Source organism: Microtus oregoni, unplaced genomic scaffold, assembly GCF_018167655.1.
Source record: "Microtus oregoni isolate MIOR12 unplaced genomic scaffold, Mior012 000031F_ref0000149, whole genome shotgun sequence".
NCBI classification, from domain to species: Eukaryota; Metazoa; Chordata; class Mammalia; order Rodentia; family Cricetidae; genus Microtus; species Microtus oregoni.
In genome coordinates this window covers 19,445,313-19,576,973 of record NW_024543090.1, presented here as the reverse complement: position 1 = coordinate 19,576,973, position 131,661 = coordinate 19,445,313, and the positions used below count along the sequence as shown (strand labels likewise).

Sequence of the window (131,661 nt, the reverse complement as noted above, 5' to 3'; positions counted from 1 at the left end):
AATGCCCTTTCTCCCTGCCCTTGTGCTTGATAATTTCAGAAGATAAAAATGCCCCGTTCTTAGAAGGTTAAATAGAATTGAATGCCCACCGTCAGTCTGGCGCTTAATGCATCCCGAAATTGGCTCTTACTCCTTTTTATCTTGATTTTTTTCCTGCCTCATTTATGCTCTGAAGGATCACTCCTAAATTTTACCTGTACACACATTGCCTCAGTGTGTTCGGGAAAACCCTAGGTATACTAGCGAAAGTTCGTCAGTATGCATGAGGGTTAGATGGTGTGATTTGGCACAGAGTGGCCCAGAGTAGAGCTATGTCAGTGTTGGGCCCTGGGCAATGTGTTTTTAAGAAAAGATCAGGGAATTTATTTAGAATGTTATTCAGAGAATCCCATTAGCAGGTGCTTTCCCAAGTTACTCTGACAATAATAATCACAATGCTGATACTTTGGGCATTTCATATGCAAAGGACTATTTCAATCCCCAGGGAAAGAAACCTAAGCCAGAGTGTTTCTTTTTCTTTTTTTTAAGATTTCATTTATTTATTATGTATACAACATTCTGCTTCCATGTATGCCCGCATGCCAGAAGAGGGCGCCAGATCTCATTATAGATTGTTGTGAGCCAACATGTGGTTGCTGGGAATTGAACTCAGGACCTCTGGAAGAGCAGCCAGTGCTCTTAACCATTGAGCCATCTCTCCAGCCTGCCAGAGTGTTTCTTTAGACCATCCAGAAGTCATCTCTGAAAACAAAGGCATATAACCTAGTATCACAGTGACACAGAAGGGGGACAGAACATGCAGAGAGTGGCAGGAGTCACAGACTCACCCAGGTGGCCTAGCTACAGAAAGGGGACTCACGTCCTGCCGCACTGGAGAGAAGTCCCCTCATTGCCCTGGCTCTGTGATGCTCAGCTGTGGCACACCCATGCCTGGAGCTTGGGGGTTTGACATGCATTGCAGACCTGATATGTTCTGAGGGGAAAGGGTTAATTTTATGAAGGCTTTCATGAAGGATAGGATCATATTTTTAACTGCATCTTAAACGTTTTGAAATTTTTGTACAATATATATAGTGCGCTGTGATCATATTCACCCCGTGCCCCTTGACTCCTGCTAACTGCTTCCTCCCAACTAGGCCCCTCCTACTTTCATGTCTTTTTATCTATTTATTTTTTGACCCACCGAGTTTAATTAGGGTTGTCTGCATGAGCGTGGGTGGGGGGATTATATACTGGGGCACATGCACCTTACCAGCCGTTACACCGCTGGAGAAAAGGGCATCTTCCTCCCCGATAGCCACTGACTGATTCTTTCAGATTGACGTCTGCTGACATACTGACCAGTGTGTAGTTCACACTGTGACGAAGTGGTTCACCTCCCTCAAATAGGTGCAAAATTTTCACAGCAGATGCCACAACTGACGTGCTTTGTTAGAGTTCTGCGTCCAAAGAGCAGTGCATCATGGTAAGTAAGAGGGGGAACGTGTGACTAAGTCAGGAATTGAGGTCAGTGCTGGCTCCCAGGGCAGCTTCAAAAGCCTCCGCGTGGGAAGCTTTTAGAGTAAATGGAAATGAGCCGATTCTCCATGAACAATGCTTGGGGAGCCGCGATGTTCTGCTTCAGGTTCCTACTGGGTTGTCCCTCATCTGTGCCGAGGGCATCCGTTAGTTAAGTAGGAGAGGAAAGGTCCCCGGGGCCTTTCATAAATATGAATCTGTGATCTCCAACACGACTTATGAAAACCTCCATAGTTATTCATGTTCTGAGCCCTAAGGAGCCTTTGCTGTCAAATTTAAATGAATTAATGATAGACGAACGAATAAATAAATAAGAAATAACAGCCCACGGGGGCAGTGGTGAAGCCTTCCTGGTGGGAGATCGGCTGGTTAGGAGCGGAGCATAGAATTTAGACCTGCGGTGGTATGTAAGGGCCAGCGGGCCCAGCTCAGGTGACAGCAGGCCCTCATCTCGGGAACTCTTCATTTGATTTGTTCTAAAGCTTTCTAGTTGCAATGAAAATCCATTGTATTTCATAAAAATGAAAACTATTGTTCAAGAACGTCTGGATTTTGGAGTGCACTGTTCGACTGAACCAAGGAAGACCCTGATGTCTCATTAAAGGAAACCGAAGACACGAGATTCTGGCTGCCGGGGCAGAGTTACCAAGAGCTTTTGTGGGTGTCCATTGGTGCAGACGATGCCTTTCGTTTTGCTGTATAAAAAAGGCAATTCCCGCCTTGTATCTTCTGGATGACCAGGCAAAAAAAAAATTCTTTTTTTTTGGGGGGGGGTCCCAGTCTTTTAGGACAACTACTACTTTGTTAAAGTAAGCTTAACTTTAAATAATGCTAATGGGCTTCAGAAATCAGTTTATATAATATTTCATAATAATTTATAATATTCTGGAAAAAATGCAAATAGACTGTAATGAGCCAAAGCACCCTAGCGCTCATTTCTTTATTAGGAATTTATGTTATTTTCTTATAGCACCTGAAATGAATGCAATATAGGTGCATTTGCATCAACCGCTCTAAGCCATTAGAATAGTATTTGGAAGTCCTTAATTAATTTTAATTTATGACCCCTGCCTTGAAGCGTGTTCCCTCAGTAGTATTCCGCTTATTATCGCCTGCTTTGTATTTATATATGACGTCTCACCGGAGAGCAGTAAAGCAAGCCCGCAGACTTTCCGTAGGCAGCGATACAATCTCTGTTTCGCCGATGGGAACAGGAGGCACAGATGGCTGTGATTAGCCCTGAGAGATGAAGCAAGTTCGAGGCAGCTAAAAACGGTAGGCAGGCATTAGCGCCCATTCTTCTGCTGGCACCCTCCAAAGCACTGGTGATAATCATCGTCTATCCTTATCATGACTATTTTTTGAATATCTAATTGGCACATTTTATTAAACGCTACTGGGGACTAGATTAAAATCCTTAATGCCTGGCAGCTGTTTCTCGCGGTGTCATTTTCTGAACTTCCGCCAGCCTCCTGATGCTGAGGAGGAGGCCTTTGATTTAGAGTCGGTATCTTAAAGCGGCCGTCTGGCTCTGCTGAGATCCCTCGGAGGCATTGTCTCGTGTCTCTGGCCCTCATTGCTAACTCTGCATCCAATTTAGACTTAGTTGAATTTAAGGGCCCCTGCCATCAAATCACTCACCGTCACCCACATTTCTGAGGGACATGTAATGCTCTTTGTTGCAAATATATAAAATATTGTCAAGAGTTAGTCATTTATGACAGTAAATACTACTAAATTTAATAATAGCATAATTCAGGGCAAAGTGTTTGGGTTACGGTCCTTGCTCTCTAGATATATCAGGGGAGAAAGCGGCCACGAGAGGGGTCGGTAAATGATCATGCGCGGGTGATAATCCCAGGAGGAAAGTGAAAATTAGATTTCATGGAGAGCAATTTTGATTGATGGGTGATAGCAAGGTTATTTTAAAAATCCAGCAAAATTCTTTCTCCATAAAATGACCATTTACTGCATATAGTCACAGCACTTAAAATTCAGAGGACCTGAGCCTAGCCATTCACCAGTCCTGTGATTTCACAGGAAGAAGACATCACCATACGAGTACCTATAACTCTTATCCATCACCATAACTTTGCTCAAGACCGTGGATCAGAATTTATGACCCTTCTGAAAATACATAATCTGTGCGAAAGATGTGTGGAGTGGGAACCAATGCTGTTAAGTGTTTTATCACCCTGAAGTTTAACTCACTCAGGCGATAGTAGATACAACAGATAATAAGCCTTTTCCTAATGTGCGTTTTATTTTCTCCTTGCTAGTTACTGGGGGACCAGTAAATGGGTACCCTACAGTTTACAACCAGAAGAGCCCTGACTCCTGCCGCTTTTTACCTAAAATGAAAGAGGGAAGCAGATGGAAAGGATTTGTGCAATCATTTAACTGCTCTTTCCTTGGAATCTCTGCATGATTAGAGAGCGACGTGTAAGGTTCAACTTGCACGGAAATAGCTTGCAAGGACTGACCTCAAAACACGTGACCAGAGAACGAGAGACACGTAACGTAGGAGTGTGAGTGGGCTGCCCGTGCATAAAATTCCCAGAAACTCGGGGCAGTCTCATGACATCTAGATTCATTAGGAACACTCTGGCAATTTTCAAAAGTTCCATCATCATAGCTGGATATGTAAGATAACTGAGCTTTTGGTGTTCAATGTTTGAAACTTACCCCTGGTACAATTCGCCTCAACAGCAATTCTAACGGCACATTGAACGTCAACATGGGCATCTCCAAAATATTGTACTTTCCCTGGCAAGTGAGATGGCTCAGCAGAGAAGGGTACGTGCAACCAAGCCAGGTACCCTGAATTCGATCCCTAGAACCCACATGGTGGAAGGAGAGAGCTGACTTCCATCAGAAGATGGCTTCTGACTTCCCCATGTGCACTAAATAAATAAATACCTTTAAAAACCATCTTTTCCTTTCTCAATCTCTACAGAACGAAGCATTCTAGGCATTATCATCCCTTGATTTGAAAAAGGAGCCAGAAGCAAGAAGAGGCTTGCTCTTCCAGAATCAGTAATAAAGGTGGATCACAGATACAGGCTCATAAACACAAGGCAATTTTTAATCTAGTCTGTTAACTCGCGCTCCACAAATACCCTTGTGGCTTTGTTTTGCTTAATTCCTTTTTAGATGATTGCAGGAGACAAGAATGACGGATGGCTCTTACCACTACCTCGCTCTTCTTGCCTGTCTTGCTGAACAGGTACTTCTTATGTTGGTGTTAATGTCTTTTCATTTTGCGGCTATTTCTAAAAAAAAAAAAAGCGGAGAATCACAGTGTCTCCAGGCTGAAGTAATGGAAGAAACATCTCTATCTGCTGCATTCAGCATGACTCCTGGTACAAAGCCTGATAGGAGCGACAAGAGAATGAACAACAAACACACAGACACACAGAGAAGCTGGCATTGTGTGACCTGGCAATGTCTCTGCTGGAGGAACCAGAGTACCCCAGAAGCTCGGCATGTTTCTTATAAACAGCTGAACAGAGGTGAGGGTTTACTGCCCACAACTGAACAAGGATGTGGGGTTATCACCTACAGATAAACAAGGAGGCAGGGTTAGCTAATCTCCATAGGAGCGTTCTCTGTAGAGGAGCAGTCTTCAGGTAGTAACCATCCAGGAGGGAGAAAACTCTGGTGGCCATTTCTGCACACAGATCAGAGGAAAGCTTTGCCAGCCCTCTGCGTCCCCCCAGGAGATGGGGGATGGAGCTGGAGGTGGTGGTGGGGAGGCTTTGCCATTCTCGTGGCTCTGAGGCTTTGGGGTCCTTGACATGGCTGTGCCTGTGTCAAACAATACATATTCACATAGGACTTCCCACACTCGGGCTTCCTCCATTCTCCGGCGTAGCCTCCTCTATTGTATCATCGGAACAAACATTGCCATTGCACAAGGTTGAGAGCCTGGCCTCTGGCCACGCAGCTCTTGGCAGAGAGAGACCTGGCGTCCAGTGATGTAAGATGTAGAAGTGGTTCCGTGTGTTTGTAGGTTGAGTCCCGGGAACATAAAACATCAATTAGAATAGTAATTCTGGTTTGTCTATTATGATAAAAATGAAGAGAAAACAAAGCAGACTCCATTAAATAAGGAGTTATGACCAAATACGCAAAAGGCCTAAAGTACAAAATCAACATTTATCAGGATGGCTCGCTCCTAGTCTACTTCACACAGTGTGAGTTCAGAGAGAAACAGTATTTTGAATGTAAACTATGAAAAGGGACCCGTAAGAGACAGTGCAAGCTGTTTAAAATGCCAGGACGGGGCAGCCTGGCCTTGACTAATGAGCTGTCCTCTGTGGCTATTCTCTTATTATTTATTTTGGAGATGTTACCCCGAGAAAAATGATCTCTGTGCATGGCTGCTTAAGACCTTGGGGCTGGTTTGCATACAGCCTCACCACGCTACGCTAATTGCTCTCACTTCCTTAACTTTATATTGCGCCAAGTACAGAAGTTTATGCTAGGGCCAAGCTCTCCATACATATCGTCTCGTCATTTAATTACAATTGATGGTTGATCTTGTTTGCCAAACGTGACAGGTTTAGAGGCAGTCTCATAGGAGAGAAACCTCTTAAGGCTGTCGAGGAGGACAATTCCAGGGCGGTTTAGCTGCAGGTGAGGAGCTGTACCCTGACTACAGGGAGCACCACTCCCAGCCTGAACAAAGAGGAGAGGGTCCATGGAGCACCAGCCTTCCTTCCCCCCCCCCCCCAAGGCTATGTAACCAGCTGATTAACCCTCCAGCTGCCACAGGCTTCTCTGCTATCATAGAGTGTATCTCCTCAAAACAGGAACCTAACTAAATCAACAATTCTTCCCTGAGGTTGCTTTGATCTGGTGTTTTTTCATAGCAACTAGGCAAAGATAACTATCACAGAACCCAAGCTGTATTTTAATATGTAGGGCAAGCTACGGAACACAAGGGACAAACACATAAAACTCCGATGGGGTTAGTTCCATTTTGGATTCAAAGGCAAGCTTACCAGTAGGTGGCCTGGCACCTATGTTGGTTTTCAGCCCAGGGTTGATGGCTGCCTTGAAATCATCAATCTTCTCCCCAATAGTGGCTGTCTCATCGGCCCGCCCCCAGCAGTGGGAGATACCAGGAGCAGAAAGGAGCAGTCTCAGCTGGCTTCAGTGAGGGACCTGCCAGAGTTTGCCTCGGGAAGTTCCTGGCAACTCTTTAATACTGTGCAGGTACAGGGGTGTGCAGGTGACATGACTTTGGAGCTAGCAACATGAGAAAGTTAAGCAGGGTGCCACTGAGGGGACCCCCTCAGAGAAGAGAAGCATCTATCTGTCCCTTTCTCTGAAGGAGGCACTGGGTCAGAAGCTCTCTTGAGGGCAGAGTTAAGATCTTCTTCCCCAGCCCCAAATCACAGCAGGTATCAGAACATAGCTTCATCTTCATTTGTGGTTTCTCCCCACCTCCCTCTCCCTCTCTCTCTTTTTAAAGATTTATTCATTTAGTATTCTGTCTGCATGTATGCCTGCAGGCCAGAAGAGGGCACCAGATCTCACTACAGAGATGGTTGTGAGCCACCATGTGTTTGCTGGGGAACTCAGGACCTTTAGAAAAGCAGGCAGTGCTTTTAACCACTGAGCCATCTCTCCAGTCCCATTCATTTGTGCTTTTGCAGGGGACCTGAGTGCAGTTCCCAGCTCCCACATTGAGCTTCTTGCAACTGCTGTAGCTCTAGCTCTGGGGGGACTGGATACTCTTTTGCAGCCTTTAAGGGTACCCACAAGTGCATGAGTGCACACTCATTTCTACACACACACACACACACAAATACATCAATTAATATAGAAACCCTTAGCAACAAACCTCTACAACTTACAGCTCTACTTCTTTGTGTGGGAGGGGGGGTCGGGGATGGTGGTGAGTGCACATCTGTGAGCACCAGTGTGTGCTAGTTGCTATCATCACCATCTGGCAAGCCCCACTCGACAGTCACAGCACCTGAACAAGGTCACGTGACAATGCATGCCCTAACTCCTTTCACTTAAAAACAAAAACAACAGAAAAACCAAAGGCATCATTATGGTTTTGGAACAACAAGCATTGAAAAGCATCGAGCCTTAAAAAACAAAAAACAAAACAAAACAAAAAAACCATTGACCAGGACCTGATTCCATGTAGGCATCCACAGTGGACAGGAAGAAGAGGGAAGGTGCAGAATGAGGGAAGTGGGAGGGGCAAAACATTTCCTGTTTCCTACCTTTCTGTTTACAGAGGGACATTACCTGGAGAGCCCCGGTGGGAGCCATCTCTAGGAGCCGCACATTCTGGCAGTGTGGCGCTATCCCAGACCTCTCTGGGCGCAGGGCCTCACCACCCACCCTTCTGAACCATGAACTCTGAACCATGAACTCCCATCACTGTTCCCCAACAGGCGCAGGGTCCAGCTGCCCCCGAATCACTACAGTACTAGCTAAAATGCAGGCTCCTATGTGGTACCCAGACCTGCAGAGTCAGGTTTATAATAAAAAATCAGAGAGAAACGGGTTCAACCTGAAGGTCAGAAAAGCAAAACAGCAAGTCACTGGCTCTTACCTCTGCCTCAGTCTGAAATGGCGATCCTGCCTCCAGGAATCTTAGAATGAGACTGGGTCTGAGAGCTGTCTCCTCCAGTTTAATATTCCTCCCTAGGGCTAGGATTAAAGGCATGCACTGCCCAGCTTCTAAGGCAACTCCTGTGGCTACTGCCTGGTCTGTAAGGCTGACCAGTGGGGCTGTTTTACTCTCTGATCTTCAGGTAAGCTTTATTTATTAAAACACAAGTGAAATGCCACTACAGGGTGAGACAAAGAGACCCTCGGACATCACTTAGAACCCACTGGCAACAGGTTTAGTTCAGTTTTAGTTGTTAACAATGATACCAGAAAAAGATACTCAACCAAAAGGCATTTTACTTGGAATAAGATGAGACGTTACCCGGGCATTCTTTTAGACATGATTAATTCCCAGTTCACCCTGGCCTATGTGGATGGCACTGTGGGTATGCTGGACTAGAACGTGCTGGAAGTTAGTGTAAAAAAGAGGAAGTAGAATAAAACATACCCTTTGCACATCTGCTGTTTTTATATAAATAAGTGAGAATTTCCTGTTTTTCTAAAATCATCAAATGGTTTCTATTATCTATTTATAATATTTACTACTATTTTCAGATCTATTTTTCACTTGTCCCGTTTGAATGGCTATTTAAAGATACACCCCAAGCACAGTTCAAGGAACCTGAGATTTCAGTCCAGTGGTCTCTCAAGTCACACCTAACATCCAAGGAAAGCAAGCGCCTTTGAACGGCAGAGGCATTCATTTCAACAGATAGCCAGCGCCATCTAGTGGATCTAAATAAATGTCACCTTTAGACCTTCGCACAGGCTGAGAGTCTTTTAGACTCTTAGGGCAGGTTAGTTCTGATGTGACCTAGGGGCGGGGCGGGGGGGGGACCCAAAACCTAATTTTTTTGATGCTCACCTTCTCAAATATAAATCTGCATGATAATTATTCTAACTATGGGGATATGGGAAATGAGCAATGAAGAATCTGAGACAAGTCCTAAGCATTCCACAAATGCCATTTTCAATAATGCTAAGCACAGAATCGTGGGAGGTGTAGTCCTCTGTGGCACACACTAATAATAGCCCCTTCACAAGAAATGGCTTTTGAGTTTGCTCTGTGATGCTCTCCCAGCACACTGTTACAGTTGGTAAAAGGCTTATGGTAAGACGGAGGAAATTGGGGCACTACATCTGGTAGCTGCAGCCCCAGATGGAGCACAGTGTGGGCTTTTTCTCAGTCCTTCAAAGCTGGCTCCACTCAGAAGGAAAGTGTCAAGAGCGGGGAGAAGTGGGGAACAAAAACAAAATCTGACTCAAAATCAACACTGCCATATGTCCCCCAACCTGGAATCAGACCAGAGGAAATTCAGCTTCAAGCACGTTCATCCTGCAAAAACTCTTTCTGAATTCTCCTGCAGGCACACCGCTCTCCAGGGAGTATCGGCAGGATGCAGAACTGTAGAAAACACAGCTAGAAAAAGATGGCACTTCCTGTCCTCTTTGAACGTTAACTGTTTTGAGAGCAACCCCCTCAATATGACACAGAAGTATATGCAAAAAACATTAAGGACAAATACGTAACAACTTCAGTTTGTTAAAGTTTGCTCTCAGGGGCCACACAGACTCTGAGCAGTTTGCAAAATGAGAACAACTGGCGGGAAATAGAGTGAGAAGACATATAGAGACAGAAATGAACTCCTCAGGGCTGTTTGATGCAAATATGATCAGGAAGGACTTAGTGTGAGATGACTGCGGAGTGAGAGGCACACATTTGCTTCCATTTGGTTTATACAGTTCTCGTGTTGCACGTATTTTCACAGGCAACTGTTTAAAAAGGGAAAACACCAGAGATCATACGCAGTCTTCAGAGCTCTGTATTTTCCGTCTTTCCTTCCTCCGTCACATCACTAAGAAATGTGAAAAAATTTTAATGGGCCTCATTAAGCACCCAATATAAAAACTGGAGAAAGGGGTTGGGGACATGGCTCAGCAGGTAAAAAAAAAAAAAAAAAAGCACTTGAGTGTGAGGACCTGGGTTCATATCCCTAAAGCCCCACAAAAGCTGGAGGGGGTGATAGACATCTGTAAGCCCAGAGCTCCTCTGGGGAGATAAGGAGTGAGAAAGGGAAACTTCCAGAAAGTTCACGGGCTAGCCAGTCTCAATCTCACATATGCCATGGAAAGACGAAAAAGAGATTCTGTCTCAAGCCAGGTGGAAGGTGAAGACTGACACTTGAGATTGTCCCTGGTTGACAGAGGTTTCTGTCCCGCCCGGTCCTTTCATCCCAAAGAAACACACAGAGGCCTACATTAATTATAAACCGATTGGCCTATTAGCTCAGGCTTCTTATTAACTCTTATATCTTACATCTTAACCCGTAATTCTTGTCTGTGTTAACCATGTGGCTTGGTGCCTTTATCACAGGGCATCTCATCTTGCTTCCTTTGCATCTGGGTGATGACTGCAGACTGAGCTTTCCTCTTCCCAGAATTCTCCTGTTTTTATCGCCCTGCCTCCACTTCCTACCTGGCTACTGGCCAATCAGTGTTTTATTAAAAGTAATACAAGTGACAGGATAAAAGACCATTGTCCCACAGCAGTCTCTGACCTCCACACCCATACTGCCACACCTGGGTTGCATTTGCACACACAAATGTGTATTACATAGTCCTTCACATAGTATACATACTTGCACATGCGCACATATAAAGAACAGTGTGTCGGCATGTGGAAATCAAGAAGCAATTTGTGGTCCAGGAGCCCTGATGCCACCTGTGACAGTCCCACCAGAGACCTGATCAGTATTTTATCAAGATCATCCATTGGATGATGTATTTACCGTTAAAGGTGGAGCAAGCGGTGTCGATTTCTGACATCTTTGTTCTCAGGGCAGCTGTGGTATCAGTAGTCTATGCAGTGGTGAATCTAATGTGCACCGGGGACCAGAACTGCAAAGCCTGCCCAGCCTCATTTCCCAAGTGCGGACACGGTGGCTCATAAACATTTGTGACTTTATCTAAGGCTATCCAACTATTCAATACTAGACTCCTAATAATGCTACTTTCTTCCTTATTACAAACTTTTTTTCATTTCTTATTTTATGTGTATGGGTGTTTTGCCTGCAAGTATGTCTGTGTATTACTTGTGTGCAGTGCTTGTGGAGACCAGAGAGGGCATCAGATCCCACAGATTGTTGTAAGCCTATAGTGATACTTTGTTTATGATCTAACAAATAAACCTTGCCTGAAGATCAGAGTGCAAAGCTAGCCACACTAGTCAGCCATAAAGGCTGGGCAGTGGTGGCCACATCTTTAATCCCAGCAGCCACACTAGCCAGCCATGGAGGCCACTGGGCAGTTGTGCATGCCTTTAGTACCAGCTCTAGAGAGGAATATGAGGCAGGATGAGACAGGAACTTGCTCTCCTTTCAGTCTGAAGGTTTCATAGAGGTAAGAGCTCTCTAGTGGTTGGCTGCTTTGTTTCTCTAATCTTTCAGCTTGGACCCCAATATCTGCCTCTGTGTTTTTATTAGTAGTGTTACATAAGCCACCATATGGATGCTGAGGACTAAACCCCAGCCATCTTGAAGAGCAGCCAGTGCTCATAACCTCTGAGTTATCTCTCCAGTCCTTCCTCTTTATTAAAACATTTAAAAAGTCGGTGTCATAATTTGGATAACTGTCCCCTAGTGGTGCCAATGCATGTTTCCAGCCTGTGCTGCTATTGGGAGATGCTGCAGCCTTTTTGGAACGCAGTTGCATGGTAGGTGACAGGGAAGGGGGGGGGGGGCAGTCTCCTTGTCTTCGCTGCTCAGCTGTCATCAGGAAAGCTGGCCTGTCTACCAATGCTTCTCCCGTGATAGACTGTGCTGCCAAAACCCAAAGAAAAAGGGCCAAGTGACCATGAACTGAAACCGCCAAATGCATGGTCCAAAAATCCAAAAATCTTTCTTCTTTGTAAGTTTGTTCTAAGTGTGATTTTAGATGATTACGTCTTGGGGTGACAGGGCCTTCTCAGGAAGCAAGCCACACAGACATCTGGGAAGCTGTATTCCAGGTAGAGGAACTAGGAAGCTGGTGTGTGTGTGTGTATGTGTGTGTGCCTGCACAAGCAGGTCCACTTCTGTGTGTGTGTGTGCTGAAGAGACAAGTTGTGTTTCTAAGCCCCTAACAAATACTGACCTTTCACAAGGAGAGACAGGAAATCAGAACTACAAGGTCTTGTTTCTCTTTTCCTTTGGTGCCTGGTATCAAAGCACACTAAGCACACACAGGCTAAGTACATATTCTGCAATTAAATTACTCTTAAAATACCTCCAACTTTTGTATTCTTACCATTATGATCCCCAAAGCATGTGTTCAAACAATGAGAACTATTAGGGCTGGAAATACTGCTCAGAGGTTAAATGCTTGCCTCTTTGTATGTGTAAAGAAAACAAAGCTATATTTCCATCTCCAGCACCCCCACAAGGACAACAACACCAAAACACAAAGTAAGAAACCCCCCAAATCCAAATTATTAAATTTAGAAGAGTTTGGAAGAATTATAAATTATAAATTCTGGAAAATGCAGAGACCATTACTAAGTAGAATTTGAATAATAAAATATTAACTAAGAGACAACTGATACCAAGGCCAAAGGTTGTAGCATTTTTGAGGGGAACAGAGGACACAGAATTATAGTTTAGGTCTACGGAACCAGGTTGTCCCTGAGCAGTACCTGTTAAGGCGAGCACAGGTGGGGTGTTTTTGGTTGTTTGTGGAGACAGTTAATTGACGAGGCATTCTGATTAGTTAGCTAGCTAGGTAAGTCCAGGCGAGAAATGCTGAAGGCACTGTGGACACTGTTTATAGCTGCTTACCCAGCTCTGCTGGACCGTTTTGTGTCTGGCTGTTAGCAGATGGGCAGTCCTCTCCCCGCATCTGGATTCCACTTCAGACAGGCAACCTTAGCTACATCTTTTTCTTTGTTTTTGGTACTGCCATGGCTCGTACACAGGGCCTCTCACCATGCCCAGTCTGGTTACTCAGTTTTTCATATAGCATGTTAATCTACTAGTCAATACCATGTATTGGGAATTGTGAAGGTAAGGAATCCCAATATTTTGAATCCCAAACTCATTATTTCTTTTTTCTTTTTAAAAATGTATATGTACATATAAATATATATATGTATATATGTATGTGTGTATATATGTATATAAATATATATGTATATATGTATGTGTGTATATATGTATGTGTGTATCTATGTATGTGCATATAAATATATATGTATGTATGTGTATATGTATGTATATATGTATGTGTGTATATATGTATGTGTATATAAATATATATGTATATATGTATGTGTATAAATATATATATGTATATGTATATAAATATATATGTATATATATGTATGTGTGTATATATGTATCTGTATATATGTATATATGTGTATATATGTATGTGTATATGAATATATATGTGTATATATGTATGTGTGTATGCATGTGTGCCATGATGCCCATGTGGAGGTCAGCAGAAGCTGTGTGAGTTGGGTCTCTTCTCCTATCTTTACATGGGTTCTGTGGCTTGAATTCTGGCTTCCAGGCATGCATAGCAAATGCCTCTACTTGATGAGCTGTCTCCCTGGCCCATTTTATTTCTTGAAACATTGTTTATAGAATTTTTATAATGCATACAATGGTATCAGCTTCCTAATGTTATTTATTCCCAAGAATGATTCAGTGCAAGTTGGGTGTCGTGATACAGACTTATAGTTCTAGTACTCAAGAAGCCTAGGCAGAAGGGTGGCAAGTTCCAGAACAGTCTGGGCTACACACACACACACACACAGAGAGAGAGAGAGAGAGAGAGAGAGAGAGAGAGAGAGAACAGACAACACTAGAAATGACTCCCTGCTGGCACAGGCAGGGCCCAAATACATATCAGCTCTAAGAAAGATGGACAGAAGAAACTGCATGTCCCTCTCTAGTGTTTCTGCTGGGTTCCAGGAAGTGGGGACCCCAACTTGTGACTTAGCGTCATAATTTCTGCTCTTGCTTTGGCAGCAGTGCCCTGGATTCCTTCGGTTATATCTCTATGCAGGCTGCTAAGGGTTAATTCTCATCCAGAAGCAGAATATTTTCTTCGTTGTTTTGGATCTCCAAACTTTAAGAAAAGGGGGATTTGGAAAAACATAAATTTCCTGAGAAGTCCAGTGGAAACATTACCAGTGAAGACTAGGGCAACAGAGGCTGGGGCAACATTTATGGGGAAGAGACGGCAAGACTAGAGGGCAGCGAGGAAACAGTTTGATCATTAGGACCTGCGGTCAGTGTAAGGATTCTGAGAAAAGGAGTGTCATGGGGAACACAGAGCCAAGGACGGAGGTTCTGAACATACTGGAGGATGCTGTGCTTCCAGTATATAGAAGATGCGGGTTGGGGGGTGGGGGAGGTTGAACCAAAGAGACTACAGGCAGATTATTGCAAACAACTAGGCGAAAGTGGGAACCCTGCAGGTGTGAGAAGCCTTTGGATTCTGATACATTTGAATGCAGACCAGTAGCATTTATAACACACGTGCGAGGAAGAAGAATCGGAGACTCGGGGCCAAAGTTGTTGAGTTGAGCCTGGGAGGAGGGGCTGGAGCGGAGAGAGGAGACTATGGAAAAGTGGCTTCTGCTAAGTTTGAGAAGGTTCTCACACAGCTGAGGGGTCATGCGTTACTGAGGTCCGATAAAAGAATGGGGTTCAGGAGAGACGTCTGACCTGCAGATAGAAAGAGGACCAGTAGCACACAGATGGCATTTATGGCCAGATTTTTACACCCTGTTCTATTTTAGATTACAGCTGTGCTCTTTGGGCAACTCAATTTATACTCATTTGTTCTCACGAAAAAGGTTGAAGAAATACTGTACTTATCCAAAGGCTGGAGCATTAAGGGGCGCTGGGCGTAAAAACACCTTGTAAACAATCAAGGGCTATTCAGACCGGAACACAATAGGTGTTGCAAAGTCCCGGGGATGAAGAAAGAACACCAGTTTGGTGATCCAGGCAGCGAGTCCTTATGCACTGCGCACAGAGAAATTTTGAGTAATTATGGAGGCGTATAAAGCCATGATAATCCTCTATATTTTACTGCAGCCCAGTCCTTACAAAACATACATACGCACGCACGCACACACACACACACCACACAGGTGTCCGAATTTGACAAGACTTTCACGTACGACATCTCTGAGCTGCACATCAGTTTTGCAAGGAGGAGATGACAGCGATACGGGAGGTAACTGAGATCTAAGAGGACAACTGACTTGTAGGACATCCGAGGAGCCGGTCAGAGCCACGTGAACAGCGGGATCCTCGTTCCGGAGACCAGCCTAAATAGGAACAAACCATTCCTCACTGAGAACATTCAGTAAAGGTTATAGGCGGCCTTAGTCTCACAACCTCCACCCCCACCGCTTCAGCAATCTTCCTTTCGCTTTCCGGTCCCCAGTGCCCCTCTCCGACGGGACAGCCCTTTACACCTCTCGCGAGACCGAGAGCGCGCGCTTCTAGTTGCCAGGGTAACAGCGTTCTTGGAGGCAGCGGGCTTGGGACCGCGGCTCCTTTCATCTGCACAGAGGTGGTGGTGGCGGGAAAGACCCGTCCCCTTCGAGGGAAAGTGGATGACGCTTGGATGTCAGCGGCGCCAATTAGTGCCTAGGCGTCTAGCCTTCGTCCCCACCGGGAAGGTGAGGGACCGCACGGACCACGGGCAGAGGTCGGTAGCTGTGCGGACGGGCGGAGTCCTGTCGGGCCTCCACTAGGGGCAGAGGGCGGACTTGGTGCCCAGGGACGCGGCCATCGCGGTGGGTGTGGCCTGTCCGCCCAGGCCATAGCAGGGCGTGGCTAACAGGGGCGTGGCTATGTCTGGGAGGGCCTGTGGAGTCTCAGGGAAATCACAGTCCCAGCTGGAAACCCTCTGCATTAGTCCATCTTTCTGAACCTTCTTGCCACCGAGGTCTAGAGAACTAGTCAGTAGCTTAGACTGTAAACGGCACATAGTCATGACGCAGAAAAAAGTGAAAATAGGAAGAGGGCTGGTAGACACTGGCCTGGAACTCCGCTTTTCCTATGATGGAAGAAACGTAAACCAAACCTCTGAACATCTGTCAGGCTGGAGAATATGAACAGGCTTTTCAGACAACCAGATTGGCAACAAATCAATCTAGGGAAACGGGTGGTTTTACCTCATCAGAGAAGATCATGTGCTAACTACATGAGCTGATCAAAAAAATGGTACAAAACATTGGCATGTATGAGCAGCTATTTGCCACCATTAGAACCTGGTCACACATCTACTTCACTGACTATTATAAGGTGTCTGATATTTTAATTTGATTCCTTTAATACCCTAAGAAAATGTGCATTGTGTATCTTTAAACGAGGAAATGTCTGGAACAAAAACTCTGTTCGTACCAGTTGCTCTTTTCACAGTAGACCCGCCTAAGAGTGATTACTAATAACCACACGACAGCAATATTAGGCTGACCTGAAATCTCCTCTGCCAAGGAAACGAATCCATTCCTTTTCAATGTTGCCATAAGCAAATGTTTAGGGCAAGGGCAGAAAGCGTCCGCATCCTTTGCATATCCTAAGAATGTGCTGTGGCCCAGTTGGCTAGTACTGTTTGTTCCCCCTGGAAGCTCTGGAGGTTTGTGGGCCTCCACAGACCACATGCTCTCAGCCCTTTGTCTTCCTCCCTCCTGCTAGGATGGTCAGATAAGCTCCGCTTACAAAGTTCAATGATTTTCCTAGTCTAGAGTCCCGGAATCTTCCAGTTCCTCCAAAACACAGTATAGTCAGATCTGTCCCAGAAATTATCCATTCCTTGGTACCAGCTTCTGTCTTAGTTACTTTCCTGTTACTCTGACAAAGAACCATGGCCAAGGCAACTTGTAAAAGAAAGCCTTCAATGGACTTACAGGCTCAGAAGGGGCGAGTCCATGACGGCAGAGCAAAGGGCATGGCAGCAGGAACAGCTGCGAGCCACGTCTTGGTCTGAAAGTAGAAGGCAGAGAGAGCTAAGAGGGAATGAAGAGAGTTTATTGAAACTTCAGAGGGTGCCCCCTCTCTCGCAAAACACCTCCTCCAATAAGGCTACGCCTCCTAATCTTTCCCAAACGTTTTTACTTTACTTTACTTGTGGACCAAGTAGTTCAACGGAAGAGCTTCTGGGGGTGTTCGCATTCAAATCACCATGATGCTTAGCACATCAGTGATTTCTTTGCCAACTATATATTACTTTTAGCAATAGCTTTTGCTTTTACCAAAATAATATGGCCCAAGTGTTAAACTGTGAAGTGGAATAGAGAAGTTCCCGGTCACAGCCTCTGGAGGCAGCCATCTTGAACTCTTAATTAGCTCTTGTTTTGGCTTTTATCAATTTTTGGATATCCTCTCCAATTTCCTATTATAATAGATTCTTCTACACCCGTCCTTTTGGATACTGTTCCCCACCCCCATACACTCAGTGAAGGCATGATATTGGTTAAATCCATACTCAGTACTCATATAACTAAGCACACACTGTTTGGTTGCTTTCTTGTACAGCTCTTCATTTTTCATGTGGGATTTCTGTGTGACAAGTGGTTCCTTAAACACACAATACATCTATAAGCTTCCAGAACAAAGGTCTTTATTCTGACTTCTTTTCCAGATGGTGAAATACACAGACAGTCTGTGTCAATTACATTTTCTGTGAACCATGATTTATTTAATTTGATATGCTTGGGAGGGAACATAATAGTAACAGAGCAGATTTTGAAGCAAATGGAAAGATTTCTGGGGTCTTTTAACTGATCCATGACACGGCTGGGTCCCTGTGCCCTGGCCTTTTTTGGATGTGTATCGTATTGGCTCTGCCACATGCTTCACTCCCCACTCCTCTCAGGCTGCAGTAAGTCCCCCTTGACAGGATGCTAAGGGCATGGAGAAGACATTTGGCCTTTTAGTGACTTATGCTTTTCGGTGGTGACGTGACGGGGCCAGGGTGATCCATCATCCCACAGTAACCATGTCAGGCCCTTCCTGAGCGAGCCCCGGCCCTTTTACACCGTGTGAATAATGTTGACATCAATGCCTTTCAGTTGCTGAGTGGGAAGGGTTGGCCAACTGTTCTCTGCAGTCAGCAGCAGTGGCACACGGGGCAGCTGGAGGCCAGGCCATGTCATTCCTCAGTGAGTCCAAGAGCAGCTTCAGCTCGTCAATGTCGGAGCTTCCTTCGGGGTGCCGAGCCTCTTTGGACTCTGAGTCTGAGGCTCACAAACTGAATGAAAGGCAGTTTTGTAGGATGAGGAGGGACACTGCAGTCTTTGTGCCTACATATTCATTCATATTTGAGTGGGATTTTCAGTTTCTTCTGATTTCCAGCATGATATTGTTCCCCTATCCCCAGCGGATCTGTAAGGGTCGTTATCAAGGGCATGGTTTGGAAGGGTCTATCCACAGTGTTTGTCTTCTCCCACTAGTTCAAGCCGTTCTGCCCAGTGTGAGCTAGTCTCACTTCCAGACTTCGCACTAGACACACAGTGGCGATGATGAAGACAGCCTGTGGAGAGTCTCATGCAAAGTGGTTAAGGAGGCAGTTGACAAAGCACAACCAGATAAAGCAAGTCTGTCCTGTAATAAAGGCTGCAGGTTCTGTTCCCTTGTGTCGGTCAGAAGCAAAACTGTGGACTTCAGGAGGGGAGGGCTGATTAAATGAGGGCTGTGCTGTGGAGGAAAGCGCTCCAAAAAATGTGACCTATCTGGAGCAGGAAGGCTGGAAGGAGGCAGGCTGGAGGCCTTAGCAAGTCCTTATGATGCGGGGGGTTAGGGTTAGAGAGGTGTCCTTGGAGTGTTCTCCTGCGGAAGAGCAAGGTAGCACATTTTTGTTTTTGTTTTCCTGCATCAAGACAGTGAGACAGCATTCACATCTGCATCCTGCTTTAACTGCTGTTGGTACCTGATGCATAATCCATGTACTAAGATTCTCTTGATGACACTGAGGAGCGCTTGCTTAAGTATGTGACTGTGGTAGTGAATATGTTCTGAGTCATTGTCTGGAAGCCTAGACTGATCAAGGAGACATTTAGACCTCTAAATCACTCTTAATTCTTTTGGCTTGGTTTAGGATGTCAATGGATATTATAAAGGGAAACCTAGATGGAATTTCAAAACCAGCCTCAAGTTCACGATCACGTCCTGGCAGCAGAAGTTCCAATGCTTCTCTGGAGGTGCTCTCGCCAGAACCAGGGGCCTTCAAGGTAATCTTTCATTTGGAAAGGAATCGAGCTCTCTGCCACAACAATTGAGGAGACCAAGGTTGACTCCCATTTTGTCTTCAGACGGTATTCACAGGTTCCTGACTTTTCCGTAGATTGTTCAGGATGTGCATGCTACGTTCTTTTCTCCTCCTCCCCACTACCTTCTTTATTTTGGGGTATGCTTTCTTAAAATCTGTGTTAAACTTTGTTGTGTGTTGTTTGGCTTCATAAGGAAACTTTGTATTCCAGTATCTAATATACACCCACTGATATTTACTATGAAAATGGCTCAGTATTTAAAAATAGATGGTTCAGGTAAACTGCTTGCCACGTACTGTGAGAACCTTAGCTTGAGCCCCCAGAACCACATAAATCTGGGTGTGCCAGTGTACATCGGTATGTCCAGTGTGTCTGTGGTGAGGTGGGGGCGTGTTGGAGACAGGAGAACTCCCCAAAGCTTTTGGCTTGCTAACTTGCTGGCCACAGTGCCTAACAACAGAGACCCTGTGTTATGAAGAGACCCTGTGTTATGAAGAGACCCTGTGTTATGAAGAGACCCTGTGTTGCGCACTTGTCCATTTATTCTTAGAGTCCCTTTTACCTTGAGAGTGGTCCTAGGGCTGCCCATCGCTGTGGTGGCGTATCCCACATGTGGGTCCCTCCCAGCGGCTGAGGCTGGGGGGCTGGAGTAGACGGCTCCCCTCTGTGGAGAGAGTTTCTTTGAGAACTCAGCTCTTTCTGGGTGTGTTCACCTCACTGTGCCTCCCTTTGTCTTCGGTGGATTTTGGAGGTTTGCAACTGATTTCTCTTGACCCATCTGAGAATGTCCCTTTTTGCCCTCTCTCAGGAAAGCATGGCGGGGCCAAACTGCTATTTTCACAGTGAAGTTTGCTGAAGCGCAAAGGGGAGTGGAAATAAAATAGGAGAGTGAGATTCACCCAGCATGTGCGTCTCATTAGAAGACTCTCATTAGAAACAGATCTCATTCACAATTTAGAACCACTTCTGAGTCCTTCGGCTTGCTCAGCAGCAGGCCAGGGGACGGGGCTGCTGCTGTGGACAGCGGGGAGCAGTGCTCCTGGCTCCCGAACAAGGCTCTTTGGGGCCAGTCTCAACTCTTCCCCAATATTACTTAAGATGGGGGGGCAATGGTATCAATTTAATTTTCAGTGAAGTTGCACTTCATTAACGTTTCTAGAACTCCAGTGCTGGTGTGGGTATTTACACATCTCCATAGGGCTTTCATTAATGTTAAAGGCTACGATATGTGAAGTTTTAAGAAAACATATTATCCTTTTAAGTGTCTTTGAGTGTGAGCATTGTAATTTGGAAATTCTTTTGTTGAAATTATTTTCAGATTGACATGGTCAACAAGTTGAATTCTAATAAGGAGGGCCATTCATCCAGCAGTAGTGTGGAAGGAAGAAGAAATAGTCATGACTGTAAGTGGGCAGATGACTCTGAGCGCACAGACCCAGCCAGAGAGGGCTCAGATGAAGACCTGGACTTGGCTCAACCGATGGTCCCCGAGCCTTCAGGTGTGGTGATCCCTGGTTGATTGGCTGATGATAATTGCAGATACTGTATTTAAAATATTAGAACTATACTTTTTCAGCTAAGTATAAGCAATAAGCCAAAAAGGAAACATACTTTTGGTAAGAAATTAATCATGTTTTTAGTCTTTGAATACATTTAGAAATATAGCAAAACATGTTACTTGATAAGATTATTATTTTGCTCATATTACATTCATTAAGGGGGAGTATTTCTGTATTGCATGGCGTGGTTCACGGGTTGGTTTTGATGGCTAATGTTGCAGAATGAGATGTGTTAGGCCATTTCTAAGTACCCGTTAAGGGTACTCCCAGTGATGGTGACTGATCCTGATGTCTTAGGAGCTCTTTTTCTCATGATATTGAACTAATTCTGGTCGGACTGAGTTAGAACAGCAGTTCTCAGTTGTGAGCTGCAGACCTCTGGGGATGTGGGTGTCTCCGAGACTCTCGCAGAGACCCTGGGAGGTGAACACTATTTTAATCCCACACTGAGGTGCCACCTGCATTTTGGCCTCCTGCCCTGGTAAAACGCTCTGGGAGTGATGATCCAGAAGTAATGGTGAGTTGGCTGCTTGGGCTGAACTGCCACTCCAGAACCTGGCACCAAACTGTACGGGGCTGCAGTTGTTACACAGCTAACGGGGTTGTGCCCAGCATCTCTTTATATATTTTTTCATATTGTGTGAGTTTGTTCAAAATATGACCTGGCATATGAACTAACTATGGACCGTGAGCCTGAGAATGCCAGGACTGGTAGCTGGGAATTAAACTAGAAGCTATTGTATTTGAAGTTTGCAAACAGCATCATCTTAGTAACCTCTTTATTAGGTTGATGTTCTCTTTTTCTCTTAAAAAGGTAGAGATGTACGTTATAGGCAAACATCACTGACTCTGGGCTCTCACTTAGCATGACGCTCCTTTTCAAATGATCTGACCTGGAAGTCCTAAGACTTAGTACTGGAGTTTGTCAGTTTTCACAGGGGGTAACTGAGGGGGTAGCTGGTAGCTAAGTGCTCACACTATGGAGTCAGACACATGTGGGTGGAGCTTACTGTTTGTTTACTAGTTAGAACACTTTGAATATGCATGTAATTCAGATACAAATTTGCCTCAGTTTACTAATCAAAAGGAAGAGAGAATGCATTGGGCTGCATGAGCCTGGCCAGGGCATATGAGTAAATCACTTTGCATTGTGCCCATTGGGCAAGTCTACCCATGACAGGTGCTGTGATTATCATTAGTTGTTATGTTGTCAGTTAAGCCCTGAATGAGAAAACCTCTAAAGTCCTTCATTTCAAATAAGATATCACCTGTTATCGTCTTGTCACAAACATCTTTTTATTTTATTTATTTATTTTTTTGGTTTTTTGAGACAGGGTTTCTCTGTGACTTTGGAGCCTGTCCTGGAACTAGCTCTGTAGACCAGGTTGGTCTCGAACTCACAGAGATCCGCCTGCCTCTGCCTCCCGAGTGCTGGGATTAAAGGTGTGCGCCACCACCACCCGGCTGTCACAAACATCTTTATGTGATTCAGAAAACCAAAGAGAGAGAGAGAGAGAGAGCGAGAGAGAGCAGAAAAAGGCATGTGTGTGGATGTGGAATCAGTGTGTTTACCCACTCTGTGTGAATACCTACCCAGCGTGACCTGCCCTCTACTGGAGTTCTCTGGTACCTGTCTCCTCTTTCAGTTAGTCTGAAACAGTTTAAAAGAGCGTCCATGTCTCAGTCTTTACTTTGGATTTTGCAGGTTTGGATATAAACAATCTCGCAGGATGGAGGAGAAACAACTTGGGTCTTAAAATCATAAGAGAACCACTTCTGTGCCCAGCGCCATAACTTACTACCCCTTTAAAGGGTCCTGCGGTCCCACTGTAGAACAGAGATAAATGTCTGCCTCTCAGTGTGATCGGACGGTTATATGAGAAGACTCTCAAGAAATCACTTTGTCCATGAAGTTTGTACTTGATACTAAATGTATTAGGTGTTACCATTGGCCAATGGTATTGGTTGAATGAAAGAACAAGAAGTAAAATCAAAGCAAAGCTTTGCTGTTTTATCAAACCTCACATCGATTTCTCCCTTTAACACAATGCAGATGATTCCAAGCTGGAAGAGCCAGATGCTCAGCTCCTAAACGCTATTCGTAAGATGCACAGACTGGATAAGATACTGGCCAAAAGACAAAGCAGAGAGAAGGAAGTTAAAAAGCAAGGTGCAGAAATGAGGATTAAGCTGTGGGAAGAACTCAAGATGAGAACTGTAAGTCAGTTTCCTCGAATAGTAAGAAAAGTGTGGCCTGTGGTGGTGGTGATGTGGTTCTGCCTTATTGATATGTTTCGCAAAAGTGGTCGCAGTGTGAGTGTGTGTGTGTGTGTGTGTGTGTGCGCGCGCGCATGTGTGTGTGTTGGGATGGATATTTTCTGGAGCCAGAGAGGATAATTGAGCTGTGACATTTCAGCCTTCTGACACACTCATTACCTGTGGGCAAGCCCAGCAAACCTCTCTTGCTAGCATCTGAGTAGGAAGGGATGTGATGACGATTTTTATCAAAGATGTATATCTGCTTTTTCTCTTTTGAGTTTATAGTTTGGAGAGAAATAGACAAGCACTCACAAAACATTAAGTCATTATTGGTGTTGTTGATTAAGTCACCCTTTGGGACAAATGAGTCGCAGGGCTCACTACATAACGTGCTGCCCAGACTCTCCTGAGAAGTTACAAATGGCCTCAGCCTGGGTTGGGCTCCATTTGCCTCCCTGTTGCCGCATTTCTGGAGCCTGATTTCAACTTAATGTGGCCTTTGCTGGTCTCTTGTTCTCCATAGCATCAAGAGGTTGCGGATGAACAAATGTTGGCACAGTCTCAGAGCCACTGACTCAGAGGAGAGCAACTGTGAGAAAGGGATTCTGTGTAGCACACGGCCCTTGCTGACAGCCATCCTTGCCACAGGCTAACCTCAGAGGAAGCTCCCTAAGCAGTAAGAGTCAGAATGGAGTGAGCAGGGATACGTTTATGGGCCTCCTGGGAAGACCATCTGGGTGAGCAGAGAAACTGCTGTCAAATTTAAACAAGAGGATGATTTTATATAATTTAGCAGAAAAAGTGAGTCTGTTTTCTGCTGAAACACAAAACAAATTTTAATTTGTATAAAACTAAGAATTACAATTAGAAGCATAATAAAACATGAGGACAATTTTGAAATTTCAGTTTGGTGGGATACCTGTGGATAACTCAATACACACACACACACACACACACACACACACACACACACACGTAACTCAATATATATTTGTATGTATCTATGCATCTCTCTCTCTATATATAGACACACACGTATACACATATATGAAGATACTTTAAACTATAACACTATGTATGTAAGTTCTTTTCTGGAATTTTGGAGAAACAGGAAATTGTAGCAGATTTCCTAGGCAAAGGAATGCAAATGAATGACCCCTCTGTGTATATACCCAATTGAGAACTGGGTTGAAATAAGAACGGACAGGTATTTTTACCTTTCTTTTTCATATTTAAACTTAAACTCTTCTTCCATCAGTCTGCAAAAAGTACTGAAGACTTGGAAAATGTCAAGGAGTTGGAAAACACGAAAAAGTTTTTGTGTTTGACTTCGGAATCTGCAGGAACAGCTGGTAAGCAGAGGGAGACCGCTAAGCCCTCTTATCCCAGGTTGGCGTGTGCTGCCCCTTTTCTCTGTGAGTTGGCGCATTTCAGAGGAAGAGATGATCGCATTAGATAGGACTGGAGGGAAGTGTCTGAGGGTAGGTTTGTTTTAGTGTTTTCAGGGGAGAGAGGGAGAGGGCAGAGGAAACACTGAAGCCAGCCCAGGATGTCTTTGCATTCATTTCCTGTCCTCTTAGATCCTCTAGATGCTACTTCATAACCTCAGTCCTCTCCCTGCTGAGGTCTTGTAAGCAGATGTTTCTTTCCCGCTCACCAGTTCTCAAATAACCAACTCAGAGGTTGAACATGAATTATAAATGCTCAGCCAATAGCTGAGGCTTATTCCTAACTAGCTCTTATTCTTTAAGTTAACCCATATTCTTATTTACACTTTGCCACATGATGGCACCTTTATTAGTATAACACATTCATCTCCTGCTCCCTCTGTGTCTGGCTGGAGAGACTCCTCTGACTCCCATCATTGTTAGTTTGGTCACCCCACCGATACTTCCTGCCTGGCTACTGGCCAATTAGCATTTTATTAAACAAATTTGAGTGGCAAATCTTTTAAGTGTACAGCAAGGTCTCACCAGAGATCTCTCAGTCCTGTGCAACCCCCGTGTAAAAATCTATTGCTGGTTTGCCTATTTCTTGTTATCTCACAGCCCTACCTTTAGAGGCCAGCTAGTTTGCTTCTTTCTTTCTTTGATTTTTTTTGTTTCCCTGTCTCTCCTATCCTTCCTCCTTTTCTCCCTTCTTTTACAGCAGGATTGTTTCAGACTCCCCTTCCACATGTCACATATGTGATACTCCAGTTTTGTGTGGGTAGGGCTGCTCTAAGCAGGGCCTCTGAGTTCTGTGAGAAGGCTGGGTTCCTTTTGTCCTTACAAAGGGAATGTTTAACATTTCAGAACCGAAATGCCTGATTCAGGCTCCTGCAAGAGTTCTGGTGGAGGTGTGGTTTGAGGGAGAAAGTCTCTTCACACTTGCTCCTTTCTGGGTCCAGCACTGAGAGCTCAGAACCTTGAATGATTGTTTTTTTTTTCCAGCCAAGAATTTCTTTTATTGTTGTCAGTGTTTCTGCTAAATATATCTCTCCCAGCATGCATATTGCCTTTTCTGTGATGAAATAGCATTTAAAGATATGGCACTTTAATGTTCCTGCTTAAAGCTTTAGGTATGCTCATTACTATTGTGCACCAGACTTTTCTCCTAAGAGTCTGGGTGCTCCGTCTGCATTGCCCCATCTAGATTGAGGGACTTCTTTGTCAGTGAACTTTTCCAAGTCTCTGCTGGTTTTAATGAAAGTGATAAAACATACGCTGGAAAAAGGACAGCCTGTTAAATGACTAGTCCTGGCAAAACATGATAGCCATCTGCAGAAGAATGAGACTAGACCCATGTCTCTCATCCCACACAAAAATCAATTCAAAGCAGATCCAAGTCCCTAGTTTAAACCCACAGCACTGAAACTGCTAGGGACACTTTAGGATACAGGCATTGAAGGAGTGTTCTGAATGGAACCCAATACCATAGAAAATAGACCCAAGAATTGACAATGGGATTTTGAGAAACTAAAAACACTTGATGGGCCAATGAGATGGCTCCGTGGGTAAAGGCACTTGCATCCAAGCCTGAAGACCTGGGTTCAAGCTCCAGAATCCACTTGGTAGGTGGAGAGAACTGATCCTACAAGTTGTCCTCTGACCTCTCCATACCACACACATGCACATACATGCACATGAGAAATGAACAAATATATATTCAAATAAATTAAAATCTTTGACACAATGAAAGGAACTAACTACAAACTGAACAGAACAGAGAGCCTGCAGACCAGGAGACACTTTTTTTTTTTTTTTTTTTTTTTTGGCCAGGACAGATATTCTCAAAAGGAGAAGTACAAATGACTAGTAAATATTTATTAAAGTGTTCAGCATCCTTAATCACTGCAGAAATATCCATGAAAATGGTGTTCAGCATCCTTAATCACTGCAGAAATATCCATGAAAATGACTTAGGTATTCTGTCTCACACACTCTCAGAGTGACTGTCCTAGAGAAAGCAAATGACAGGTACTGGGGAGGATGTGGGGAAGGAGGAACTCTTCCTCACTGGTCTGGGTATAAACTGGTGAAGCCACTGTGGAATTAGGGTGAAAGAGCCTCAGAAAGTCCAACCAGGACTGCCCTATCGCCCAGCGACACCACTCCTGGGCATCTGCCCCAAAGACTCCTGTTCTTATGTAGAAATACACACATGATTGCGTTTTCTGCGGCTCTATTGACAACATCAAGAAAAGGAATCAGTCTGGCTGTCCATCGAAAGGTGAACATATAATGAGAAGGCAGTTTATGCACACATTGGGTTTTATTGAGCAGTAAAAAAAAAAGTGAAGTTTTCCAGAAAGGAGCTGATTTCCAGGGAGGTCGTCCAGTCTCAGAAAGACAAAGAGTACACTTCCTTGTTCCTATACTGATCCTAGATCCTACTTTTTATATGTGTGTGTTTATGTGGGAGTGAGTGTGTGCAGAGGTCAGGGAACTAGAAAATGGCCCAGGAGAAGGGGAAAGGCAGCACTGAGGGGGGCAGTTGGGCAGTGTAATAGAACTCAGAATGCGAAAGTAGGCTGAGTGACGGAGGCTTCTCAATTAGGATTTCCTTCTTCCTAGCTTGTGTCAAGTGGGCATAAAATTAGCTGGCACACTGATGTCTAACCACAGAGAGTGTCTGTGTCCTTAGGAAAGTAGGGTCTTCCCTTGCTGTGACCACAGGAGTGCCAAATATTTGTACATCAGCCACTGGGTGGCAGCATTTAGTCACAACCCGTTCTTAAAGGCCCAAAGCTCTTAGCAGGGGACCTAGTTTGTCTTGAATTTAAATTATGCACCTACAGTTAGTGCCGCCTGATTCCTAGAGGTCTTCCCTGAGTAACAGCTCCTCAGAGGCGACTCCGTTCTGTCCGGCAGCAGCTCGCTTTTTCTTCTCTTAGGAGTCTAGTCTTCAGCATTTCTCTCCTACACCATTTAGTTTTAGTCTCTCTCTCTCTCTCTCTCTCTCTCTCTCTCTCTTTCTCTCCCTGCTATCCTTATTTCCCTGTGGTATAACTGTATTAGTTTACCTGTTGTGTATAACAAATTAACCTCATAACCTAGTATATTAAAAAACAAGCAAATCTTCTCTTGGAATTTCATCCATTTGGAGAAGTGTGGCTGGGCGGTTCTGACGAGGTTTCCTCTTGCCACAAGCTGATGGCCATCTGAAGGCTCCGAGGAGGAGCCTGAGGCACCTCCTAAAATCACTCACAGCGCTTCCTGGGAGATCTTAGTTCCCTGCTCACCTTTGACAGACTTCTTAGGTTTCTCATGAATTCCACTGTAGAATACATATGTGTCCTTACAACGAGGCAGCTTGTATCCCTTAGTACTGGGAATGAGTACTCAATAGATTGGGTTATAGTTAGCATTTCCGTGATTACTAGACAATAGTAAAAAGAATATGGTGTCTAACATAGGCTCTTTCGTGTACCAGGGAATTGGCAGGTTTCACATATTTATTAGCAGATTTATTGATTTTGTAGAGCTCTTTGCTATTGCTACCTCAACTGGGGACTACTTTGGCATATTTCCCCAAGGTCTAAGTGATATGGAGAAAAGAGTTTTTATAAATTTATGATTAACTATATTGTAATTTTTAATTATACTTGATTGCATAATATTTTATAATTAATTATATGATGCTATTCATTCTGATTATCTTTAGTTGTATGCCTTGGATTTTGTTAATTTTAAACATATCAACCAGAAAAGAATGTTACTTTTTTGTATTGTTCTCATTCTCAACACTAACCATAGGTTTAGTGTTGAAGATTATTCAACCCATTTCAACATCTAATTAAATTATTATGGATTTCTTTCTTGATAAAATTAACATTTTTAAATTAACAGATTTAAACAATGAATCTATCTTTTACTCCTAGGTCAACCCTTCTTGCTTGTGGAAGATTATTATTTTAGTTGGTACCGATTTGAATGATTGAATTTATTCAGATTTATTCAGAAGTTTTGTTTCTATAAAGCAGGATTAGAGGCAGAGAGATGCCTCTGTGGGTTGAGGTACTGGCCGCCAAGCCTGATAAACCGAGTTCCATCTCAGAACCTGCATGGCTGAAGGAGAGAAGGAGCTCCCTTAAGTTGTCCCCTGACCTCCACATGTGCACTGTGACTTGAGCATGCCCAGCATATATACACATCTATGCACATAAATAAACAAATAAGTAAACAAGTAGAAACAAAATGCGGCAGGATTAGGTTGTGTGTGTACATGTGTGAGCATTTGTATGTGCTTGCACAGATGTTGTAGTGTGAGGGTGAGAATTGGAGTAGTGGGTGTTTGTGTGTGTGTACTTGTGTGAGCATTTGTATGTGCTTGCACAGATGTTGTAGTTTGAGGGTGGGAGTGGGAGTAGTGTGTGTGTGTACTTGTGTGAGCATTTGTATGTGCTTGCACAGATGTTGTAGTTTGAGGGTGGGAGTGGGAGTAGTGTGTGTGTGTACTTGTGTGAGCATTTGTATGTGCTTGCACAGATGTTGTAGTTTGAGGGTGGGAGTGGGAGTAGTGTGTGTGTGTACTTGTGTGAGCATTTGTATGTGCTTGCACAGATGTTGTAGTTTGAGGGTGGGAGTGCGAATAGGGGGTGTATGTGCTTTGTTATGTCAGCTTCAGAAAATGAGTGGTCATGGCCACCCATTTATTTCTATGCTTTGAAACAGTTTACATAACATGGGGATTATCTGTTCCCTGAAAGTCTGAACAATTTCACTGGGAAACCCATCTGGCTCAGATCATCTTAGAGGCATTCTCTGACTGTTTCCTTCTCGGCATCTGTCATGTCCTCCGTCCTCTTGTTTGCTGGTTCTCTGACTCTCCCCGGTGTCTCTCATGCCCACCGTCCCATCCCCCTGTTTGCTGGTTCTCTGACTCTTCCTGACACCTCTCATGCCCACTGTCCTCCCATTTGCTGGTTCTTCTGGAGTCAGTTTGGGCAGGACTCCCTCACTCTAGACTTAAAGTCTCCACGTACACAATAAGAAAAGCCCCACTAACGCAGCATCTCAGATCAGTATCTTATTAGTCATTCTCCGTTTTGTGTGTCTTCTCACTATGTCTAATTTTGTTCTTGGTTTTCCCTACTTGAAAAAATAAGAGGGAATTAAGAAAAAAAATAAGCCTTTTAATTTTAGCATAGCTCCAAATTGGCAGAAAAATTACAAGCATGGTACAGAGATTTTTTTTTTCTGTCTACACCACCCCTTCAGGGATACCTTTTGTGAGTGTGGTATGTTTGAAGTGAACCAGGCTTGGTATGATCTTATTAAGAAGAGTCCAACTCTATCCACTTTATTCACATTTCTTTAGTTTTTACCTAATTTTCTTTTCCTGTCCCAGGATTCCACGCGTTACATTAGCCTCCTTCGTCAGCTCCTAGTTGTGACACTTCTCCTGCTTCCTGTTTGAGATGATCTTGGCAGTGCTGAGGCACACTGGTCTGGCATTTTGTAGCTTATCCACCAGTTGGAGTTGAGCTCATGATATTCTCATGATCAGACTGAATTGCACACTCTTGGGAAAAAGATGGCGAGGATGGCAGGGTTAGCGTGCCATTTTCATTACATCACGGTGTTAGCTTGCGTACCGACCGCGCTGTCGATGCTCACATCCCTCCCTGGCTGAGGCAGTGTTGGTCTGAGTTTTCTGTTTTTGTAAAGTCACTCCCTTTCCCTCTGGCCAACTGTTGCTTTTATGAGGAAGAAACTATGCATAGTCTCCATCTGAGGAGTGGGGAGCCTAGCTTTGCCTCACTGCGGGCAGCCCATGGGCCTACATTATTCCGTGTTATTCTGCAGGGGAGATGGATCTGTTTCTCTTTTACTCATGCACATCTGTATCAGCATTAGACTGATAAAAGTGGGTTTTGATTTTATACTTTGAGGTAGATTTCAGTGAACTTTATTGGGTTGGCTCCACTTTCCCATTTTGGCCACGCGATGGTCTCTTAGCTGGTACCTGCCTCCCTTTGCCTCATTTCTGTCACTGTGGGATTTGTTCTGTGTCTCTTGCCAGGCATATCTTCTCGTTTTGATTTCTTCTATATTTCCAACCCAAGCTTCGAATCAGGCTTGTCTCCAAGGAGCCCCGATTCCTGTCACTGAAGAGTGGCATTTAACATCAGCATCTGGATGCCAGGTGCAATTTCCACTAGGAAAAGAAATGTGTGTGTGTGTACTAACCCCTTATGGACATGTCTGTAAGTGTGCCTATATGTAGCCTTCTCTGTATGACCCAAAATTGAGTTTGTACACACTCATGTGTCTGCCTGTACTCCACCACCCCACGTGGACCATGTGGCCTAACCCTCTTGCTTATCTGTCATGTTCTAGCCTTCTCTCACCCTCTGCCATCTCCTTACTTAACTCTTCAGTTGCACAGCACACAGACAGTGTCACTAACCCATAGAAGACACTTTGGTCACCTGCAATGTAGTCCTCATGTTTAGTTCCTGTTGCCTTTGGTCTTTCAGGCCCCATTTTTCAGAGAGAGAGAGTTTGGGCACCTTTTCATCTGATTCTATTTCACAAGCTTGCACTTCGCATTTGCTGTATATCTGGATGGTCTCGCCACATTTCTGCATTTCATATGCAGGATTCCTCAGTCTCTTAGTGAGTTTTTCAAAAGATCTGCGAACGTTGATTTTTGTTCTTTATGTTCTGGTGGTAAATGCTTTTTAAAAAGACACGGTGCCGTGCATTCACAATTACTGAGTGATCTAGAATAGTTTAATTGCCCTAAAAGAACTCATGTGTGAACCCTCATTCAACTCTCCTCTCTTCCCCAACCTTCTGGCTTTATTTAATACACTTTCAAGAATGTCGTAGAATTGGAATTTTCAGTGAAAACCTTTCCTGACTTCATTCTTTCACTCAGAAGTACATACTCATGCCTTTTGCTGTCACGGTAGATAGTCTTTTGTTTGTTGTGAATAATATTTCATTCTATTGATCCATATCTCTTCTAGCTGCATTTTTGTTGCTGTGATAAAATATCCTGACAAAAAGCAATTTAGGGGAGAAAGAATTAGTTCCCAGTTCCCCGCTGCAGTCGTCACCGTGAGAAGTTACAGCAGCAGAACTTTGAGACAGGTGGTCACATCACACCAGTGAAGGGGACAGGTGGTCACATCACACCAGTGAGGGGAGACAGGTGGTCACATCACACCAGTGAGGGGAGACAGGTGGTCACATCACACCAGTGAGGGGAGACAGGTGGTCAAGCAGAACGGGTGCTGGAGCCAGGAACCGATGCAGAAGCCATGGAGGGGTGATGATTACTGCCTTGCTCCTCATGGCTTTCTCAGATGGCTTTCTTATAGAACCAGGACCACATGCAAAGGATGGTACCACCCACAGTGAGTTGGGCCTTCCCATGTACTTGTCTGTAAGCAACCTTAAGGGAGACATTTTCTCAGCTGAGATTCCTTCTTCTCCAATGACTCTCTAGCTTGTGTCAAGTTGATGTAAAACTGGCCAGGACAAAGATACATTATGATCAAATTAGTTAATATGAAAACATAAAAAAAATCACTGCTAGAGAAAAAAATGTTTAACATTGCAGTGTCCTTTCTTCTGCATGGAGCTTAGCTAACATGGAAGTTTCTAACTTCCATGAGTCTCCCAAATATATTCTCTCTTTTAAATTAAAAACTCTCTCTCTCTCTCTCTCTCTCTCTCTCTCTCTCTCTCTCTCTCTCTCTGTGTGTGTGTGTGCAGGTAGGTGGGAGTACCTGCATCGCGCATGTGTGGAGATCAGAGGACTTTGTGGAGTTGGTTCTCTCCCTCCACCTTTACTTGGGATGGAGCTCAGGTCTTAAGGCTCGTGCAAGTGCCTTGGCCCATGGAGCCATCTTGCAGGCTTTGTTTTATGTGGCCCAGACTGGCCTTGGATTTGCTCTGAATTCCTGGACCTCTTGAGTTTTCTCCCTATTGCTGAAATTGCAGGTATTTTTTTTTTGCCATCCTGCCCAGCTCAAAGGCATTCTGCTAATGGCTGACTATAGCTTTAAAACCTTCAACTTGGAGGCCTAAAATAAAGAGGAAAACATAATTCTGTTACCGACTGTGTATATTGCCTGTGTCACAAGCGCGGGGATCTGCCTGGGTCACCAACAGAGAATGGGATGCTCTAGCATGTTCACTTGTGTCTAGGAAGTGCTGTCTGGCTGTCCTTTGCAGTTTGTTTCCAGGGCTCATGTGATGATGACTGCCATGTCAACTTGGGAGCCACACTGACTTTTCCAGAAACAGCTGTGGTATGTGGAGCGGACTGAGGAATAGTAGAGAGGTGTTCAATCCTTTCTCTCGCGTCCACTGTGTAGATTATCTTACTTTGTGGACGTTGAACGTTCTTTTTTTCTCTTTTTGTATCAGTAGAGCCTTCACACTGTGAGTTTGAAGACGACTTTTTCTCAGTGTTTCATACCCAGATTTCTCCAGAAAATTATGAAAATTGCATGCAGAATATGAAGATGGGTATGTTTAATTTGTGTGATTACATAGATTGTCACAAGAGGATGTTGGCTGTATACGGAAATAGGGAACTTGGTACAATTTAGAGTAAATGGATGAAGAAGAAGGAGCTAGAGTTTAGGGTCAGCACAAGGGCTTAGGCTGAGCTCAATGGCAGAGAGCTCACCTAGGACTTGGAAGGTACTGGGCTCAGTCACAGCACTACGAACATATGTGGCAAATAATCCTTTGTGAGTTGATCCATGGTGAAGTCACTGATTGAACTTCATTATTGCATCTGATTACTGGATATTTGAAATTTTGCATGATAGTTTTTAAAAAGTAGGTAGCAGACTACCTGTTGCTCTGGCTCTTACAGCCTTTTTTTTTTTTTTTCACAATTGTGATTACATGATCACTTTTAATTTTTTCAATGCTAGATTTTACCTGTGAGGAGGGAAAGAAATGATGCATTGATCAAAACAGAAAGGAAACCTTTTTCAAACACAGAGAGGATTTCCTCTTCCCTAACGAGCTCCAAGCCTTAGGCGCAGGAGTTGTCTTTAGATGTATCACTGGGGCTGGACACTCCACCGTTGTTTGTTCTCTGCATTTTGATTGGTTGTGAGAAAGGGGGAGATTGTTCTCTGCAGGAAAGAGCCTCCCAATTGGTTATCTAATACCAAGTAGTCAGTCTTCAAATCATATCATACAAGTAACTTTATGCAGACTGAGCAGATTGCATTTAAATGTTTGTGTATCTGTATAATATATATGTCTCAACAATTAAAGGAAAAGAGGCCATGATTTGGGAGATACAGAGAGCAAGTTAGGTACCTGGTAGTGGTGGTGGTAGGGGTTGGAGATAGGAAAGAGAAGGAGGGAAATGATATAATTTTATTTTAATTGCAAAATTATTTTAAAAAGTAGGCTGCCACAGATAGAAATCTGGCTTAAGGAGGATGGGGAGAAAATAAATCTAAAACAAAGAAAAAGTCCATACTCTGTTTCTGGGTCAAGAATTTAAAAATTATTTCTTCTATTTATGTTTTTAAGATATATTTTAACATAAACTTAAATGAATTTTTTGTATGATTCACAATTGTAATTATGAAATCACTTTTAACTCTTCCAATACTAGATTTTACCTGTGATGTGCCATTGATCAAAACAGAAAAGAAACTCTTTCCAAGTACAGAAAAGATTGAGCTTAGGAGTAAACTCAGCCAAGACTTTATTAAGCGAAACATCGAGGTAGGTATCTCATGATTTGAGAGACAATGTGGGAGTAAGCCGGGGCCGAAAGGGTCATGGTGTGTAACTTATTTGTTGTCTCATGTGTGCATACATGGTGCACATGCCCATACAGGCTTTCTAGTCTAATTACATCACGTCTCCCATCTTGCCCTGCTCCCCCTCCCCCCCCCCCCGTCTCCTTCTATCCTATTCTGTCTCTTTCAAAACAGCTAGCTGCAGCTAGGCTTTACTTGATCACTCAGGATAGTCGGAAAAGGGTTTGAACAGTACTTTCCTCCAGATTTTAATTTGTACATCAATAAAGTATGCGTGCCAGTGTAACATGAGGGGGCCTGCTTGATGGGGTTTCTGTCCCGCCTGGTACCCCACAGCTGGCAAACCCCCAAAGAAAATCACACAGAGGTCTCCATAAGTTACAAAATTGATTGGTCCATTAGCTCAGGCTACTTCCTAACTCTTGTAGCTTATATTAACCATTGTTCTTATCTATGGTAGCCACATGGCTCAGTACCTTTCTCAGCCGGGCAGATACATCCTGCTTCTTCTGTGGTCTGGGCAGGACTGTGGAGGGCCTTCCTGCTTCCCAGAATACTCCTGTTCTCCTTGCTCCACCTCTACTTCATGTCTAGTTTTCCTGCCTATACTTCCTGCCTGGCCAATCAGCATTTATTTAAAACATGATTGACAGAATACAGACAAGTCTCCCGCACCACGCCAGTATTTATTTATCAACTCATTCTCCTTATGAGACTTGATATTGTAGCTCCTGCATTTAGAACTTGGAGTGAAAACGTTCCTGGCAGAGCAGCAAGGCTGACTTAGAGAGGCCAGCTGGTAATCTACCCCTCTGGCCCCACCTACTGATCCCCCTTCCTACCCCCTTCAGCACCCCCTCCTATCCTCCCCTGATCCCCCAGCATTTGGTCACTATCCTTGATTCAGGGGTCCATCCTTGGTGCACCACAGTTCAGTTAACCTGATTTGGTTTGTCTTTAAGGTACACACAGATGAGTTAAGGGCACAGGGACTTCTTTATTAGCCCAGAATGCTAATTAATTAATCTACAAGATACGTCTGAGGGGTGTTCGACAGTAACAACTTGGACAGCTAGTCACTGGGAAGCCACATTGCAGCAGAGAGAGAGCTGTTTCCTCAGCTCAGGCCTGAAGTTCTCACAACTGGCATGCCATTCCAGGAAGCTTTGTTCCTGAGTCAGTCTGCCACTGCCAGGCTGGCCTCGGCCTCTCTGCCTTCTGTGCTCCATGCGTGTGTAACGTCAGGGAACCGCCTCCAATTTCCTCTACCCTTGTCTCTGCTGGCCCATTGGATCTTGATGTACTGTTTTGTTTCCAAGAGTAGTGGAGTTTTCCGTTTCTGAGTTCTTGCTGATGCACACAATAGCTTCAATTTAGGTCCTCTTCTCTCCTTTCAACAGCAGCAATGGAATCTTTATTTAAATGCCTTCTATGTTAGTCTAGAAATTAATTTATTTTTGAGATAAGGTCTCATGTAGCTCAGGCTGGCCTCACACTTGGTGGACAGTTGAGGATGACCTTGAACTTCTGATCCCTCTGCTTCAACGTCCCAAGTGCTGAAATTATAAATACGCGCCAGGCTGCCCAGCTTTGTAAGGTGCCAGAGATTGAACCGAGGGCTTCATGCTTGGGAGGCTACTCCTACCAACTGATCTGTATGCCCGGTCCCAACATTCTAAAAATTTAAAAGCACTTTCACTAAGTGGATGTGTGGTACCAGAAAGTATCCAAGAGTCTTTCTTGGTGTTTCGGCAAATGTTTTTCTACTTCTACATCTGTATATCCATATCTTCTTTAGCAATACATCTGTCTGTCTATCATCTGTATCTATATATATGGAGAAGAAATTTAAAACAGTTTACACACACACACACACACACACACACACACATATATATATATATATAAATGATTTTTGGTGGCTGGGCAATGGTGGCATACACCTTTAATCCCAAAACTCTGGAGGCAGAGGCAGAAGGATCTTTGTGAGTTCTAGTCCAGCTTGGTCTACAAGAGCGAGTTCAAGGACAGTCAGGACTACACAGAGAAACCCTGTTTTGTGGTTAATAAGAAGGCCTGCCCGGAACCAATGAGATAACTCAGTGGGTAAATAAAGGGTGCTTGCCTCGAGCCTGAGTTCTCTTCCTGGGCTCACACAATGAGAGAAAGGGCTCTTCAAGTTGTCTTCTGGCCTCCATATATGTGCTATAGCTGACAGATGCACACATGAGTTCCAGAGCTTGTGACACACACACACACACACAGATAAAAGAGGGCTTGCATGTCCTGAAAATACCTGCTTGGAGAATGGTCATCTATAAAAGATTTGTCATAAAATAAAATTACCTAGCAAATCAAAATGCCCAATCTCTCCAGTTTTGAAATTCAGTGTGTCTATTTTGTAGAGTTCTCATTTATCCTTGGACTCCACACTGCACTGTTGCTTACATTTCTTACTAATACATCCTGTAGTTGGCCAAGAGCCCCAGAAGCCCGGTGGTTATGATCGACAGAGAGAAGAAAAGGCTGGACGAGCTCCTCAAAGGCCTAGATGACACAGACTCGGGCCTGTCCAGTTCTGAGGTATGTAAACTCGGATTGTCAATGACTTTACCTTTCTTAATCTTTATTACTTCATCAGCTTTTCAGCCCAAATTGACACTTTTCCCCTTAGAAGATATTCTCTGCATTAAAACCCTAATGTTTTCCAAGTTATTCCCTCAAAGAAACATGCTCTTCGTGCTCCCTGAAACACTTGGCATTCTGGTCTGACTTTTATTTCCTCGGACTGAATAAGGATTTGACAGGACCAGAGCATCTTGGCTCTGCCCGTATCCCCTTGCCGCATCTGTTTGTGTCAGATGGCTTGCAGCCAAGTGGGAGACCAGGGTGTACAGGCACACAGGGCAGCGTTGACTGGCAGTTCTAGAGCAGTCCATATGCAGTGATAGCTGTGGTCACAGGGAGGCTGTGCCAGATAACGCTAGGCCTCAGCTCTGTGACTATCCCCAGCTGCCAGGATCCTGCAAACATTTTGAGAGAAGCTAGAATATCAGACTTTTAAATGGGAAGCATGTGTTTTAAATGTCACCAATTAATTTCTTGGAAAAAATTGTATGTGAACAAACATAATAGCCCTTCTTCCACCCCAAATCCAAAGCAAACATCAGAACCTCACAGATTACAACCTCTGAAGGCCCAGTGGCTGCTGGGTGCAGTAATGGAGGCTGGAGCGCGGGGCAGATGAAGCGCACTGCTAAGCGCCACCGAAATCTGAGGTTACTTCAGTTTTGCTCATTAGGGTAAATATCTTAGTTTACTAACAAAAACTTAGGTAGCAGAATTAGACACCCAGGTTTCATTGTTAGTTATCAACTGTGCAGCTGGGTGAGCCACTTTCTGTGGAGGTGGTCAGTATACGTACCTCTCTCTTTAACTGTTCTTGCATTGCTTTGACAATTGCTTTTGTGATTAATATTGTTTGGCTTATTGGCTTAGTTAGTATTTATGTTTTATCCCTCACATATTTTAAACACATAATATCAATTTAAGCAGTATTTTTATTATTTTTAGGTATCTTTTGTTGTTATTTGGAATGACCACTGAGAATATTTGGAACATTTCCTGACTTTAAATTATGGATTTTAGCCTGGTGGTGGTGGCGCACGCCTTTAATCCCAGCACTCCGGAGGCAGAGGCAGGTGGATCTCTGGGAGTTTGAGGCCAGCCTGGTCTACAAGAGCTAGTTCCGGGAAGGGGACCAAAGCTACAGAGAAACCCTGTCTCAAAAAACCAAAAAAAAATTATGGATTTTAATAATCATATTTGATCTTTTTATTCACTAACTCTTTTTCCCACACATTATTTGGGAATCCAGTCCTATTTCTGACCTGGTATTGTTATATCTATCAACTTCAGAAGTAGTTCCTTGTCCTGGTTGGGTTTGTGTGTCAACTTAACACAAGCTAGCGTCATCATAGAGGAAGGAGCCTCAGTTGATGAGAGAGGCCTCCATGAGATTCAGTTATAAGGGTTTTTTCTCAATTAGTGATCAATGGGGGAGGGCCCAGCCCGTGGGTGGTGCCACCTCTGTGCTGGTGGTCCTGGATTCTATAGGAAAGCAGGCTGAGCAAGCCAAGAGAAGCAAGTCAGTAAGCAGCACTCTCCATGGCCTCTGTATCAGCTCCTGCCTCCAGGATCCCGCCCTGTTTGAGTTCCTGTCCTGACTTCCTTCGGCGATGAACAGCAATGTTTGGAAGTGTAAGCCGAAAAAACCCTTTCCATCAGAACTTGGTTTTTGGTCATGTTGTTTCGTCACGACAACTAAGAAATTCCTAAAATTTTACATCTTGACCGGCCTAGGCTTGTGGGAGGGTTGGTTTTCTCTTCCCCCACTCCTTTCTGGAAATAACATGACATAGTCAGAGCCCTTAGGTCATTTTCTGGGTGCAGAAACCACAGTTGAATACCACTCTTCACACTTTGTTCCACCTTTGCAGCCCTGAGTCTGACAAGTCCCGGATGCAGCTCTTTGTGCCCATTCAGATGGGCTCACCTGTGCCCGATACACAATCATGCCCTATAAACATTCAGTGTGGCAATTTTGAATGGATCCTATAATTGAATCTTAATTTTTAAAGTTTCGTCTTTATTTATGAGCATGCATGCATGCTGTTCACGTGTATGTGCCCACAGAGGCCAAAGCGGGGCATCAGATCTGGAGGTGGAGTTATGGGCAGTTGTGAGCTACCTGATGTGGGTGCTAGGACCAGCGCTTGGTTCTTTTGCAGAAGCAGGGCCAACTCTTAACCACTGAGCCATCTCAGCAACTGCCGTGATTGGCTGAGACTCAGTTACTTGGCTACAATAGCATACTGTTAGGTTATAACTGGTTTATATCTTAAGCTAGCTATAGTCCACTATACACAAAGATTTTAGGCTAAACTTATTTGGGCATGGAGACTAGCTAAGGTCAAATTATTTTGCTTCACTGGGATAAAGTTTAAAAATATTGTATTTATTATCAGTTAAAGCTGATTTCTTCCCATCATGTCATAGTTTTATTTTTTTGTGTGTTTGTAATTTTTAAGTAGAATAGTGATTATATGAACAAGAATCATATGAGGCTGAGGGAGCCCAAAGAGGCCCTCAGAAGACACTTCACACAGACTGAGAAGAGAACGCAATCATAGCTTTCCTACCTTTTACTACCCAGGGTTGGTGGTGTGCTTATAAGCCTGGGCTCTGATGGAGAGCTCTGAGAAGTATGTTTTGAAGCAAATGTCGCATGGGAATGACCTGGTCACATTGGTTTCCTTTTAGGGTGACCAGTGTGGTTGGCTGGTCCCGGGAGAAGGCTACACCCTTGCAGCCACGGAGTCTCAGAAACTTGCTCAGATTGACACGAAACTTCAGGAATTCTCTGTGCTCCCACCAACGGTCTTCAGTCTTTCTCCAAGACTCGAGAGTCAGAGCAATAAGGTATGTTATTTATTTTTGTTTGTTTATTTGAGGAGAGAGGGGGAGTTGAGACAGGGTCTCTTTCTATAGTAGTCCTGGCTGTCCTGGAACTCGCTCTGCAGAACAGGCTGGCCTCAAACTTACAGAGATCTTCCTGTTTCTGCCTCCCAAGTGCTGGGACTAAAGGCCTGCAGCTCCATGCCTGGCTGAACGATAAGCTGTGTTTAACCCAGGTTAATGCCTGCAAACATTACCACACATGCTTTCTGATCTCAGCTGGAGAGGTTTGTCCCAGCTGCTCTTCTGTGAGTACAACTGAAGATTTTCAGTTTTTCCAGCAGTGTGTATTTTCTTTCGGTTATGTCTACTTTTTTTGTTTTGTTTTGTTTGTTTTTTTCAAGACAGGGTTTCTCTGTAGCTTTGGAGCCTGTCCTGGAACTAGCTCTTGTAGCCCAGGCTAGCCTCGAACTCACAGAGATCCACCTGCTTCTGCCTCCTGAGTACTAGGATTAAAGGTGTGCGCCACCACTGCCTGGCTGGTTATGTCTACTTTCTACCCATTTAACTTTCAGTTTGAAATTTTCTAAATTGAGAAATGGGGCAGTTGAGAAGCGACTTATTTTAATAATATCATTTCATTGTGATGTAAGGTAACTTGCAGTCATGATTAGGAAGAAGGAAGAAAAGTTAATAGTATTCATCAGTCCTTCCAGCCTTTCATCTTTTGGGCCTAGATGTGAACAGAGCCGGTCATGTGCCTCTTACCTGTCACGTTCTTCGAGGTCCTTTAATAGCAAGAACGAAGCTTTCCTGTGATAATCTCTGTCCTCTGACAGCTCTGAAATAAGTGTGGATGGCTCGCTCCAAACTTCTGTGAAGTGCAGAGAGTGTAGTGGACAGAGAAGAGCAGGGCTCGACACAGCGAACTTCCTTCCTGCTCCTCTGCATTCCAGTTCCAAAGGGCTGGTTTGGGCTTGGGTGGTGGTATGGAGAGAAAGTGGTATGTGTGTGCGCGTGTGCGTGTGTGCGCTTGTGCGTGCATGTGTGTGTGTTGAGGGGTGATTTTGCCATCTCTCTTTCAGCTTTGTAAAAGTCTAAGCAAATCATTTTTCACACAGTTCTATGGTTGTGGGGTTTTCTTTTGTCTTTCAAAAAATTTAAGTATCAGTAATTTATCAGTAAGTCCTTTCTAGAAGATACTATTGCTAACTGAAGTTACCTTAGCTAAAGAAACTCTGTTAAGATGTCCTGAAGAAACAGTTTAATAACTGGTGGCACCTTGGGAGCTATCTCAGCTTCCCTAGGTTAAGTTTCTAAGAGTGGGGAGGGAGCTATGCCTGACCCCTTGAGGCAGAAGCTAGATTTTTGCTAGATTTTGTTTTCATCATCTAAGTCACATTTTTCTTCCAGAGCCCACATTATGGTTCAGGTAAAGTCATCTCTGAGCCATAATGAAATGGAGAAACCAGTGTACACCTGTGCCGGTGCGGGCTGAGATGGTGCAGTTTTATGGGAAACAAAGAAAAGAGAAAACTGCTCTTGGGCTTCCCACTGAATGCAGGAACAGACCAGGAGCGTCATGGTTGCTGAAAAGAAGTAACTGATGCTTCTTCCACACAAAACAGCAGATCTTCTCAACATGTGTTCAGTTTCCTCTTGGAGCTTCTCGCCCAAACCAGCACTGCACATTGAACTTTCAAGCAGAAATGCAAACCTAGCGAATTCATTCATGGTGATTATCTTTGAATTGTGAGGTCTTCTGAATAAGTTCACTGAAAAGAATGCGTAAGCTTTTTTTATCTCTGTGTTGCTGGTGAATGGGCTCCAATCTGTTGTTGAGCACAAACACTTAGCATTTGAATTCGTCTTCGTTTCATTCTTCTGCAGACCATTAGGCTCATCAGTGGTGTTTCTTCACGAGCCTTTAGGAGAATGCCTTTTAAGTGGATTACACATTCCTACTTAAAGACTTATTCTTATTTCTGTGTGCGCACGTGTGCGAGTGTGCCTGCTGGCCTGTGTGTGTCTACGTGCATGTTCACGTGGGTGCTAGCAGAGACTGGAAGAGGGTGCCGAGCCTTGAAGCTGGAGTTGCAGGCGGTTGTGAGCCACTCTGAGTGCTTCACAGAGCCGTCAACACTTGTAACTGCAGAACCATCTCTCCTGTTTCTAGATTTCTGCTTTCAAACCAATCCAACAAACATTTAACCTAGGGCTTACTGTTTATTAGAAATTACAGGGACTTAAAGATAAGTCAGGCACATAGTTTACCTTAGAGTACAAAAGCCTTGCTTTGAGTAACATTTTTCAGATCGAGCAGGTTCTGTTTAAGATTATATATGTGTGTTCATATATACATTTAACAACAATAAAAAAAAAATAAGAGGTCACTGAAGTTTCTGCTTCCAAAGCATGAGGACCCGAGTTTGATTCCCAGAACTCACCTCAAAAAAGCCACAGAAGACTGACTGCCCACCACATAGCTGAAGGCTGGAGCTGGTGGCTTTGGTGCCAGATAAATTCACAGATGGGTTTCCTTAGGCTCACAAAGTGTTTACAAATGTTCATAGTCAATATTTAAAAGTTAGGTGAATTCAAATGAAAATGCTAGTTTCTAGTTTTTCTTTGAGAAATTAGAGAATATGCCAGCCCTTCGCCTGATCCTTGGTGTGGGCTAGTGAACTAGCCTGAGCTGGGTGGCAGCTAGTGTCTCTTCTGGTTCTCCACTTTCCTGTCCACTCGCCGTTCTGTATCATGTTGTCAAGAAAATGGTTTTCTGCACAAGTTGAACACACACAGGCTCCCTGGCATAGCTGCTTGTGGTTACAGTGTGATGTTAAGTTGGTAGGCATGGAAACCTATGACGCACACTTTGAAGGTCTCTAGAAATGATCACAGAGGGTACAACCAAAGCTCTGGTCTTTGCGAGAGGGAAGGGGAACATCACCTTTCCTTGCCCTTAGAAGTTTGCCTGTTGTGACGTCCTTATATTAATCACATGCCTGGTGCTCTTAACTATGGAAAAATGTTCTTTAAAGATTTATTTATTTTATGTATGTGAGTGCTCTATCTGCATGTATGCCTTTGTGTCAGAAGAGGGCATCAGATCCCACTATCGATGGTTGTGAGCCACTATGTGGTTGGTGGGAATTGAACTCAGGACCTCTGGAAGAGAAAGCAGTGCTCTTAACCACTGAGCCATCTCTCCAGCCCCAACTATGGAAAAAAGTTTTTAAAGCAACATTTGCCTTTTCTTCTGTGAAAACAAAACCTGTTCTCTCGCTGCTGCTGTAATATTAACAATGTTGTGGCTGCGGTTTCCTTATGTGCTTTTAATCCTCATCTTTGGGAGCCAAAGAGAGCCAATCTCAGCTGTGTTTATTCCTAGGATCTGTGGATTAACCGTGCATACCTGTGCTTACCAATCTCTTGAGTTGCCAACAAGACAGTCAGTTCTTTCTCTGTATTGGAAAGCGCCCTGTAAAGTTGAGTGATGGCATATAATTTTGTTTTTCTCATTTGTTGCGTAGACTAGATTCCAGCTTTCTCCAGAAATATCTATGATATGGGAGAGTAGTGTAACATTCAGTTCCTTAAATCCTCAGCAACTGGATTCAATAGTCAGTGCTATTCTTCTTGGCTCTTGTAAAGACACAGACTTTCTTCATCTCTCATGCGATCAGTCTTACTAAATCTAGGATTCCACTTCATGGTTAGAGGGTTCTCCCCCTGCCCCCCATCAAAGGCGAGTTTTCAGAAATGTCTCTTACTGACAAGAGGTAGTTCTTTGTTCTCAAACCACCTAACTTAATTGAATATAATGACTCTCCTTAACTTGATTTTTGTCCTGTGCTTAGAACATTAATTCCATCACTCACAGTTTGGTAATGCAAAAACAAACAAACAAACAACCCCCCCCCCCCCGAACCCTGCAACTATTTGAGTGAAGACATAGTATTTATATTCATCTCTTTTCTTGCCAAAAATCACACAACTGCTGACAGCAAAAAAATGAGTTTGGTTTGTTTGTTTCTTTCTCAACACTAGCTAACTTAGGAGCAATTTGACATGTAATCCTGAAAAACTATATATTGCCAAGTCCATTCCCCCCAGATTTAAAGCATGGGTTCAGAGCAGGAATCCAGTTACCACTTGGTTTATGCCAGTTACAAGCCCTGAGTTTACCTCCCTGCAGAAACCACGGCAGCGTGTCTCAGGGGCATCTGCGTTTGCACTGAAGAATAAACCAGAACTTACTTTAGCATTCCTGGCCTCTAGAGCCAGGCTATTGGAATTCTCGTTTAGATCTGGGAAATTGCCCTCGTCTCCCAGCCCTCATTTTTACAGATTATTTTGAATTTTATACTTTTTTTTTCTCGTGATGTCTCCAATGCTGGCAAGGTTTCTTTCGTTTCATGGCAACATTCCAAGATGATAAAAATAGTCTGTTTGAAAGATTTTCCCCACTACATTTGGGCAATTGACCCATGTGAGACAAGAAATAGGAGTGACTCGTAGACACGCAGAAAGTGAGCCTGGACGTGCAGGGCAGGCTGGCTTCTCCCACGCAGGTCTGTGCTCTTACCGCATGGCTTCTCTGAATATCAAATAACTCAGTGAGCTCTGAGTAATTTCCTTTGAATTTGACTTATGAAAAATGAGTTTATTTAGCTTCAAAGGCCTCTGTGGGCCCAGCCAACATCACAGATATTTTTTAAAGGGTAAACTCAGAATCTCTTGGCAATCACTTAGTCAGAATAACAAATATCAATTTACCTCAGGGTTAATTTTCTCCTTCTGATGCCATCAGGCACTCTGAGTACATCACGGAGAGCTTTGCTGAGTTCTCTGCGAAATCCTTGCTGTCTGACTCAGAGTTACAGGAGCAATCTGTTGCTCAGAGACTCCACTGAATTAAATCTCAAAGATGGTGAAGATGGCACCAGTCTGCAGTGGATCACTGGAGAGCACCAGTGATGTTCACTGTTCTCTCCTGGCTTGCCTTCATTACATGATATTGCTCAGATCCTTGAACTAGACAGTTATGCTGTCAGAGAAAACGACCAAGGGACCAAGAAAAGATCTCACACACCCTCCCTCCCAGTGCAGAGAACTGCAGATGAGGCAGCAGAAGTTGAGACTTGGGAAGAGGGGATGGCATCTTAGTTGCATACCTGATGGTCCTAGCGGAGTCTGACTGAGCTCTGACCGCCAGGCCTGCACTGTTGAAAATGCAGAACACAATCTCTGTCAGAGCAGAACGGAAAGAGGGTTGGTGGAATGCCATGCTTGCTTAAAAATTTTAAAATAAATGACCTTTCTACTTATGAAATTAGTACATTTACTGTAGAAAATTCAAGAACCACAAAGACTAAGAACATTGGAACACACACACATACACTGAATGCAGGGCTTCATGCATGCCAGTCAAGTATTCTATTACTGAAATAGATTCCCATTATTAAATCAAGTTTTATTTTTTTCAAATCATCAAGTTAATTACTGTTAAACTTTCTTCCAGTTTATTCCTGTGCAAAGACAGCTACTGACCCCTTCCCAGGCAATATATCAGTTGGGACAAGAAACAGAAAGCACAGCCAGCTTGGATTTCAGATGCTTGTGCCACTGTGTGCAGCTTTTTAGTGGGTTCTGGGAACTCAAACTCAGGTCCTTGGGCTTGTGACAAGCGTTTCACACACTGAGCCCGTGAGTGAATTATCTCACTTTTAAATTAGGAACCTGACCTGGATGAAGAAGGAAATATGGAGCCAGCTCCAGGAGAAAAGATACTCCGGGACAACAAAGAGCAAAGGGACCAGCGGTCTCGACTGAGAGCCATTGATGGGAAGCTGAGAGAGATCAATGAACAGGTGTGCACTTTCTCACTTGGCCTGATCGTAGTCCTTCATTGACCTGAGAAGCTGCTCAGTTAGGGTCTCACTTAGCCTGATCGTAGTCCTTCATTGTACCGAGAAGCTGCTCAGTTAGAGTGTTTTTATCTGTTGAATTGGGCATGAGACCTTGCCAGTCTAAATCAAAGCAAAAAATATGATTCATAGGATTTAAGATGATAATATTATTTAGTAATTTACACATGTATTACCTGTAAAGTACTATCTGAACTCAGAATCATAGTGCACAATGATCTGTCTGATAGGAACACACATGTGGAAAATATTCTTATGTATTAGCCTTAATGCTTAAATATTCCCACCTTTGGTTTACAATTAATACAGTTTTAGTTTTAATACAGGGTTAGTAATTTTAAGCCTACTACATATTTTCTTGCTTTTAATTTAAAGCTATATTATTACTGATGACAGATTATATATATATTTTATCTAGAGTCTCACTATGTAGCCCAGGCTGGGCTTGGACTTGGTTTTAAGGTGGGAAGGAGTCTTTTGGTTAACAAAAGTTTTTGCGGTACAGTACATCACGCCAGGGAAAGTGTGGTGGAGAGTGTGACTTTAGCCACTGACTGTGGCAGCAGGAGCCTGAGGCAGTTGGTCACAATGTGTCTGAAGTCAGGAAGCAGAGAGAACAGAGGAACAGTCTCTGATGGATGCTTCTGGGAACTGCTTATTCTGCCTTATTTTCTTATTCTTGACCCCATGATGGAGGATCCTTTCCAGATACTGCTGTCTAAGCTCAGGATCCGAGTTTGAATCCTGAAAGTTATGGTGGAAGAAAGAACCAACTCTTGAAAGTTTTCTTCTGACCTCCATACATGTGCTGTGGCACCCACCTGCCCTCACACACATACACACATACCCATAAACATACAACATGCACGCACACACACATACCTCACATTGCATGCACACGCACATACATCACCTGCACACATTATTATAATACAATAATTTAAAAATCCCTGATTTGGTGAAAGGTATCATATATGGCTACAGGATTGGTGAGTTGAAGATCAAACCCACAGCCAGTCTTAGGGAAGGAAAAGGAAGAGCTAAACACGTTACAGGAGTCCTGATACCCAGTCCCGGAGACACCTGGCTCCCGGGACTGGCTCATGAGAAAAGGCAGGAAAAGCTGCCTCATTCTGTGCTCCTATGGTTGCCGATAGCTGTCGTGGTCAAGGTTAGCAGAGAGAGCGGGAGTCAATCATTCTGTAGATGGCCGCGGGCCTGTCGTTGCCAGTGAACTTAGCTGTTAGGAGTTATGGGAAGAAGACACAGCACAGGGAGGTTGAACCCCATACATTTGTATTGAACTGAATATTCACACAGGACCCCAAGAAACAGCTACATAAAACGGCCTCCCTGGGCAAGCTCTCTATTACTTGCCATACAAATGACAGACAGTCTTTGGGGCGGGCACTCTTGTGGTTTCCTCCCTCAGAAGTGGATTTCTGTTGTTTTGGGCATTCTTGTTCCATCCAGCCTTTTACCCCCCCCCCCCCCCACACACACACTTTATAACTTCCCAGACTTATAGTCCTGTTTTGCATGCGTCAGTTGTGGACACCATAGTTATGATCCAAATTGCTCAACTTTGTGATGTTAGTATGTTTTGAGAATTTTTTCAGGAGGAGATGTGAGCAATCCCCTCCCCCCAATTCCTTAAGTCCTAAAGCTCAACTCCACCAAAGTTCACCGTGGGGACCAATGAGTTCACTAGGCTTACTTCCAGATCCTGAGTGGAGGGTTATGGGCAGGAGTATGGGTGAGCTTAAAGCATTTCCAGTAGAAGAGCTATGCTCACATGGACGGAGGCTTCCCATGCTGCATGGATGGAGTCCTTCCCCAGCCTTCCTCAGCCTAGATATGTTAGCTCATTCCCAGGCCCCAAGGTTACATGAGATTAGGGCAGAATCTGACCGGGAAGAGTGGATCCTCCCGCGAGGGTCCAGTGACCCGCTTCATCCCCTCCTCCTTTGAGGGAATGCCTAGTTGGCAAGCTCAGCTGTGATCTTCACATCAGTCTCAGGAAGACGGCAGTTATTCTGCTCTGATGATAGGACTGTGTATTTGGGTGAGCTTGTTTCTAGACTGAGGATGGGAGCACAGACAGTGAAATGGAAGCTGGAGGGGGGTAATCATGCAGAGGACCCGTGATATCATCATCCTGGCCAAGGACAGATGAAAGGTGGAAATGCTGAGAGCGAGGGGAGGAGAAAGGACAGGATTGGGTCTCTGAGGGCCAGAAGAGTGCGCTGGTGAGCAGCAGCCCACGGGAAGCCCATCAGCAGGGATTGGCGGTCTCTCTGACAACCTTCCAAAAAATAGAGGCAGTAGGCATTGAGTGGAAACAGGGTGAGGAGAGCTTGGATAATTGCAATGGAGGGTCAGAGGGGCGAGGGAGTTGATGGTACTTCAGATTTCATAACCAGAGGAAAAATGAATGCAGTATTGTGTCCCAGATATCAGCTTGGGATCCCGTTGCCCTTCTTTGTTCCAGCTTCAGAATGTATTCCGTGTAACCCACACAGTGCCATGCAACTGCCAGATGTGCGAGGTAGATCTCTACATCTTGAAGAGAAGATGTCTAGATTCACAAGGAGGAAGATGTCACCGCATGAATCAATGATTGCTGTGATTCCATTTGTGTTGAGAATTCATGTGGAAATCCTGGACCCATTTAGTGTCACATGCTAGCCGCGATGGCTTTAGTAAGGATAGGGATGATGGAAAGGTGAAGAAAGGAAATACACGTTTTCTGGCATGCTAAAGGGAAGAGCATATTGGGACGAAGGTGAATTTTATATTATGTTTTGCATTTTTCTCTATCTTCCCAACTTTAAAAGATGCACAGGTGTTATGTTTGTAAGAAGCATTAATGTTTATGAATGCGAGAATTTATTGCTGTTTGTTGTCTCTTGCCTGATCTTTAAGCATTTGGAGACAGAGTCACTGCAACAAATGGGACTTAGTCTTACTGGTGACTCAGATTCGCATCCACACACCTGTTAGGCCAGCGGAAATATCAGCGATGTGGCATGATTGTGTGTGAGTGGGGTGAGTTGGGACACAGTCATACTTGAACATACTGCTAGCTTTCCAAATTGTTTTTTCCTCAGGAGACAATTGACTAATAAATATAACAGTGACTATAACATTATTTATATTTGTCCATGTAATCTTACTTTTATAAATATTTCCAAAGAAATAATATCCTAGGAAAACCAAGCCAAGTAGAACAGGAGGCACCGTAAATGGTCTCATATTAATCAATGCTCACACAATTTACACCCAGTGAGCCCAGCTGAGGCTATGGCAGGACAAAGATAATGAATACCTGGACCTCAGGAATATGGGACCTTTACGTGGAAATGTCTGGTAGAAAACATAAAAGTCAAAGTTGAAGGTAGATCTCACCAACTGTATGTAATGTATGTTATGCACATTAGTGTGTAATCATATCACATATGCAATGTGAATATGTAATATGTGACTAGGAGTAGCTTTCCTGCTTCCCACTGACTCCCCTTTTCTTCTAAAGGAAGAGGAGTCATAACTGAGGACATCCTAGAAGTTCAGTGTCTCATTTAGAGATATTTTAATTCATTGATGTAATGATGGACTTCTTGATAATTTAAGAAGTAGCAATTTTTGTTTTATCTAATTATTTGAAACACTGAGTGTTCCATTCTGATATTAAGATTTTTTTTTAAGACAAGAAGATCTTTACGTTCTAGACTGAGGTAAAAATGTCTTTCAGGAAGCAGCGTGGTAATTCCACAGTTCAATTATGAGATTTGGGATTTTCAAAAGAATCACCTGTCTGCCTTTACCTCGGCGAGCCCATGAATGATAAAATGGACAGCGGTTTGTCATCATTGGGAAACTCTTCACGGTTCTAATTGTTCTAAAGTATCCACCACACTTTTCAGGTCTTTATTGTGTCTCCTTTGGGCTCTTTCAGTATTTTCATCTTTTGACATTGCTACTATATCTTTGCACATTCCTTCCTGTTTCTGTTTCCTGGAAACCACAGGTTGGCCTTGTTTGGTGAATGGAGTTATAATTGCATCAGGGTGCTTAGCTCTCTAAGCCCTGTTGCTAAGCATCGGCCATAAGAATGTGGTTCGCAAAGGGCTATTAGTCCTTGTGTTCTTATGCTTGTTTTGGCTCGTGCTTATCATTTAGCCTCCTATAAGAATATACGGAGCCTGGCCCACAGACCAGGGGCTTTGTTTGCTCAGAGCATGGCTTGGAGGGCTTCCCTCCAGTTGCTGAGCACTGGAAATCAGCTGTAGAGTGTGGAAGCCTGACTATCACACAGGCAGTTCTGTAAGCTGGAAACCAAAGCACTGAACAGGTAAATGAGATTTCAAAAACTCACAATTAGTTAGCAGTAGACTTAGGCCAACCCTCAGTTTTTCTGGTACCTGAGTCTGTGAACTTCTCAATATATATAACTATTAATTACTTCCATGTGGGTCAGCCATTCTGTGTGTGGAATTTGTGACAGCTTCATATAGACTGAACCAGTGTGTCTGGCTTTTTTATATTGTTCTGGGAATTCAGCTTAGGTCCTCATGCTTGCTCAGCAAATGCTTCACCGACTGAGCTCTCTCCTTGGTCCACATGCATGTAACTTTTATTAGAGTACTTCTGGCTGGTACCAGTCTCTTGGCATGCCCAATTTATGGATTAAATGTATACATGTGTGTATAGGAGAGATGGGGCTTGGTGCTAACTGGGGTTTTAGGCATCCAGTGGAGTTCTTGGAACATGTCTTCTGGGGGAATGGATACTGCTTTTCTTCCCCTTTTCCTCTTCCCCTCCCTCCCTCCCTTCCTCCCTCCTTCCTTCCTTCTTTCCTTCCTTCCATTCTTGAGACAGGGTTTCTCTGTGGAATAGCCCTATCTGTCCTGAAACTCACTTTGCAGCCCAGGCTGGCCTTGAACTCACAGAGATCTGCCTGCCTTTGCCTCCCAAGTTCTGGGATTAAAGGCGTGCGCCACCATGACTGACTACTGCTTTTCTCATGGTTTCCATCTAAAGCTACTTCTGTCCCGAAGAAAGGACTGACTAAGGCAGTGACACACAGTGACAGCTGCCGGGGTCTGCTTGAAACTTCCCTCAAGTATGAATCCAGACACTCTCTGCTTTATCGAGGAAGATTTGCTGACTAGCAGAGCTGATTTAATTCTGGTACAACTCCTTTGTGAAGACTAGTAGCTGACAGTTTGAGGGTGGGACTGACCAGTAGGCTGTGCTACGCAGGTGGCTGAGTTCAGTCTATCCTTTATGCTGTTACCACAGCTGTGGCTTTAGCCTCCAAACTTCTGGGTCTCAGTACTTGACTCTCCTCTTTCTGTTCTCTGTGTGGACCCAGACTTTCCTAGATATACTCTTGATGTGGTAGGTTCTGCCTTGTGTTTAGTTTAACCATTGACTCCCACATGGCAGGGGATTATGTGGAGGTTCATTTCCTGACATACTGGACCTAGAGATGATTTGTGTGTATTAAATTCTTGTTCCTAGTATCTTTTGTTTACATGACATGATTGGTCTCCAGTTCTGTATTTTTTATATTATTATTTTCAGAGAAGACTTGGTGGTACATGAAAAATATCATCCTTAAAATTCTACCTGAAAATTTTATTTAAAAAGTTTTTCAGGATTGGCAAGATGGCCCAGTGAGTCAGGGTATCTGCTGGTAGGCCTGGTGATTTGAGTTCAGTTCTCGGGATACACATGGAGGAAGAGAACCTACTTCTGCAGGTTGTCCTCTGACCTGCACCTGTGGGCCATGGCACCTGAGCACCCCCCCCCCACACACACAAGCACACAACCAATAAATAAAAGTAAAAAAGAAGTTTGATTTTGATTTTTGATCAACTTTATGTATTGACCTAAACGTTGTTTGCTTTGGCTTCAAAAATAAAACAACTTAAAAAGACACATTAATAATAAGAGATGTGTGTGTGTAGGGCAGACATTCAGTAGAAGACACATTAATAATAAGAGATGTGTGTATGTAGGGCAGACATTCGGTAGAAGACACATTAATAATAAGAGATGTGCGTGTGTAGGGCAGACATTCAGTAGAAGCGCGAATGTCATTGTCACTTAGCCTGGGTGTTCACTAAGGTGACAGTAGAGTGTGAGCTGGGATAGACGAAGCTCCTGAGGAGGGAAGGGGTGCAAAGGTCAGATTTTCATGGGTACGGCAGAAGGTTTGAAGAAGGACTAACCTGAAAATATTGCCTGGAATAATGAATCAGATAAGGTTTCACATTTAGAGACAAACATGGCCGTGCAGTCAGATTCTGTGCCAACCTCCGGGTAAGAAAGTTCTGATTTTACTTGCATGACAGACTAGATGTCTGGAGAAACTCAAAGACCCAAACAAGCTGCATTAGTTATAATTTTAAGATGGACTCTTTTTTTTTATTGAGATATAACCATTCATTTTTATGGGGTAGAGTTTGACAATTTGATACATTGCTTCATCAAGTCATGGTCACGAACACCCTCAGCCTCTTGAATGTCAATAATGTCTACATAGTGGGGACTTTGGTCTCTTTTAATTATTTGAAAAAAATCATAAGTTATCATAACCGATAATTATCCTATATGTTGTAGGAAATCACAGTGAATTTCTCCTGTCTGTGCTTTGATTCCCCTTTACCTAACTTCCTTCTGTCCCCTTCCCTCCGCACCCTTCCCTGTTCTCCCCCATTCCGAAGCTGTGTCCTAACTGCCCTGACCACCATTTCACCTCATTTCTCAGATCAACATTTTAGTTTCCATGAATGAGTGAGAACTGTATTTTTCTTTCTGTGCCTGGCTTGTTTCCCTTAACACCATGGCCTCCAGTTCCATCTGCAGCAGCACGAACGGCAGGACTTCATTTATTTTTCTAAGACTGAATAACATTCCGCTGTGCACACACAGCGTATTTTCCTGGCCCGTTTATTCCTTGGGGGACAGCTTGGCGGAGTCTGGACTTGGCTATTGTGAGTGGGGCAGCAGGGCGGTGTGGAAGGCTGCAGGCCTCTCTTTGGTACAGTGACTTCATTGCTTTGGGGCATGTACTTGTTGGTGGGACGTCTGGATCATATGGTGGCTGTATATTTAAAGTTGTTTCTGTGCTGTTTTCTATAATTTTACTAGTTTTTCTTTAATCAGTAATGAATAAAAGAGTTCCTTTGTCTGCACGAACCTTCAGTATTTACAGAGGTTTTGATAATAGCCATTCTTACATGGTTTTGGCAAACATTTACCTGGTGGCTAGTGATGGGGAGAGCGTGTCATTTGGATGTCTTCTTTTGATAAAGGTCCATTCAGACATTAACCGTAGCCTTGAGCACTCTGGCCAGGAAGTCCTCGGTGGATGGACTCTTGCACCTGTTCTCCCCCATTCCGAAGCTGTGTCCTAACTGCCCTGTGCTCTCCCCCATTCTGAAGCTGTGTCCTAACTGCCCTGTGTTCTCCCCCATTCCGAAGCTGTGTCCTAACTGCCCTGTGCTCTCCCCCATTCCGAAGCTGTGTCCTAACTGCCCTGTGTTCTCCCCCATTCTGAAGCTGTGTCCTAACTGCCCTGTGCTACCTTTCTTGTACAGAACTTATTTGGTAAAATCTCATTTTTACTTTTGCTGACTGCTTTCAGGGGACTGTTCCCCAAATTCTTTGCCTATAAAAATGCCTTAAAGTCTTTCTCCTGCATTTTCTTGTGGTGATTTCAGAGTTTAACAGTCAGGTGTTTGGTAAATTTTGAGTTGGTGTTTTCTGTATGGTGAGAGACAGTTGATCTAATATCGCTGTTTTGCATGTGTATGTTCAGTCTTACCCGTTGCATTCACTAAAAAGACCCCTCTCCAGAGTTTGCTCTTGATACAGGGTGAAGAAAAACCACCTGGCTAAAGGTATGAGGATTAGTTTTGGGGGTTTGTATTCTGTTCCATTGACTTGTGTGTTGATTTCTTTGCCAGTAGCGTGTTGTTTTAGTTGTAGCTTTGCAGTATGTTTTGATGCTAAGCATTCTGATGCTTTCAGCATTTGGCAGGGTGGGAGTGGGGTTGCCTTGGCTGTTCCTAGCCTTTATAGTTTCACGTGAATTTTGGGGGTTTTCTTTTATTTCTGTGTAGGATACTATTGATGTTTTGATGGGAAGTTGATTGAATTTCAGATGCTTTTGGGCAGCACAGCCATGTTAACGATACTAGTACTTCTGAGCCGCAAATGTGGGGCATAGTTTTATTTTTTTGTCTTGTATAATTTCTTTCATCAGAATTTTGTAATTGTAATTGTACAAACTCTGAATTTCATGGTTAAATTTACTTCTAAATATTGCTTTTGCAGATGTTATAAATAGGGTTACATTCTTGACTTCTTTTTTCAACGAGTTCCATCTTAGTGCCTGAAAGCACTACTGTTTGAATGGTACCAAACATACCACATTTCTCCATCAGCTCCAATGACTTTTCAGAAAGATTTGTCTATTTATTTATTTAGTGTGTGAGCATTTTGCCTGCATGTAGTCTGTGCACTATGTGTGTGCCTGGTGCCTGCAGAGGCCAGAGAGTATCATCAGATAGATTCCTTGGGGGTGAAGTTACAGACAATTGTAAGTTGACGTACGGGTGCTGGAAATCAAATCTGGGTCCTTTTGAGGAGCTGCCAGTGCTCTTAACAGCTGAGCCAGCTCCCCAGTGCCATGTAGAACATGGCTTTAGCTGGCAGAAAAATAATAGAGTTTCTTTGGAAGACAGAACTAAGAGGAACTGAGATGGAGGTAAGTGACAGCTGGGACAGCCATTGTCCCTGTATGAGCCATTGGTTTCCAATGTGAGGTGTGAGCTTTAACAGAATGTGTATAGAGTTTCAGGAAGTGAAGCACAAGGCAGGGCACAGGTCAACCAGAACTCCCATGCTGAGCAGTGCCCCACACAGTGAAAGGCCCGTGGAAGAATTAGGAAGAACCTGGGTCTGGAGAGGAAATCGGAGTGTGTGTGTATGTATGTATGTATATGTGTGTTTGTGGCCCATATCTCTGCTTAGGTTGTGGGTGGACTAGGGTAAAAAAAAAAATCTCCTGAGAATTTCTAAGTAGAACATTTGGTTCTGAGTTTACATCCTCACTGCTCATAGTTCTAGGTCCTAGATGGGGGGCAGGGGAGGAGAGCGTCATTCCTGGCTGAAAAAAAGGGAAATGCCCTTGAAGAATGAAGTTTAAACCCAGGCATTAACTAATTCTCACGAGCAAAGCTGAAGGAGCATGAATCCACAATAAAGAACTACCTGCTTCCCTTTCCTGCCAAGGTCTAAGGGAATAACCAACTGTGAACAAGAGTGAACGGAAAAGCCACTGTGGAGTCACCTCCACACAGAGCACAGAGTTTGGAATGTCCTGTTTCAGAAGGTAACCCCACTCTGTTTAATGTGGTTAAAGAAGTCAAAGTGTCCAGACTGTGTCAAAAGAAGACATGAAATGATGTCCTGTAGTGCTTACACAAACACAAGAATAAAGAGGAGGACATGCTTGGGACTGGGCCTTGATCTTTTACAGAGTCCTGGTCCCTCATCCGTCACCTGCCCATTTCTGTGGCTTTTCTATAGCCTTGTGTTGTTATGGCAAGAACACTGTCGGTATTTTCAAACCCATCAGAGAAACATTGTTCTGGAGCTTTTCAGTGCTGGTAGATACCAGGTGTCTACATGATAGGTATGTATATTATTACAACTTAATCAGGATAATGATTTCACTGCTTAATATCTCAGTTTTCCATTTACTCATCCTTCCTTCCCCTCCCATGAGCTCTAGGCAATTCTGATCTTTGCAATGGCTCATTTTGCCCCTTCCAGTATGGCACCCAGCAGGATTACTACAGTATGTAAACCTCCAGATGTGTTCCCATCAATTACTCCTGCCTATTGAAGGTGCTCCCTTGATCTTCCATGTGTTATCACTGAGATGCGGTCCAATGCACCGTGTTCCTGGTTTACCTGCAAAAGTACATCTTGATTGTGTCCACATTTTGGCAGCTTTAAACCCGCTGTAATCATTCCTGTGCAGGCTTCTGTGTCGATGTGTTTTCAGTTCACTTGGCCATGTATCTAGGAAAACACTGGATAAATTTTATGGCAAGGTGCTGCTGTTTTAGTTTGCAGCTCCTGATGACAAGCGAGGTGGAGCCCCTATTTATATGCGTCTTTATCAAATGCGTATGTTCCTTGCTAAGTTGTCTGCTCAGATATCCTTGCCGTTTTCAGATTGGGATCTTCATTTGTTTATTGGTGACTTTTATTTGTTTATTTTTTTATTTCAGATAGAAGTTCTTTATAAAATAAGAGTTTTAGAAATCTCTCTCCCCTTTGTCCTTTACTTTAAGTTCACAAAACACTTCTCATTGCCTCCATGGGTTAATTTTATTTTCTTGTTGCAAATAAAAAATCTTGATGTAATTTAAAACAACATAAAACCCTAGAGTTTAAAGAATTGATTTGAGTAATATGTAATTGCTCTTTTCATAGGTCAAAAGTAGGGTATTGGCAACTCTATGTAATTTGGCCCAATAGAAAGCAGAACTCCCGTTTGTAGCTTCCGCGTGAGCGCCTGCTGCTCAAGAAATGATTCTGGGCAGATGTTTCACTCATTTTGGAATGACAGCACAGCCTCAGCTTCCCAAGAGAACCCTGCTGTCAATCCCTTTGCCCACCTACCGTAGAAATGGCTCTTACCCTACGAATCCTTCCTGCCTAAAACTGCATGTAAAATGTGAATGGGCCTGGTCATGGTGCAAATATCCCGGCTCCTGTTTTTTGTTTAGAGCGTCTCTCCCCTTCTCTAGAAGCATAAGCATTCCTATCTTTCTGAATTCTGCACTGAGTTCATGCAGGACCCCTTGGGCTGCAAAGGGCCCACTAAAGCTTTGGATAGCCTGGGACCAGCCTTTCTTCCCCAAGGCAAAGGGTAGCCCTTGAGGTATTTGTCAGGGCTTCAGAATGGAAGCACTGAACTGTTGCTCTTTCAGAGTCACAATTCATGACTAGTTTTATATTACTTTTACTTGTTACACAATAGAAAAGGCTCAGAGTTAGATGTAATCAGATTTCTGCATATTTACTAGGTATATTATAGTATATTATATATATTACATATTTCCTGAAAATGGAAGGTGAGGTATAGGCTCAAACTTTTGATTTTGGGGAAAGGATGGGGCTATTCACCAAGTGTGATCATGTGCAGGAGAAAAGAAAACAGCAAGAGACATGTGAAGAAAGTGCTTAATTCGGCCCAAACAGGTACTGTCAGAATGGAGACTAATTGCCAGGGAGGCCGCAGGAGAGGCTCTGTGGAGCTGAAGCACACAGTGAACCTCGGAGGGTTTCATTTGGCTCTAATGAGGGCAGGAGTAAGCAGGACTGTACTGCTGGGGAGGGCCAGCTGTGGAGAACTTGGGCCGATCAGCAGCACTTGGGGGTGAATCATAGGAAGTCTGGACTTTCTGCCCCTGACCCAGGGATTCACGATGTTTTAGAAACCTGAGTTTTGCTGAAGCTAAACTGTGAATAGGCTTGTTTGGGCCCAAGTCACTAAGAATGTTTTCCAAGCTGAGAGCGCATTCTCGGTACCTGGGCGGCATGCTCACTCTCCACCTGCCTTGGCCTCCATACTCTTGAGATCCAAAAAACCACATTTGAGTGTCCTTTCAAGTAAAGACCTTTGGGTTAGTGCTCAGAAAGACGGCAACACCACCTGGGTTCAGTTTGAGTAGATCTGACATTACAGAGATGGCTGACATGAGTTTAGAATCTTGCAAATCCCTTGGGAGGAAGCTGTGGTGCTTGGGGTGTGTGCTTGTGCTGGGGGATGGGAGTTAATAAAGGGAAGCAACGCTGTATAAGTACAAGGGAGCCATATTGAATAGCAGCCAGTGAGTGGCCAGTGAAATTTCAGAACAGTTTGATAAGATCTGAGCTTAACTTTTAGCAGATTATTCTTGGCTGGTTGACTGTGTTTTTATTATCAACAAAGATACATGTGAAAGTTACTTGGAGGATTTTTTAACACATAGTTGTTCAGTAGAATGAAAGAATTCACACACAGATACTACATTGTCAAAGCTTCTGTTCTCCTTACTCTGTGTCCAACACTAATACTGCGGACTCTGCTGAATTCTTCTGTAATTTCTCTCTTGACACTTAGCTCCTCTCTCTCTTAAAGACTTGCAAGCATATTGGTAAAGATACACTTACAGTAGACCTCTGTAACTTCCCACCCTAGTCTATTACTGTCCCCTCTTATTGTCAGAATTCGGAGGCAGCAGCCACATTCCTAAGGAAAGCCCCTCACTATTCTTTGTAATGGATGTGCCAGGAGAGAGAGGCAGTTCTGTATAATAAGACGAAAGTAGAAGTTTTCTATAAGAAAAGGTCTTGGCTGTCCTGTGTCTCTGTCCTTTCTCTTTCTTCGTGGTTGGCATTTAGGAGATTGCCTGAACCCTTTGGAGGCATCTGAAACTGCAAAGACAGTGCAGAGTGTGGTGAAGGCTGGGACAGGGAGGTGTCACGACACCACTGTGCCACCAACTCTCTTTACCTTGAGCTGATTTCTTCAAATAGAAAACAAAAACAACCAACTGTTCAGAAAAACCCTTTGGTTTGCTGGATTTCTTTTCTGGAAACCATGAAATTAATCTACATTTCACCTCTGGGCAGATGCAAGATGGTGAACATTTCCTGCTGGGGACAGAGGGAGTTCCAGAGTTTCACAAGGGACAGGCAAGGCACCTTAGTGGGTTTACTCTGTGATAACTGAGTTTGAATCTCAAATGGAAGGTTACACATGCCGTCATCAGTAGCAGGCAGGAACTCCTCCCCATCATGCAAGCATGTGTGGTATAAAAGACCATGGAGTGTGGACACTGTCAACTGAACACAGTCGAGCCGGAACTTCATGCCAGCGCAGTCTCTTGGTGGAGAATAAGTAACTGATGACCGTTTCGTAGATCCCTGAAGATGGCACTGATGAAGACTTGTTATCTAGGGGCTATAGTGAGCATGTAGAGTGTGAGGGACACTCTTTTTTTTTCCCGCAATTTTTTTATTAATTTATTTATTTATTAAAGATTTCTGTCTCTTCCCCGCCACCGCCTCCCATTTCCCTCCCCCTCCCCCAATTAAGTCCCCCCCACTCAGCCCGAAAAGCAATCAGGGTTCCCTGTCCTGTGGGAAGTCCAAGGAACCCCCACCTCCATCCAGGTCTAGTAAGTTGAGCATCCAAACTGCCTAGGCTCCCACAAAGCCAGTGCGTGCAGTAGGATCAAAAACCCATTGCCATTGTTCTTGAGTTCTCAGTAGTCCACATTGTCCGCTATGTTCAGAGAGTCCGGTTTTATCCCAGGCTTTTCCAGACCCAGGCCAGCTGGTCTTGGTGAGTTCCCAGTAGAACATCCCCATTGTCTCAGTGTGTGGGTGCACCCCTCGCGGTCCTGAGTTCCTTGCTCGTGCTCTCTCTCCTGCTCCTGATTTGGACCTTGAGATTTCAGTCCTGTGCTCCAATGTGGGTCTCTGTCTCTGTCTCCTTTCATCGCTTGCTGAAGGTTAATATTCAGGAGGATGCCTATATGTTTTTCTTTGGGTTCTCCTTATTTAGCTTCTCTAGGATCACTAATTATAGGCTCAATGGAGGGACACTCTTAAGAACCCTGACATAGTAATGTCCTGGACCACTACTGTCCCCTGCAAACGTAACAAAAACTGCATCTTTGGAAATCTCCCCAATAGTTAAGAAGGCAGAAAGAAAATAGAGAAATGATATTTAGCCCAACACACCCCAACTGTGTTAATGTGTTGTATCTACTTCACATGTCTCTGAAATGTAGCCTGTGAGCCACAGAACACATCATGGTCTAACCAGCCCAGTTCAAGGGCACAGCCTCACAGTGATAGTGACTGTCGTGGCTCCAGAGAACAAAATGACAGGTAGTGCTCATGCAGGCTGAGTTATCCTTTTCCAAAGCATTTTCATCTAATTTTACTTTTCTGATGCTGTAGAAGAAATTTCTAGAAGGCTCTAACACTAGGGAAAGGTTCTGTGGCAGTGTTTATGCTCTCAGAGTGAGTCTGAGCCGGGCTGTTAGATTAGATCTTTAATACTGGTGGGTAAGGGTGAAAACGGAAATCTCACGGTCACTGAAACCTCATGTGTGGTCTCGGAAAAGAAAGACTACCCTTAATTTTCTCTTAATTTTCCCTTTCCGGTATATGGAGAGGTAGGCAGAGGAGACCTGTTTGGAGTCAAGTCACTCACAGCATGGTGTCTGACTGACAGGATGGGGATCTGTCAATTTGTTTTTCTTTTCTTTATTTTTACCATTGTGCCCTTTATGCTGGGAGAGGTGAGAAAAGATGATCCGGGGTGCAGTGCAGGCTGGGCGCCTTCGTAGAAGAACTGCTGGGCTCCCTCTCAGCTGGAGCTGTTTTTGCCTCTCAAGGCCTGAGTGTCTCAACAGCATTTCTTTGGGTGCTGTCTGCTAATGTGACCGTTATTTATCCCAGGTTACGGGATGCATCAGGTATTCCAGGAAGGTGTCAGCACTTAATCAACCAACATCAGCTTCATGAGATGGTGTTTAGGCTCCATCGCCACTAAAATGCTTCCCACAGAAGCACTATACATGTGGGAGGGTTTCTGGGTATGCGGAGGCTTTACACTGTTCTCTCCCTGCCTGCCCTGTCCTTGCTCTTGGGCTCCCCTTCCCTTCCTCATCCTTCCCTGGTCTCCTCTCCCTCTATCCCTCTTTCATACCCTTCTGCTGCTGCTTCTTTCTCTTTGTAACTAGATGCACTTTGTAATTGAAAAACAAATTCCTTTGTGCCTAACTTGAAACAACAGAGAACCATTTCAGGAAATAAAGAAGGCAAATTTATTGAGAGAGTTCTTTCTAGTTGTAAAGTACTTATGCAAATATGGCCAGCATTCAGATTTATCTACATAGTAAAAATGATGTTTTAGGGAACCCGGCAACTTAGAAAAGTATGTGTCCCCCAAATTCATCCCCCACCATACAGGCACAGACATCATCACAGAGACAGATGTACATAGATACACATGGACACACACACACACACACACACACACACAATACATACACACAGACACATACAAACACACACACAGACACACACAGACATACAACACATATACACAGAGACACACAAATATACACATTTTTCTTTCCTTTCCTCTGTTCCTCTTTTACTTCTTTCTCTTCTTTCATTATCATTTTACAAAGCCTAGGTCATATCCTTGCATATATTTTAGAGTCTCACTGTTTTGTTTGATAATGCACAATGCAGGGCAGAGAGATCACTAGTGGTCAGGAGTAGGTCCTGTGCTTGCAGAGGACCCACATTGGGTTCTGGTCACTCATGTAGCGTAGCTCATAACCATGTGTATCTTCAGCTCCAGGGGACCCAACACCTCTGGCCTTTGAGAGCATCTGCACTCATGTGCAATCTCTCATGCATACACACAATTAAAAATAATAAAAATAAAACATTTTAAAAATAGACAATGGATGATTTAATAGTATGCTATCATATGACTATTGAATGATTCCACTCTTGGTTCATGTCTTGTTATGTCAATGTTTTGATAGCATGAGTGCATGTTTGTGCCATTATTTTCTTTGGATATATTATCATAACTATTGGTGCTGGAGATCAACCTCATATCTATCACCGAGTTACATCCCAGCCTTTAGTTTTTGACCCAGGGTCTCGCTATGTAGCTTAGACGTTTGAGATGTTGCTCTTCCTGCCTCAGCCTCCCAAGTGCTGGAATTACAACCTTTAGCTGGTAGGACGCATTCGTAAGTGGAATTGCCTGGAGTAGATGTGGGAAGGGTTTGGGTACCAAATTGGCTTCCAGAGAGCTTTTTTTTTTTTTTTCCCAGAGAGCTTTTTAATCTGTAGTCTCACTAACAGAGTCTAGAGAGCTGGACCTGTGCCTGCAGTGGTAGCATCCTTTTTAATTTTGCCATTCTGATAATTTCAAGATGATGTCATGCCTTAATTTACATTTTTGGATTCTAGAGAAGTTGAATGTGCTTTCAAATATTTATGAGTAGTTTGTATCTTGGAGCATTTATTTATCAAGGTATTTTTCTTTTAAAAATCTGTCATTCTATATGTAGAGCATATACTTGCTGTCATACACGTTCCACATTTAGCTTTTTCCTAAATGTTAATTCTGACTGTTGCTCTCTGACATTAAATTGTTTGCGCCCTTCTTTCCCAATGGAGTCACTGGTGAGAATCACATTTGGCTGTTGCAACTTGTTTTTCATTTCTTGAAAGGATTCATCAAACGTATTTATTTTCTTTTATGTGTGAGCCCTGCACTATCTCTAGACTGTGTTTTGAGGAATGCCCCTCTAATCCCCAGCTAATTACATCACGAAAGTACTTGGCATTAGCTTTGAAGACCGCAGCTAATCTCCTCTTTGCTGCACTTCTCAGCATCTAAGGTTCAGATAAGCAATGACAAGTAGAAACAGAAAAAGCTATTTTTTATTGATTTTAGTATTTAAATATAATTGAGAAGTAGCAGTTGCACCCTTTGTATTTTTGTTCATTTAGTTTTTACATTTTATAAAATTGTGTACAACCAACATGACCTAAACTCATCCTTCAGGGAATGTCCTCGGTGAGTTGCTCAAGCAAGGGTTAGTCATCAGTGCTCTTGATAGTCTATTGTGATGAGGCACCGTGTGACAGGGTCACCTACTGTCATGAAGATAGCATGGTGATATTAACTTTAACTATGGATTATAATAAAATTAAGGTCCAACGAGATGGCTCATTGGGTAAGGCATTTGTTTTGTAAGTCTGATGACCTAAATTCAGTCCCAGGAGGCCACAGTGAAAGGAGAGAACTCACTTTCAAAAGTTGTCCTTTGACCTTCACACAGGTGCTGTGGCAAATGTATGCATGTGTGCACGTGTGCATGCACATGCGCACAAACACACACACAGACACCCCCTCACAGAAACACAGACAACACACTCCACAACAAAAATAAAAATTAATAATTTTTAAAAGATAATAAAAGTAAATCTGTATCTCTAAGAATTTAAAATTAAGTAGGGGACACAAGACAAAAGATAAAACTAGTGGGTATATAAATAATCACGAGAGGCTTTGAAGGATGCATTGTGGAAGATGGTAGGCAAGGAAGAAAACATGGCAGGTAGAGGTTGAGACATCATTCCAAGAGGAACGGAGGTCTACAGCCGAGGAGGAGCAGTTGGGCACCAGACGCCACAGGGTATATCTGGGCTTGGCAGCCACGGTAGGCAGCTGGCAGAGGGCATCGAGGCAGTGGTCAGCAGTGCTCCAGGGTCTCACCCCAGAGAGCCAGTGAGTTGTTTTGCCAATGACATGACTACCACATGAACCTCAGGAAAACAGGCTAAAACACGGGTATAGGGGAGGCGAGAGAAATAGTGCCCACAGAGAAGCAAGATGGCCATCTAAGGGACCCAAACTGTCCTCTTCTAGGACTCTGTCTGCTGGGAACACATAATACTGTTAGTGCATCCTACTATAAAATTGGGGTAAGCAGTGGCCTGAGAAAGAGAGATCTGTGAGTGATTGCGGGTCTCTACCTCCTTCACTGTAGATATGTCTGCACCTTTTCACTGGGTGACTTTGTGTCTTTAAAAGTGAGTCCATGGCCAGGTGATGGTGGCGCACGCCTTTAATCCCAGCACTTGGGAGGCAGAGGCAGGCAGATCTCTGTGAGTTCGAGGCCAGTCTGGTCTATAACAGCTAGTTCCAGGACAGGCAGAGCCACAAAGAAACCCTGTCTCAAAAAACAAAACAAAAAAACCAAACAAACATAAACCAACCAACCAAAAAAACCAACAACCCCCCCCCCCCCCCAAAAAAAAACCAAAAACAAACAAAAAAAGTGAGTCCATGCCTAATGAGAGCTTGGTACACTGCTGTGCTCAAATGCAGGACTTCATCGGCCACTGCAGATGGCATCTGGATCACTTTCTTTCCTAATGTTTGGAAGGCCTTAGTCATTCATTTAAAGTCTTTAGACAAACCTACAGTTCTTAAAGTTTGACATGTTGATTTCTGTATTCTTAACCACAGCAGGTTGAGGAATGCCCAATGATAAGCCACAGTAAATGGGATCTGCGGATTACGTGGAGATGGCTACTTGCTAAAATCCTTGAATCAGAGTGAAAAAAATACGCCATTTGTAAAGTATAATTATTTTTTTTATTTTTTTTTTATATACGTCACGGTTCTCAGAGTGTGCATCCCTCTGCAATTTAAAATTTAATTGATGTGGCAAATAACAGTTGTGTATCTCACTGACACTTGATGTTCTGATGTATGTGTACACACTAAGAAAATTAAATCCAGCTAATAAACACAGCCACCACCTCGCTTTATTGTTTCCCTGCGCGTAGTGAGAATGTCTCAAATCTATTCCTTAGGTTTCCTGCAGCTGGGATACGATCTTCGTGCTAGCCTGCAGCTAGGTGGCATAGCCATCATTACTTCTGTTACCTGCAGGCGACAATACCAAGACCCTGAGGGACAGCAGGGACTTGCCCATCCCCCACATTTCCTGCCTTCCAGGACAGCACTGTTAACACCGCTGTTTTAAGCCTCCTTTACCATGACCGGTTGAGTGTCTCCAAGGCCAAGGGCCTCGCTCTGCTGCACACGTCATTTCATTGCAGGCTGCTTAGCCGTGGTGTTCAGATCTTTGAAAGGCGAGTCGGTCCTTTCCTGAGTAGGGTAACAATACGGTTCCAGCTCACGCAGGTGGTTAGGATAGTTAACTCTTACTCTGGCAGATGTTTTGGGAAATGAGGTGTAGCGCTAGGTCAAGTACCACGCACTGGGCTAGGTCCTCCCCCAGAGGCTTTATTGTTGTGTTTAAGCGCAGGGGGTAAAGCGGGCCGCAGCATCTTTCACTGAGCCTGTGGTCATGGAGTGGGCCTCATTCATCAGTGCATCTGCAAGGGCACAAACCCGGCAGAAACTCTTTCACACCATCTTTACGCAGTTCCTGTGGCTTGTACACTGGGCTGTTCAGGAGCTACCAGACCATAAAATCCAGCCAGCAAGAAAGCTGGAAGTCACACAGCCCAAAGGTTTATTAAGTGGCATGAAGCGCTATTGTCTTGTGCATGTGTTAAATCACTGCTGTCAGCACAGGACTGTTAAAAAAATCCCGGCTAGTAATAACACGAATAGCACTTTACGGCTGCTAGTAATAACACGAATAGCTCTTTACAGCTTCAAAAGGAGATAAAGAGAGCTCTTAGTCAGCGCTCTGATGGCATCCCAGCACACGTCCTCCTCCGTTTGTTTTTACGAGGACTTTGCTCTTGGCAGACGCTCTTGCTTCTGGCAGCAGACTCTAATTATCATACAAATTAAGCTGGGAACTGAGGGGAGCCTGGCCCTAGCTGCTTGGACCATAGTTTCAAGGGCTACAATGCCAAGCAGGCATAATGCATAATGCCGGGCCAGGCCTTTGGGAGGACAGGGCTCTGCTCTGTTCCTTCCCACCGAGTTCCACTGCAGGAACCTTAAGTGGCTTAGCTGCCGTGCACACACTGGGACCATTCTTTCTCTTTTCTCCCCCCACCCCCACCCCAGCTTCTTACCCAGGGTTGTCTCTACAGCGTTCCATGAATTAGCCTAACCCACCTGCTCTCATTCAGTGGCTCACATTATGTTTCGGCAGCCATTCTTACACACGAGATTACAAGCGTCTTCACCTGAATCACTTGTAAGTCGTCCTGAAATTGAGGGTTAGGGCTTTCCTTTCCGAGGGTAACAGGCTTTGCTGTGTTGTGTGAGGGGATTAAGCCCTCCATTTAAAAGCCAAAGATAAAGACGCGGATGATGAATTATTTTTTTCTGTATTTTATTCAAGCCAGTGTGTCATTCAGAACTCAGTAATGCCTGCATTTCATGGGTGAAATGATGCTAACTAAGCACTTAGGTAGCTCAGGGATGTGAGTCGCGGAGCCCAGCGAGTAGAAAAAGAATTGTGATCCTTGGAGTGGAATCGGGATTTTTAGTTGCTAAACATTTCCTACATAAGCTATTTTGTTTGGACTTTAAATAACCCTTGGCAGGGGTAACTTGGGGTTAATGTGAGGTGAATATTAAGGCCACGGGATTGGCGGCACAGCTGGCACCCAGACATCCAGACATACATGCCATCTCCTTTTTTAGTGGGGTGATTGTTTCTTTCACTTCATTCTGTTGATTGACTTCAGGTTTCTATGCCCCATTAGCTCACACCTGTCTCAAGTTCCTAGTCAAATTATCACCCCCCCCATTAATATTCTTTCTATTTTTTTAACTAGACTTTTGGAACTTGTTCATAATTTGTAGCACCTAAAAAGAATCCCTTGGGAACATTTTGTGTAAATTTACATTTTGCTGACAGTATAAACATTTCCCCCACTCTGCAAAGAAAGCTGTTCTACCTTAAAAACAAAACAAAACAAAACAAAAACCCAAAACACAACAAAAACCAAATCAAAACAAAAACCTCTCTTTTCTTCCTGTGCTCCACCTCCCCACTTCCCACTAGTCCATCTCTATGTTCGTTCATTCCCTCCGTCCCTCCCTCTCTCCCTTTCTCTGTTCCTCTGTTGTCCATCTCTCTGTTCCCATCCTTGCTCCTTTCTTACAAGGCTTTAAGCCTCTTGAAAGAATTGCGAAGAGGGTGGACTGGGGAAAATCCCTTTCAGAACCGACTAGTTCAAAAAGAGAGACTCACAGATGGCTTTTCTTCAGAGAGGAGATTCAGATGGGTGGGAGGGTTGCCAGTCCTGCTCTCCTCTGTCCCCATAAGGAACCAGAGCATCCACCCATCCCTCTGCTGGATTGGCTTCACCTGGTCAGGGTCGGCACTTTGGAAAGGAATGACCAATGTCTAGAATGTTGATTCTAGAACTTAATTTCCTGAAGAAGTTTTAGCCTTGGTGGTTCCAGGGGGAACCATGGGGGTGCCTGAGCCTGTGATATGTTGGAAATGAGTATGAATGAGTGGGCAGAACTGCCTACGCCTCATCCCTGCAAGCCGTAAAGCCAACAACAGGGTTCCAGATAAATCAAATACCCACTGCTCAGACTAGATCTAATGATGTCGCTCTAGTTATGGGGAATTTGCTAACTGTAGGTGCTGCAAGGTTGGGTTGATTTAAAGAAATCTCTTAAAACCTCAACACTGTTTAGATTAGACACCAAGTGGTGCACATTCTTTCTAGTGTGCAGGGTCCCTTGGCTTTGAACATGCCGGGGCTTCTTGACAAGTTATAGGGCTTTGTTGTTTTATTTACTTTCTTATTTATTCGTTCATTTACTGCTTTTGTGCACAGGGATTATGAAGTGACCTAACTTCACTTAAACACTCAGCCAAAACTCCTGTACCAGCCAAATTTCATAGCTTGGAAAATCTTGAGAGTCATTTTGCTGAGACCCATTGTGTGATAGTGTAGATATCTGACAGCCTTCGGGCATGGCATTTTGAAGAGGGTGTGGACGGTGCTTTCGCTCTCAGGTAACCACCTTATGTAAGGCGAGGCAGAAAGGATTCCCGTTGGGTCCTTTCTGAAGATACCTATGACAGAAAGGATGAGGAAGCCATCTCAGTTCTGTCCTGTGTTCTGAAGGATGCTTTTCCTCAGACAGAATCAACATCCTGTCTATACTGAGCGGGCTCTTCTTAGTTACTTTTCTGCTGCTGTTGTAAACACCACAACCAGGGCAGCTTGTGAAAAGAAAGAATTTATTTGGCCCTATGGTTCCCGAGCGGTAACAGTTTATCACAGCGGGCATCCTGGCAGCAAGTAGCAGATAGAGCAGCAGGAACAGCTGAGAACTCATATCTCAGACCCAAAGCAAGAAGCAGAACTGGGAATGGCATGTGGCCTGGAAACCTCAAAACTCACCTTCGGAGACATACTTCCTCTAGCAAGGCCACACCCCCAAAGCTACCCAAACAGTGCCACTGCCTAGGGACCAAATATTCAGATACATGAGCCTATGGGAACATTTTCATTCATACTACCACATGGGCAAAGCTGGGTGCTGTTCCCACACTCAGGAGGCTGAGGCAGGTAGAGTGCTAAGCCAGCTTAGGCTACACAGTGAGTTCCAGACCAGCATGGGCTACAGGTGAGACCCTGTCACCAACAAACAAACAAGACAAATGAACAAATTGACAGTTGCATAAGATACTCTTTACTGACTTTATGACAAAACATTGTATTTAGTAGTTATAGGGAGAATTAAAGTGTGTCTTCTAAGTTTTATCTTTGCTCATTTGTTAAATGTTAAGTGTGGTACCTTCTTTTGAGGCACCGTTGATTCTTTGGGACAGCTCTAGGCACTATGAAGTACTATTAGGAGATGGAGCAGGGTAGTGGTGCCACCTAGTGGTCACCCTGGGGTGTCTGGTGCAGAGTTGTCCTGGAGAAAGCCTTTGAGAAGAGGTGACAATGATGAACATGCTTTTGCCCTTGGTGGGATAATATTTTATCATTGCTTTCTGGCCACCAAGATTCTCTTGTTCCAAACTTATTTGAAATTAGTTTCAAACAACCTTTTTCCCCCCTTATATTTTAAGCTAATTATGTTAATCAAAATTTTGGATTAAACTTGAACATCATAGCTTAGTCATAGTTTACCATTTTAGCGACATGTTCTCACATGTGATATTGAGAAGCACTCAGGATATCTGCGGGGTATCCCAGATCTTAAGCAAACCTGGACGATGGCCAGTTACGGTGAACTCTTGTCAAAGCCTGTTCTTTGGGGAACAATCTGTTTTACAGAATAGCATAGAAAGAAGAGCAATGAAAATCTGTGTTTTTTAAAGAATATGTTTTTAGTTGAATTGTGTTTCCAAAACACCCAGCACATCAGAGAGGCCACAGGTAACCCACTATATTAATCTCTCTCTCTTTTAAATCCTTAAAGCATCTGTAACCCAAAACTATAACCAATACTGAAGTTTTTCAAAACAAACTATTAGTGATAGAGATCTTGAATATGAGAACTATCCCCAGGTGGCATGGCAGATTGCCTACTTAGTAACAAGAAGCCTTCGAAGGTTCCTTTCCATCAAAGGCAGAGCCCCGCCCCCCCAACCCCAAATATTTTTAGGAAAGGACTTTTGCTGACTGTCTTAGGGTATCTATTGCTGTAAAAAGACACTATGATCACGACAACCTTTATAAGGAAAACATTTAATTGGAGCTGGCTTACAGTTTAGAGGTTAGTCCATCATCTAGGGCAGGAAGCATGACCGTGTGCATGCAGGCAGACATGGTGTTGAAGAACCAGCCTAGAGTTCTGCATGCAGATCCCCAGGCAGCAGGAAGTGAGCCCCTGGGCCTGGCTTGAGCTTTTGAAACCTCAAAGCCCACCTCTGGTGAAGCATTTCCTCCAGCAAGGCCACACTTCCTATGCATCTGTGGGGGCCATTTTCACTCAAGACCACCACACTGACATATAATTTCTTCAGGAAGACTTTCCTTGACTAGTATCATGGAATTGGGGAATATTTCTGTGAAAAGCCATAACGTGTGATACATACATCACTTTATTACACACAGATACTTTCCTTCATGGAAAGTCTCCAAGGGGGAGTGAAATAATCGTTACAGAGGCCTTAGGAGGTCTCTCCAGAGCACACTAACTCAAGCTAAAGCTCGCCCTCCCTGTAGATGGCGCTGGGTTTGTAGACAGCCCTGATGCCACACAGTTATTAGATTTCATAGCTGCCCGGACTTACTGGGCAGTGACTGCTTAGAGCAGTTAAACCAAATCAAACCACCAACAAGCCAAACCAACCAAACCGAAGCAAACCAAATAAACCAAACCAAACCAAATTAAACTAAATAAACCAAACCAAATCAAATAAACCAAACTACCAAACCAAACTAAACCAAATAAACCAAACCAAACCACCAAACCAATCCAAACCAAATAAACCAAACCACCAAACCAAGCTAAACCAAATAAACCAAACCAAACCAAACCAATAAACCAAACCATCAAAGCAAACAAACCAAATGCCAAACCAAATCAAACCAAACCAAACCAAACTAAACCAAATAAACCAAACTAAGCCAAATAAACCAAACCACCAAACCAAACTAAACCAAATAAACCAAACCACCAAACCAAACTAAACCAAATAAACCATACCACCAAACCAAACTAAACCAAATAAACCAAACCATGAAAGCAAACAAACCAAATGCCAAACCAAATCAAACCAAACCAAACCAGAACAGAAGAAAGCATGATAATGTTTGGGTTCAAATTGCTGGTATTTCAGTCCTTGCTCTGCCTTGACAGCATGGGACCTTTAAGTAGCTCTTTGTTCATTCTGTTAGTGCAGGTAATAAAACCTCATGGGGTTGAAGGTAAATGCTTGGGATAGTGCCTAGTTGGTGTTCCACATATGTGAGCGGTTTTCATCCTGTTATGGTAGGGTGGTCACAGTAAGGACACAGTGAGGAGGACAGGGAAACACTCTCTTATTGAGTAAGAAATAAAGACGACTGTCTAGGGAGTGGATAGAAGAGCAATGCATATAGGCTGAGATAATTTGGAAAAGAACTAGGAAATAAATCTGAATTTTAGTATTCCAAAATGCAAGTTATTTTATGTTAGTTTTTCTCATTTGATTTTTCACTAAGGAGAATAGTTCATGATGATTCCTGGTACTACATAAGTGTGTGCACCATTCCCTGATCTTTCATCCAGTGCCTGTTTTGGGGTTTATATCTGTGCCTAAGCATGAGGTGACACCCTTACAGGTTCAGGTTCTGTTCTCCAACATTTTATTTTTTAAGATTTTATTTTATTTTGAGATGGGTTCTCATTCTGTAACACTGGTTGGCTTGGAACTTTGTATGTAGATAAGGCTGATCTCAAACTTATAGGGATCTGCCTGCCTCTGCCCTCTGAGTCCTGGAATTAAAGATGGATACTACCATGCCTGATTTTATTTTATTTTTAAATCGCGTGTGCGTGCTCGCACGTGTGTGTGTGTGTGTGTGTGTGTGTGTGTGTGTGAACGTTGTCAATGCTTTTTCCTTGCTACACAATTTCCCACTGGTTCTGAACTAGCACAAGATGCCAAAGCTACCATCACCTAGAAGATACTGTGCCTTCAGCCTTTTTAGGTCTGAATCTTCAGAGGTTCTATGAACATTTATGGTCACATAGCTGCAATCCATACAGCAGCTCCCGTCAGTTAGGATGCTCAGGGAAAAAAATGAGCCTGTATTGGACACATCTACAGGACCTTAGCCAGTGTGTATAGGCCTGTATCTGGAATCTTCTTCACTTGACTTCTTTGGTAATTTTAGCTTTTTCAGGTGCCTGCCCTCCCTCCATGTCATGCTCAGTTACTGTTACTGGGGCTTTAAATCAAGTTGGAATAATGTAGCTGGAAATGGAGTTTTCAAAAAATGAGTTTTATTATATTTTTTTGAGCAAATTCACAGTTTTTCCATAACTCACAATGGCACATGTGCTCTTCAGTGACAAAATTGTAAGCCTGGAAATTTCTGATTGCTATTACAACATATGGTACACACTGCTCTTCCAGAGGAGCCAGTTTGGGTTCCCTTCACCCACATCAGATGATTTACAACCAGAGAATCTGATGCCCCTTTCTGGCCTCTGAGGGCCCTCACACACACATCTGCACTCATGCACATGTGCACTAACAACACATGTGTACTCACAGATGTGCATTCACATACATGCACCCACACACACATACTCACACACACACATCTGCACTCACGCACATGTGCACTAACAACACATGTGTACTCACAGATGTGCATTCACATACATGCACCCACACACACATACTCACACACACATCTGCACTCACGCACATGTGCACTAACAACACATGTGTACTCACAGATGTGCATTCACATACATGCACCCACACACACATATACTCATGCACACATGTGCACATACACACAGACACACCTCTATACACATACTTTTACAAAAAGAAATCTTCATGGCTTTCTCAAATGATTATGGTAATACTGGATGAGTATAAAAATGCAGAGGTCATAGAAGTGTTAAACACAGGAATAAAGGTACTCCGAAATTCTTTCTTTTGGAAAAAAAAAACACACACCTCAAAACCAAATCCTCAAACCTAAGAAACTATCTGGTGTTATGTGGCGTGGCTTCGAGTTTGTCACACTGAATTTATAATGAACATCTCTCTCTCTCTATGTTTGTGTGTGTGCATGTGTATGTGTGCATGAATGCTCGTGTGGAGGCCAGAGGTTGACATGGGATGTCTTCCTCTAATGTTTTCCCACCATATTAATTTTTTTGCAATAATATTGCTCACTGAATCTGAAGCTTGCCAGTTGGCTAGACGGATGGGTCGGTGGCCCTCAGGGATCTCCCTCTCCCCCCAGTGCTGAAGTTACAGAATCATGCTACCACGTCTGGCTTTCTGGGTGCTGGAGATCTAGACTGAGTCCTCACGCTTACACGGCTAGCGCTTCCCCTGCTCTGTCACCTCTGCAGCCCCATTGTTTCATTTTCCTATAGAAATCTCAGCAGTGTAACTTCGTGCTTTCTGTGCTGTGGGCAGGAAGGCTCATCATTTCTTAGTGTTCTTAGACTGCTTCTGGAGAAAGGGTTCTTTTTCCTTTATATGAGAGACCAGTGCAGCTACAGGTCTCTAACAGTGGGGCTCACAACCCAAATGGCATCAGTGTTGGATGGACTTTTGTCCTGTACTGAGTCTAAATAATATCCCTCCTATATGTAGGATATATGGGAGATCCAGGGCTGTCTGGAGTTGCAGTTAACAAGCACTGGGTCTCCTTGTACCCCGATGCTGATCTGTGTACCATGATGTGATCCAAGATGGCTGCTGGAGCTCTGAGTATTGCAATCATTTCTCAAGTCAGGGATGAAGTCATCTGAGAAGTTGCATATAATATACATATTCATTATCTACTTAGAAGAAAAAGATGCTGGGGAATGTGTCTTTTAACCAAGTGGTTGTATAGGCAGCTAAAGACTGATAATGATGTCAAAAGGGAGCTTCACTGGGAGCCAGCTTGCACCGTATCTCAGCACTGGTCGTTACTGAGGTACAGCGGTGTTCCGATGGGGCTCTCCTTACTGGTTCCTGATCTAGATACTTCACAGGTGCCTTGGAAAACTTGTTCATGTTTTCATTTTCTGCTTCTTCATCAGAATATTGGCCAATGGATGTTTCTGAACTTTTGCATAAAGACCTATCTTCTTTTATCCTAAAATTCGTCTTTAAAATGCTTTAAGATCTTCCTGGGGCCTAGAATTTGGGGCCTCATTCTTTCAGTTCCCCTAGTTCTTGCCACTCATTGGAGAGGTGTGCTTTATTCATGAAGCTAGCCGAGCACTGGGAGGATGTGTTCCCAAGTTAGACTACCTCAGGATTGCAGCTATGCGACCATTCACAGAACCACTGAAGATTCAGACCTAAAAAGGCTGAAGTCACAGTATATTCTAGGTGATGGTAGCTTTGGCATCTTGTGCTAGTTCAGAACCAGCGGGAAATTGTGTAGCAAGGAAAAGGCATTGATAACGTTGCTTGTGATGGTATAGTTGGCTCCTTCTCCTTTCTCGGGTTGGTGTTTCTTAACAAGAGTCAGTCATTGAAATAGTGAGTGTGGGTGTTCCCGTGGGCACCTGCAGCCTCCTGGCACATGGTGGCAGCCTCCCGCTTGATCAGCTGTCAGGCCGGCTCACATTTGGCAGAACTAAGTTAGATTCCACTGCTGTCTCTGTCTCTACTCTGTGACGAGAGTCTGGGTGTTAACGGGGGACTTGACCTATTTCCCGTATCATTTTCAAGGGTCAGAAGTTTTGTCCTAGCCAGATATGGCTGATTTCTTTCCTTCTTCCTCCCTCCCTCCTTTCCTTCCTTCTTTCCTTCCTTCCTTCCTTCCTTCCTTCCTTTCTTCTTTCTTTCTTTTCTCCTCTTTAAAAGAGACTTTCTATTTATTTATTTTTAGTATTTATTTGTTGTGTGTGCATGTGTACCACAGTAGGAGGACAGCTTGTGAGAGTCAGTCCTCTCCCTATGGTTTGTGGATCTTAGAGGTCCAACTAAGGTTCTTAGGATTGGTGGCAAGAGCCTTTTTCCCCGTGAGCCACCACATTAGTCCCTATCTAATTTTTAAAGCTGTGTTGAAGGTATCCAGGGTTCCTGTGGCCTACCATGTAGTCTTTGGGAACATGTTGACTATACAATAGCAACCTTGAACTATTCTCTTTCTAAAAACATTAATGACAATTTAGTTGCTTTTAATTTATAAAAGGAAAAGTTGATTTTTAAGCCCTGGGTAGCTTAGTGAACTTGGCTAAGAATAGACATGGTAATGTGGACAGGTGAACATCCAGACAAGCCCACCCTTGCTTGTGAATTCTCTTTTGAGACCTTTATGATGGGATTTTACTATATTAGAGAAATGCAATAAAATGATACATAAGGAATTAACCCCCCTAAAACCCCACATCAGTTTTCAACCATTTAATCCCAGCAGCTTCATGGCTGGGTGTGTTCAGTTTCCACAGGAAGGCAGACTGGTCCAGGTGATTTCAGGGGCCCTCCTGCATCCCTGGACTGTCCCCAGGGAGGACCTCGGAACTCTGATGTAGTTATTGACTTTAATGCGAAAGAGCGGGAGGATGAATTGGCAGCAGAGAAGAGAGATGCTGTAGCCTGGGTGGGAACTGGGTGGGGGAGAGTCACATTGCCACAAAGTGAAGTTTAGGGGTGGTTACATTTTCTGGTATGTATTACTTTAAAATAATCTGAGGATAGTTTTGCGATGTGTGCCTCAGTATTATAAATATGAATGAATGCTGCTCTGTTCCCAACAGAGCACCCCCTCAGTATTTACCTTTCCGACGGGATACTTGACTTGCGGCTCTATTTTTAAAGCCTGTGCTCATTTTGGTGGAGTTGTTCTTGTGGAGTTAGACCACATTTGCATAATTTCCTCCCCCATGAGTGTCTCATTTCAGACTTAAAAGACTATCAAAAGCTTTATTTTTTTGTAGTTGTTGGATAGTTTACAGTTAGAAAACACAGGCAAAAGCAGTTACATCTGTCAGCCAAATTCAGCTTTTTTTATTCATCGAGTATAATTTTTGAAAATTTTTAAATGTGATGATTGCTAGGTTGTATGTCTTAGTAAATGTATTAACTCTTGCTTTAATGTTTTCATATATTTACTATGTATCTACAGAAGCAAACATTACTCACGCATATCTACATGACAGAGCAGTCTACATGCACATATGTGTGCACGGTATACAGGAAGTCAATAATTATGCTTTGTAAACACACTTTTAATACCTATCTAAGCCTTTGCCACACTGTGTGGGGTTCCACATTTCTCATTTAGATTTTGTACTGTCAAAAATTATTCTAGGGGCTGGAGAGATGATTCAACAGCTAAGTGTTGCTCGTACAGAGGACCTGAGTGTGGTTCCTAGCACCTACATCAGGCAGCTCACAACCTCCTATAATTTCAGCTCCAGGGAAGCCAGAAAATGTGTGTGTGAGTGTGTGCACACATTCATGCACAAGCATGTGCCTGTATCAGAATGCTTGCTACAGAATAATTCTTTTTTATGTTTATAACACTGTCAACAGTGCATGTGACTTTGGAATGTGCACATGCTCCTCTGTGATTTGTTGTTTCTGAAGGATCAGGCCCCTAAACTCTTCCTCTAATCCCCACCCCTGAGCCCAAAGCAGGAAGGTTCTAATTACTCTACATCTCTAGAGATATAGATTTCAGTACTGGGATTAAACCCAGAGCCTCTTTTTATTTTTATTGAGCTCTACATTTTTCTCTGTTCTCCTCCCTGCCTCTCCCCTCCCCTTCAACCCTCTTCCAAGGTCCACATGCTCCCAATTTACTCAGGAGAGCTTGTCTTTTTCTACTTCCCATGTAGATTAGATCCATGTATGTCTCTCTTAGGGTCCTCATTGTTGTCTAGGTTCTCTGGGGTTGTGATTTGTAGGCTGGTTTTCTTTGGTTTATGTTTAAAAACCCAGAGCCTCTTACATACTAGGCAAGCGCTCTGCCAGAAGATATACTCCCAGCCCCCATATGTGTACATCAGAGAACATAGCTTAGGAAACAAAAACATTTTCATTTTGGCTATTGTCTATCACAAACCACACACCTATTAACACTGACATCATCGATCTGGAGTATTCCTGGGTGTATTCCATGGGTGTCCCCACTGTGCCTCACTCACACCTGGCTCTGTTCTCATTTCCATGGTTGTATGAAACTCCCTTGTGTTCACCTGTGTCTTGACATCTGTCATAGGCAAACAGCACAGCCGTGACAGTTGGGAGAGTTGAAGGATACAAACTTTTATTGTGTTTACTTTTCTTTTTCTTTGTGGGATGTGTGTGTGTTTGTGTGTGTGCATGGATGTGCGAGTGTGAGTGTGTACATTCCTCTCTGTGCACACACAAGTTAGAGGAGGATGTTGGGTGTCTTTCTCTACAGCTCTTTGTCTTATTCCCTTGGCAGGGTGTTTCAATGGCCCAGAGCTTGCCATTTCAACGAAGCTAGCTGGCCCCTAACCTTCTCGTACATACCCTGGAGTATGGGAACACATAGCCATGCCTGGCTTTTTACGTGGATACTCAGGGTGCAAACTCAGGTCCTCATGTGTGCTCACCTACTTCTCTTTCTCCAAGGCAGGAAGACAGTTATTTCATGTGCAGTCTTTATAAATGTGTGTCAGTTATGCAGGACTGGAACTCGACCACCTAAAGCAGAGAGCATGCATGTGATGCTTTCATATCTAACTTACGGATTCTCTAGCATGACTGCCTTAATAGTCTAGAAATGTCAGTCATTACAGGATTTAGGACACCATGTTGATGGGCTGTGTCTAATGACTATAGCATGTTAAATACCTGACAGTCTGAAACAGCGCTTCATCCTAGAGTACTTCACCTTGGAGGTGAAGCCCACACTCCTGGAGTTTCCTCTGTGCATTGAACTCTCTCCCCATGTCCAGAGCACACCGTCCTTGGGAATAGTTACTCTATTCACTGAGCTACTCAGGCTTCTAATTTAGTAACTAAAGGGGCTCCTTTGCTCCTCTTAAAGGTGACCTTTGGGCAAACGTGTGACCATCTCCATTCACTCAGAGATGGTCACAGATGGGCGTTGTACTGGCTGTGGCAAGGTAGATTATGTGGGTGTCTTCTGGAATGTGCCTTTTCAGGGTAATGGTCCTAGTGTTTTTCTTGTCCCCTAGTTTTCCAAGGCTGTGTTTATGGCTGAGTGTGTGAACTCGATGTCAAATGAGCAGGCAAAGTGTCCTAATGGATACACAAGCAGAGGTGGTCTAAGGTCTGCTAGCAGTCACTGTTAGTTACACCCGCTTGTATTTCCTTTGATCATAATGAGTCGCGTAGTTTCAGCATCGAGTAAAATAAGTGAAGCAGATCACATGTCATATCACGGAAGCTACAGAGGTTTGCACTGTTCAGTGTTTAGGTGGGTGGGGGCTTTAGTTTGATAACAATCAAATTTGGATACATGGTTTAATGTGATCTTGTATTTTTTATTTGAGTTTATATTTGGTTAAAGAGTACCTTTGTGTTGTTAATCTCCTGAGACTTGGTTTATAGGGTTTATAGTCTTATGTTGAAACCATCTCTCTCTCTCTCTCTCTATTATATATCCATCCATCTACCTACCTATCATCTATTACCCCATAAATCTGTCTATTTTCATCTATCTGTCACTCTATCACTCTATGTATCTGTCTATCTATCACTCTATCTATCTATCTATCTATCTATCACTCTATCTATCATTTATTTTTTTGCAATCCTGAGGATTGAACCTAGAGTTTCATGCATGCCAGGCAAGCACTTTTACCACTGAGCTACAGCATGTTTGCATGCAGCAGCAGTGTGTCATTGTTAAGGGATGTATAATGACCATGGTGGGCTGAATTTGCTTTAATTTATTGAATATTGTTGCTATGATCTATGTGAATATGTCATCTGCACTACATGTACAAAACTGTCCCTAGTTTCTACTTTGAGTGGATTTAGTGGGTAATAATCCATATTAGAAGTTCTGGTGACACAGCCTTCCAAAGGACTTGGACCAGTTTGTATTCTTGTTGACAATGCTTAGGAAACCTTGCTCACCTGTGTTCTGGTATTACCAGACTTTAAATTTTTGCCAACTATTTGTGGGCTTATAATTAATTTAATTTGCATTTTCTTGATCACCAAGGAAGTTAGATGATTGTTTATATTCTTTTTTACTATAAACCTTCTCTTTAGGAATGACCACTCAACAAACGAACAAACAGAAAATGAGCCGAGCCTGTATGAAAAACAAGAACTATTTTTAATGAAAAGAAAAGAAAGCCCCTACTCAGTCTTCTTTGGTTACATTTCCTTCTTATTATAGGAACTCTTTAGATAGGTTTTTATTTTTAGTTATGTGTATGTTCATGTGTGAGAGGACATCTGTGGGGGGCAGAAGAGGGCAGTGGTCCCTGGAGTAGGAGTTTCAGTCAGTTGCAAGCTGCCCCCCATGGGTGCTGGGCACTGGACTCAGGCCCTCTGCATGAGCAGGATGTCCCCATCTTTTCACACAGTTGGTACCAACCTTTAGTGTTGCTATGGACGAGAGGAATCCTCTTCGCTTTGTAACTCGTGGCTTCACTTTTGTTAAGACGACTTTGGATTCGCAGATGTTCTTCTAAAATTCAGGCTTCTCAGTACTTTATTCTCATTTAAAAATTGCAAATAAATAAAAACATTGTGTGGGTAAGCTGTGAATGAGGACATAAAGCTTATTTTTCTACTTCTCATTCTGCATGAGTTTGTTTTTGTCGGGGGATAAGTGCATCAAATATACTTGATGCTGAAAATGTAAAATTGAACATGCAACTCCACAGCTTCTGTTCCTGAATCTAACGTGGTATTCTTTTTTCTTTTAAAATTTTAATGGGGATGTGTCTGGGACATAGCTCAGTTGGTAGAGTGCTTGCCTAGCATGCATGAAGTCCTGGGTGTGATCCCCAGTGTTACATAAATTGGATATGGTGGCAAAGGCCTATAATTCTGGCTTTCAGGATCAGGAGGCAGAGGCAGGAGGATCAAAAGTTCCAGGTCATCCCTAGTTTGATAGGGAGCTCTTGGCCAGGCTGTGCCAGACACCATATCACAGGTTTCTTTTCCCAATGGATTAAAGCAAAAAAAATATTAATAATTAATATTTAAATGATATAATTAAAAACAAACATTATGTATTAAAATATGGCTTGAACACACATCAGCGATAAATGTGTGATTCAGGATAGCAGGCTGTGTAGCTGGGATGGAGAGAAACATTTGTTGCTTATGAATTGTCCGTGTTCTAGGTCTTGTGTCAAGTGCCAGGCCATGAGGCATGTTATATATAGTATTTGAAATATACAGGCATGCATAAAATGTAAATGACTTAATACAGAATTTGGCATTCATGGTCAGATAAGCAGATGTGCCATAAACTAAAAGTAATAATTAACCAATTTTACGGTGGCATAAAGAAATTTCACATGACTCATAATATTGAGTTGTGTTTGTTCTTAAGTTACTAAAAAGAGCCTTTGAAAAGCCCCCATTTGTTCTTCATCATGACTCGCTAAGTTCCCTTTAATATAGAGACATTGGGGCAGGTTTTGGTCCTGAGGTTTGCCTACCCATACACTAAGAATGTGTGTACTGCTGCAGTGGAGAAGTCCACAGTCATCCATGCTGTTGGCTGCTCAGCTCTGAAGTGACCAGCTGACTGATGGCCCACATTAAAGCTGACACTTAGTACAGAATGCACTGTCAGAGGGTCTCGCACTTTCTTTTGGTTGCTTGGATCACACAATTCCATACTCAACATGCCAGAGATTCCCCTCCCACCTCACTCCACCGTCTCCTCCCTTGATGAACACAGGAGTGGGAGCTTTGTAACCTGGGGAGGGCACGGAGAAGAATCACACTTGGTCCTGAGTATCAAGACATCTCAGTCTGTCACTTTTCTCCTCTGCCTGATTGTTTCTCGGAGAAAAGGGAAGAGAGGCAGGCAGACAGACATCCCTTAGAGCCAAGCTCTTTCGAAGCACAGCTGAGGGACAGGAGTGTATACTGTGCTGGTGAGAAGGGCAGGGAGGCCAGTCTCTCTGTGACAGCCCTGGATTCTCACCAGCTCCCTGAAGTACACCTTCATCTGGAGAGAAGGAAGCCGAGGCTTGGAGAGGTCTAGTCCCTATTTCAGTGCCATCCTGGTAGTGATTGGTAGAGCCAGGAGACACAGAGTGGTGCAGTCTTAAACTCATACAGGTACTCAACACCTGTGCAGACTCTGTGCCTGCGGTGGGGGCCCCAACAAGAAGATGATTTAGTCCAATTCCCAAAGCCCTTTGGGACGCAAATTTACCCACAAGGAACTTGGGGAGTAATTTGGTCACTTTGCATTGAAAGTTAAACTTGAAGTGGCTTCTTTTCATCATTCGCCATGGATAAGACCGTTTAGATGTGTGACATTTGTGACTGTGGCTGCATTTGGGATTTTTATGTCAGAGAACCAAGGTTTATGAAACCCTTCGGAAAATATCCACAGCATGCTGAAATAAAGCTGGCGCTGAATAAAAACGTGCATTAGTGCAGGAATCCACGGCTCTCCTGGTAAGCACAAGAGGCATCTGTTGAACCTTGGGAAAAACAAACTCTCGCTCTCTTGGCTTTGGGGGAGTGGCACTAAAATTTGGCGGTTGTGCCCAGGAGTGGGGTAGCAGGGTAGAATGAAAACAGCCTACCAGAGCCTTTAGGACTTTCAAACGCAACCAAATTCAACACCAACATAGTCTTTATAGACCCAGTCCCTGAGTCCTTCATCCCACACAGACAGCTGGGTCATGAAACAAACTGTTTTTGAAAGACAAATTCAATTTAAAAGGATAATTTGCTCTTCTATTTTTACTTAGGATTTAATCCCTCATGCTTAACCGAAGGATAAAAGTATAAAATTTTTCTGTGTAAAATTTCTTCTCAGGGACATCAAAACACCACACAGAAATTATTTAAATTTTTAGTTTTAAATTTTAAGTAATTTATAAAAAATAATTTTAAATAAATTTTTAAATTTTATTTTATTTTTTGTTGTTTTGCTTCCTTTATTCAATTAAAAGAAAATGCTCAAGAAGTCATTACTATTCGCGGTTCAGCCTGATGAACAAGTATTTTATCACAAATGAAATATGTCTTAGAAATGATTAAACATTAACAAAAAACAAACATCAACCTGGTTTTTTTTCAACACCTTTTCTCTGTGGGAGGTAACTTTTTTTTTTTAATTGTTTTTCAAGCACTATTTTTTCAGCCTCCCTCTGGCTTGAGTAGAGCACATTTGGTTTAGTTTTGAACTCAGTAAAGAATATGATCGAGTTCCAAAATACAAAATAACATCGTATTTTTCAGGCCAGGTTTATAAAAACGCACATTTAGAAGTTGTTCCCCACAGTCTCTGGGCTGTCCCCAAACATTTGGTATTGCTGTGAGCTGAAGCTTTTGGTAACATGGTCACTTTTGAGTCACAAGAAGTTTCTCCTGGCAGCCGGATTAGGCTTTCCAATTAAGTGACTTTAGCAACACAGCCGTTGACCACACGCTGACAGCTGGATCTGTCCAGGAAAGAATTTAGGCTCCCTATTCCAGGTTAACCTAACTTCAGTATTTTTGTTGTTGCTTTTTGTCTTGTTTACTTTTGTGTCCCGTCTGCTGTGTGGTTCAGGCTGGCCTCAAATTTGCCATCATCCTCCATTCACTAAGGCCGGGAGCACAGGTGTATACCACCATACCCGTCTTCCCCAGCTTTCTTCGACAGCCTTAGCAAGTTAAGAACCATCTGTGACTGTGATGTGATGCGTTTCATTTATTCCTAGTAGGTGGGAAAATAGGTTTTGTTTCCATTATGACAGAGTTTCTTTTCTGAGCTCCTATTTCTCCTCACCCAGCAATCGCTACTGGGACAGGTCTGCTCACTCAAGAAGATTAAACACAAAGCACCCAGTCAAGAGTGTTTGAGTGGGCAATTGCTGGCTGAATGAAGACAGCCTTTGGCTACCGCGTTCTCAAGAAATGGCAGCATGCAGCTGAGATAGCTCACCCACGGCCTCTAGATCAGTTCTTGATAGTGTCCTTGTTCCCTCTTGAAACCTCATGAAGCTTCTGCAATCATATTATTTAGTGGTTTGAATCAACAACTATCTTCATATCGGGGTTATTCAAGTTGTGTTTTAAAAATTAGCCTGAGCTGCATGCGTTGGCATTCCAGTGTTTAAACACTGTCTCCAGATTTAGGTAAAAGTGAAGTTGTGTCGTTGGTCATAAGAACATATAGAGAAATATTGTAATTTGGAAGGATGGAGCCTTCCACAGGTGAGGGCTTGCTCCTAGGACATCTTTCCTGCTGTCCCATGGTGGTGCGCTCTATGATGCTAATGTTGTTAGCAATCACAGCTGCTTGCTAAGCAGCAGCCTGCCCTTCAACTTCAAACTCATTCCTTTTCCCATCAAACTGAACATTGCCTGTGCCTCTCTGTCCCACTTATTGCTAACTTTCATTGTAGACCCAGTGCAGGGGTTGTTATCACGAGACAGCCAGGATGCTCTGGGCAGTTGCCATGACACGGCCCGAATGACACTCTGTCTTGAAATTTCCTCCGCTACACAGATGAGTCCATCACTCCTGAATTCAGCCTCACTCAAGTTCTCAAGGAACGGGCAGAATGCAGGCAAAATAGCACACCACTGGCCTCTAGCCCAGTTCCTGGTGGTGCCCTTGTTCCCTTCTGAAACCTCATTAATAGTTTTTTTTGGACCCTGATAATAGGTTTCTCTGCTGATGTAGTAAGTCAGATGAAGCCGAATTGAAAAGTAAAAGTTCAGGTTTATTCTGAGCAAAGCAACTCCAGGTGAGTCTCCCGGTACCCACCCCCGCCCAGAGGTGGAGGTGGGGAAGAGGCAGTTAGAAGATCACAAGGCCTAACTAAAGCTGGGTGCTTATGTACCCTGTAGTCAGGGGTGATGATGTCTTCTCCATAAGCTGGGTTTATGCCCAATTATAACGCTTTTGGTGGGGATTAGGCCGCTGAGAACTTCAGGGGAGAAGCTGCCTGCCATGGCCAAGAATGTGGAACTGGGGTTTTGCTGAGAGGGTTTGGAGAGAGAGAAATGGGGCTTTGGAGGAGCGAGCTTGAGCTTTCAGCCAAACACTCAGGAGCTTGGCCTCCACTGACCTAGTTTCTCTCAGTATTCTCGTCGTTCAAGCCTCCTCACCCCCATGGCCCCTAAAGCTCTTGCTCACAGGATACACTGACTTTTCTAACCCAGAGTTCCCAGCCCTTGGGATCCCTCCTGTAAAAACAGGGCCTCAGAATCGCAGCAATGGTGCTGCTGTCTGGTACTAGTTTTCTGTGTTAGTGTCTTGTCTTGTGGTGGGGACAAAACGCCTAGCACGATCAACCTAAGAAACGAGGCTTTTTTTGGCTTACCATTATAGGAGACACATTCAGTCATGACTGAGGAGTCCTGGTGGCAGGAGACTGAAGAGGCAGCTGCTCACATGGCATCCATGCCCAGGAAGCAGAGATGGATGCTCCTGCTCAGCCAGCTCTGTAGTTGGCATTTTCATTGGGCCGCCCACCAGCTTCCCAAATAAAGTCACAGAGACTTGTTATTAGTTACGGATGCTGGGCCTTAGTCCCACTAGACTTCTAACCCTTTTCTGGTCATCTGCATTTTGCCTTGGGACTTTTCACCATTCTTTGGTTCTGTATGTCTTGCTTTCCTGCTTCTTTCATGTCCTTCTGTCTGTCTGTTCCCTGTCTCTCCCTGGTTCCCTCTGTCTCTCCTGAGCCTAGCTTTTTCCTTCTACTTATTCTCTTTGCCTGGAAGTCCTGCCAGTACTTCCTGTCTAGCTATTGGCCATTTGGCTTTTTATTAGACCAATCAGGTGCCTTAGGCCGGCAAAGTAAACAAATACAATACATCTTTACATGGTTAAACTAATATTCCACAACATAGCGCTCTCTCTCTCTCTCTCTCTCTCTCTCTCTCTCTCTCTCTCGTTTTTCAAGACAGGGTTTCTCTGTGAAACAGCTCTAGCTGCCCTAGAACTGGCTCTGTAGACCAGGCTGGCCTCGAACTCACAGAGATCTGCCTGCCTCTGCCTCCCGAGTGCTGGGATTAAAGCTGTGCACTACCACCACCTGGCAAAACGATTTTATTACTTTATGTATATTTATGTATATGGTTGCTCTTTCTTTCTGGGCATCTGATCCCATTACAGATGGATGTGAGACACCATGTGTGTGCTGGGAATTGAACTTAGGACCTCAGGAAGAACAGCTAATGCTCTTAACCACTGAGCCATCTCTCCAGCTAGCTGTCTCCTTTTTTAAAAATGGAGTTTTAGGATCCCAAGATCCCAGCCCATGGAACAGTGCCTCCCACATTCCGGGGGATTTCCATCTCAATGATTTTTTTTTACTAGTAATTTATGTATCCTGTAATGTCATATTAAAAAAAATCACAGCAATTTTGATTTATTTAACATACTGTTTTCCTTGAGTCATTTTATTATAAGAAATGATAGCATTTAAATATTCTTAATTAAACTAATTTTTAAGGGAGTATCTGTTTTGGGGGCATAGTACTGAGATGAGGGAGTACCAAACCCTTTGTCATGCTTTCTCATTAAGTCTCCTGTATGTTTGTTGTTGTTTTGTTTTTGTTTGAACCCATAAACTCATCTCTTTAGATCTGAGGGTCTTGTCGGAGAAGGAAGAGCCAGGAGAGGCTGAAGGAGGAAAGCAAAGACTGGAACTTGAGGCAGAATAGAAAGCAGGAGACTGTGGACACGGAGGGGAGGGAGTGCGGCTGCAGCTTCTCAGCAGTTGAAACCAACAGTCCAGCACATTTAATCTTGCTGTGAAGGCCCACGGAGACAATGCTCTTTCTATACAGAGATGTTTTCTAATATGAAAGTTAAAATAGCGATGAATGATATTTAAAGCCCAAGTATACGTTGTTAGTTACTGCCGTGGTGGCCAGCCCTTGAGGCTCTCCTGTCATCACCTGTCACCTGGTGTCTTTCCACACACACCCCTTAAAAGTGCTGTCCTTTCTCTTGCTTGTTGCTGCTCTCTGGCCTGTTCTGTCTGTCTGTCTGTCTGCCTCTCTCATGTCCCCACTCTGAGACAGCCTTTCACTCATTCACTCTCCCCACTCCCTTACCCTTTTGCACTAATTCCGTTGCCTGTGCTGTGTTTTCTTGGTGGCATACCTTGACAGGGCGCGCTGCAGGTACCCACATCGTGCTTTTTATCCTTTGATATACCCTCTCCTCTTTCTATTTCCTGGTAACCCCACAAGCAACACTATTCATTTTGTTTAAGGTCTCAGGCAGGTCTTGTGATGTAAGGTTTTCCCTGATCTACTGTAATCCTATTCCGCGAATCTCAGGAAATACTCCACGATCCCGTTTTCATCCCATAGTAACCTCTTGAAGATAGTAATTTCAAAACCAAGCAGCAAAATCACACATGGGAAAGACCAGTAGGCTGGATTCTCCATGGAGAAGCCCATATGCTCTTGGGTATGTTACTAACCCTTGTGCTTAAAATCCATGGTTTAAAAAAAAAATCTCTCTTAATAAATTCTAACTTTGCTTCCTGCTGGCATGCCCTGAAATTCCTTTCAGTGGTGCAGGCAAGGATCCAGCTTTACCTGAACGGAATTCTCTGAAAAGGACTCCCTAGGCTGCAGCAGGCAGTGGGGTGGGCGGAGGTGGGGGTGGGTGGAGGTAGACTAGTCTCTGATGGACTCCCTGGATCAGATGCAAATCTCCACATAATGAGCTCAGTTCGCGGCTGTTTTTTTGTGCTGGTCTGAGTTCTTACTTCAGAACGGACACCTTCCATTTTCATAGGGAACGAGTGGAATGTCTGGAATTCTGCTTAGAGAAAGGAATCCGCCTCTTGCTGTGTGGCAGAAAACTCTTGCATTTTTTTCTTCAGCCCAGCTCACCGGCTTCTTGGGCTTTCCGCTACAGGCTACAACTGCATGTGCCCGATTCTCAACTGCAGAATTGCTGTAGGCAAACAGGACGGTTAGATACCCCGCTTCTGAAACACCACAGTTGGAAAGGTTTCAACATCTGGGTCATTCACTTTGAATGTGGGATTTAATTAGATGTTGTGTCTTTGTGTTTCATTTTGCAAGCATTTATTTTTATGAGTATTTCCCGTGAATATCTGTATTTACTCTGAACAAAAACAATTAGTAGTTTAATATTGTTATTCATTTTAAAGATATGGGGGGTGTGATCCCACGAGGGGCTGTGGCGGGTCACCTGAGGCCAGGGGGGAGGGGGTGCAACTGGTCACCCAAGGTCTCATGGGTTAGTGGTGGGCAGGACTTCACAGTGGGTGAGAGACAGATACACCAAGCAGAGAGAGTTTGGGTATAGAGTTTATTTAGTGGGTTATGGAGGGTAAAGGAAAAGAGGGAGGGGAGAAGAGAGAGAGAGAGAGAGGCAGAGGGGGGTGAGAAGGGGGAGAAAAAAATGAGGGGGAGAAGTGGGGGGGAGAGACAGAGACAGAGAGGGAGAGAGAAAGAGAGGCAGCAGCCACCTTATCAGAAGAGGGACTAAAAGAGAAAGATGGCAGGCTGGAGGAGGCAGAGATCCTCTTGCCTCGGCAGAAGGGGGGGGGGTTTGGAGTGGGCGGGGCTTGTCTCTTAAAGGGACAGGATTCCCAGGTGACAGGCCAGCAGATCATAACAAGTATACTTACTGGTTCCATCTTGGCAGCTTCTGTAATAAATGCCACAGCCCAATGGACTGAACAATAGTTAACAATTCTCCGTGCAAATAAATGGAAAGCAATCATAATAATCCCTTTCTTTGGAAATTTGTCTTTTTTTTTATTATACTAAAACTAATTCCTGTAAATTGCAACTTCTTTGTTATGTTTGTCTTTCCAGCTCTTGACTGTGCCCTGCGACATACATGACCTGTGCTAGAAACTGGAGTTTTAAATGTTGTCATTTTGATTAGATTGGCCGTTTTTCCTCGAGAGGTCCTGGATACCCAGAGCCGCAGATCAGTTAGTCTGTTCTCTTGCTCCGTCCTTCTGTCTGTCTGTCGTTAACCAGCTCCAGGTGGCTGATATTCAATTCTTACGTTTGCTAGAGGTAGGTACATGGGCAAACACAGCCAGGGGCAGGGATATCTGGTCAACTCCAGAGAGGGTATGACCAGGCTGAGCTGGGCCATGTGGGGAAAGAGGGAGGAGAAGGGAGGAGAGAGAGGGATCCGAGGTAGCTCAGTAGCTTGGAGGCCAAGGTTACAAAAGGGTGGGTAATCAAAATGTCTGGATTATTCGGGCAGAGCCTCTGGGGGAAGGGCAGCCTAGTCCCTGGGCTTGAGAGTTCAGGGTAGAGGGGGTGTGTATGCCAGCCATACCCTGCAACAAGTAAGCACTGACAGATGCCAGGAGAACCTGGAGGCCAGGTCTGCTTCGATGTGGTAAATAAACAGGCTCCTCAGCCATTTGTGGGTTTGAAATTTAACTCTATTGTACTTCCTACATGACTTTTGTTTAGTTCTGGATGGTACAGTTTGTCTAGAGGAGATACCTGGTCATTAGTTTTTGTTTTTTTTGTTTTGTTTTGTTGAGACAGGGTTTCTCTGTGTAGCTTTGGAGTCTGTCCTGACCATTATTATTATTATTAGTAGATCCTCTGGTCTATATTTTATTTAGTATGATAATTAATTAAAGGTTCAATCTTGCCTGGCATGGTAGTCCCTGCTTCAGGCTGTGCTGAGAGGACATCTATAGCTCAGAGGTTTGGAGCAAGCCTGAGCAACCCTAATGTGGTTATTTGAATATGGATGGCCCATAGGCTCATATATTTGAATGCTTAAGTCACCAGGGAGTGGCACTATTTGAAAGAATTTGAAAGATTAGGAGGTGTGGCCTTGTTGGAGGAAGTACATCACTGGGGGTGGTTTTGAGGTTTCCAGAGCCCATGCTAGGCACAGAGTCTCCCGTTCTCTCTACTTACTGATTAGGCTGTAGCTCTCAGTTATTGCTTCAGCACCTGTCTGCAGGCTGCATTCATCCTGCCATGATGATAATGAACTATCAGCTAGCCCCAGTTAAATGCTTTCTTTTATAAGAATTGCCTTGGTCATGGTGTCTTTTCTCAGCAATAGAACAGGAATTGAGACACTAAATAAGACTCCATCCTACTACCCCAACTCCCCCCAAGGAGAAAAGACCTCACCCACTGCCTTTATTACTTGACAAATGAAATTATCAACTATCTCCATCATAATGATACTCTTAAAACCTAAGCATGTAGATTGGGAGGAAATGAGCTACATTTTGGTGTTGGTGACCTTGGGTAAATAGCTCTAAAGGGGTTTGGTTCCAGATTCTTCATTCTAGACCTGGACTATCTTTTCACCAAATTAAATGTTATTCCATGTTCCTACTTCATGTCTAGGGGACCATTACAGGTAAAAAAAAAAGTTTTTTTTGTTGTTGTTGTTCTTAATAGGTATTTTGTCATCTTCCATAGTTCTTGTGAAAAAAAGTAGAGGCTGAATTAGAAGTGATTGTACCAAGTAGTTTAGCCTCTGCCTCAACTCAGTTGAAGAATCTCTTACTGTCTTCATTCCGGCGTTGACTTAGTATTTAGTAAGCAGTGAACAAGACAGTCTTTTCATTCATTGTTTTATAACGTGGAATGGGAGATTTGGGGGAATTATACATAAAAATATTCTTCCCCTTGGCCAGTGAGATGGCCTAGTGAGTAAAAGTGTCTGCTACTAAGTCTGAAGACCTGAGTTCCGTACCTGGGACCCACAGTGGAAGATGAGGAAGAACTGTCTATTGGCTGTAAACGTGCGTGAGTGTGTACGTTCGCGCTGTGACATTTGTGTGCATGCCTGCTTGGATAATGAGGCTCTGAGAGGGAGAGTGGAGTGATGATGAAGGCAGTGGCCGAGAGAAGACTTTCAGCAAGTGCTCCAGGAATCTAGTCCATCTATTCTATACGCACGCTCTTCCATGTGTTAGAGATTAGGATGAATGAGATAGCCCTGCTCCCACGGAGGGAGCCAATGCTCCAGAGGAGAGGCTGCAGCTTCTTTCAAATGGGCCTTGTTGCAGCCCAAGAGGAGGAGGTCTTTCCCTCACACAGTGCAGGTTCATACCTTGGGGAAGTCAGAGGTTGCGGTGGAGGAACAGAAGAGCAGCCCTGAAGAAGGCTGAGAAGGAATGCCCCCTTAGAAATACTGAGGAATTCGAGGCAGTGTGGAGTACTATTCATGAATCTCAAATAAACTTACTTCATTAGGTGATTTTTCTCCACTAGCGTTCAGCCAGCTTGCAGCAAATTTCTTGATTTTAGTGAAGTTTAATAGGGCTGAACATTTTGATTGGTTACAACAAATAACTTTGGCGAATGAATGGATTGCTTACCTATTTTTAGGGACCTGTTTGAACTTGAATGTCGGTTTAAAAATTCTTGAAAGTGTGCCCCTTTATCAGGCAAAATTAAATTTAATTTCTTCCAATTTGTTTAAAGCACAGGCTTTTGCACACTGGCAAGAAAATGCACCTCACCCCAATTTTAAATTGATGTACAGACCCGCTAGCCAGCTTTTAACAGCGGACTAAATCGTACCGGCTGAAGGGGTTGCTGAAGGATTTTGAAGATGCTGTAATTTTGGTAGCGTGGAAAAGTCTGGTTTTGGCCAGTACTGTTTCATGGGAGGACCTCCCTCATCTGGCTGTTGTTGGGGACCTGTTGTGGTCCACGGGAATCATGCAGTGAGATTGCAGCTGATGAGCAGAAGGCTGACCCACCAGAAGATGGAGAATGAACACAGCTCTCAAAGCGCTGGGCCCGCCACCTTTCGCATATCAGCTGATTCTCACAGTGACTCTCTTGTGAAGCCATGAGCACTCTCCCTTGGTGCAAGATTCAGCAGAGTGTGGATTACTGGGCACAGCTTTTTCCCATGTACTGGTTGGTATATTTGGTCATTCCTCCCACTCTGTGGAACCACCAGTGGGAAATTTCATCACACAGTCAGTAATCTCGATTCTCATGGTCTAATCTCCGCTTCGTTCCCTGAGATACATTAGAAACCATCTCCCTGCAACTATCTTCCATTTGGCAGGACATGCAGTCAGGAAAGGAGTCTTTCATATAGATCACATTTGGGACCTTCAAAGATAAAGGGATGTCCAAGCTCAGAGAATTGCCTTTGTTTTGCATGTGTATATAAACTGGAAACTTTACAGAACAGGAGGAGACCAGCAGGAGAAGAATAAAGAAACTGATGCAGAAAAGTAGGGGAGAATTGATTTCACCCTCAGATCTAAGTCCTGTGCTTGCTGTGAGTTTTCTTCTGAACCCCGAGGGGACACTGAGCCTGGCACGCAGAGGTCCCTGAGAGAGCTGTTCTGTTCTTCCCTTCTCTGTATTTCTTTTAACATTCCTCCAATGCTTCAAACAGCTTTTAGTCACCATTAGAAAAGGGTCTACAGTTGGTGACAGACTACTAGACAACACCATTCAACAAGGCTCCGTTACTTCCCACTGTGTAATATTTGTCTCCAAGAGCTTCCTTCTTTACAGGGAGGGAGAGGTCAGACTGTCAAACCACTGAGTAAGGCCTTAAAGACTTTAAAAGCCCAGGTTGTAGGAAGATTTTCTATTCCACCAGCTGGTTTTCCAAATACCACACAGAGACTTATTATTAATTATAAATGCTTGACTGGTAGCTTAGGCTTACTTTAACTAGCTCTTGTAACTTAAATTAACCCATTTCTATTCATGTACGTCCTCCTCTGAGGCTTGTTTACCTCCTGTACACACTTCTCATCCTGCTTGCTCTGTGTCTCATGACGTCTCCTCTCGCTTTGCCCTTCTCCCCTTTTCCCCAGCATTCTCTCTGCCCCCCAAACCCTGCCTAGCCATGGGCCAGTCAGCTTTTTATGAACAATGAGAGCAACATGTCTTCACAGTACAGAAGGGTTATCCCCAGCACCAGGTGTCTACAACACGTCTTCACAGTACAGAAGGGTTATCCCCAGCATCAGGTATCTACAACACGTCTTCACAGTACAGAAGGATCACCCCCAGCACCAGGTATCTATCCTTTGGAGACTTTTGGCCAGTCTCTTAAAACACTTAAAAAGAGTTGGGCGGTGGTGGCACACACCTTTAATGCCAGCGCTTGGGGGGCAGAGGCAGGCAGATCTCTTGGAGTTTAAGACCAGCCTGGTCTACAAGAGCTAGTTCCAGGAAAGCTAGGGCTGTTACATAGAGAAACCCTGTCTCGAAAAAATGAAAAACAAAGAAAAAAAACCCAAAACAAAGCAAAACAACAACAACAACAACAAAAACCAAAATCCAAAAACCAAAAAAAAAAAAAAATCAAAGAAACAAAACAACAACAACAAAACCTTTAAAAGTCTATTACTACAAGTATTCATTGTGTTCTTTCTAGTGATGCAGTGGCCTTTTCTCAATCTCACTCTGTTGTGCTGGATAGGAAGATAACCCTACCTGTCCCCCAAGGCATAAGGAAGTTGATGAACTGCCCAGCATGGATGTGGCAGGCTAGAGCCCTTACTGTCCCCTAATGCCTGGATCTTCTCCATGAGCAACCTTGCTTGAGGAAGAACTGTGGAGTGTATGACTTAGAGTCTAAATCCAGAATGTCCATCACTTGCCTTTCTTACCATAATCTTCCCTCATCATTTTTGGGGGATACCAGAACCTCATTACAATTCATCTCCCAAAGAATCCTCTTAGACATTGTTCAGTTGTCACCTTTCCTTGATTAGCGTTGTTCTAGGTGTGCCTAACCACAATAGCATCATTAATATTTAACAATAATTTAACTTGCCTAAAACGATTTTCCTTGAGTATATTCAAGAGATGACCTATGCTTGCTGCTCCTCAGAGCTCTCCCACCTCCCCGATTCCAGCCTGAAAGAGAGGCAAGCGCTGTATATTAAATAGGACGTTCTTTTTATGCCATACACTGGATGCTCAGCTGCTTCTGGTTAGTCAGTGGCTCGTTTGCCTGCATTATAATATCCTTTAGGGGTGATCTAGTAGGTTTTGAAAGACATCCTAGCCTGCCTAAGAATATGTATACCTTTCCAGCCTTGCTCTGTGCCAGGTGTTAATGGATGCAGGAGAGCGGGGCCCTGATGGGCACTGAATAATAGCCCTATATTCCCCACTAATGGCAAAACCAGGAGAGCTGAGCGAATGAAGAATGCTTCACAGCTGGGCTGAGCTCTATTAGCTGTGACCTGGAATTTATGTCTGTGGTCGGGAAGCCGTATCTCTAGGAGTGTGACGGAGGAGGACTGGGGTAATAAAGTTAATTAGTTTTGACATCTGTAACCAGACTCATGGTGCCCTGACTCTAGGTTGTCACACTTTCAGTGGGTTGAGAAAAATGAATTTTCACTAACATTGTCTAGAAAAAGAGAAAAAAAAAAACAATAAAGAAACAGTCTATCCTGGATGTTAAGTAAACACGCCACATCCTTTTGAAGTTATATTTGAAATCTTCACCTCACTCAGACTTTTTTTTTCTCAGTGTGATCATGTTATTAAGTACTGGCATGAGAAATGATCCAAATAATACATGTACGAAGAGTCAGATTGACTTAAGTGGGAAAGCTTTACATCAGCTAATCTAGGCGTAGGCAGGTCAGTCTCAGCAGCTGCTCGCCTTCTCCGGGCCTGAAGTGCTCACCACTTAGAGGAGGAGGCTACCCTGCTCTGTACTGAGGGAGCTCGTTAAGATAATGGGAGAAGGGGAACACTTAACCCAAGAGTTTGAAGTTACTATTTAGTATACCAGTACCCAGTAACTTTTCAGTAGAGATCCCAAGAAGGATACTTAGTTACTGTGTGTGTGTTTGTGCATGTGCACGCACACGCATGCTTATGGATTGTGTGCACACGCATGCCATGACACATGTCAAGGTCAGATTATAACATAGTCTGTGTTTTGTCCATTTAATGCTGCTACAAAGGAATTTCTGAGAGTGGGTAATTTATAAAGGGCAGAGGTTTGTGACTCTAGAGACTGGGACAAGAGCAAGGGCCCTAGAGCTGGCAGAGGTCTTCTCACCATGTCCTTATGACAGAAGGCAGAGGGAGGAAGGGAGAGGAGAACTAGGAAGAAAGGGGAGATCAGAGGGAGGACAGACGTTCTGGGAGATGGTGAATTTTAAAGCCCGGACCCCACTTCAGAAATAATGGCACCCCTCTGTCACAAAGGTGGAGCCTCGGTGAACTGATTACCACTTAAAGGTCCCACCTCTCCATGTGTTTGCAGTCAGTTTCCAGCACATGCAGTTTGGGGGGCACATTCCACACTTTGGGGGGTACATTCCAACCATGGCTTGGATCTTTTGTTTCAGGAACACATAACTAGTTTTGTAGGAAGGAGGTTGGGAGGCCTGGAGAGGTGCCAGAATGGAAGTGGGCAGAGCTCAGAGGGAGTCTGGCGAGGTGTGCAGATTTGCTTGGTTTCTCAGGAGCCCCATAGGGAACACAATGCACACTGAAGTAACATTGCAATGCTAACTGAACGGTGCCCTTTGTCCCCAGTGACTTGTGTAGGTACTCCTGAGAATGGCCACACTGTAGCATTAGGTCCCCCCAACCTCATCCTTTATTATGTTCTCATGTGAATTCTGACCACAGACTCCCTGTCCCAGTCAGGTCTATCTTCTTGGTGCTGATAATGACATCTTAGGGTTCAAATCTTTTCTTGTGTGGAGATGTTATCACTTGTCATTCAAAGCCATCGGAAGCATTCACAGCTACCCTTCTACCTCATCCATTCTCCACTTCCTATTCCATCTGGGCAAGTCTGCCTCAGGCTGACCCTCCTCAACTCAGGAGTCCTTCCCCAGGGCCTTCATTGGTTTTCTATCTTCCTCCTCCCAGATTCTGTCTGTCCAGTCCTAGCCCACCTTTACAGCCTGGTCAAGACCCTTCTCCATTCGAACTTCCCACAAAGGAAGACGGAGGGGTAGGACAGAGGATATTCAAAGTAGCTGTAACCGGCCATTGTGAGGAAACACCCACATCGCCTACAACATCAAATGCGCCCTTTCAGCTCCCTCGTATGTGCAGCTCACTGATGTCAAGCTGACTCTGATTCTGGTGCAGCGAGCGCCACAGTTCATCCCCAGTGTGTTTCCTCTTCCAAATGGAACTGTAGTCCTTGAACACAAGCCCCGCCCCCCCCAAGTCCCTCCTCCACCAGTCCCTGGCAGCCGCTCTCTGTTTCCTGGAATTGGCCACCCTTAGCAGCCCATGTAAGCTCACACAACTTACTGGATTCCGTTTGCTGATTTCACTTGATATACGTCCTCCAGTTTCGTTTATGTTGCTGAAGGGCCGGAGTTCATCATTTCCAGGCTGAATTACGCCTCGATTCGTTTGTCCACTGTGCTTTGTTTACCGTTCACTGTCTGTCAGTGGGTGCTTGGGTTGCTTCCACGTTCTAGCTGTTGTAAAGAATGCTGCCATTAACACGGGTGTCTAAATTTCTGTTTGAATCTCGGCTTTCAGTTCTTTTGGGCATATTCCCAGAAGTGGGATTGCTGAGTCCTATGGTAACCCTGTGTTTGAACGCTTAAAGAACTGCTGTGCTGTCTTCCACACTTCCACAGCAGCTGCACCATTTTACACTCCTACCAGCAGCCTGCAAGGATCCGAGTTTCTCCAAAGCCACAATAGCATTCATTGTTTCCTACGTTCTCCTTCATTTTCACACCCCAGTGATTAATGGGGGAGACTGAGCATTGTTTCACGTGCTTGTTACCATTTCTATAATCTTCTTTAGAGGAGAGTCTATTCATATTCCTGGCCCACTTTAAATTTTTTTTTTTTTAATTTTCTGCTATTGAGTTGTTTCCTGTTGTCTTTCTCCATGTGATGTCTGCCTGTCTTGAAACACTTGCCAATGTCTGGCTTGTGTTGGCATGAGCTGCATGTGCCCCTGCCTTCTAGACAAGGTTAGAGCCTAAAAGACAGCGATGGCTTACCTACCTCATTTTCTGGTATGTTTTATGAGGAATTTGAAGCAGTTTACGTGTGCAATTCAATTTGAGTGAGAATGAGAAAACCAGGACAGTGGAACTTCAACGCTGTGTTAAAGAGCTCAGGACACATATACCTTTACCATACACCTATGCCACACACTGTATGAGGAGCCATGAGTGCCAACCCAGAACCGAGACCTGCAAGCCCTCACTGCTACAGTCTGGAATTTACAATACTCTACCAGGGGCCAGAAGCTTCTGGAAGGCAGAAGCTTTGCTACTGATTGTGCAGTAGCTGAGAGGCTTATTTCAGAGCTGATTACAGAGAATGGAGTATCCAGACCTCCATTCCATTTCCAGTCTATCTTATCCAGATTATCCAGATTACTACAAATCACCAGGATTGGGAACTCTGAGTATGTTCTTTCTAACCCCACAATATGCAGTTGATGTTTGTGCTGGCTAGTGTCATATCAGCTTGGCACAACTAGAGTCATTTGGGAGGCAGTGACCTCAACTGAGAAAGCGTCCCCGGTGGGCAATCCTGTGCGACATTTTCTTGATTGGCGTGGGAGGGCCCAGCTCACTGTGTGTGGTGCCATTCCTTGGCTAGTGGTCCTGGTCGCTATGAGAAAGCACACTGAGCAAGCCTGAGGAAGAAGTCAATAAGCAGCATTCTTCCGTGGTCTCTGTTTCTGTTCTTGCCTTCAGGTTCATGCCTTGAGTTCCTGCCCCGATTCCCTGGTTGATTCACTGCAAGCTGTATAATGAAATAAACCCTTTCCCTTCCAAGTAGATTTTGGTCCTGGTGTTTTTTTTTTTTTTTATCACAGCATTAGAAACCCTAACTAAGGCAATGTTTAATAAGCTTTTTTGGCTAATAAGTTAGTTATGTTCAACCTAGTCTAAAAGAGGATTGTGTTTGCTTAAGGAATTTCAGCCAGTTAATAGCTATTAGATGCTGTTAAGAAGGAAGTGCTTTTGGATTGAGTTTTTGAGCAGTTTCATCGATAATCTTCCTTTTCCTTTGGTTTTTGAAGTTATTTAAATTAAATCCTGCAGAGAGGAAGTCTGCTTAGATGAATATATCCAAGATATTTTTTTTAAAGAAAAAGATTAGCTAAGTGAAATCTTTTGATCATCTGCTCCACATGTACAAAATTCACAACACTTCTTTATTTCTGTATTCCTTTATCCCTGAATAAGTAGAATTTGCTCTTATAAATACAGATGAAAGTTGAAAATACATAACTGACAAAGCCCTAACTCCAAATGTAGCAGATGTTTAGAATTAACTTTTAATCAAAACATCAGCACATGTGATTGCAGCCCGCATTGGAAAGTACTCATTGCGGCTGATGAGTTATTCTTCATTCTTGAATAGCGCTGAGTTTTAGGGTTTGTGTGTGTATGTGAGCGAGAGTGTGTGAGTGTAGTGTGTGTGTGGGAGAGAATATGTATAAGTGCATGTGTGTGTTTGGCGTATGTGTGCCTGGGGGGACATATGGGAGCATGTGGAGACCAGAGGTCAATAGTGGTTGTTGTCTTCCGTTGCTTTCTTAGTTTTAGGGATGGGTTTTCACTGAACCTGGAGCCTGCTGGTTCAGCTGTGTTGCCTGGCCATTGAGCTTCTCGGATTGCCTGTCTCTGTCCACTGATGCTGTGGTTTCAGACTTTCTACCATGGCAGGCTCTTTAGATGGGTCCTGGGGGCCCAGACGCAGGTCCTCAGGCTGGCACAGCGAGCCCTTTACCCGCTGAGCCATCTCCCCAGATATAGGAAAACTTCTGTTGATTTAAATCCAAATGACAAGAAACCCAAATGAATAGTCATTTTATTTAAAGAAGGAAAAATAATAAGAAATGCATTAGAGCCAGCACAGAGACTTTTAAAATCATGTATTCTTTGAGAATTTCATGCAATGCATTTTGGTCTCATTTACCCCCTCACCACTCTTCCCAGATCTAACCCCCTCCCCTCTAAAGGCCAATTTGTGCTGCCCATATATTCTTGGATGTGTAGCTTTCCTTTGGAGAAAGACTAATTTACTGGGAACTACACTCTTAAAGAAAGCCGACTCTCCCTCTCCAGGCAACTGCCAGTTGCCAATAGCTCCTTGGTTAGTATGGGACCTTGTTCCTGCCTCCTCTCTCCATGCAGAGATTTGGTCTGGCTTGAACTTGCATGGGGCTTGTGCATGCTTCACAATCAATGTAAGTTCATGTGCACAGCTGCCTCCTATATCTGGAGGACACTGTTCCCCGTGTTTATCCATCTCCTCGGCTCTTCCAGTCTTTCCTCATCTTCTGCAGGGGTCCCTGAGCCTCGGGAGGAGGGGATTCTGTATACTTCTTAGAAAACTTCTGGAGGTGTGGCTTAGTCACTGTTCTGTTGCTGTGAAGAGACACCATGCCTTTATAAGGCAGCTCTTATAAAGGAAAGCATTTAACTGGAGACTTATTTATAGCTTCAGAGGCTTAGTCCGTTATCATCATGGCTGGGAGTATGATGGCACACAGGCAGACATGGTGCTGGAGCAGTAGCTGAGAGTTCTATATCCTGAGCTACAGCAGTAAGGAGAGAGAGGGAGAGGGAGAGATAGGGCCGGATTTGGGCTTTGGAAACCTCAAAGTCCACCCACAGTGGCGTACTTTCTCCAATAAGGCCATACCTCTCGATCCTCTTAACCTTACAAAGAGTTCCACTCTCTGGTCACTGAACACTCAAATATATGCACCTTGGAAGGCATTCTTATTCAAGCCACCACTTTCCATTCCCTGGCCCCCATAGGCGTGTAGCCAAAATGCATTTAGCCAAACTTCCATAGTCCTCATAGTATATCAGTCTCAACGCTATTTAAAAGTCTAAAGTCCAAAGACCCTTCCGAGACTTAAGGCTCTCTCCCAACTGTAAACCCCTGTTAAATCAAAATAAAAAGAGCAGACCACATACTTCCAGCATACAATGGCACAGAATATAAATACCTATTCCCAAAGGGATGGAAATGTAGCATAATGAGGAAATACTGGACCAAAGCAAGACCAGGATCAGTAGAGCAAACTCTGACTTCTGCATCTCTATGGCTGATGTCAAAGCACTCTTCAGACCTTCAACTCCTTTTAGCTTTGTTGACCACAACACACTTCTCTCTCTTGGGCTGGTTCTATATTGGGTCTCTAGTGCTCCTTGGCAGGTATTCCGTGATTCTGACATCTTTAACACAGCTTCACACAGTGCCTTCTCTGGGCCTCCATGTATTGACGCTGGACATCAGGGTACACACCTGGCCCCAGCAGCTTTCCTTAGCCAGGACCCATAACCGTTTCTTGTATTTGGCTTTAAAGCCAGAACCACATGGTTGAAGCATCTTAAGTTGTGTTGCTTCATGGGGCATCAGCTTTCTGTTGGCGATGGTCTCCTTCACTGCCTGTGCTTTTCTTTAATTTCTTTCCACCAGAAGGAGGCTTAGTGGGATGGGGTCTTGCCCCGAGGTCATCACTCTCTTTATTCTTTTTTAGCATCAGCTATTTCCTTAAACTTTTTATCTCCTTGAGCACAGGACTCGACTTCAAAAAAGCATTTCATGGTGCCCCTTTTCTCCTCAAACTGTGTTTTGTTTGTTTGCTTGTTCTCTCTCTCTCTCTCTCTCTCTCTCTCTCTCTCTCTCTCTTTGGTTTTTCAAGACAGGTTTTTTCTGTGTATTTTTGACTGTCCTGGAACTCACTCTGTAAACCAGGCTGGCCTTGAACTCACAGATCTGCCACATTTTATATCTCTCCTTTTCATCATAGATCTACATGAGAGTGAGCACTAAAAACCACATGACACAGTCAGTACTAGACTGTCTTAGAATTTCATCTGCCAAAGCCACTAATCCAAAGCCTTTCAATTTAGCTTCAGGCAGACTTTAGGACAAAGGCAAAAAGCAGCCACTTTCTTTGCCCAAATCTTAGTAAGTAGACCACTTACTAATATTCTTCCCTCCATAACTTCCTGAGCTGGGCCCCTAGAATTCAAATTTCCCTCAGCACTGTCTTCCATGTTCCTGCTCCCATTAAGCACTGTGGTGTTGGAATGAAACCTTTAGATCTGGGCATCTTTCCTCACTGCCCTGATGAAGACACTGAGGCACAGGGAAGTGGTTTGCACGAAGTCCTTTTGTGAAGTGGAACAATTTTCTCTGTGTGAGTTCACCCAGCTTCAGTTGCCAAAGATTTACCAGTAGTTCCACTTCCTAAAGTAAAATGGGTAAATTAAGCATTTTAGAACATTTTCATCAAAGACTGAGACAAGTACATATTGCTTGGTCTTTGCATTTCAGGGTTGGTAGGAGGTAACTCTTTGGATATTTAAAGGAGACTAAGGAACAAAAAATTAAAAGAAAGAAGACTAGATGTATGCAAAGAAGGAAAGAAGAATAAAATAATAACACCTAATTGATGGAGGAAGGTCATTGGTTAATTAATAAAGAAACTGCTTGGACCGATAGGTTAGAACATAGTTGGGTGGAGTAAACAGAACAGAATGCTGGGAGGAAGAGGAAGTGAGCTCAGATGCCATGCCACTCCTCTACAGGGCAGACGCGATGAAGCAAGCCGCCAGGTCAGACATTCTGAATCTTTCCCGGTAAGACTGGTGCTACACAGATTACTAAATATGGGTTAGGCAAGATAAGTCACCACCTCGTGGTGCTACACACATTAATAGAAATGGGCCAAACAGTGTTTATATGAATACAGTTTGTGTGTTGTTATTTTGGGGCATAAGCTAGCCAGGTGGCCAGGAGCCAGATGGCAGGAATGCAGCCTGCTGCTCCTTCTACACCTAATAATATCCACTGGTGTATAATTAAGTGATAAAACGTGAAGCATCAGCATTGACTATTCAGAGACAGCATTTTCCGAACAGGGTTTCCTTGGGGGATCAGTTACTATGGTATGGGATTTTCATGCTCAAATGTCCTCGTTAGTGTTAACAGTCACCTTGGCACAGCCTAGAGTCATCTTAGAGGAGAGCCTCAACAGAGGAAAGGCTCAGGTCAGCTTGGCCCCTGGGCCTGTCTGTGGGAGACTGTCTTGACTGTTCATTGGTTCAGGAGGGCCCGGCCCACTGTAGTTCATGCCTGTCTAGAAATAGTGTTAGTGAGCATTCTCCTCCATGGTTCCTGCTGTATTTCTTTGGCTGGGAAGGGAGCTCCTTGGTTGCAGGTAGAGCCGTATTGAAATAGCAGGCAGGCTGCCTTAACTTCCCTCAGTGATGGACCATGACTGGCGTTATAAGTCGAAATAAGCCATTCCATTTTCCCAATTACTTTTGGTTAGAATGCTTTACTACAGAGGAACAGAAAAGAAATGGGAACACACAGGGAGTCTGTGGAATGCTGATTCTTAACAACCCATGCTAGCTTATTAAAGGCTCAAAGAGTTCACAAACACGCTTGACTTAGTTCAGATCAGTTCCAGATTGGTTTGAAATGTTAACCATGCTAGAACAGGGCTACATGAAGCCAGAATGAAGCATGCTGGTTAGGGTTCCTGAGGATGAGAAAGTTGACTCTCAGCCCGGCACAACCGAGGCAGCTCTGCTGAGGACCTGATATCCAAGCCGGGCACCTAGTGCAGGCAAGAGTGCGGAACTAGCGTCACCATCGGGCTTGGCAGTCAGCTGGCATTCAGTAAATGCCTGCCGAGTCAACACAGGAGGAATAGCTCTGTCTCAGTGGAAGGCCACGGGGCTGTTGCTTGACTGGGATGAAGATGTTGGAAGAGGTGGAAAGAAAGCTGAAGAGGCAGACGTTGTCAGGTTGCGGAGGGTCAAGCAGGGTGTTAGAGACTTGAACCAACAAGGAGCTCTTGTTGGTTTCTGCACAGAGGGAGACATAGTAGAAACAGTGTTTGGGGGAAAAATAACCCGAGGTGGGATGGAAAAGACCTAAAATATGATGAAGAGCAAAAAGCCCCGGAAAGCAGCATAACCTCTGCGGCTGGAAAGTAGGTCACGTACTGACTTTTAGACAGGCCTAAGTAAGGACATAAACATAGGGTCCTTTCAAATACGGGAGAGAAAAAATAAACTAGACTGTGCCACCTCAGCTCTCTGTGACATCTTGACAAACAGGGACAGTGAAGTTTTATCAGGTTGGGTAGAAAAAATATTCTTACTTTTCTATTAAAATGCGCGAGTTACTATTTTTCTAGAGTATGGAATTCATGAGAAATGCATCTGTCAGGACATCACCAGCTAAGAGAGGCCTAGCGTGGATTTACAAAGTGTTTTTGATGTCTTTAGTTACAAACATGTATGTGAATGAGCCTGCAAGCTCTTCCTCTGCCTCTTATTCCTCTTAGCATCTTACGGGGATCTTCACAGAGCTTTCTGGACGAGAACTAAGACAGTGGTCTGTCAGTGGCATAGATCTGGTCTTTGTTTTGCTGTCGAGGGTTTGGTGGTTTTTCCTCGTTGCTCTGTTTTCTGTTTCCTGTAGGGCAAAGTGTTTTCTGGACCAGGCACAGATGTGATCAAAAGGGGGAAACTCCGCAGCAATACACCTCAGATATCCTACGTTGTGTTTATTTAAAAACGGTGATGTAAAAATGGCACATTGTTTAGAGCCTTTATTGCTTGGCAGCTTCCATGCTCAAATTTCCTTAAGGGCTGGTCTTGAAATGCGTCACCCTGTGATCTGCTCTGTGGGGATGATGTCTATGTCAAATCCAGATTATGAAAGAAGTCCATAAGGAGTCATACAAAGCCATGAGTCCTATGGCCATATGGCAAATGTTTTAGTAAGTTAGGGACTAAAATTAAACTCGTCTGGGTAATTTCAATTGCCAGTACACTCTCAAATTTCTCTGTTTTTTTCTTTTTGTAACAGTTTAATAACAGATTTTTGTAGCAATTAATGTTTTTCCCCCTTTCAGCAAGTGCTGGGGATTGAACCTAGGAACTTGAGCATGCTAAAAACACATTCTAGCACTTGAGCTCTTTCCTTGTCCTCCAGTGACTGACTTGATCAACTCAGAGAGTTAAGCACGGTCACAATAAGCTTACTTTTAAATTCCAAACTTGGTGCGTCACTCAATATTTTAAAAACCAGTATACCAATCCCATATTCCCGTGTCCCAATTTAGTAGATATTGGTAGAATATTCATGTGCCTTCTGGAAAAATTGCCTGAGGAAGTCTTTATATATATCTTGGTCCATCCTCGGTGTTTGCAGTCCTGGATTGATTATTTCTTTGGGAAAGGCAGTCAGTACTGGGGATTGGACCTGGGACAAGCACCTGCCACTGAAATGTATGTCCAGCTCAAGAGAGCACAGGTTTGGTTCGCCTGGGGCCAGAAGGACCAGACATGGACATGCGATGCTCCCTACCAGAAAACAAAGCCATATGCTTATGATGGAACGCCCCCCCCCCTCCTGCCCTCTGTCCTGTGTTTCTTAAGAGCAGCTCTGTTCTGGCAGCTTCTCTGGGCTAGAACTGCCTGATGATGGCTCAGTGCCCTTCCAGGGCTTCTGAGTGAGGAATGGAGCCATGGCATTTTACAAGAACAGTGAAAACTGGAGGTTTTTCCACTCCAATGGGCAGCAGGCCTTGCAAAACAAGTTCCCCAAACAACATGAAATAAACTGTACAGCAGTTTACTCACAAATTCAAAGTCTCCGCTATGTCCTCTCTTCAGTGCTTGTCCAGAAACCAGCGTCTGTCCTGGAATTTTGAATGTTAATATCTTTGGATACTGCCCTTTCGCCCCTGTGGGAATACTTATTCTTCTTGAGTTCTAAATTTGAAGGTATGGGGCAGAAATCCTCAAGAGTTCCTAACAGCCATAAAACAAGTCATGGGCAATTAAAACAAAGGTTGCCTTCGTGTGTGTGTGTGTGTGTGTGTGTGTGCGTGTGTGTGTGTGTATCTTAGACGCGCACCTGGAGCAAACCATCATACTAGATTTGACTGATGAACGGGATGGGAGGGTGATGCATGGCATGCCAGTTCGACAGGATGCCTTGGCTGGTAGCAGCCACAGAGGGTTTGGAGGGACCTGTCCCTGGGAAACAAAATGGCCAGCTTTTCCCATCCATCAGTCACCTCTGGACTAGCTATTTTAAGTCCAGAAGTCTAGCTGATACGGACATGACTCACTCAGCTGGGAGACTAGAGGTTAATGTGTCTTCCTGCTATGGGAGGAAGCCCTCAAGGTATCCCGGTTTTGGGTTGTGATGAGCATGGCATTCTAGAAGGAGGTGTGTGCGGAGGGGCCAGGGTACAGGGGATGTTTCTGAAGTTCGTTTTAAGAACTTAATACTGAAGCCTGAAATCTAAAGGTGTAAGAAGATGTCTCCCAGGCTCTCTTGGTTGGTAGTTTCGGCTAAGGAAAATTCCTGTTAGCAAGGTGTGCCACTCAGAGGCCTCCTGGCTTCGGGCCCTTTGTAGACTTAGAAACCACGCAGCTACATTTTGGCCCTTCAGATATTATTTTAATTTATGGTTGGCACATATCCTTGGCTTTGCAGAATTTTCCACTCATACCAGAGTAAACTGGATGGTTTAAAAAATGTGTTGCTGAGGTTTCAAAGCAGGGTTCAATTTAAGTAACTTGCTTATGAAAGAAAACTTCCCCTGGAACGCAGACTGCAAAAGCACCTTTGTTAAGTATGTGGCATCTTACAGGAATAACCCCCAAAGGACTAGTCCTGGTGTTCCCCTTAATTTGGCTGATGCCTAGTGTTTCTCACCAGATATGTTAAGGAGCTTCTGAACAAATCCAGATAAATTTAAGACTCAAACATGTTCCCTGCTCTCTCTTTGGTAGTTGGCAGACAGGCTTGTTATTTTTATTTTTTCTATTTTTTGAGACAGGGTTTCTCTGTGTAGCTCTGGTTGTCCTGGAACCCACACTGCAGACCAGGCTGGACCCAAACTCAGAGACCCGCCTGCCTTTGCCTCCTGAGTGCTGGGATTAAAGATGTGCACCACCACTCCTGGCCCAACAGGCTTATTTTTGATCATAAAATTGGCAAAAAATTTGCTTATGGCCACCCCTTCTGAGTACCTTGGGACTTGTTAATAATGCCCAAGTCCACCTAGTGAGGCAGCTTGCATAGGAGCCTCCTTTGGAGTGTGCTTTGTTAGGATTTATGTGTGCATGTATTTTTCCAGAATTTCTCGGTTTTTATTTCACTAATGATGTTGGTTTTGAAACCAGTAAGAAGAAAATAAAGTCCTTGGACCACATCATGCCACTGGTTAACATTTAAATATTTTAATCCATATAAACTTTGGTATTTCCTCCTGAAATGAAGCAGTTGGCCCCTTCATCTGTGGGTCATTCTTCCCTTTATTGTCCTCTCGTCCCCACTCTATGTTGAATGCAGATCTTTTCTGTTAGGATCTAAGTGAATTCAGCCACAGTTTGACCTCAGGTGTAAATGATTTAGTATACTGCTGTAGGATTTTTTTCTGGAGGCAGTCTAAATATGAACTTATCAATTCAAATTTGTGGTTACCATCTGAAAATAGATTGCTTGCTGCTAGAGAGAGAGAGAGAGAGAGAGAGAGAGAGAGAGAGAGAGAGAGAGAGAGATATGTGTAGATGGCGTATCTACAGAGGTCAGAGGGTAACCTGTGGGGCTGGCTTTGTCCTTTCACCATATGGGTTCCAGGGATTGAATTCAGGTTAACAAATGTCTTTACTTGCTAAGCCATCTTGCTGGCCCCCAAAGGAATTGCTTTGAAGACTAAGTAAGGTGCATAATGAAATTTTCCTTTACAGAAATTTCATTTTCTTTTTAAAGCCCTGGGGGAAAATGTAGCAGGAAATTCTATTGGAGACAGTGTCGATGAAAGCCGACGGGTTCAGTGACAAGAACCAGTGTGATATTTTACCAAGGGACTAGCTGGATGTGGGTTCTAATCTTAGGTTCACTTAATGGATTTTGATGTTGTTTTGTGAGTCTCCCCAACGTTTAGCAAAAGTCCAAATCCTTTTGAAAACTAGTTCCATGTCTCCTTGAGAAACATGTTTGGCTGGGTCTGGAGATGGTTCATTTGTCACAGAGTGTTTGCTGCTCTTGCAGAAGAATTGGTTTAGTTTCTAGCATCCACATGGTGATTCACAGTTATCTTTAATTCTAAGTTCAGGGGATCTAACATGCACTTACGGCTTCTGCAAGCTCTGCTTGCATGTGGTATACTTACATGCAGGCAAAATACTCATTCATGTAAAAATGGATTTTAAAAAGCAGGCTTGGATTTTCTTACCCCGAGAGAGATGGTTTCCTACAAGAAAGGCGAAAAGGCTTTGTAACTTTGAGCTTGCAGGCTGAGTCCCGGCAGGGCTGAATATAAAGCAGAAAGCATGTGTGCACTCCCACCCCGAGCAGCATCCTTTATCCCTCCAGATTCCTGTCACAAAAGAATTTGGCTAAATCCAAAGACCCCGAGGTACAAAGGTACAAAAAGACTTTTAAGAGCCACCTGCAGTCTGTGAGTGAGTTGGAGCCAGTCCCTCGCAGGGGTTAGCCCTGCCTAGCTATCGCTCACAAGCAAGTTTAAAAAACAAAAAACAAATTAATTATAGCGCGAGGGAGGCGAAATGTGTATTAAGCTGTATCCAGGAAATCCCGTGAGCATCTGGGGAGCTGTGTGCGCAGTGAAGAGATGGTCGTTAAAGGGTCATTTTTGTACCACGAGTGCTCGCAATGTGATACAGTGGGCTTACGCCACTGCAACATCCACAGTGTCCCGGCGTCTTAGTAACTTCGGCAAGTATAGCATTAAAATTGGAGGCTCCATAGCAAAATATTAAATATGAAATCAAAAACATGAAGAGTAATTGCAGGGCTCCCAACCCACATTCTATTCCTGTGATTGCAGTTTGGATTCTTGCAGCTCCCTGTAATTGAGCGCTGCTCAATACTTTTGTGACTATTCGCAACGCCAGAAGACTTACAGCTGCAGGAGATTTACACTGGCAGCTGGGTGATTTGTTCTGAGTTCTGGAATTTTTTTTATTGTGCTGTTTATTGATTATAAAGGCCCTAGATGGGAGTGGTAGAACTTGTACTTTTTTAAAAAAAGATTTTAATTTTGTTTATGTGTATGGGTATGTGTATGTGTGTATGTATGTATGTGCACATATGTTTGGGTGCCTGCAGAGGGGAGGAAACAGCATCAGATCTCCTGGAGCTGCCTGATCAGGGTGCTAGGAATTGAACTCTGGTCCTTTGGAAGAGCATCCATCTCTCCAGCCTGCAACTGGCATTTTAATTGGATGTAATTATGTTATGCCATAGGAAAGAGGACAGATTTTGGTCGTAACTCATGCTAATGGTGACAAACTCAATGCCACGACTCAGTTTATTCATTCAGCATCTGGAACAACATCTCATTGGGTAAACAGCAAGAAAAACTGCGGCTGGAAAGCCAAGAAGGAAATCCGGTTGTTTGAGGCAGGGTTTCATCCCTGTGTAGCTCAGGCTGGCTTTATCATGAACCTCCTGCCTCACCTTTCCACATCACTTTATTTATCATAGCTTATCTGTCATCCTGATTGATCGCTTTATTAAATGTTTTGTTAATTGTGGCCAGTTTCCGTGATTCCTTTTTTATTCCTGTCAGTTTAATACGACTGGGTACCACTGGGATGAGAGGTGCAAAGCAGACATCGGGGAAACTGCATCTTCTCATCACTGATAACCCGACAGTCACCAGTACCCATGGTGCCTCTTCAGAAGACCTGACCGTTGCTTCTTGTTCTGGTGGTGGGTAAGGAGCTGATGCCGCAGCTCAGTCTGCTGTGCCCTGGGGAGCCAGTCCCTCTTCCCGGAGAATGACAGGAATCTGAAAATTCTTTGTTTGACTTAGAAATAGGTAAATGTCATGTGTGCGATGTATTATCATCTTCCCACATTCCCTTTCATTGTTGGAGGCACGCTTGTCTCTAAACATTTCCAGATGTCTGATGGCACTCCCCGGGGCACGAATGTGAGCCCTGGTGGAAGGGGAATTTTGAACCTTCTCTGGACTAAACAGCTGTGGATATCTAGCCTTTCCCCTAGCATTTAGTTTTTGTTAGTTTTGTTGTAAAATCCTAGTAAAAGACAGGAGCTGGATAGTTAGGGACCTGATGTAGTATTGATATAGTTTCATAAATTTGACTGTTAAATTTTACCTAACACTGATAGAAAGAATGAAGTGTGGGAGGCAGTGGACTAACTCATAAGCCCTGTGCATTTGCTGAAACCAGTTTCCACTACCCTACAGGTGAACTCGGGGCACGGGGGTGGGGGGACTCGCTGGTGACGGGGGTAGCGCCGCTATTAGAATGGAAGCAGAGGGGAATCCAAATAAGAAGTGGTCTGAGAAATATTGTATTCTTAATGAATGATTAAAATTATTGCCAAGCCAAGTGTAGTGGCGTATGCCTTTAATTTCAGCACCAGGAGGCAGAGGCAGTAGGACCTCTGTGAGTTCTAGGGCAGCTTGGTCTACAGAGTGAGTTCCAGGCCAGCCAGGCTGCTTAATGAGACCCTGTTTCAAAAATCCAATAACCCAAACCAAGCAATATAAAAACTATGTTCAATGCAAGTTAATGAGTATCAATTCAATACAAGTTAATGATGTCAGACTTCAGAGTTCTGTGTGACATGGGGTCAAGTTTTCTTCCTGCTGCCATAGACACAGGAATACAGATAGCACTCAAACTCTCCAAAAAGTTCCTCTGCTGTGTTAAAGGGGTGAACCAAGTGGTTTACAGGTTCTCTTCCAGCTTAGGCCAAACAACACACGCAGACTGGACCTTAGGTTGTGTTTATTAGGCCTGCTGGGGCAGAGGAGACCATTACCTACACCTTGGCAGACTCTCTTCTCGGAGGCTCCCATAGCTGCTTCGTTCACAATGAACCCCTGTAATTTGAAGACAGAGTCTGCAGTATGGCTGGACCAATGGAGAAACTGCTGACCAGAATACCCAAGGATGAGTGATCGTCTTCCTTCTTGTGGTTTGGTTTCTCTCTCTTTCCTGTTCTCATCTTCCCAACATCAACTCACTCTTAACAATTACTTAAATATTTTTTATCCGAGGCCCAAGAATAATTTAACTTAAATTGCACATATACGTGAAATAACTACTTAATTTTGTCCCCCCCCCACATGATAGCTGTTCTTTATGCAGCCAGCACACTCCTTCTGAGCTTCTCCACCAGGTAACTTGTTAAGTTCTGGGGTGACAACCACAGCGAGGCAAACTTGACTGTTGCCCAAAGGGCAAAGTACTATATGTGCTGTTTTCATTTCTAAAAATGAAACACACACATATCAACCTTGAATGTTGTTCTCAAGAGCTATCTACCTTGTCTTTTATGAGACAGAGTAACTGGGGTCTGGTGCTTGCCAATTGGGTTCTGGAGATTCCCCCTTCTTGGCACTGGTACAAACACCAACAGACCCATCTTTTTATGTGGATGCCAGGGTTGAACTTGGGTCCTCAGACTTGCATTCTCTCTCTCTCTCTTGGACACACACACACCAATAAAAAATAAAAAAAGCAAATTAAAAAAAATGTGGACAAATAAATCTAATCTCCATGCCTATGTGTGGTGCATGCTGTGAATCTCCAACATTTGACAGTGCATTGCTTCTTTCTTTATATTTGTTATTTCAAGTAGGGAAGGTCTTCTTTGTGTCACTGTGTACTGTAGGGAAGAACCAGAAGGGCAAACCCCTGCAAATGATAGGGCTCGTGTGAACCCCTGGCATAGTCACCCCCATTGCAAAATCCCAATGAGAAGCACAGCATATCCCCTTGCCAAGTACAGACTTTGAAAAGCCACGATTGTCGAGTTCTGCACACCAGCTTCTAATTCGCTTTTGTTTTTATCCTAAATTACACATAGCTGAAATTGTTTGTTCCGATGACAGATGAGGCTTGCGGTTTCCTGGCTTTCTTTTTCCTCTCAGACTTGGAAGAGCTGTACTTAAGAAAATGGAGTCAGAAGAATAAGAAAAGTGCCCCTTCTGGTTCATCACCTCCAGTGTGTGCCTCCTGAATTCCTCTAGACCCACCCCACCCCCTGCAGGCCTTCTGTGTTCAGCCAGCACTGACCTCTTGGGTGCAGCTTCAGCAAAAACCGGAACAGTGTGTCTTGGTCTTTGGTGTTGGTGTGTTGTTGGTCAGGAACCCAGAAAATCTGGTAAATGGTGTAAATGTGACTTGTGTCTTGTGTCTTCAAGCCTGTGTCTTGAAATCATCTCCCTTCCCCTTCCCTTTCTTTCCTGTTTCCACTAGGAGAGTTGAATTTCACAATATTCCTCAAATCTCATGGGCTACGTTTGGAATCTGAATGTTTACCTCTGTATTTGTTTTCTTTTTTTATTTATTTTACATACCAACCAGTCCTCCCCCCCGCCCCTTTCTCCTTCCATCCCCTCCACTTTCCCATCTCGCTCCTCCTCCATCTCCACTCAGAAAGGGACAGGACTCCCTCTGGCTTGCACAAAGCTTGGCATGTCAAGTTGAGGCAGACCGGAGCTCCTCCCCTTATGTTGAGGAGGGGCCAGGTAATCCAGCATGGGAGTGGGTTCCCAAAAGCTAGCTAAGTGCCAGGGAGAGAGAAATCCTGCTTTCACTGTTAGAAATTTTATTAAGGGACCAAGCTATACGATTGTCACACACATGCAGAGGTCCTAGGCTGGTCCTATACAGGCTCCCTGACTGTCGGTCCAGTGCCCATGAGCTCCTGGGAGCTCAGGTCGGCTGTGTCTGTGGGTCTCCCCATCATAACACACCTGGCTGGTACAATCCCTGCTCCTTTTCTTCTGCAAGACTCTTGGAGCTCAGTGCAGTGCTTGTCGGTGGATCTCTGCCTCTGCTTCCATCAGCCACTGGATAGAGTATCCCCAACCTGTTTTCAGCATGTAACATTGAATCTTAAGTAACCTGGCATTAATTTCTTATAATTTAGAAGGAAGGAAAAAAGAGTGATAAGGTTTAAGGCTTCTGTCAAAATGAAGCAAGTTTGCTAGTCCAACCCACATACACATATGTAGAATGAATAGCCCATTCTTTTCCTTTCTACAGATTTTTGTTTCTTTCTAACTTCCCTCCCCTTCCCTCTCAGACCCCATTGTAGGGCATTCAGCCCAAGTGGTGTTCAGGGCTTTCTCACTGAGCAGCTACGTGTAATCAAAATACACAGAGTGAAATGGATGAACGTCTTCCATTGATGAAGATTTGTAGGCTTCATGATGTTGCCTTTATGTGTGTGTGTGTGTGTGTGTGTGTGTGTGTGTGTGTGTGTCTCAGAGGACAATTTGGGGGCATCTATTCTCTCCTTCCACCATGTGGGTCCCAGGTCATCAGGTCTGGCAGTAATAGTGTGTGGACTTTCACAGCCCTCACAGTTTTCCGTGGCCTGTAGCAAGGCGGGAGGGGACATTTCTGTCCAACACGGGTAATTACTGTTTCTTTCTGTAGGAACTGTATCCTCCGTTTGCTTTGTTTCCCCGATTGTGAGGATTATATTTATTATACACGACCTAGCTATACCGCTCCTTGTCACAAGCCCAGATTTGACATCTTCCTCCGTAGACACTTGTTCAGTCATGCTCATTGCTGTTATTATTCACAGTGGTTAGGAAATGGAAACAAAAGTCTCTTCACTGATGAAAGGATAAGAAAAATGTGGTGCATATACACAGTAGAATATTGTGAGTTTGTAAAGAAAAAAAATGCAATCATAAAACCGCAGGTAAATGGGCAGAGGGAGAAAATGCTATATTGAGTAAGGTAGCTGTTTTGTGTGTCTGCTGTGGGGAGGGTCAGCTTGGCACAAGCTACAGATTAGCCTGTAGGCAAGCTGTTGGGGCATCTTCTTGGTTAGTAATTGATGGGAGGGTCTAGTCCATTGTGGGAGGTACCACTCCTGGGCGGGTGGTCCTGGATGGTATAAACAGGCTAAGACATGAAGTACAAGCCAGTAAGCAGTGCTCCTCCAAGGCCCCTGCACTAGCTCCTGCCCTGGCTTCCCTCAGTGCAGCCTGACAGAGGTAAGCTGAAACAAGCTTTTTCCTCCCCAAGCTGCTTTTGGTCATGGTGTTTATCACAGAGTAGAAACCCTATCGAAGACAGTATCTGAGACCCAGAAAGACATATGTTCTGTCTTATTCGTGGTTCCTAACTTCAGATCTTCAGACGTGAGTCAGTCACCTGAAGTACCAGCAGATACCAGGAAAGTAGAAAGGGACCATGGGGGATGGGGATGGAGCTCAGGATAGGGCCGGGGAAGTCAGACACAAATGATGGGAAGTGGGGGATGGGAACAACAGAGCTGGAGAGGCTAGCCTGGGGGTGGGTGTAAAAATCCTCTTTGTTAATATTGTGAGAAAACAAAAAGCAAAAACAGCCTGCGAAGATGAAATGTCTGAAATCACTAAGGACGCACCAGTTCCCTTGCCTAAGCCCCAGGCTTCCTTTTACCCTTCTCCCATGGGCTTTCTGACGCCTCTCTTGCCTTTGACCTGCTCTGCATCGTGATTTAAGCCTGTTTACAGGGAAAGACGGACTCAAGCTACTCTGAGAATTTTTCTCTTCTTTGATGCACATATCTGTCCAAATCGGTAACAAATGTTCATTCTCCTGTGGGTTTAAAATATTCTTGGGAAAATATTAGCAGATATTTTTAAATACTTTTTATGAATCAGCCTTATTGAATACTGAGGGGAAAAGATGAAGGATTACGAATATTATTTCCAGATTCTGTAATTTGCATGGTCAAGGGAGCAGCTCACCAGCTCTCTCTCTTTGCTGTGACACATTCTTCGGCACCATCTTCTGCAAATTAAGGAAAGTTTTGCAGTGTTTTTGAACTTTGTATGAAATCTTTCCAACTTTGGTCCCTATAAAACTCTGTAATTTTTTTTGACATAATGATGCTTCCTAATTGTTTGGAATAGAATATTTATTTAACTATCTAAAGATGTTTTGCATTTGTTTTTGCTGCATTTGTTTAACTATGTCAAGATGTGTTGCTGTTTCACCTCACCTGCCTAAGGCACCTGATTGGTCTAATAAAAAGCTAAACGTCCAATACTTAGGCGGAGAAGGGATAGGTGGGGCTGGCAGGCGGAGAGAAAGGAGGGCCCGCTGTGTGTGTGGTGTGTGTGGGGGAGCCAGCCAGATGCGGAAGAAGCAGGAAAGCAGGATGGACAGGTTGTAGATGAAGTAAATGAGGTTCAGAACAGCACATAGATTAACAACAATGGGTTCAGTAAAAAAAAAAAAAAAAAAAGATACAAGCCCAAGCTAAGGCTGAGCATTCATAATTAATAATAGGTCTCTGTGTCATGATTTGGGGGTTGGCGGCCCAAGAAAGCCTCTTACACCTAATGATACAAGGAGATGCTTGTAAGGGTTATTTGTCTTTGAACCTCCTTATTTATGAAGCGTGGAACTGGGCATTCCACACTGTGTGACTCTTAGCAGGATACCCAACTTGCCTCTCCCTGAGAATTCTGGGACCCCCTATTGGTGTTCCTAGTTCTGCTATGGGCATTTGCTGGGTGTAGGCTAGTTGGTATCTATACCAAGAACTGAAGTATGGGCAGTCCACTTAGTGTTTGTCATGGTGGTGGAAACACACAGTTACCAAGACAGTGAGGAGAGTGGTCCAGGCAGTGGCATTGTGGCCCAGGTGGTACGAAGTTGGTGCATTAAGCTCAGCAGAAATACCAGCCACAATTCCTCGGTGGGATTTTGCTCAGGCAGACTCCAATTTGCTCCTGGTTGGTTGCCAGTACCCTTCTCTAGCCTCCTCAAAAATGGTGTGAGCACATCTGACATGATTTTAATTCCGTTTCTGCTGCAGAAGCCAATAATATCAGGTTGGCTCTTTTTATTATTTGCTTCTAAGAACCCTGATGGATGTGGAATTTGACCCAGGAAATGGCTACAGGAAGTAGAACTGCCAGGGCACGTGTGGCCACTGGGGTTGTTGTCTGGGTTGGTTGGAGCGGATGGCAGTGAAGAATGCAGCTCTAGCAGAGATGGGATGTAGGCACGCTGTCACACACAGAGGAAACCCCACAAGGGGAGAGAGACCCCATGAGCTACTGGAATGAGGTGCACAGGGAGGGAAAGGCTCACAGGCACGCGCAGGGCTTCCATTAACCAGCTCCGAAGGGATGAGAACCAGCAGCAGTAAGGTGATGCGGCTACTGCTTCTTACCAAGACAGGTGCTTTAAAGAGAGAGAACACGAACTAAAATTCCTAAGTTACCTGTTTCGTTATGGCTCAGAACATAAAACATTCCTATGAACATATATAAAGAAAGTATCTCACGTAATTTATTTTGTAAAGGTGAAAAGTCAAATCCAGAATGCCAAATTACAGTGTTGGTTAAATCCATAGCCAGGTCCCTTAGGCTTAAGTTACGGCATATCCAGGGAGTGGGACCTAAAAATAGGCAGGGGATAGCAGCAGAAGTTGGTGGACTCAGGGTGCTCTAAGTCCCCAGAGTCCTTTAAGCCAATTCTCCCAGCTGAAGAAGTCCTGCACCTCACTTTGCTGGGGTTCTTCCTGCCCTGAAAATGTCTGTCTCCTGACTCCAGCTGTGTTAGTAAGGCAGATCCGTTCTCTTCACGCATTTTGTGGTGCTGCAATCAAACTATCGCTGGTAAAACACCCAAGGAACGTGTTTGACAACCACATTTGAAGGGTCTAGGACAAGTAAAGAAAAATAGTTTTAGATGGGTTGGATTTCTTGCCAGGGAAGCACTGAGCCAGAGACTCTGCATCCAATATGCTAACACGAATAGATGACATTGATTCTAATAGTTTCTTTGATCTGTTGACCAAAACTTGAACAAAACCTTAGCCCTAAACGAGATGTGTTATGGGATCATGAATACCAACACCCAAGGCTAAGATTGTTGCAGGGGTGGGGGTCTTTCCTGAGCGTGGAGACCTGTATGACAACTGGATTCCTTAAGAGGGTCTTGATGGAGACTTTTGGACGAGAACCTGGAAGATTAATGATGAGGGGCCACTGGAGTCTTTGCGAACAAGAGAACCATTCTGCACTGGCCAGTCCTGATGATGGATGGGGCTACAGTTGTTGCTAGGGACGTTAGGCACATGCAGTAGTGCTTTAGAAGTTCTAGCACTGTACCACCAGAAGACACTATGGGTAAAATAGCCGCTATAATGTGCATAAAAATGCATATTTAAACAGGAGTAACTAATAAGGGTCCTTGGACATGATCATTGATAACAGGATCTTAGTAACTGAAAAGTCACAGAATTAACTATGCCATCTGGTTTTTATAACAGAAACTCTTGGGTTGGTTTAAGTCAACTCTTGGGTTGGTTTAAACCATTACAACAAACAGACCAAGACCTATGAGTTTATGGGGGCTGTAGCAGGTAGGAGATCTCCCAAAGAAGGTAAAGGTGCTTACTGCCAGACCTGATGACCTGGGACCCACATGGTGGAAGGAGAGAATAGATGCCCCCAAATTGTCCTCTGAGACACACACACACACACACACACACACACACACACACACAAAGGCAACATCATGAAGCCTACAAATCTCATCAAGCGCCTGTCATTTGCCAGGCCTTGGGAAGATATGGGGACACAGGGTGGAAGAGGACCCTATTCCCTCATTGAAGAAGGTAGACACAGAGGGTACTGCAATGCTGGAACCTGGAGTTCCATGTCTGGGAGACACAAAGGGTGCCTGCCCTCTCCTTGACTTCTCTTGTTCGCACACTGACCTCAGGCTATGAGGTGAAAGGGGCTTTTGCTCTAGGCTACTGTTAGATGTCAAGCAGAAGGGGAGGCATGAGCCCTGCATGCTGTCCGTCAAGGCGTTTCCCTGGGAACAGAATTTAAACTCTCTTGAGCATCAGTGCGAAGGCAAGCTGTGAAGATGAAAAGGCCCTGGCTGCATTGTTTATTATATCTGGACCTTGGGTAAAGGTATTTAATCTCTCTGAGCCTTGATTTTCTTATCATTTTAATGCAGTACTCTCAACCCTGTTTATCTCAGCCTCAACTTCACCTGACTCCGGTGCAACTGGTTGATGACTCGGGCTTGTCTGGACGCTTGTCTAATAAAGGACGATGTGCAGGGGAGCAGAGGGATTTGTCTCGGCTTTCTGGGAAAGGGGCCACCGAATGCATCACTTATGAAATAAAGCACGCCATGCGGATCCTTCTGCATTTGTGTCCAGCTCGCTAGGAGGCTTTTCTGGTTTGCTGGCTAGAGAATTTAGCTTCTAGGATTTGGATGCCAGCATGGCTCGGAGCGTGCTACCCACAGTATATCGTTCTTGGTGGCAGTGCAATCTCACTTTGAGACTGGAAATGTAAAAGGACAGTTCACTGAGCAGCGCTATTAATGGGAGTTCCGTGTTTATGTCGGGCTTTGTGTGCCGTTTGGAAGGCTCGGGGTAATTAGATGCTTCAGATACATGTCTAGACAGGGCCGGGCTGTGGGGGCACTTCAACCCTGGGAAACGCTACAGGTCGCTTGTTTGTGATCAGGAATGGCTGACCCTCATCGGCAAATTCAATGTGAGGTTAGATCTATGGTGCTAGGTTTGTAACCCACAGGAAAATCAAAGCTGATGCAATTTGACAGGACTGACGGTTTGTCCAACTGGGCCAGGACTGACTTTGCTTGGTGTGGCCTGATTTAAGTGCTGAAAGGGATGGCTGGCTTCCAGATAGCTTTCTGCCATCTGGCCGTGGGCCGGGATTCTGAACTTCCTAGAATCAGGGCTTTGGGTTACATCATTCTGACTCAAAAGGGCTCCTCTAATGTGCGCTATTCCTTGAAAGAGTTATATGGTGTGGTCTCAGGAGAGTAACGGGGAAGCACAGTTTAGGGCAGGTGGGCCTGAGGTGAGGCAGTAGGACATGCTTTGAGGTTTTGGACAGAGTATATTGCATGGGGATGGTGTGCTTAGATCCAGAGGGGAGAGTGGGCAGCGGGAGGTCTATGGATGCCTTTGAGAAGTAGATCTTAGCCTTCCTAAGGCTGCAATCCTTTAATGCAATGTCTCATATTGTGGTGACCCCCAACCATAACATTTTTCCATTTCTACTTCATAGCTGTAATTTTGCTACTGCTATGAATCATAATGTAAATGTCTGATATGCAGGTTATCTGGTACTCGGCCCACAAAGGGGTTGCAATCCACAGATTGAGAACCATCACCTTAGGGTCTCGAAGGGGGAAAGGGATAGTGGATGCCTGTGTGGGTGAAGCAAGAGACACCCCTCTCCTTATACCCCACGCCCCACGTACTCACACAGAGATCTATCTCATTACTTTGAACAAAAGTAAAAGTATCTTGAAGCCAGCCGGCTTCTGGTTATTTCCTTTGGTACTCTCTGGTGCTGGAGATGCAGTTGGCCTCGCTGTAAGCTGGAAGAGTTACATTCTTCCTTTGTCCCATGTTGGCTGGCTCTCTCCCAGCATCTAACGGTCTCTGTAGCCCCTAGCCTCTCAAATCTGTCAGGATACATGGGAATCTACTCATGGCAAGTGTTGTGAGATTAACTCTGAAGTTTCATTCTTGGTACCTCAAAGAGACCTTCAAAGCTAAGGGCCAGTCGAATCTGGAAAGTGCGAACTTCAGCCCATAGCTTCCTGAGAAAGCCATCTAGTAGCTGCTGCTGCCAGCTGCAGAGGAAGCTGCATGCTCACATCCTGGTGGTGGCTGGCACTGCACCTCTTCTACGCCAGGCTTATACAATGAGCACCTTTATGCATGCCTATCTTGCTCAGTACAAATGCTTACTTGTTAGTCTTTCTTAAACTACTACTTTGGAGTCAGCTAGATCCTAGCATTTTTGCCAGTTAGAAGTCTGAGTGGGAGGTTCTGTGGTTTGTCCAATTTTAAACTACGGGAGGAAAAAGAGGACAAGTTTAAATTTAGAAATGTCCATCTCCCCCTGCTACTCAATGATATTGTTAAATGCATTGCCTGTCCCTCTGGGGAGAAAGCGATAGTTTCTAGAAAGACAACAGGCAAACCTAAGGAACATTTCACTTGTGGTGTTTTCCCACGTGGCCATGGGATTACACAGAACGTAGAAAACAGCTTGGAGAAAGGGTACCGGAGACACATCTGAGATTCAGAGGAACACTCCGTGTTTGCATGACCTGCCTGGTCTTGCTTTGACTCCTCAGGGGCTGCCAGGGACTGCGGCTTAACTCCCGTCAGACCTATCCTTGTGCTCTGCCTGCAGAAGGTGAGCAGCCCTCCTGTATTTGCAGTGGACAAGTGAACCTTAGCAGCCGAACAGCACCACATGGTCTCTTCTCCACCTCATGCCCATAATTCTCTGCCTGTTTGGGTATGCTTTTGGCTTTCTTCCCCTGGCTCAGTTCATAGCCTCCCTTTATGCTCCCTCTGGCTGCTCTGAATAAATATCCTCCCAAGTTTCCAAAGAAATTCCTACTTCCATCCTGCCCTTTGGATCATACTCTGCCACTTGGGTCTTGGCAATGACAATAGGAATCAGCTGGTAAGCCCTGAACCCCAGGAGCCCTCAAGTACCACTTTGCTTTCAATGGTGTTCATGCTGCTGGCCATGACTCTGTGGTCTCTGTACATCGTGAGCACAGCTCCGTGGGCCTTGTGGATCAATTTTCAGAGAGTGGGTGGAGTTCACTGGTGCTGTGTCTCCTGTTGCACCCAATGGATCAAACCGCCACCCCTCAGAGTCTGCCCAGAAGAGGAAGCTATTGCTTCTTGTCTCGGTTGGGAACAGCAGAACTTGGGGAAATGCTTGGGTGGTTACCACTTAATTATTCAAGGCCACAGCTAAGAAACAGAAGCAGGTGTTAGCTGGTCAGGGCTCACAGGCAAGTGTGACCGATGGTTTCCTGTTGTGAGCCATCTCTAGAGGTATCATGGCTTGACTATCTGCTGGGGGAAGGAATTGACTGATTTTATTGGCTGAGCTTGGCCTCGAATGCAGTGGTGCTCAACTTCTGGATTGTGACACCTTTGGCACACATCTATCTCCAAAAATATTGACATGACAATTCATAACACTACCAAAATTACAGTTATGAAGTAGCAATGAAATAATTTTATGATTGGGGGTCACCACATTGTGAGGAACTGTATTAGAGGGTCGCAGCATTAGGAAGCTTGAGAAGCACTGCCTACCTGGTATTTATTCTCTTGCCGTCGTGCAGATCTAGGTGATGGACAAACCGAATCTCCTCACACTGGAGTGCTTCAGTGGCAGGACAGTTTGGCTCCTGGACATGGTACTGTGAGAAAATTTCTTGCTCAACTCCTCTTTTTAGTTCCTAAGGTTGAGCATCGTTTCTTGTGTGGGTTGGGTCCAGGTGAGTGTTCTCTCTAATGGGGGACGGACATCTATTTAAGTCATCTCACAAGTTAGAGGGATCACCCTTGGGGTAGCTATGACTGAACTACATTGTGGCCCCAGCTCCGGAAAGCAGGAGTCCTTATGATCTTGAGTCAAGTCCTTACCCCAGCTCTTGACAGGTTGCGTGAGACCAGGTACGTCTACTTTGTCTTTACCTAGATTTTGTACCAATAAACAGCCACCTTAGTGCCATTCGTGCCTAGATGTGAGTGGACATCGTTTATTATTCTTTATTATCACTCAACCCTTGTTGACCTCACCTGGCCTTTGATGAGTTCTTCTGCAAGGTAACCCTGTGCTTAGCAGTCATCTCAATCCAGCCAAGAAAACATTGTTGAAGACCTTAGGGACAGTGTTTTAATGGTACCGTAGCTTTGGTTTAAAGTTTGGGTAGTGACAAGGACAAGGTAGCAAGCTGTAGAGAGGCAGTCCCTGTGAGCTGGAGAGGTTCCTTAGGGGCCCGTGACACTTTTGACTCCTAGATGTAATGAGGCAAGATTTTGCTCTGCCCAAGGTTAAGACTATTGGCTAATGGATGTCTTGACTTCTGCTCCCATCATGACTTCTCCTAACTCAACTCACTTCTGTCTAGTAAAATTAAGCATGCACTTTGAGTATAGAAGGCCTTCAGCCATGCAAATGATTGTCATAGCTCACACAAGGCAGGGCATCAGGAATCCCAGTGAATTGTGGGAGTTACATACTGGATATTCGTTCCCGGGGTAAGGTAAGGAGAAGTCATCTAGTCCTGTATGACCTGAACATCTACTCAACCTGGAACCCCTTTTAGCTTCTTTTTGCAAAGTTGCAAACCTTATGCCCCAGTCAACTTTATTTTTCTGGGAAAATGGGGTGGGGGTGCAGACCCTCTCTTCTGCAGAACTAGAGCCCTGGCCTGGTTTCAGGAAGGGGAAGGGATAGATATGTGATCAAGGCTACTCCAGTGACTTGCCCAGGACAAAAGGGACCTTGTCTCTAGTATCCGGAAGCAGGAATCTCCCCAAATCCTCTAACAGTAATTGTCCAACAAAATAGAGAAATCAGGACCCTTATTACCAGACACCCACTAGAAATTAGAGCAGTGAGGTTGGTCTTTCTCCTGGGCATTTCCACACCTTTCTTTTTTTAATATTTATTTATTTATTTTTATTTATTTATTATGTATACAATATTCTGTCTGCTTGTATGCCTGCAGGCCAGAAGAGGGCACCAGACCCCATTACAAATAGTTGTGAGCCACCATGTGGTTGCTGGGAATTGAACTCAGGACCTTTGGAAGAGCAGGCAATGCTCCTAACCTCTGAGCCATCTCTCCAGCCCCTCCACACCTTTCTAACTATGTTAACGCCACCACAAAAGCCACCGCCTCTTCTCAGGGCTGTTTGCCTTGCCCTTCATCACACGTGTTGTTTTTCGTTCCTCCAATCCTCCCAGCTTCTGACCAGCAAGTGGAATATGGAGGGGCAGATCCAGGGAAAGGACAATAGCCCAAACACTCTTGAATCCTTAGTTCAACTGGGGCAGCTGTTAAAATGAACACTAATTACTTTATAGCCGCACTCTTAAGATCTGTTTAACTAACGAACAAGGTTAAAAGAAGTGATATGAGCCTCGTAAGTGTACTATCCCAGTTTGAGTTCAGATGGCTTTTTTCTCTAGTCCACCTGGAATGTATTTATACTCTTGTTGGCAAGGGAATGCTCTCCTTCCTTCCATCTGTCTGTCTCGCTTTGTGGTCCAGGCCATCCTCCAGCTTGCAGTCTCCTCACCTCAGCTTGCTGAGTGCTAGGATTACAGGCAGGCGTCACCACACCCAACCACAAGTAGATGTTTTCTGACAAGCAATTCGATTTTATACCTTAGTTCACTATTCAGTGTGTGCTCAGATTTAATGAGGTTGGTGATGTTGGGCAACACCTTGACAGATAACCCTTTAACCGGCTAGTGAAGTGTCGTTAAGTGACAAGTCCTTTCTCACAGTTTATGTGCTGTGCTTCACAATTACCAACATGGTAGTTTTGGACGTATCTCCTGCCTTGCTTATGCCTGTTCTTGGGGAATCATTCCTACCCCCAATTCCGCCTGAAGCATTGACTTGGTTGGCCATGTTTATACTATGTGAGCCTCACTCTAGGAGATTAGACTAGTGGTGGACACTTGAACCTGACATAGCAAGTCCATCAACTTGACAACGATATAAAGATACCGTGTTGAAAATTTGATCTAAAGGTCAAAGTGTCTCTAGTCACTGGTGGGTACCAGTTGCACAGGCGAGTGGAGCGGTGGAGGGGAGAGAGTGGATGGTGAGGATGCACCTGGAAGGAGCACATGAAGAGGCCTGGACCGGAGAGTGATGAACCCTTGACGGGGCTCCAGGTAGCTCAGCTCCAGACTCCAGAAAGCCTGTTGAACTTCATTTCCTGCTCTTGCTGTCCATTAAATGACCTCTTAGACTTCATACCTGTAACTTTGTCACCCTTTTAAAGAAAAATTTATGTGTATGTCTGTATGAGTGAATGCTGTGTGTATGCAGGTGTGTATGTTCATGCCTGAGTATGCACAGAGGCCAGAAGAAGACTTTGGAGTCCTTGGAGCTGGAGTTTACAGGTGGTTACTGGGGTCCAAACTCATGTTCTCTAGATTGGTGCATGCCCTAAACCTTAACTAAAATAAACTAATACCCATGTGCTGCCAGCAGGGATTGGAGAGTTGTAAACTTTTGTCTTGGTAACTAAGGTGGAATGTTTTCTTGTTGTTTATTTTGAAGGAGAAGTAGTTTTCAGTGAAAACCTTTTTACCTTCGCTCTTGCAGTTGATGATCTAGGACGTTCTGTCTGCCCACCCACTCTCCCTTGTGATCTGGAAATGGTTTTTAGATGGTGTTCTTCAGGAACTCTGTTGGGGAAAAGATGCCTGACAACTTAAGCTCACATCAAAGTCCCGGATTGCTTCTGCAAGCTTGTAATGGTGGATTTTACGGTTGTTTGCACTACGCACCTAATCTCAGTGGCTCTGTCAACAAATCCGGTGCCCAAGTAATTAGAGACTTTTATGGCTGGGGAAACTATAGATGTTGAACACAGGAGAGGTAGGGCTGGGAGTGAGGCAATCCACATCTGTTTCACCTCCAGCAATCAAAATTTCCCCTGAATCAGATTTACTTCCTATACTCAAACTGGCGTTATCTGGGCGGGGAGTGTAAACAGTGGGCACCCTGAACTTTGGGTTCAGAAACTTTGGCTGTAGTGTTTTTATTTTATCTTATTTTTTAATGAGTTAAAAGAAAGGATACTGTGTTTATCTAAAACATAAATCTAGTCTGGGTCAAGATTGAGGATCAAGTGAAATACTTCATGGAAGAGATTTTTTTCCCTTCTTGAGAAGATGGGTAGAAAGGAAAAGAGCATCAGTGTGGAAGAAGACACTTGGAGAAGGAGAGAGAGAGAGAGAGAGAGAGAGAGAGAGAGAGAGAGAGAGAGACACTATTTACAATGACTTCCGTTCAGATTCTGGATCCAAACCATCTGTGTTCAACAAACCCCAACTCTACTACTGGGCAGCTGTAGACATTGGACATTATTTAACTTATTGGTGCCTCATTTTCCATATCTATAAAGTGAAAATAATAATAGTAATGATATCTATCTCTCAGGCTCACTCCAAAGATTAAAGAAATCAGTGCATATAACATGCATAGAGAAATATCTGGCCTAGAGTAAGTACTTAGAAAATGTTAATTATTACTGTTTTGCAAGATATCAGATAGTGCCAGTCAGACCAGTAAGGTGCCTGAGAATTAACCCTACATGTGCTATATGATTTCTCTGATGAAACAAAGCCCAATACCTTTACTCTGATTATTTTCTGTGTGCACGATGACTAATAAAAAATATTCAAAACAAAAGAACTCTGAGTTAGATGAGACAGCTGAAGAATACACATTTTTCTTAGCAGTCTATAGAGCTTCTCTAAAATAGATCATACAGCAGGACCTAAAGCAAGTCTTAATAAGTATAAGAAAACTAATAATTCCTTGTCTTCTCTCTGACTGCAGTGGACTAAATCTAGACATCAGTAGCTAAGAAGCTACAGAACTGCAGAAACTCAAGGAGATTAAACATTGCACTACTGGACGATAGCTAGGTTCTTGAATAAATCAAGAAGGAAGCAAAAATCCAAGAATTGAATGAAAATGAAAGCACACATACCAAAAACATATGAGATACCATGAAAGCAGGCCTTTCAGGGAACTTTACAGCTCCAAGTGACACATGAGAAATCAGATCTAAAGCAAACAACTAGCCCTGCACATTAGGGTCCTGGGAAAATAAGAACAAGCCAAACCCCAAACAGGAAGAGAAATAAGATCAGGGTGGAAATTAATGGACTAGAAATGAAAAAAGAGAATTCATGAATCTATGAAATGAAGAACTGGAAAGATGACCAAGTTCAACAAACTGCTAACCAAAATTAAAAAGAGAGGCAAACCAATAGAATTAGAGTTGAAAGGGCAGACAGTGCGGCACACGCCAGGAAACTTCAGAAAACCATCAGGATATAACTTAAAAATGTATAATGCACTAAGCTGTTAAATCCAAAATATGAGATAAATATTATCAGACTTGTAACAAGCAATGAGATTGAAACAGCAATATAAAATTTCCCACCTAGACAAAGGGAAGGACCAAAGAAATTTGCTGATGGATCCTACCAGACTATTAAAGGTGAACTGACGTCAATCATCCTCAAATTACTCTGTGAAACAGTGAAAGATGGAGTGCTGCCAAATTCTGCTCACAAAGCCAGCATCCTCCTGATACCACGAGCAGACAAAGACACGACAACAAGCAAAGGTGTGGACCAGTGGTAGCAGGAGGATGCTGACTTTGTGAGCAGAGTTTCATCATTCCATGGAGCACACAGATGTAAGAATCACCAGTAAAATGCCAGCAAACCAAATTCAAGAACTCATCAAAAGTGCCATTCACCACAGTATGCTGCTTTCATCCCAGAGATGCAAGGGTGGGTAACACATGCAAATCAATAAATGTAATATGTCATAGAAATCATACGAAGTAAATCACATGACCATTGAGATGTATGTTGAAGGGCTTCTTGTCAAAGATCCAGTAATTTTTTGTGACAAAAGTCCCAAAGAGACAAGAAAGAGAAGGAATGCATTTCAAGATAAAGGATATCCATGACAAACCTGTAGTCAACATTATACTAACTGGGACCAGACCGGACAGCCACATGGGGAAGAATAAAACTATATCCTGTCCGTCTCCTACCCTGCATGAAATTCAATTCTAAAAGAATCTAGTGCCTTAATTTAAGTCCCGAAGCTGCAAGGGGAAAACAGCGGAGAAAATAGTTCAAGATATTGGCACAGGCAAGTGCTTTCTCGTCAGGGCTCTAGTTGCTCAGCCCCTGAAATGAAAAGCTGTGTAGCAAAGGAAAACATTGAGAGAAGAGGCAGCCCACAGAACGGCGAGGATTCTTCTGTAGCTGCACACTTGACAGAGCGTTAATATCTAGAACACACAAAGAACCCCAGAAGTTGAACAACAACAACAACAAAATCAAACAACCCAGCCAACAGATGGGCTAGGGAATTGAACAGACAGTTCTCAGAAGATGAAACACAACAAACACGAACAAATGTTCTCTCTCACTAATACGCAGCTTCAGAGGAACACAAATAAAAATGGCACCGAGATTCCATCTTACCCCACCAGGATGGCAGACATCAAGAAAATAAGCAACAGCACATGCTGGCGGATGTGGACATAAGAGAACCTTATGTATTGCTGGTGGAGATCTGAATTGTTGTAGCCACTGTGAGAGTCGGCATGGAGGTTTCTCAGAGTAGATATGCCGTATGACTCAGCCACATCATTCCTGGGTATTTAACGGGAGGAATCCAAGTTACTGTATTACAGAGATATTTACACAGCAGTGATTATTATAGTATTGTTCACAGTAGCTAAGTTATGGAGCCAACCTAGTTGTCCAACAACTTGGCAGTGGGTAATTTAAAAAAAAAAACTCATAAAGAACGAAGCTGTATTGTTGGAAGGAAAGTGGATGCAACTGGAGATAATTGTATGAAGTGAATTAAGCCCGTCTCAGAAAGACAACTATTGGTTGATTTTCTCTAACTGTGACTCTTACACACACACACACACACACACACACACACACACACACACAGCAATGATATAAAAGTAGAAGTCAAACTGCTTAGGGGAGCAAAGGGGCTAATAGGAAGGAGAGAGAAGGAGCCGCATGGGAAATATCCTCAAAGTACATACATACTTTTACAAAACCTTTAAAAAATAGAAGGAAAGAGGACTTTAAAAGGGGCAACTGAAATGAAGAAGGGAAGAGGGGCTTTTGCTCTCGGCAGCAGCGGGATCATGCCTAGATGCGCTGGATGCAGGGATGACAAGAGTAGCTGGTTCATGACAAGTGTGGAAATCAGCTGTCGTGGACAGTGGATTCTTGGAGGTGAGTGCTTGACCAGGTTCCTAGACTTCTTACACGGAATGGCTTAGTCATGGAGCTTGCTAACTCAGGGGTGTCATGAGCAATCTCGACGAAGCCTTGGCCGTCATAGTCAGGGATGGCAGTATAGAGCCCGAGTGTAGTCCAGCCTAGCATCCGTGAGCAGCTAAGTACTTTCCAGAACACTCTGGGCCTCCTTCACTTAATTGATTTCTACCATAGCCATTTATTGAGTTTTCCATGGGGAAGGCTCTATTGGGAACCACGAGATGGGATAAGTGGCTCGCATGGCATTTTCTGATTTACACTGGCACCCAGAAACACTGGGCTAAACTTAAAATTTCAAGATTACTGTATTTGACTCACTTCTGCTGGTAATGATTTTGGGAGAAAAATGATAACAGTTCACCACTGTATTGTGGAGAGGCTAAAGAATACAAGTTTTATTTTTAAAATTGTTTTTGCACCCATAGTCAGCTACTCTCCTGTGTTAACAGGGAAGTGTAGTCTGCACTGGTTTTTGTATGTTTTTCTTTGCATTTTGGTGGCACTGCGGACTGAATCCAGAGCCTGCACGTGACGTATACTCCCTGCCCCCTGCACGTGATGTATACTCCCTACCCCCCAGTGGCACCTCCGCCCTTTATCTCTTTTTAAAAAAACAGTTGCTTATAAAAAACCATTTCAGAGGAGTTAGTTGAAAGCTCATCTTCGGTTCTCCATTTCCAAGGTCTTTGTTTGTCCTACAGATAAAAATCACTTTTCTTTTGCCTGGTTCTCCCTCTTCCCCATCCTCTGTATGTGTTTGACTCTGCACCCCTCATTTTCATAAAATATTTTGCTCTCCTCTCAGAGTTCATAATTGCTTTACTCTTCTGGGTAGCTAGCCAAAGTCATCGTCAGAATTTCCAAGCTTCTAATCTATCAGTGTTGCTCTTGGAAACAGCCAAACCTAGACGATTCCTTGCCAGTTCCCCCTCCCACCTGCTCCTCGGAGACCCGACTTCCATAGTCCTTTATTCTCTTGCTCCAACTGGGGCCAGTTGTTCTGTTGTCTGACAACTTCATAAGGACAAACGTCTGATAAGGGTGTTTATGTAGTGGGTGTTTATGTAGTGCCTTCTTTCTAAACCAGCTGTCAGTCCCCTCCTTGTGAACGTTTCACGTAAGCAGCACTGGAAGGTGTATTATAAGCCCTTACTGCTGTATGAGGACTGCCTTTGCTGTCTAGTTAATTAGGTTTGTATAGTAGGGTGAAGGAGATGCCCTGAAAATAGGACTAATACCACATCTGGATTCTGGAAGTTATTTATTAAAAGTATGATTTGCTATATTATACTTCAACTCCTATTTCTTCACATGTATATTGACTTCAGGTTAAGCTATCTGAATTGTATTCCAGATTATCCCTATGAAAACATTTCTAGACAATTTCTTATTATTGTCAAACTCACAGTGGTTGCCACTGACTTTTTATTTTCTTAAAAAAAATTTTTCGTTTGAGACAGGGTTGCAATGCTGACTGGCCTGGAACTCACTATGTAGATCAAACTGGCCTTGGACTCATAGAGATCCACCTGCTTCTGTCATCCTGAGTGCTGGGATTAAAGTTGTGCATAACCATGCCTTGAGTGACTGAGTTTTACAGATTAGATCAATGTAATTTGGAAAAAATATGATCTATTTTAAAAGCATGATATAAAACTTGTCTACTCTACTGCTTGTTAGTTGCCTGAGAAAGGGTAGGGGAGAGTAAGGAGTCAATTATGCTTGTTCTAATAATGGCGAGACCAACCAGTACTGTACATGTGCCTATACAGCATATACAGAATTTTAGCTGCTTCTTCTGGTTTTGGGGTGTGTGTGTGTGTTACTGGGGATTGAATTCAGGGCCTTGTACACAGTAGTTAGGTACTTCCCCACTGACCTTCATATCTCATTCCTTCTTTGCGGATATTCACAGCAGGCGAAGAGCATTGCTGAGGTAGAAGTTATGGCCGTTGGGATTGATGAGTAAGCTTTCTTATGGGGCCTGCTTGTTGTTAGGTAGGCGTATTAGTTAGTGTTTTCTTCCGCATCTCTGAATGCCGACTTACTGGAGGAGGGCACTTTTTCATTGTGTTTCAGTGAAGGAAGTCATTCCTTTCTGAACAGGTTCAGTTTTGTGTTTCCTCAGAACATCACTGGAAGAAAACTGCGGGGTTTTAATGTCAATCACATTTGTTTTTAGAGAATGTCACACATATTGTCAACACACACCAGCCACTCCGTAACTCAGTTGGCAGAATGCTTGCCTACCGTGTGCAGAGTCCTGGGTTCAAGTCTCTGCACATGACAGTACAGGAAAAAGGGTTTTTAAATTCATGTCTTGTTTAAAACACTCATCCCTGGATAGTATTTACAAGTGGAGACTGAATATGTGTGATCAAATCTTTCTTCCCGGATACGCTGCTCTGGGAATGCCCCTGGCCTCTGCCGAGGCCTGTCACTTGGAAGCAACCGCACAACTCAGGATGGTCCACACCTTCAGCCTTCCTCTTCTGTCCTCGACAGTATTGTCTACTGAAAGCAGTGGACAGACACGTGAATGGTGAATCCCGGGGGTGGAGGTGGGGGTGATGGCGGTGCCTTTGGTCATGGTTTCCCCCAGTTTCAGAATTGAGTGGCATGCGGTCTTCCCCGAGGACTGGGTGGAGACAGAGGAATTCCGACAGGAAGTCATGGAAGGATTCCTTTCCGTGTGACCCAATGGAAGGTGCTTTTTCTTCAGCTCCAGTTGTTTCTCCGTGTGTGGAGGGTGCTAGTGGTTCGTTTTTCTAAAATCAGTGTTGTATGAGTTCATCCTCCAGACTGCTCTGTACAATTGATTCTGAATTTATTCTGGACATTACTGTCTAGCCTCCTGCAGCTGGAAAGACTTCAGAACAACTTTGCTTCCTGTTTGCACGTGTTGGGTGTGTGTTTTCCTGACACTTGAAGTTCCACTGTATTCCTGGATGCTTACCCAGGATAAACACGTTCAATCAGCCAATTGACCGTGAAAACTTCTGATCTGTCTCCTCAGCTGAACACACGTCTCTCCGAGGAGCAGCTGAAGTGTCTTCTGGAGGATTGTGTATCCCAACAGAAATGCATCCCTCTTGCCCTTTCTTCTGGAGGGGAAAACAAAGACGTTGATGCAGCTCCTGAACCTCCCCAGCTTTGCCCATCCACCCCCTGCGGATTACCAGATGAGTCCGAAGTCGAGGTCCAGAAATCCCCGCTAGATGATGCAAACAGGCTTGAGGACGAGGGGTGTGGACCTGCCGTGGGCTCCTATCTCACCAGAGCCTTGGCTGGGCACTACAAAGCAGAAGCTCTCATGGCAGACATAGAGACCATGAAAGAGCTCCAGTTCGCCAAGGAGGAGGCTTTCAGCGATGCAGCGGACTATTTTATGTCAAAGACCGTTGGTATTGGGAGACTGAAAAAGCCCCCTTTCTTGGAGGATGCCCTGGATGCCATCGATGTGGAGTCCTCTTCAGAAGACCAACAGCCAAAGCCTCATCCAGAGGAGCCAGCAGCAGTAGGTAGGCTGGAGAGCGTGTGGTTTGCGAACATTTCTCAGAGACATCTCAACACAGTGATCCTGTGGGCTAAAGTAGAGGAGGGTGCAATGACGCGCATCTAACGTCAGCCCAGGCGCTGCCATCAGGAGCGGGCAAGCCTAGGCGCGTGTTTATAAATGTTTTTAAGAGGTGGTGGCGCAGGCCTTTAATCCCAGCACTCGGGAGGCAGAGGCAGGCGGATCTCTGTGAGTTCGAGAACAGCCTGGTCTACAAGAGCTAGTTCCAGGACAGGCTCCAAAACCACAGAGAAACCCTGTCTCGAAAAAACCAAAAAAAAAAAAAAAAAAAAAAAAGAGGTAAGGAGTGGTTAACGCGCTCAGGAGTCTTCATTGTAATTCTGCCATCCTGAAGACAGTGTTGATTATTAGACACAGAGAGAAAGCGTTTTGAATAGCAATAAGTAATTTAAAAAGATTTCAGCCTCTAAACTTTAATAATAAAATTGGCTCTCAGGGAATGTGTTTGTAAAAGACCATGCTCAGATGTAAAATGCCTGCCCAGACCACTTTTACATTTCCAGATATAATGCATTTTACAATAGTGCAATGGCTCAGGGCCAACCACTATGAATAGCTTTTAACACAAACAAGTATTCAATTACTTATCTGTGTCAGAAATTGATGTCATAATTTGTGAGCCTATTTAAACAGTTTAAGCTTTAATCTCTAATGTAGCCTACTCTAAAATCCATTCTCTCTGTTACTATCTATCTATTTATCATCTATCTATCTATCTATCTATCTATCCATCCATCTATCTATCTAATGTCTGTCTATCCATGTCTATTCCCTTTGAGGTCTATGATTGGTTGATTTTGAACTAACACCCACCCCAGTCCCGTGTTTCTGCCTGCTGGGCCGCTTGACAACCCCAGGCTCATTTCTTCATCTTTCCCTCTTAACTCACATTTCCCTCCTGGTTCCTGTTTCTTTAACCACTTGGGATGAGATTACAGGAGAAGCAATGGATGCTGGGAGATGGGAGGTGTGATTAGAGGTTAGCCCCCAAGCGTGAATAGCCCTTTGCTGGGTGAGATTTGAGCACTGCACAGAAGAGGACTCAAATTCACAAAGCATAGGGCATGAATGTGATGCTATAGCCCCTTCCTTACCTGTCCCAGCTCCCTCTACATCCTGTTTGATACTTCCTTGTAACTACAATGTCACCACAGTTCTTTACGTTGAACCTCTGTAAGTTTGCATGCTCTGAGTATTTCCTGAAGATGGCATTATAACACACACTTTCTGTGCTTGCTTTTTACACAGAGCACCGTGTTCCCCAGATTTACCCATGTTGCAGCATGTATCCCTGCTCTGCTCTTTTTACTTTGAGTAATATTCCCTTGTATTGATACAGCCCATTTAATCTATCTGTTCATTAATTGATAAGTTCTTGGGCCCTTTCCACCTTTCAGCTATTACATATAATGCTGATATAAATATTTAAATATGAAGTTTTGTTGGGCATTTTTTTGTGTGATGTTTTCCCTCGAGCTCGGGCATATACGAAGGAGTGGAATTGCGAGGTCTATAGTAACCTTTTGAGGGCAGACAATTTTTGACTACACAACCTACAACTTTCTCCTGATTCCCTTTTTATTGTCTTCTCTTATTTGATTTCATTGTGGTTCTACCTTTTTTTGCTAGCCCTTCTATCAAAGACAGAAAACTATGTTCCATTTGCGGAGCAATTTTCCCCCTCTTTTTTAAGAGAAAAAAAGGCAGTGGGTCCTCATGAATCCTACATGCAGCGTTTACTTTTGGCTTCAACCTACTCCTCAGAAGCTTCGTAGAAAGCTAAAAGGTAATTTTTACGTCTTCCCCTAAATCTTCAATTTTTCAACCCTCAATTGTTTTCTGAACTATAGCCCCAGTGAAAAGAGAGACCTTATTTTCCCTGTTGATGTCGTCTGCAGTTTTTGATAACGACTCTATATCAGCAAACAGGCTGTGGTCATTATATTATACAGCAGAATGAATGACTTAATGCTTAACAGGCTGAGTGATTTTTATTAATTATGCGTGTATTCCTGGTTGCATAATCACTGTAGTTATTTTATTAGCAGATACACAGAAGCCTGGAGATGCTGTGGATGAACCAGAAGAACGGGAAGCATGACTTTCTGGGGTTTAAGCCTAAGAAAGTTGGAAATGAAGTGGCGTTATCTATTTTTTTCCTGAATTCTTTGTAACAGTGAATGCGTCATAGAGACTATTCCCCAAATGATCTCAACGTTTGAATTCCTTCTTTGCTGATTACATTCTTTTGATAGCTTTGAAACTTGGGGTGTAAATGTTTGCTGGTTTTTATTCATTGAAATTCCTGGGAAAATTGTTTACAAATGTATCGCTAATGTTACGATCTCAAGGATACTCTATAAGAACCAACATTGTAACATATACACAGGTGGTGTGAAGTCTAGAGGACACTAGTTTATTGCTCTCTTTCATTCTGTTGGGGGCAGTGCAGGAGATGGAATTCAGGGCCTTGTGCATCTGGATGCAAACGTTTTGTTACTAAACTGTATCTCCAGCCCACTGTGTTGGGCTTATGTGTTTCCATTCTTTATGATTCAGGTGGATTGTGGCCACTGTGGCTTTTTGTTCTGCCTCATTTTCCCTTCTCTGTGCCGTTCTGATTGTTTTTCCACAAGTACAGCTTGCCTTGGGAAGAAATGAATTCCCATAACAAAGGAAAGTTGCTGAGTCTGCTCTAGTTAGCGACAATACCTTTCTTTTCTTTCTTTTTTAAAAATACATTTGAAAAATGATTCATTTTTAGTTTATGTACATTGATATTTTGCCTGTGTGTATGTTTGTGTGAAGGTGTTGGGTCCCCTGGAACTGGAGTTACAGACAGGTGTGAGCTGCCATGTGGGTGCTTGGGAGTGAACCTGGGTTCTCTGGGAGAGTAGCCAGAACTCTTAGCCGCTGAGCTA

At 43.9% G+C, this 131,661-nt stretch overlaps 1 protein-coding gene across 1 annotated transcript; it reads left to right on the top strand.

Moving 5' to 3' along the window:
• Positions 1-19,258: 19,258 nt before the first annotated feature.
• Positions 19,259-131,139, top strand: Fsip1 (fibrous sheath interacting protein 1). The gene is made up of 11 exons (XM_041679212.1): positions 19,259-19,390; positions 20,748-20,928; positions 23,042-23,205; positions 24,506-24,599; positions 33,114-33,215; positions 34,333-34,445; positions 36,956-37,066; positions 39,806-39,964; positions 45,679-45,813; positions 128,180-128,684; positions 130,786-131,139. Exons 1-11 carry the CDS (start codon positions 19,259-19,261, stop codon positions 130,839-130,841), a joined length of 1,752 nt encoding a protein of 583 aa, XP_041535146.1. The 3' UTR covers positions 130,842-131,139.
• Positions 131,140-131,661: the final 522 nt, after the last annotated feature.

Bases quoted from the DNA above. Each gene is read 5' to 3' on its own strand.
- Fsip1 (XM_041679212.1), top strand. From the start codon at position 19,259: ATGTCAATGGATATTATAAAGGGAAACCTAGATGGAATTTCAAAACCA. The intron at 33,216-34,332 runs GTATGTTTAATT...TTCCAATACTAG, and splicing joins CATGCAGAATATGAAGATGG to ATTTTACCTGTGATGTGCCA. The intron at 39,965-45,678 runs GTATGTTATTTA...CTTTTAAATTAG, and splicing joins TCGAGAGTCAGAGCAATAAG to GAACCTGACCTGGATGAAGA.